We start from the raw sequence: 144,179 nt of genomic DNA, 5'->3' as shown, positions 1-144,179 counted from the left end.
TTTCAGGAAACTCCACAGGACCTCAGGGGCAAAATGCAGCTGAAGATGACACAAGGTTCTATACACCAGATTGGCCTGTTTGTTCATCTTCTAGGTAAAGGTAAAGGAACCCCTGACCATTAGGTCCAGTTGCGGATAACTCTGGGGTTGCGGCACTCATCTTGCTTTACTGGCTGAGAGAGCCGGCGTACAGCTTCCGGGTCATGTGGCCAGCATGACTAAGCCGCTTCTGGCGAACCAGAGCAGCGCACGGAAACGTCGTTTACCTTCCTACCGGAGCAGTACCTATTTATCTACTTGCACTTCATGCTTTCGAACTGCTAAGTTGGCAGGAGATGGGACCGAACAACGGGAGCTCACCCCGTCGCAGGGATTCAAACTGCCGACCTTCTGATCGGCAAGCCCTAGGCTCTGTGGTTTAACCCACAGCGCCACCTGTGTCATCTTCTAGCTGGTACCCAATTGGCACCACCTCTCCCGAGTCTCAGGCAAACCCCCAGCAGACATAGCCAAAGAAGCTGCCTTATAATGAGTCAGACCATCTTGCTCAGTACTGTCCTCACTGACCAGCAGTGGCTCTCTAGGGTCACAGGCAGGGTTCTCAAACCTACTTGGAGATGCCAGGGATTGAACCTGCGACATTCTACATTCAGAGCAGATGATCTGTCACTTCTCTTGACTTCTGGCTTTGGAGCCCTACCAATAAAAGCATCTGTGCCGACAGCAGAAAAGCACAGCAATTCTGTTCTGTTTGCCTAATTGCACTTTAAGTTGCCCTTTTTCTTTATAGGGTTTAGGAAGCAATTCCATTCTGACACATGTGTCTACTGCTCTCCCATGTAGCCTGACCATAAATGGTGTCAACCATTCCATTCCCTCACCCCCCCCCCCGGATTAGAAAATGCAATTTCTTTACTAGAGATAGAGGATGCAGTGATTGGGGGATCCAATTTTGGTTTGACCTTTTTAACCAAATAGTTCAGGTCCCATCATGAAAAATTCTCAGAATAACAACTTGTGTTTTGTTTAATGATTTAGGGGAGCCATATCTGAAGGAGCTAGGATTGCAAGTCATGTGGTCAAAATGAGATTTAACTGAGGTTCTACCAGCTGGAATGTCAGATCAGATCCAGTGGTAAGTTGTGTTTGTGGTGTGATTCATCCTACACCCCGTGTAAGCTTTTTTTGGTAACCATTGTTTCTTGTTCTGAAAGCTGTCTAAACACTCCTTCTGCTTCTCGATACAAAATTGCTATACTGCATGTCTAAAAGTGTCCTAATAGAATTGCCTTTCCCAACATTTTTTCTAGGTGTTTTTGAAGAAGTGTGTGGCGCAACAGCTTCTGTGGAACATTATCCTGATTTCCATATAGGTATGACCGCAGAACAGAGAATAATTGCACCAAGGATTTGATGTTGTTTCAGTCTGGAAAATATATATACAGTATATAAATACAATGCAGCCACATAAAACTTCATTATTGCTGGGACTAGTTTATCATCCCCTCAAATTGAATTTATTAGTGACCATCATTTGCATTAAAGATCCTAAAAGGGCAAAGAGCTCTAACACTAGGGCATTTGATGTGATCAGCAAAGTGAAGAACACTCTGATCTCAAAAATAATCCTTTATAGTGGTTATATCGTTATGTAGATATACTGATAGCTTTGTCTAGGGAACAGTGCACCTCATACAAATAACTCATAGGAATGGATTGTTAGATGGCACAGTTCCATACAAGAAGACCTGTCAGGTGTATAATGTGTACTTTACTGTTTGTGTACATTACTGTTTACTCTGCCTCCAGCACACTCCTACTGCTGGTGTTTGAAACCGTGTACACAACATTAGCCGCAAGCTATATCTGTCCTGTAGTTTTGTGAGAAATACCGGCGTGCTTCCCATCGAACCAACGTCCATCCCATTTGAAAACATAAGCCGCACTCACTTTGCAGTTAAACTGTGGTGTGCACATTTGAGACAGAGGTTGCACATAAGCAGATGGCTGCGCAGGTGACAGGTTCACTCACAAATAGGAGCTCGGGGGGGGGGGTTGCAGGTGTGGGGAAACCAAACAGGTAATGCACATTGGGTGAAGACTTCTCTGACCTCTCTCTGGTTCACACAGTAACGTGCAAATGCAATTTGAAATGCACTGGTGGGGTGGGAGGAAGACAGCCCTGTTGCGTTTTAAGATGCTAATTTGTACAAGGCCAAACACGAGGAAGTTCTTTCAAATCCCTTTGGTGGTCTTTGATTTTCATGCCACCATGCTTTGAGCAAATGAGCCAAAAGAATCTGGGCTTTCACCGAAAGAGAGTTGACAAGTGGGAACTGCAACATAATGTTCCAGTATGGAGTACTCAGTTTAGCATTTCAGCCAGCCATGCCATTTTTGCAGAACACTCCATTCCGTTTCCTCCCTGCCCCCATTTTCCTACGCTACCCAGCAGTCACCGAGTATTCTGTGCCAGATGAGTATGCCCAGTCCTCATTGAGATTATTTTTGGCAGGAAAGGGTGTGTATCTCCAATTCAGAGTTGTTGTTTTTACCTCCAAATGATATTTGACACTTCTGCATAACTTGGGTTTTTCCCAGGCCTACCAATCTACTTCCCTCTTATGTGTGAATAGGGCCATTTTGTCTACATTCAGACCCAAACTCAGAAAATGAGCCCTTCCTCTTTGCCTCGACATTTTTGCCAACGCGATTTCTCATACAAAGTTTACAGCCCTTCTGTTCCTCTCTGCTGGGCCCATTTTATCCAAATTAACCAACGTTACAGTATGGATTTCCTCCAGATTATTATTTCTATTCTGAATAATTGTAATTTTGCTTCTTTGTATTTAGCATCTCAGCAGGAATATACCACACTGTGTGGCTTGAAGACTGTATGCAGCTCAAGTCAACAAATATACAAATATACATCAGCAAACATTCTAACTTTGGCTTCCCAGGTATTTTTGAGGTCCAGTTTAGACCTTTTACATTTCCCCTTTCTGGCTGCCCTCAGGGATACATTTACACCGAGATCCTAAATCTTTGGATTTCCACAGATCCCATTCCTGTGGTCAAGAAGTTGCAGGCAAGCATAATTAAATCAATGCGCTGCAGAATGCAGAGGCTGTGTCCCCAGAGAGGCCGTGATGACACAGATAGTCAAAGTGGAGGCGTTCCAGGAGACACCTGGAAAACATTCTGCTTTTGCACCTGGAAGCTCCTTCAGCAATTTGAGCGTATAGAAGTCCTACTGAAAGTTCAACTAGCTTTTATATTTCGTTTCGTAAGTCAAACCACATGTGACTTTTTGGCTCTGAAAAGTTATTATCCATTTTGTTCTATTTTGGAATGGCACATCAGTACTGCATAATGATGAACAGAGCACAAGGAGGATGAGAGAACAGTCAAATGACAGGTCTCAAGTGTGGGGATTCCCACAAATGAAGATCTGGATGAATCACTGGAAAACAGGCTATGCTGAGCCTAGAGATATCTAACATGGTTCAATTTATCCATCCTTTAAAGACAGCACAAAGGAGGCAACATACAGAAGAAAATATAACTGCCAGACTCTGAAGTAAGATTACTAAAGTGAAAGCGCTAGGAGACTGAGATCTGGGGACTCCTTCAACTACAAAACTTTCTACCACTGAGCTATGTTCTCACTTACCTCTAACAACAAAGGGAAGTTCAGATACAATTGGGGACCACGTGATCTACATGCATGTAGCCTACAAATGAGCTATGCCTCCACCTGCCTGAGAAACCTAATGTTTTGCCTCGGGAATGGGGAAAACATACTGATTTCTTTATGAGTAGGTCTCAGCTTATTGTCAGAAATGACCTGGAAACTTCTACAGCCACTTAGGTGTGTACGTATATATTCCATGGATACTTTCTTGCTAGGAATACTTCTTTGAAAGACACACATGATAGATTTAGCAACTTGGAACAGTTGAGTAAAACTGAAGGGCTATCTTCTGTTTATCTCTATGCAGGAATCATCAATCAATGAGTTGAGAATGGAAAAACACAGGGAAAGTAAAATAAAATGTTACTTGTGTAGAATTTTCATCAATGATATGGTTGATCCACAGATCTGGTCAAAGCAGGAATAACATCAGGCCTTCATTCCCATTGAGTTGACTTGGTTCAAGCCTCATGAGAAATAGTTGAAGGAGCTGGGTATGTTTAGCCTGGAAAAGAGGAGACTGAGAGGAGATATGAGAGTTATCTTCAAATACAGTCGTACCTTGGTTGTCGAACTTAATCTGTTCTGGAAGTTTGTTCAATTCCCGAAACAGTTCAAAAACCAAGGCACGGCTTCCGATTGGCTGCAGGAGCTTTCTGCACACAATCGGAAGCCGCGTCGGATGTTCGGCTTCCAAAAAACATTTGCAAACAAAACACTCACTTCTGGTTTTGTGGCGTCCAGGAGCCACAATGTCCGAGTACCAAGGCGTTTGAGAACCATGGCATGACTATATCTGAAGGGCTGTCACATGGAAGAGAAAACAAGCTTGTTTTCTCCTGTTACGCAAGGTAGGTCTTGAACTAATGGCTTCAAGTTACAAGAAAGGAGATTCCAACTAAACATATGGAAAAACTTTTTGCTTTTTGAAAAATGTGTTTAGTGCAATCACATGTACTTTGAAATAAAATCAGATGCATGGAACCTTGCATCAGTTTCCCACCTAATATCACTTGGCCCTTCCTTCACTATTTCTCCCCTAAGGTACTGTTTATTTCAAAAAACAGCACTCCTGGAGCACAAACAGCAGCTTGGGAGAAAGGCATTTTTGGCAATGAACTGGCATGGAGCCCTTATGTCAATTCAGAACGCAGCACTGCATCAGGACTCCATACTTCCCCTTCAAAATAAAAGCGGCAGTGCTAAGCACACTTTTCAAAAAGCATGATTAATACAATGTGTTGTTTGGTAGCTGCAGAGGTCTTATGTGAGTGTGCTGAGAGGTAGCTGCTCTTCTGAGGATGCGTGATGGACAGAAGAAAACAGTGACAGATTGACAGACTGAAGTAAAACGATATTTTCTTCAGCTAGCATATACTGGTAGAATACATACACCCTCATCTGTGTGAATGACTACAGTTGAAGATTCCCTCGCCCCCTCCATCTAATTTGTGCCCAAATTTGGTAAAGCTATTTCAGTTTATATTGCATTTAACTTTGAAACCGTAAAAGCATTCATCTCACAAGAAGCTGAAACTACTCTCAATCCATTTTTTAAAAATCTGGATGGGCTGCAGTACTGATCGGATTTGAATATGTTTGGTATCAGAAACTAATTTGGCTCCTTAATAGTGAATATTCTATTTTCCAGATTCTCCAACTGACTTGAGATACGATATTAAATATGGTTATTTCTTCTAATGAAACAAGATGGCATTTCTGTATTAAATTGTTAAATATTACATACCTCACCTTCTGAAAATATTTCTTTCAAAAGAAAGTTATTGTTCATTTATTGATTGTGTATATCTTTTTATGACCTATGCATTTGACAATGTTCTTAGCTTGGGAATTCAGAAATGAAGGGAAGTCACTGGCCAGGTGGTCAAGCACTGTTGAGAGGTTGCACCCAGGAATAATATTATGCTAAGGGAAAGACTAACCTGACCCTATCCATGTACTCCATTTTTTGGTTTCCTCTTCTCCCTCCATGCATTTCCCCCCTTTTTTATCATGTCTTATTAGATTGTGAGCCTACGGGCAGGGAATTTTATCTTTTAGCATCTGTACAGCACTTAGAACATTTCACATACATACAGGGCCGGCCCACCTATGAAGCAAGATGAGGTGACTGCCTCAGGCAGCAGGATCCATAGAGGCAGCAGATTCCGATGCAGATTTTTATCCCTGCTTTGGTCCTGATATTGATCTTCACTCGCTGCTTCTTCCCTGGTGGAGAAGGGGCACCATTTTGTGATTCCCCTCAGGTGCCAAAATGTCTTGGGCCGGTCTTTCACGCTCCTTTCCCCTGAAGTCTCTCTTCCTCTACTAAAAACATATTTATGGGAGTGTTAAAACACTGCCTACATTGCATTGTCATGGTTGCTGTTGCCTTCCCAGGCTACACAAAAAAGGCATCTTCCGGTCAAAACAATCTTGCAGAATTTGACAACAGATCTGTCAAAAGTAAATGAGAGGTTCTTTCCAATTGGTCACATGCTATCTCTATAAAAACAACAGAAATAATGGATATGAATTTTAGGTTCTTGCAAATGAAATTAAACGCATCCTCCCTTTCTTCTTTTGTGTCTAAACTTCAGGATGGTGAAAGGAAAATGAGTCAGAAAAATCAAGAATCCAGAAAGAAGTCTGGCAGTGAAGCAGTGGGGACTTGGAAGCTCCCTAGACACTATGACTAATGGAAAGCTTGAGATTGTAATAGTAATTTCATCCTGTTCAGATATGGGAAACACCTGCTTTTCAGGGAAAAGGTTCTAGATATGTATATTTTGTATTGAACTTCTATCCCAAAGAGGAAAAATCCAGAATAAAGCAATGTAAAGAAGCAGCAGCAACCATTAATTTTTAAAAATTGAGTGAGAAGTTAAAATGCTGTAAACATGAGAGGAAAACTGAGCTGCTCATCGTTAACTATTTCTTATCTACTAGCAAGTACTCTGGGTTACTTGTGCAACACACATTTTTACAGAAGTATTTACTATTGCAATTGATGTACTAACTGCATGTTTGTGTGTGTGCTGGGGGGAGGGGAGGAAGTACACTTTGTTTGTTTGTTTGATTGACATACATCTCACAAGATCTCAGGGCAGTTCAAAGAACAAAATATTGACATTTGTGTACTGGAAACACACCACACATTGCAAACAAAAAGAATACCACCTTGAAGGAATACATCTTGACGCACTATAACAAATGAATATAAACTGCTCACTTATAGAAATATAAAATGGCTCTTAGAAAAAGAGATTTCCAATAACAATAAATGGAAGTATTCATTTTGCCAGCATGGGTGTGTTTCTGGCTCCTGGAAGGGAGCGCTCTTCCCCAAATCCAAGCGGAACAGGCCACTGCGCTGCCACAGGCCAACATCCCATCTCTTTGGAACTGCTAGCCCTTTTTATTAAGCAAAGTTTGTACCTCACACTTGTTTATGCATTTATTTCATTTTGATAGTTGTGACGTAAAGAAGTCCCTTAAAAAAACACATTTTTCCCTAGTAATAAAAATGCCTTTGACTACCACATTTCAATTTCCTGAGTGACCTGGAAACACCATAGCCATAATATTTGAGGGAAGTAGTGTTGCCAGGGCAGGATTTGAGGGGACAGCCATCCAGGAGGCAGGCACTCTGTAGAATGAGCAGGACTCCCAAACCAAGAAGGGGTGACTTACTAGATTTTGAAATCGTTTTTGCTGTTGCCATCTTACAAAGTCACCCCTCCCTCCCGCTGCATAAGACCATTGGAAGTAAAGTGAAATAATGCCTATTACTTCCTACATCCAGTAAATTCAAAATATAAAATTACCTAACTGCACCTCTGCTTTGGGGCTATTCAGACACCACCACCATTTGGATGTGTTATGAATGCAGCAGGGAAGAATGGGCTCATGCCTGCTGGAAACGCTCTCTGCTTACCAGAGCTCTCTTGTCCACAAGAGCTTATGCCACAAGGTGTGCAAAACTCAGTGTGTGTGTGTGTGTGTGTGTGTGTAGGGCATGTCCAACAGGTAGATCGTGATCTACTGGTAGATCGCAGGGGTGTCCCAGGTAGATCGCGGTATGAAGTTTAGTGATTGCCCTTGGCCAACCCTCCCCACCCCCCCCAAAAAACCTCAACAACTCCTGGCAATGACAATGGGTAGATCACAGCCGGTCTTTTTATACTGTGAGTAGATCACAGTCTCTTGGGAGTTGGATGTGCCTGGCAAGCCAAGCAATTCAGAATGGAGAGTTTTAAGGAAATTCCATATATTGCTGTTGGTTTTTTTTTTTTTTTTTTTTTTACAGATTACAAACAGGACCATTTCTTGAGCCAGGTAGCAATTTAATCAATTTAAATTGTCCGACACTGGAGATAGTGACACTCAATGTTACTCACTGGGCTGTTGTTCTATAAACTGTATATATAAGGAAGACACCCCCCCCCTTATTTGCCTACAAATGGTCTTGGAAAGGTTACTTGGAGTTAATGGATTTTAAACAAACCACAGGATTTTTTTCTTTTTGTTTTTTTACTTCCTTTCCCCTAGCAAAGCAGATGGCATTAGCAGGTGTCGTGCCTCACAGGTCTTAGTATAAATAAAATTTCTGGCTATTTGTTGGACAAAGAGGGGATGTATAAACAGACCCGGGCAGTTGGATGACCTGGGACAGGGAATGTAAGCACTTCAAAATCAAGTCTAAACCAAAGTTGCATGGATGTAAGTAAGGACAGGCTGAATGATGTAGCTTTGGGCCGCATAATTTGAAAGGAAAGGCCTTTATTCCCTAGCTAGGTCTTGTATACATTCCCTGTGATTTTGACTGCCAGCAGTTACCTGGAATGCTATGCTCCATCGTGGCTGAGGAGGCAAACCCTGTGTAATATGCCGAGTCATTTGAAGAAGAGTTTGGATTTGATATCCCGCTTTATCACTACCCGAAGGAGTCTCAAAGTGGCTAATATTCTCCTTTCCTTTCCTCCCCCACAACAAACACTCTGTGAGGTGAGTGGGGCTGAGAGACTTCAAAGAAGTATGACTAGCCCCAAGGTCACCCAGCAGCTGCATGTGGAGGAGTGGAGACGTGAACCCAGTTCACCAGATTACGAGACTACCGCTCTTAATCACTACACCACACTGGCTTTGGGGTTCTCCATTAAGTGGCAGTATTAACTTGTGCTGTCAAGCAAGCATTAGTGTCCCGAAAATCCATCCTTGCCATGTCTCTGTTGTCTACTTTTGTGATAGCAGTGCTGCTGGTACAAGGGTATCACGACATGTGAATTTAGAAACAAGCCTTTTCTTAGCCAGCAGTAATAGTAGCTGAAGTTGAAGCTCTCGCTGGCAGCCCCATTGATTTCAATGAGAAAGAAAATAAGGGAAGTACTCAACTCTTCCATCGAATCAATGGCATTTAAAAGTGCTCAGTCTCAGGCAGGTCTTTTTTTCACTGGAACTCAGTTCTGGCACCTCTCTGGTGCCCCCAAAAGAATCATGGAAACTGTAGTTTGTTAAGGGTTTCAGATAATTGAAGTTGTGAGGGGCAGAAAACTACTGTTCCTGTGATTTTTTGAGAGCAATAATGTGCTTTAAAAGTGAATTGGATATGATTTATAAATGTATGGTGTGGATCTGTCTTAATAGTCACAAACTAATATATTCCATGATGCAACTTTCTCATCACTTTCTGCTAAGAAAGAGAAGAAACCTTAACAGATCTGTACCTAGGAGCAGTTGTTTACAAAATACAGTACAAAGCTGTATGAAACATGAAATGCAAGTGTGGGGTGGGAATGTGAGCTTTCACAAACAGGGGCTAGAAAATGTAAAGTTATGACACAAAAGGTTGAACATTATTTATCACAGGCAGGGAGGGCACATCCTGTTTCACTGATGCCCTGCCACTGCCACTTCCCCCCCTCCTTTACCCAGGTTGTGCAACTGAGCCTGTGAGGCCTTATGACCAAGTGATGCTAACTGCTGGCAGTCATCTCCAAGGTTCCTACTACACCTTTTCATGGTTCCTCATTTTTAAAACCAAATTTGGGTGGGCTGCCCTCACAAACGGGGGATAGGCTACTGTCCAACAGAGGACTGTCCTCTATAAAAGTAGGACACAAAGATAGCAACTTCCTGCTTGATGTAGGCCTAATTTACCGGTATGTGAAATAAGAGCAAATCCATTACCCGATGGTTTTCCTGCATTAATCCCTTCAACTGACTGTTGAAATCTCTCAGATTATATGCCGGCCATATTTAATGAAGCTAGCAGCAGCTTCCTCCGGAGCAGGCAGCAGAAACAAACAATATAGTAATTTGAAATTCCCTTGAAGTGCATGGCCTGAAGAGGACAACCAACACCAGCTCTCAAGAGGGAAGCAATCTGGTGCGTAAAAATTAAAATAAAAAAGCATCAGAGACGAATAGATCAGGGCTGCAGGGATTTATTGCCAACCATATTTCGTAGGCTACAGCATTATTACACAATAACTCGGTATAATAATAATAATACCCTCCAAGTGTCCCTATTTTCCAGGAACAGTCCCCGATTTACTGAAAACGTCCCGGTTTCTGATTTGATTGCGAAATGTCCCGCTTTTCCTTAGGATGTCCCTATTTTCACTGGAGGGTATGGTCTCGATATCAACATTATGGCAACAACGATTAGGTAGAAGAACATGTTAGGATCTTTGGAGGGGGGGTGCAGTTGTGCCAGACGAGGAAGCGTGGAGAAGGAAGTAACCCTCCTCTCCCCGCTACACTCGGGGTAAATGGAGACAAGGCGGTCCTGCCTTTCTCCTTCCGACCTTCCTTTGGGAAGGAAGCCTCCGCGCGCCGCCGGCTGGCCAATGGCAGGATCCCGCCTCACCCCAGCGTGCCCTGCATCTGAACCGCAAGGCCTTCCCCTCGCTAGTCGTCTGCGGCGGAGGGGGGGGGTACCGAATGGGGGAGCCAATCGCGATCCAGAAGTGTGCAAATCTCTCCCCCCCCACACACACGCACACATGCGCGCGCTTCTCCTTCGCTCTCCGGACAAGGCGGGCGGTCGCTAGTGGCAGCGGGTGGAGGCCGCCGCTTGCGCCCCCAGAAAGGCTCCGCTGAGCGTCCAGGCTGCTGCCGCTGCTGCTGCTGCTGGTTGGGGCCGCCGCGGATCGGGGACATTGCATAAGGCACCGCCGGAGGAGGACGCGAGATCTGCGCTTGTGCAGCGGCGGTGGCAGTCATAGCAGCAGCAGCAGCAACAGCAGCAGCAACGAGCGAGCAATAGCGGCAGCCGCTTCTTCGTCGCTTCCCTTCGGCGGCCCCGCAGAAGGGACATCATGCCGAAAAGAAAGGTGCGTGGAGGTCGCCTCCAGGTCTGAGTTAGAGGGAGGCAGGGCGAGGGGAAAGAAACGCACAATAAAAATAAAACGCAGCCTTTTGCAACGCGCGGCTTTTGCGTGGTTCCGGGAGGCCGCGCGGGTCGTGCACGACTTCAGCGTTGCTGTTGTTGTCGTTGTAAGCGCCTGTTGCAAGAGAAGGCGAACTGGCTTGTTGGGAGATCTCTGTAGTGTGACATGTGCGTGTGCGCTTCGACGTCTTGCACGTTTTAATGGCGTGTTGTGTGTGTGTGAGAGAGAGATACATACAACCAGCCGTGTGGGCTCTTCGCTCCGTCCTTATAGTTGTCCCCGGAGCTGCTTTTGCAGCCACAACTCTTGCGCGCTAGCTCTCGCAACGTCGCGGCTGCAGCGCTGCCGCCGCTCCTTTCTCCGCCGGGGGAAGAGTTGGCTGCTGACAAACTCCGAGCGGGAGGCTGTGCAAACTGCCTCTGTGTGTGTTATTTTTGTGTGTGTGTGCTTGTGTGTGCATCTCCCCCTTCCTTCCCCCTTCGGGGACCTGCGCCCCTGCCTTGCGCCTGCCTCTTGTCTGCCTTGTAGCCTTGATGATGGTGGTGGCGCCAAGGTAACATGGAGAGACGGGGAGGGGGCAGACCAGAAAAGCCATATTTAGACCAAACGACACCCTTCTCCTCGCCTCCCGTGACAGACCCCGTATGTACCAACTCCGGTGTCAATCAGGACAGGAGGCGGCATCGGCGGCCTTGGGCAGCACAGGCTGTGTTGGGGATCTGCTCGCATACGAAGGCGGCAATAACAACGGAGAGTTTCCAAAGAGCACCCAGGGAGAGCGCTCTGGACGGCGGGGAGGAGCTCGGCACCCTCGGGGAGGAGGGAAGGGAGCCGAGAGGGAGGCCTCCCCGCCGATGCGCCGCTTGGCCTCGGAGAGTTTCCCACCTCCGCTGCCCATTCCTCGTTTCCTTCTCCTGCAGAGCTGTTGGGGATTTCCTGCGCCCCTGCACTGCACTCCCCTCCCTTTCCAAATACAGATCTCGTGCCTCCCCCTGTACGCTTGGATTTGGTGGTATGTTCCTTCCCTATCTCTCGATGCGCTTGTTTCTGGCAGGGAGTTCTTTTTGCATTTCAGCCCGAAGCCAGCAAGGCAGGGCTCAAATGGTCAGAGGCAGTGCTTCCCCCCGGCGGTACTCAAGGGTACCCCCCAAGTTAAATGTTAAAAGTGTGGCTCTTACTGTAACAACTTCATGGTGAGTATACATGCACCTTTTTAAAAAAAGAGCGTGAGGATATATTGTTTTCCCCAAAATGGTGCCCTGAATAAATTTGGGGCTGGGAACTTCACGGGATAAATGCTGAGGAGTGTGCAAGTCCATGAATCCAGCCTAAGCATGTGTAACCAAAACAACAACATAGTCAAGGGATAGGGAATCTGTGGCACTCCTGATACTACAATTCCCAGCACCCCGACCATTGGCCACGCCAGCTGGGTCTGATGGGAGTTGGAGTCTGGAGTGCCACAAAAGAGCGGCTTTCTCTACATAGAAATGGAATTTCTACAGAGGTTCTGTAGAAGTTAATATCTGAATAAAAGGTGCCAATGGCTTTCTAAGGTCGGCAAGTTGTTTAAAACGTTGAAATAAAACATGCTGTGCGGTTTTGACAAGAGGAAGACTACAGTCATACCTCGGGTTACGGCCGCGTCGGGTTGCGCACCGCACTGAACCCGGAAGTACCGGAACGGGTTACTTCCGGGTTCGGAGCTTCGCTTATGTGCAGAAGCACCGAATCGCGACCCATGCGTGCGCAGAAGTGGCGCTGCGGGTTGCGAACGTGCCTCCCGCATGGATCACGTTCGCAACCCGAGCGTCCACTGTAAATCCAAACTTGACAAAGTAAAACCAACACCTGGCTTCGGGTGCCTTTTCTTGTATCTTAACAGCTTGTGTCCTTTACTTCTATCCCCCTCTTTTTATCTCCCTGTGTAATAAAGTTGTACCTCGGAATCTGTTCCGGAAGTCCGCTTGACTTCCAAAACGTTCGGAAACCAAGGCACGGCTTCCGATTGGCTGCAGGAAGCTCCTGCAGCCAATCAGAAGCCACAGAAGCTGCATCGGGCATTCGGGTTCCAAAGAATGTTTGCAAACCGGAACACTCACTTCTGGTTTTGTGGCGTTCAGTAGCCAAAACGTTCGACTCGCAAGGCGTTCGACTTCCGAGGTATGACTGTACAGAATGCTGATAACCATATTATCAAGAAAAGTATGAAACTCTAGAGCTAGGGATTTCCACTCAAATGGTATTTAGATATATTTTGAAGTTTTAGCCATCAGTGGACTGGAAGAATCAAACACAAAGTATTTGTGCTGAAAGAAACCTATTGATTACTGAACTATAACACAGTGAAGGGCCAGCGCTCTAAGCTCTTCCAGTTAGGCTTTCACATGTCTGCTGCTGTACTGAAAATACTGAATTAGGACTAAGTAAACCAGAGTGGCGCTGTGGGTTAAAACACAGAGCCTAGGGCTTGCTGATCAGAAGGTCGGCGGTTCGAATCCCTGCCACGGGGTGAGCTCCCGTTGCTCGGTCCCAGCTCCTGCCCACCTAGCAGTTCGAAAGCACGTCGAAGTGCAAGTAGATAAATAGGGACTGCTCCAGCAGGAAGGTAAACGGTGTTTCCGTGCGCTGCTATGGTTCGCCAGAAGCGGCTTTGTCATGCTGGCCACATGACCCGGAAGCTGTCTGCGGACAAAACGCTGGCTCCCTCGGCCTATAGAGTGAGATGAGCGCCGCAACCCCAGAGTCGGACACGACTGGACCTGATGGTCAGGGGTTCCTTTGCCTTTAAACCAGAGTTTTAGTATGGGATTTATAGCCCAATACTGCACTAGAACATTTGTTTTCCCCCAAACCATTTCATATATAATGCTCAGAACAAATGTGCCGTCACCAAGACTGGAAGAGGCCAACCTTTTGAGGTTTACTGTGAAGCTATATGAGTAGTGATTTGCACTGACCAGTAAAGAAATCTTGTCATGTGACATAGTAAGCTGCTAGAGGGGTGCGGTTATGCTGTTTTGGACACAGGACCTGGTGGTCTTATGGTGGAGCCCAATGGGTTTTACTTTACTTTCTTCAGAATTGTAGTAACTGGGGAACTTGGTCATTCTGTAAAGTAGGACCATAAATTACTGCCCCAAACACAACTCCTAACAGCAGTGCTGTGGAAATAATTTGCTGTACATAAAAGCGAAATTTGTTTTTAACGCTTTGCCTTTGCAGGTCTGGTTAGGTGACAATAAATGCAAATGCATCTTTAAGTCAGACAGTGATCTGGTTTGTACATAATACTAAGCTGTGTTTTGGACAGACAGTGAGCTAACTATGAGTTGTTCTAAAGAAAAACAAGCTATGGCTTGTTTCTCCAAAGTTTGCTCTGATTTCTACCAGCTCTTGATGCATGCTCTTGTAATTTAGTGAGCATCTGGGGAATGGTGGTTAAGCAAACCATGGTTAAAGAAGGGTGCTTGGTTTACATATACTGCCAAGCCATGGTTAAAAGAAATGGATGTTTGCGTAAGCCCAACAACAAACCGTGGCTTCAGATCAGCATTATGTGTGAGCAAGTCATTGGTTTCAGATGCTCTGTGGTTCTTTAAACTCAGCTCCACCCATTGTTACAGCTTTTAATGATTTGTTTTTAGACCATTTTCTTTTTAAAACATTTTATTTACAACACCCTCAGTCATTGTAATGTTATCTTTAAATAAGAGGTTGGCGGAGGGAAAGTTTCACTAGTAAAGCAAGCACATTGAATTGTTTTTAGGGTTTTCAGCCTGAAAATATCAGCTCCTTATGTAATATTGGATCTTTATAGTGAACAGAGCAATCCCATTTTGCGTGTATGGGAACCAGTAGCTCTCCAAATGGTGTTGGACTGATCACTGGCCATGCTTGTTGGCACTAATCTGAGTTGGAGTCTGCAGGTTTCCCTTATCTGCTGTACAACAGTTACATTGAGGGGGCAATCCCTGATTTCCAACCACTCAAGCACTAGTTTACTTTCTGTCTTTGTCCATCAAACTCTCTGACCACGCTCTCTTGGAGTTACATCCTGAAGCCAGTTGAAGCCAGATCAAATCATTATAGAACCATGTGAGTAAGCGGATCCCCGTCTACCACTTAAAAACAAACAAACATGTTATTGTAAATATAGAAAAAGCATTCATGATGCTATATTCATTCATCATACTATAAATAACAAATAAAGAAGAGGTTATTCTAAACCAGAGAAAATAGTAAAAACAGATTTCAGACTTTCAGATTTTTCATTCCAGAAAGATTAAAAACCACACACGTTCTCTGTTGGACAGCATCTAGGATGGAGGAGTTCATGATGGGGAAATACAGAATCGAGTGTCACTAGAATTGCAACTTGCATGTGCATGTAAAATGCAACTTAGACTGCATACACACTGCAGTTTACTTTCCTCCTTGTGCCTTCTCACAACTAGTTTGGGAAGTAGCGTGCACATGGTTTAGCCACAATCTGTTATCTACCCTGGTGTTTGTACTGCCTTTTGATGGGTTCTCCCCCAAACCAGCTTTGATCTGAATAGAGAAAAAGAACAACCTAGCTGCATTATAATCTGGTAGCTAATGTGTACACAGCCTTGTTTGGTGAACAGTATGCAGCGTTCACGTTTCTCCGATGAAAATAGGAATGTCCTATTCCATAATGATTTTACTGTTCATACCCCACACATCTTACTGGGCTGCCCCAGCCACCCTGGGCAGCTTGCAACATATATAAAAACACAACAGAACATTAAACATTTAAAAAACTGCCCTATACAGGATTGCCTTCAGACTGCTTAGGGGTCGGATAACTCCATACCCTCCAATATTTCTCCAATGAAAATAGGGACATCCTAAGGAAAAGTGGGACATTCCAGGGTCAAATCAGAAACTGGGATGGCTTCTCTAAATCAGGGGCGCCCCTGGAAAATAGAGACACTTGGAGGATCTGCAGTATGAAACCAGTGACTGAAAAAGGATTGTGGCCCTGGTTCTCTGTATTCCCAGCAGAGCAGCAGTGCACACATATGTAACATGCACAACTAGGCTGCAATTGTAAAATACATTCCCAAGGCAGTAAGTTCCATCTGCAAGATCTACTTCCCTGAATAAGGAAATTTAGGCTGTCTAGTCCCACAATCCTAAGTGAAAATGCTTTGAAATAAAACCTATTGAATTTAATGAGAGATTTCAAAGTAAGGCCTATTGAAATCAATGAGGCTTCTAAGTTATTATAAATAGGCATGGGAGTTCAGGCCTGCTAACTAGATGGTGAATTTCTTCTTTTAACCAACACCTGAAGTTTTATTGTTGTTTTAAATTATGTTTTATGGGTATTTATGGACTGGTTTTATTATATTTTGTATGTTGTAATCAGCCTAGAAATTCGTTATTAAAGTGCAGACTGTAAATATCTAAATAAAACAAATAAGTATCAACTTCTCGATGGGGCACACTCGGTTTTGAACTGCGCACCAGCTCTTCCACTTTGAAAGCAGACCTCTTCACTTCTGCTTCATTCGTTTATTCCATACAATTTATATACCCCTCGGTTGTGAAAAGAAACCTCAGAGTGGTTTACAGAAAGAATAAAACAATGAAATTATCAGTAAAAATAATTAAAAACAACCAGTTTAAGCATTCAAATGATAATTAAAATCTGCACAGGCCAACAACACATTTAAACACATAGAAGCATTCTACATATCTGGGTAGGGTTGTTTAACCAAAAATGTTTTTAACAGCCGCCCAAAAAGAAGTACAGTGAAGGTGCCTGCCTGATGTCAGTAGGCAGGGAGTTCCAAAGTTTGACTGTTTCCGCACTGAAAGTTTGAATTCTTACAAAGGCAGAACAAGTATTATGTGGCACCTATAACAGCGCCAGTTCTGCAGATTGAAGCGGTTGTGTGGGCATTCTGTCCTCGCCTCCACTGAGGCATTTTATTGGTGATATTACTGTTGACAAATGGTAAATTGCCTGATAGCTGAGTTTGTTAGGGCTAGATAAAAAAAGAGCACTTAGGTAAAACAAATTGCTCAGATGGGGAGCTGGAGATTAATATAAGTAGAAGTGGAATGTCACTAAAGCTGGGTGACTTCCTGCTTTCGAAGCCCAACTCCCTGCTGCTTTACAAAATAAATAAATGAAATGTATTAAAAATATCCACCACCTGGCATTCCGATGTACACCTCAAGATGTTCTGTACTCTGCAACATTGGAAAGCATCTTCCCATCTCTGCCTTTGAATATCCAGCATTTTTGCATCCACCTACCCCTGGGCGGTCCTTAAAAACCTACCAAAAATGGTGGGGCGTTTGCTTTTTAAAAAGAAAAAAAAAAAAAGACCACAGTTTAGTGTTTAAACTTTACAGACATGGAAGCAAAAGTAAAATATAAAGCAGCATTCAGGAGCTTCAGATATACTTTCACAAAAACTCGTTTGCTTCACTGTGTTCAGCTGTAACCTCTGGTACGTTACCTCGTGTTCTGTGCTACTCTCTGCAAGGAAACCAGTGTGTAGGTAGCCTTGGCCCAGGACGCGAAAGCAGACTACCTTCATATCCTGCCCTATACTAAATCTGCTGGTTTGTAATGACAGGTACCTGTCAAGGCTGTGCAGGCCAATAAATCAATACAGAAATCTTCAGCTTTTTGGCAGGTACGGTAAACAATAATGTTCGCTAGATAGCAGTTCCCAATTTAAAATAAGCAAGTTTCCATAATCCATACATACGCACAGTTTTGTTTTGTTTTTAAACGAAAGGATGAATCAGAGAAGAGATTGCAGATAGGTTTTCAGCAGATCAGTAAGAATGTTAGACTCAGATGGATCAATTTCGTTGATAAGCTTTGTACTCCCAGACCAGTTTGTACAAATGTAAAAGAAGACTGTTGGTAGTTGAAATGTCCTACGACTTACATTCTCATTCTTGGACCACAATTTAGTTACCCAGGACTGAATTGCATAGGGTTGGATCCAGGCTTAAGTTATTTGAACCTGGTTCTTGTTAAAATCAATGAGATTTGAGTTACATTCTGACTAATGACTGATTAAATTCAGTGGAACCCAAGCTTAACTAACTTTGTCTGCACCCATTGATTTCGGTGAAACTTTTGAAGCATGTTCTGAGGCTCTAGGCTGCGAGGCTGAGATCTTAAGCTGCACTTTATTACAAATCAACAGTATGTAATTGCTCTGTTCATTAAAATGGTGCCTCTTTATTAATCAGGGCAGCAGAAGTTTTTAATGCAAGTGTTGGTAAAAACTGCATTAGCAAGCACCATCTTAAAAGAGGCACTCTCTCTTTTCACACATGCAAGAGGAATTCCTTCTTTTAAATGATGCCATGTGTGTGCATTATCTAAAAACAAAGAAAATGTGCCTCTTGTTTCAGAAATACTAGGTTGGATTCAGGTAGAGGTGAGCAGACAGAGGTGTTGTTTTGTGAACTGTTGTGCAAGCACTAGTAGCTTGTGCAAGCACAAGCACATTGTGAAATGTCATTTGCAAATGGAAACACACCTCTGGTTTTTAGTCGTCTTTTTCTCACAAAAGGATCTTGCACTAAATCTGAAAAAGTCCTTCTATGTGTGGAGAAGCCCTTTGCTCCCATCTAACTTAATGATTTTACCTATATGCACATTTAACTGGTAGATATATTAATCAATTAAACACATACAACTTAGAATTAAAAATATTTAACTGGGTTGCAGCCCTAATTTAAATATACTGTTTGTCTAACAGAAGATGCATCAAACCAAATGCATATATTTTGATAAAGAGCAATCACTTTGATCACCACCTAGAACCTGAGGACAAGCATTTGAGGCCTTTATGTACCTGTAAGTCTGAGTTTGGGAGTCTGTGGTTATGCTACAACTTCCATTATCTCTGACCACTGGTCATGCTGGTTGGTGTTGATGGGAATTGGGAGTCCAACAATATCTGGAGGGCTACACAGGTTCTCTTTCTCTGCTGTAAATAGACCTTGGAGGCTGGGTATTGAGTGGTGTCCTGCTGGTTGTTGTGCACAAGTTATACCTCCGTCAAATTTATTTATTTACTGTATATTATATTATATTTATTATTTTCATAGCCCACATCTCCTCCCAAGGAGCTTAAGGTAACATACAGCAGCAACTGTGTGAGATAGAATCATAGAATTGTAGATTGGAATGATGATGATGATGATGATGATGGTGATGTATTTATACCACACCTATCTGGCTGTGTTTCCCCAGCCACTCTGGGAGGCTCCCAATAGAATATTAAAACCACGATAAATACATCAAACATTAAAAAACTTCCCTAAACAGGGCTGCCTTCAGATGTTTTCTAAAAGTCAAGTAGTTGTTTATTTCTCTGGAAAGGCTCTTGGGGTCATCTAGACCAACCCCCTGCAGGCTGAGAGTGAGTGACTGGCCCAAGGTTACCCAATGAGCTTCATGACCATGTGGGGGTTCTCCCAGGTCCTGTTCTCCCAGGTCCTAGTTCAACACTATACTCTGTTGGCTCTCAAGGTTGGCTCAGTTGGTAGTGCTTGAGACTCTGGATCTCAGAGTCATGAGTTTGAGCCCCACTATAGGCAAAGATTCCTGCATTGCAGGGGGTTGGACTAGATGACCCTTGAGCTCCCTTCCAACTTTGCTATTCTATTATTCTGAGTTTCAAAAGTGTTGGTCCTGTGTCCATTACTGGATCTCTTGAATTTAGCAGGCTAGATTCCAAGGGTAAAGACGGGTCAGGAAGGGATCAGGTATACAGTGCAGAGGAGGCACAGCGGTTTCTTCTGTGTCCTGCAATCAGTTGTGTGTGAGGGTGCGCGCGCTCTTTTTTAATAATAATTTTTATTAGGCTTTCGAGAATAAATACAAAAGCAGAGGAAGTTATCTGCAGAATAAAGTACAGTACACTGATACAATTGTGTACTACACTTTTATACTTCACTCAACAAACATACATAGAACCACTATAACAAATAAACAAACTAATTGAAACAAAACTATAACAAATAAACAAACTAATTGTTTTTTTGTTTTTTGTTCTTTTGATGAATAATTCATTGAGTAATTTTGAATAGATAATTTTGGCTGTAGAAATATAGCAAAGATTTAAAGGGTTGTGTTTTTGTGTGTGTGTGTGTTTTTAAAGGGGTTAAAACTGTGTATGGCAGTGTTTTTCAACCTTTTTTGGGCAAAGGCACACTTGTTTCATGAAAAAAATCACGAGGCACACCACCATTAGAAAATGTTAAAAAAAAATAACTCTGTGCCTATATTGACTATATATAAAGTAATTTTTCAATTTTTCCCACGGCACACCAGGCAACATCTCGCGGCACACTAGTGTGCCGCGGAACAGTGGTTGAAAAACACTGGTGTATGGCTACAATCCATATTCTACTGAAGAGCAAGCTCCATTGAAGTTAATGGGACTGACTTATAACTAATAAAGCGTAGGATCAGCCTGTGTATCAGGATTGGGAAAATGGCTTGAAATTCATAGGGTTGCGTCCAGACAAAACCTTTGTGTGCACAGAATAAATTCTGTAAGCACAGTGGAATTTCCATTTACTGTACTTTCTTTCCCCCGGTGTGCCCCCAGATCTGCCCTGGGGTTCCCCCCCCAACTCTCTGGAGTAGATTTTGGGGTGGGGAAAGAGATGGAGGAGTAGTTCAGTTTTGCTCACAGAAGTGATTTGGACATGCAGTGATTTATCTCGATAAAATCCATAGTGTCAGGTTTTTAGCTTGAGGTTTTTTTGTTTTTTAGCCCAGTGTGTATGAACCTGCATGTGTTTTGATGTCTTCAAGTCATGTGGCTATGTCACCATGATCCAAAAATTTCCTGCAGCTGTTGGAGCTCTGTCTCAAACGTGGAGTTTCCACATCCATAAATGTTGCCCAGTTTATTTCAGCGAAGGCTGTCAATTGCACATACATTCTTTTGTGTGACACACACACACAGATAGATTGTATTGACGTAAACAAGAAATTTGGCTCACATTGCCCAGTGTTTTTCTGCTCTTGGACTCTTCAAGGCCAAGGCCTCACTTTATTGAACTCTGTGGGTCTTGCTTCTGAGTCAGTGTGCGTAAGATGGGACTGGCAGTGTATTAAGCATTAGTGCCTAGTTCATTCTCATTTCAGGAAAGTGTCACTTCATGATGTTGACATTACCCTCTTAAGGATTAGAAAATTATCATTCTGCTTCCAGTGCATATTTTTAGAATTTAAATCTTCTCTGTGAAGGAGTGAAACTGTTTCAGCCATTTTGTGTGCTTTGTTCTTGATTGTAAAATGGTTTCTTTTAGTTAGTTTGCTCTTTGCAGGAGGGTCAAATTTTCAGCCCCAGAAAAGGAAAATTAAGAGTGAAATGAAACAGTAAAATAAAAAGAGGGGAGCTGGGAAAGAAAGCAAAGAAATTGTGGGAGCGAGAAACCCACAGAGAACTCTGCTGCCCTTCTGATTGGCCCAAGACATTGGAATAGGGAGCGGAAATAATGTATATAAGTAAAGCTGATAAGTATCGTTTGACCTTTGTTTGAAGAAACGAGAAAGCTAAAATCAGAGAAAAGAAGCCAGGATGGAGAGGAGGGATGCAGTAAACCTAGAATCCAGAAGCTGAACTGAGAGAACTAATGACTTGAGTAAGGAAACAATACAAACTAGGTTTATCTGGATGTGTTTTCCTATTTTATATTTCAGGAGTGGCTCACCTAGTGGGGCAAGGCTGCAGCAGTCGCCTCCCGGCATAGGTGTCAGGTTTGGGGCCCTGCTCAACTTGGCATGCCACTCCTGGTTTTTTTTTTTTTTAATTTGCTCTTTTGGTTAACTGTTCAAACTGTTACTAAAAACCGACTCACTTTATGTGTGGCCTTACTATTCACCCCATGCCTCGTGGCCATGCTACCCAGAGAAATGGCTAGGCCACTAAATAAATGGCAGAGGTGAATATCCTGTTATGTGGAAGCAACCAGGGAATAAGGTATCTTCTTGGTGGTAGTGTTCAGAACCGAGGAAGAAAGGGCTGGATTAGCGGGTTTCCTCACTTACCTGCTTCTTACGGTGCGGGGCTGGCTACGGTCCATGGTCTCAAACTCATATTTTCTTCTCTTAGATTTCATTGCATATTTAATGGAAGCGTCTACATAGCTGTGGAAGCACATTTTATTACAGTGTGCACATTTAGTATGAAGATGCAGGTTGCAACTCAAAACTCGCAAACTACACTGGTACCTCGGTTTAAGAACAGCCCTGTTTACAAACTACAGTGGTGCCTCGCTAGACGAAAATAATTCGTTCTGCGAGTGTCTTCGTAGAGCGATTTTTTCGTCTTGCGAAGCACCAATGCAAACCGCTAGTTTTCGCTAAAAAAAACAATTTTTTTTTCGTCTTGGGGGGCAGCCCCATTGACTTTTTTGTCTTGCGGGGCAGCCTTCCGCTAGCGAATGCCGTTCGTCTAGCGAGTTTTTCGTCTAGCGAGGCATTCGTCTAGTGGGGCACCACTGTATTCGGTTTATGAACTCCGCAAAACCGGAAGTAGCCTAGTGTCCCGGTTTGCGAACTTTACCTCAGTCTAAGAACGAAATCCGAACGGTGGAAGGGCACCGGCGACGGGAGGCCTCATTAGGGAAAGCTTGCTTCGGTTTAAGAACGGTTCTGGAATTCTGGAACGGATTAAGTTTGTAGACCGAGGTACCACTCTACTAGAATGAGGTACAAATACAAAAGGTGGCAGTCTAGAGAGGTGCTTTGGCCTACACATGCTCTAAAGGACTTTAAAAAGAAATTAAGTGGCAACGGTTCATGCCAGAGAAGAAGCACTTCTCCAGGAAACGTTTGTACTGACTAAGGGTGGAATCTAAGCTCCCTCCTTGTGCTGGCTGGGCTTTCCAGCATGGCCACATCTCTGCTGCTCACAGTGGCCTCAGCCGAAGGGGCATGGCACTGATCCGATCACATCTGATGCTGTCACATGAAGGCATGAGACCAGCTTGGCAGCAGCAGATCCACAGCTGGCTCTGCCCCACCCTAAGAATGCCCTGTTTTTTGAGGCCTTCTATTGGCTCTTGCCAATGGGTCTCTTGCCCACCTGCACCTTTGCCAGGTGGAAGTGGGAGGTTGGCAGTCATGGAGTGACATGGGAGCCACGCTGAGCCAGGGGAGGATGTAGCCACAACTAGCTTTAGCTAAATCAAGATCTGGGTGTTTCAGAACAGTCCAATGATGTGTGGGAGAAAACTTTCCATTCCAGTCCCTTATTTCCCCCCCGAAAAAATCCATTTCAAGAAGATTATTTGTTCCATCAACAGTTAGTAGCAGTGACAATATTGTGTAAGCTCTAAAGTTGTAACTGATGAAGCCGCCCAGAGTGGCTGGGGAGGCCCAGCCAGATGGGCGGGGTATAAATAATAAATTATTATTATTTCTTGATATTTTTCTTAGGTAGTGTGTTAGACAGTACATAACATGCTTTATTGATTTTTAGATACAGGTATGAACAAGTGCATATACTAAACCAAACTCAAATTCATACTATAAGTCTACCTAATTGGCTGTGGAAGCATATCCTGTTGTTTACATATTACACTTAAGCTACCGTACATTTAAGTGTGCATTCTTTATTTCTGAATCAAATACTACTTAATGCTTATATACCTGCTGCTTGGAGAGTTTTATTTATTTATTATTCCTTCCCCAAAATAAATCAAACATATTAAACCAGATCACTCTGTAAATATTTAGGGCGCACCAGGAAAAAAAATCCAGTTCAAATCACAGGATATGGTAAAGGCTGCCGTTCAAATTTTAAATGTGAAAATTCTATTGAGCCCATGCAAGCGTGTAGTCTTTATACATCAAAAAAGAGGGCTTATATTAATGCTGATTAGGTAATTGGTGAAAGATGTATTCCATATACAAGAGACCTGTATTTTGAACGTACCTACTGTATTTTCTGGCATACAAGACGACCCCCAACTTTTCCAGTTAAAATATAGAGTCATACTGTAGCATTGTTATTTGTAATTTTCATGACATTTTAGGAAGAACGTCCATAGTAAGTAAAAAGCTGGTTGAGTTTGCCTAGTCTTTCTGTGCTTGCAGAATTTTTATGTCCCATGGAGAGCAACAGCTAGTATATCAACAAACCAAACCAGCGAGGTTCCCATTGGTTTTTTAGAAATACAGAGTATTGTGGTAGTGCTTTTGATCTATCATCCCACTCTGAAAACTGAACGTGTGGTTTGAGAAAACCTGGTTTCTAAAAAATTGTTATATTTGCCATGCCCAGAGGTGATATTCAAAATTATGGGGTGAACATATAAACAATCTCCACCCCATAATGTACATATATTAAATACATATGTAATTCTGATGCCTACTTTATAAGCTTAGAATAAATGTATGGACTCGTTAAAGGTTGTTCTGATGCCCTTTTTACTGGTAATTGCTGGGCATCAGGGGTGGCAAAACCCTGGCCTTCCGAATATTGTTAAATGATCAGCATGATGCAAGTTGGAGTTTGCTAACATCTGGAGGGTATCATGTTGGCTATCAATGCCATAGGCTTGATAGAAGCCTTATTCACATGTTACTCTCTTATTAGGAGAAATCTCTACCACCTGTCTGTCTGTCTGCCTGCCTGTCTGTTTTTGTGAAGAGTAGTGCTTAGGAAAGAATTCCCTAGAAATGTGGACCAGTGTAGGTGCAGGATTTTTAATTGCGCACAACAACTCAGAAATCTTTACGAAAACGTCCTATTTTTCATGTTTTAGATGGTGGGGAAATCTGTTTGCTAATACTATTATATAAATAACTTTTGAAAAATCAGATAGGAGTAATCACAGCTTCAACAAAACGAGGACAACATACTGTACCGAGTTTACAAAATATATTTGGTCAGAATATACATTAAGGCTGCAATTTTGTTCCCGCTTCTCTAGGAGTGAGCCCCAGGGAACTTAATTCTGAGTAGGCATGCCTTGGATATCATTATAAGAGGCACTTTCATTTTGCAGTTATAAGGGAACAAAAGGAGGAAAGGAAAACTAGACACATGCTTAGAACTGGTAGGAGCCAGAAGTCCAAAATATTCTCTCAGTTCTGTTGTGTCTTTCTCTGTCCCGGAGAGGATGAGAGCAGTCATGCCAGTTGTATTTTAAAAATCATTTTTTCCACACCTACAGTTTTAGAGCTCTTGCTGAGCTATTGGCCTGGTTTGGGAATATTTTTCCCCTTCAGTCAGCAGTAATGGTAATTGAAGCAGTTAATAAGGCAAGGCTTATCAATACATTTTGTCTCGTCACCAGCTCATAGCAACACTGCATTTAAATTCAGGAGATTCTGCAAAAGAATAATTTACAATTAGATAAGAGTGTCTTAGAGAATCCAATTTCACCCTTCACCTCCTTCCACTCATGCCCCTCAACTTTTGGCATTTACACCAAATGTTTGCCACAATACAATATTCACCACAGCTTATGAAGCTTTTATTATTACGAAGGCTTTTTATTAACATGCATTTTGGAGCACAAATCTCCTAACTTGCTTGCTCTCTCTCTCTCTATTACGAAGTTATTAACCTTGAAAAAATTGGGCATTAATTCTATACCAGGGGCTTTTAACTTGTACTTTTTGTTTCTTTCGCGGTTTCCATCAAGAGTAATATATTAATACAGTAGATCTTTAAACTGTTTAAACTTGTTAGATCATTACAGTCTACTAGTATATAGCAGAACTTTTTTTTTAAAGGAAATATTTTTTCTTGAAGGTTTCGTTCTTACCCTTATGGTCACAAGACTGCAGCCTAAGATTTCCTTCCTTCGCATACTTACTTGGAAGTATTTTGTGTGAAGTTTAGAGTTGTTTGTATGATGACATCTGTAGAATAATGTATTTTTAACATTTGGCTTAAGAGATCCAGTGTGGTATAGTGTTGGGATGTGAAATTAAGATGTGAAACTTCTCGAACAGTCATCTGGCCCCTTCATAGGATTTTTGTGTGGATGAACTATATGCTACCTTAAGTTCCTTTGTGGAAGACTGAGATTTAGACTACTGGCTGATTTGGAAGGTCAAGGAATCAGTGTGATTGCTTGTAAAATAAAGATGGCAGGGGCTGTGAACAGCTAAGTTCACCTCCCACCCTAGACAGCGCAAACATAGCTACTCCGTGAAGTAACTCATCACATCTGCCCTATTAACTGGTGTGGCTGATCGGAGACCATTTTTGAGGGACAGCACACAGGATACTTACCATGGGACAGGAAAGCATCCCAGGCACTTTTTCTAAACAGTTGAATAATATATGATGCTAGTGCCTATGAATGAATTTTAGTTTTGTTTTCCCTGCCTGCTGAACAGCTGACATCTAATAATCTTCAATACCGGTAATTCCAGATCTGGGACTCAGTAGCGTTCCTTCTTTTCTCTCTCTCATGTTAAGGTTTTGCCTCTGAAATTTCATTTTATCCATTGAAACCTTTAAACAAACCAGAATACACTGGTAAATTTAAAAAAATGTAGGCTTTTGATTATCTTTTTATTATATTATTTATTTGTGTTGCGTTCTTTTCAATATATCTACCCCAGTGGCAGCTTACAAACATTGTAAAAGACTGTACACAGTAAAATCACAGGTATTTTAAAAGCCATGATTTGGAAAACAAAATACACAGGCCTATATTTTCCTGAAACTTGCAGGTCCAGATCACTGGGCAAGTCTGCCTTGTAGCATGCATCATCACCGCGAAGTTCATCCCCCCCCCCCCCGTTTGTTCTCTTTCCTTGTTAAATTTGCAAATAAAAAACGAATTTTTAAAAAATCACTGGGCCATCCACCGGAATCAAAATATATTCTGGTTTAAGAATTTTACTGCTTGTAAACCATACTTGTAACTGCTATGGCATGCTCAGTTCTTGCTAGATGATGAACAAACCTTTGTTTTTGGGGTTCAGTTAGACAAAACAAACCTCTGTGGTAGGCTCATGATAAAATACTGAAAAGTGGGCAAGGTTGAAGACTGTTGCTTTGGCTAGCTAGAGGAACCAAGAAAACCTGTTTATGTTATGCATGCTTAGCTGGAATAAGCCCCACTAAACTCCATGACATTTTACTTCTGCGTGAGAAGTGTGCATAGGCCAGGCTACGTCAGTCTCGTTTCATGGCTTCACTAATAAGAGACGTCGTTTGCTTTCATTTTTGCAGACTCGCTCGGGTTGAGTAATCAAGCAGTGAGAAATCAACTGTTGTACATGCATGTGTCTAAGATGCCTATTGCTCCCTCAGCTCCTTTCTCAAAATGATTCTATTGATTACTTGTTTTCATTACTTCTCTCTTCAATTCTCTTCTACAGTGACTTGTAAAATAAACTGGAATACTGTACATGCGTAATTGAATGGTTGTTCTACTTGAAGCTGCCACTGAGTCTTCTTCTGATGCCATTTTAATTTTAATTTTAATTTACATTATATTTTCCCTGATGGCCCAAAGCATTTCAGGGTCTGGAGCAACAGAAACCTAATTCAATTTTCTTTGCTGAAGCATTCAGGTCTCCCTTTAGCAGAAAACTGTAAATGAGATGTTAGTAACTGAGACTGCACTGCAAGGGTATAAGCCTCGTTGAATTAAGTGGGACTTGCTTCTGAGTAGACATGTATATGATTCTCCTGTTATTTACTCAGTGGCCACTCCCGCTGAGCTCAGTACTGAGTATTGAATTGCAGTGGTGCTTGACAATGCAGCAATACATCATCCAAAATCGGCTTGGAAGTCCACATCGTGATAGGGTTTCATAATATTTGACATGGCAATAGATCGTAATTCACAATGTGTTTGTGCGCTGCGTAAAAAAAAGTGATGTGGGGAAATCCGTGAAGCAGGTTATCCCTCCTCTCATGATTCCTGCTGCCTTGTTGCTCTGTATTATAAAATAACAGTTACAGTCATACCCCAGGTTGTGCACGCTCTGTGTTGCGTACGTTCGGGTTGCATACTCCGCTAACCCGGAAGTGCAACATGGAGCGCGGACGCTTCTGCGCATGTCTGCGTGGTCCGCGCATACGCAGAAGCGTTCTACGCAGTTCGTGCATGTGCAGAAGCACGATATCGCGCTTTTGCGTATGCGCGAAAGCACCACCCAGATTGCGCACTGTTTGGCGTGCAAACGGCACCCCGGAATGAATTGAGTGCGCAACCCGAGGTACCACTGTATAAAAATATGTTTAAGTAAAAATGTATCAGTTTTAGACCCTCTAAGTAGTAGCAGTTGCCAGGACATTATAGTCGTACCTTGGCTCCCAAACGCCTTGGGATTCGAACGTTCCAGCTCCTGAACGATTAAAACCTGGAAGTGAGTGTTCCGGTTTTTGAACATTCTTTTGGAAGCCGAATGTCTGACGGGGCTTCTGCAGCTTCCGATTGGCTGCAGGGGCTTCCTGCAGCCAATCAGAAGCCGTGCTTTGGAAGTCAAATGGACTTCCGGAACTGATTCGGCTTGACTTCCGAGGTACAACTGTACTCCATTCGCCTCTACATAGTTGCATCCTTATTTCAGACATTGTGATATGCTGGTGATATATTTAGCTGGTGATACATCGCGATGTTGAAAACTGGACATCACTCAGTCCTAGATTGTGTCCTTTGTCAGTTTGCTGGTGGCATTACTTGTGTCCTGGGGAAAATGGGGCAACCTCATCACTGCCTACATGAGAAGCAGAATGAGTTTGAAAATCAATTCCCGTGCCTTATTTTGGCCCATTCGTCTTTTCTGCTTCATGGATTTCTTAATATTGGAGGAGCCCATGCTTGTGGGAAGCGAATCATTTGGTGTTCCAAGAGATTTCTGCATCCTTGTTAGGTTAAGCCTCAGGGCTCCACTTCATTCCCTTATCTTATCAATCTCCAGCTGTTGCACCTCTCTATGAATGCACCTTGTTAATCAGCCGGAAACTCAGCTGAGGAACATGAGCGCCATCTTTTTTAGGCTGTAAGGCAGCCAGTGTCGTATCCTTGGGAAAAGCCTGATTCTTGCCACAATGAAAAACTTAATGGACAAGATTTCAGCACTGGGGTTGTAGCCTTGGAATTCTGAAGTGCCTTCAGGATGTGTCTGAATGCCGTCTTGTAAATCTGCCATTTTGTTTAAAGCGATGTTCTGTTACTGTCATGTGTAGAAGCAAGGGAAATACATATTTAGCCTGTGCTTTTCTTGTCTTGAGTGTTTGTCTGTTATTGAGGGAAGTTTAAATACATTTTGCAATTGCCCTGACCCCCTAGAGCTAGGCAACACAATTGCTGTGCTACCAGTAGAAGATTTGACAGGTATTTTGATTGACTCTTGTTTGTTATTAAAACTAAATAGTGAATTTTGAAAGCATTTCAGGCAGTTTATTTCATATGTAATTTTAAGCTACCTTTAATGGGAAACGTAAAGCCAGCTTCAGAGATGTTTTTAAAACTGGCAAGGTCAAATGCTCTATCCCTGATTAAAATGTGTGTATTAGAGACAGGGCAACCTATTGCTATCATGTTTCACCATGAAGTCAAGGTTGCTCTCGTCACTGCTGCTCTGAAACACGTGAAGCACTTAAAATAAGAGTAGTATTTTAGAGGGATAGAATAATGTGTAATGCTTGGCTTTTGCTTTCTTATTTTTATCCTGCTTGTCTGATTTAAGTAGAATGCAGTGTAACTAACTAAATTCTATCATTTCCTTCCTAGTCTCCAGAGGGTGCTGAAGGCAAGGATGCCGCGAAACTAACAAAACAAGAGGCAAGTGTGACTCCTTCCTTCGTTTCTCAACCATTCTTTATATATTGGTGACTTTATAAGACAAAATACTAGTGAGACAGTACCAGTTAGCTCACGTGTGGCCAAAGTGCAACTTATCTGCTAGTACAGCATGCAACTATCTGTGAGGGGTGAGTCAGGCCTGAAATATATTGTGTACTGTGTCATTCATATTCAAAGTTAACAATACAACGACTAACTCATATTCTGGGTCAGTGAAAAACACATACGCACCTGTGACCCGATAATTTACACAAGTTAAAACAAATTTGCTTGCTGAGACCGATTTTCTGCTGGATTTAAGAGAGGGACAGGAAACTGCAGACCTTCAAAACGCCATCTCCTGTGCTTCTGCATTGACAAGCACTGGCTGAATATATTTCCCGCAATAAGAGCCACAAGAAAAGAGAGAAATTTAACACTAAGATTGGCTGGCTGGCTGGTCTAGCTCCATCAGAGAGAGCTCCGTTTGCATGCATGCTCAATCGCTGGCATCTTCAGGTGTCCCTGGTCTGAAATTCTGGAGAGCCTGTGGCAGCCAGTGGAAATCTGATATGGCAAAATCTGTTTTCTGGCCACATCAGAAAAGCTATTACACAGAAGATATCGAAAAAGCCACCGCTTTATCCCGTCTGGCATGACTTTATTATTAATATATAACGAGGAAGAAGAAGGACCCAAATACAACAACAGATTATGGAAGTTTGTGGGACTCTTAATAACTAAAAGAAACTTGATGTGGAAGATCAGTGACCAGCATCTTGGAAATTCTGTGTGCCGCTGGGGTATGGGTTTGTTTAGAGAAACCTGGTCCTGTTATTCCTTGTAGGGTACTTGCAGCCATGATAATAGACTGAACCAAGCTCTAATTATTTATTATTACACCAATTTTCTCACTAGCATCGCACAAATTGTGGCTGCATGGAATATACAACCTCAGCTGAGACTCGTACTGTTTATTATGGATTATATATTGTTGACACGTCTGAATGCTTTGGGAAGGCTTGGCTTTAAAAGCAGCTTATAAATGATGACGATGATGATATCAGTAGGCATTATAATGTGCTGCTGTTTAAATTCTGTAAGTTCCCACTTCTGTCTCCTAAATCTGAGAATATGTACAAAGGCACTGTTGAGTTGGAAGACTTAACTCTGAGGGCATGTCTGCTCTGCAAGTGAACTCGCTTCCGTCTGGCACTGCCTTTGTTCACTTAACTGGTCTGCTGCTGAGGCAGCCTGGATGCCATGGGCTGCTCCTTAGGACTGGGATAGTCTCCAGCTTTGGGATCTCTTTTGAGGGCAGCTTGAAGCAGCTTCTGCTGCCAGTCATAATCTTAAGGTTGTTTTTTGACAGCCACCGCCTTATTTTGCATTTCTCTTACTCCTTAAAAAACATTTTCTTCCTGCGAAGCACAGCTGATAAATCAGACAGGTAGGTAGAAAGCAGTAGCATGGTGAGAGTTTATCATTGTTCCTGTTTCTATAAGCCTGGAACTTATGCAGGGGTTACGTTCTAGGGATTGCACCTAAAGCCAAAATAATGCATAGTTAAAAGACATTGGGTGCAATTGGGATTGCCAAATACTTTCCACCCAGATGCCCGTCCCCCTTTTTATTTTTTTTGCCAAGCACATAAAGCTGAAAGCACGCAAGTTAAACGCACACAGGTTGCAGGCACCTTGTATACAGTTCCATGCAGACTGTATTTATCAGGAAGGGACCATAGTTCAGTGGCAGAGCATCTGCTTTGCATGCAGAAGGTTCCAGGTTCGATCCCCAGCATCTCCACTTGGGGATGGGAATGTCCCCTCTGAAATCCTGGAGAGTTGCTGCCAGTCAGTGAGGACAGTACAGAATAGATAGACCAATGGTTTGACAGCTTCCTACACACAACTTTTTGCAGAATTGTGCAAACTTATGCCTATACAAGGTTCCATTTAGTGCCAGTGGAGATGATACCAGGTGGATGCAGGATACGTTTGTATTAAGAGATGACACAGTGTGACCTCAGTAGCCTACAAAAAAAGCACAACTTTTAGCACTTACACTCATTTAAAAGCAATTGATTCATTAAGCTAGTCTCAAAACTGCAGGCATTTTCGCAAACATTTGATTTTGCTTTTCCTGATCGGATCAATGTATGAATGTCCTTATTTTCAAAGAAGTTGCCAGTTTGAAAGAACAAATTTTATTTACAAAACCAAGTGCCTGGGATAATTAACAATGAATTGCCTCCCTTCTGAAGCACTTTTAATGTTCTCTAGAGGGCATATTTGAACTTAAAAAAACCTGAATGTTAATTGTGGAAACGAGAAATGTAAAAATTTGTGAGGCATGTGAGGGTAATTGGCTGGAGGCAAAGTTGTGTTGTGTGGTTGTAGTTTTTTTAAAGATGACTGTGTGGAAGAAAATCCTTTTTTTCAAACAAGAGTAAAAGACTAACCATAGCTGCTGAATGTAATGGTCATTTTTTGGAAAACTGGAAAGTTACTTCAGCCTGACACTGGTGTGATAAAGTAGAATAATTCTCTTCGTTACTCTGACCTGGAGCTCAGTGCGCTGCACAGGCTTATTTCCGTCATGTGAAGAAATTTGGATGTGGAGCTGGAAATTTATGGTCTGCGTGTGCCAAAAGGTGCCCTTCTGCAAGGCGAAGAAGGCCTCTTCAGTTTGCAGCAGCAGCTTTGCTGACTTAGTGCAAGATACTTGTGCGAGGAAAGCAAACTGAAGTGCATTTGCAGAAGGTATTGCATGAGTTCTTTCTCAACATCTTGAACGATATTCCTTTAGCACTTGCACAACAATTCACAAAAATCAGACTTGGCCAGAATTTCTTCTGCACATGCTCCTCCGGGTGCAACTCCATGTGTGCAACCTTGTATGAGACTACTAGATTGAGATGCACGCATTTAGGAAATAAAATGTGTTTTTCAAACCAGTCCTGTGCTCTCATCACATCCAAGGGGTGCTGCTTTGCCAGTGAAATGTCCAGTGCATGCCCAAGTCTGGGAGGGGGAAGAGAAAATGCACAACTAGAAAATAAAAACACGGTACAAAAGCTACAGGGCATGACTCAGGTGGCACACCAAATACTAATATTATAGTGTTCTCCCTTTCCTGTTTCCTAAGGTGTGGTCAGCCTTGTCATTTCCGACAGCGCTATACGGAGCAGGGGACGCTTGCACCAAGATCGTCATCTGCTTATAGCATGTGAACAGATGGCTAGCACTGTGAAGAACTACCCCTGTGGGTTATATCTTAGGTGGCACAGGAGTACTGTGCATGCCCCCTCCCCAGATGGATGTGACTTTCTCCTTCCTACTCAACCAAGCCTGGCAATTTCTCAAGCTTCCAATGGGCTTTCCATGGGTGGGACCGTGTCCCCATTCATGGCTCACTTTTGTTAGATCAGAAAAACAGCAGAATGCGCTGGTGGTGCCTGTGTACCGTAGGACCACAGCTGGCCTTCACCTGAAGACATGCCTTTTGCCACAGCCTTTTTCTTGAAGGAGAGCTCAGTTGATGGGTTTGCTTTCTACAGCCGGACTTGGTGATATCTTAATGACCTTGGGTTGTTTGTATCTTTGCCCCCTGTTTTTATTATTTTAGCTATGTGTATTTTGTCCCACTGTTTTGTGTTTTATTGGACTGTTTTTTGAAATCATTGTTTCATGCGTTTGTTTAACTTTATGTTATTGTTTACTGCCTTGCAATAAATTCTCTAAAAGCATAACCGGTAATTAAAATAAACAAATAGTACATTGTTGTTTTAAGTTTGGCCTAACTTAAGTCACAGTGGAAAGCAAAAATACTTCAGATTCAAAATTCCTCTAAATGAATGTGTGGCTTGATGCTTCAATCGCCAATCCTTGAATCTGCAGATTCCCCTTAAAAATCATGGTTTTACTTTTCTCAGATTTTCCACACAACTCTACCAGTTATTTACAAGTTACGACTTTTCAAGATGCTCTCCCACCAGATTCCAGTTTACAAAAGGAGCAGTAAATTAAAGATTCCGTGTCAGCACTGATGTTTTCTGATCATAGTATCAAATTTCAATCATTAGCATCAAGACTCTTTAGATTCCGTTGCAAAAGAATCCAAATTCCACATCAAGAAAGTCTAGTTTACTAGGTGTGCATTATTTATTCCCCAGTGTTTGGGTGCTCAAAGAATACGGCATTATTATTTTTAGAAAGCTCCAAAGGCCACCAAGTCACTATTACTGGGCTTTGGGAATGTGGGTTTCAGATTTTGTTTGTTCATAATGTGCCTTGGAGAACAGACCCTGAAATAATTTCCACTGATGTTGCCACAAGAGGTTTCCACAACCGTGGAGAAACAAACAGGAAGATAAGATTCCAAAACGTAGTAAGCAAATAAGCTGAGCAAGTACGTCGTGTACATGTAAAACAATAATCCCTCAGGATGCAAAGACCTTTGCATTTGGTAATAAAGACTTCTGTTGTCTTTCAGGTACATTTTATTTTGTTGGCAAATGAGTGACAGATTTTTGCCTTGTGTAGATGTGAACTGCTGCAAATCTACAAAGATATTTTCTTTCCCTTTTATAGCCAACAAGACGATCTGCAAGATTGTCAGCTGTAAGTATTTATAAGAGCTTGTTTGTGTAGATAGGAAGCCACATTCTTTCTCATGCCAAACTTGACAAGGTGGCTCTGGCCATGCCGTGTGGCGAGTGGTAAGCCAATGTTACCTAGATTTGGTGTTTAATCCTTGAATGTAAATCAGGCCTCTGGAACAATCAAACTTTCCTGAACAGCAAGAAGCCCCGGGAAGGGTTTTGTTTCCTTTTGGTCTGAGCACAATGATCTGTTGCATCTTTATAATAATTTATTTTACCTACAAATATGCACATAGAGCATATTGGAAGGAGCAAATCCTCCTACATTGGGTACCAGCACTCCTGATCCTGCTTTAGATACTCGGCCAAACTCTTCCAGCCCCTCTCCCCTAAGGCAAGTAGTAGAACTAGCTCCAAACTATTTGTGGCCCCCTTCCTCTACATGAAACGTATCATTTTCCAAAGTCTGTAGAGCAGGGGTAGGCAACCTAAGGCCCGTGGGCCGGATGCGGCCCAATCGCCTTCTCAGTCCGGCCTGCGGATGGTCTGGGAATCAGTGTGTTTTTACATGAGTAGAATGTGTGCTTTTATTTAAAATGCATCTCTGGGTTATTTGTGGGGCATAGGAATTCGTTCACCCCCCCCAAAAAAATATAGTCCGGCCCCCCCCACAAGGTCTGAGGGACAGTGGACCGGCCCACGGCTGAAAAAGGTTGCTGACCCCTGCTGTAGAGGATATCTGGAATGTTCCTTCAGTCATTAAAGAATATTAAACTCCAGTTGTTAAAGTTTCTGAGATTTATAGCAGGCACAAGGAACCTGTGTATTTCGAGATGTTGTTTGACTACAGTTCCCATCATCCTTGACCATCAGCGATGTAAGCTGGGGCTGATTGGAACTTGAGTCCATCAACATATGGAGGACCACAGGCTCCCCATCCCCGATTCACAGGAATCTGAATAACCAAACTCACATGTTGTGTTGGTTGGGTGGCTCCTTATATCCTATCCAGAAAAGAAATGTGTGGTCATTTTGTGTGTGTGTGTGTGTTACAAGAGAGAAATGCAACCTCTTTTGGAGATGATGGGAAACTGTTTCTCACAGTACATCTATAACGTGCAGAGAACCAGACTTTCAGACATTTTGATAATGATAATTTTGACTGAAGCCTATCTGTAGAAATGGCCTCTGGCTTCTTTGGTGTCACATGTTAAGAAGTGGGGAAAGGGGAAAGATTAAGAAACAATTGGTAGCAACTGTGCTAACGCTTGGATTGTCTGAAATTATTTCCTAGAAACCAGCTCCACCAAAATCTGAGCCTAAGCCAAGAAAAACCACTAAGGTAAAAATTTATTTTAACAGCGGTTTGTTTTTTTGTTTTACTCTGCCTACTGGGCACTTTCTCTATGCCAGTAGTATATTATCTTGCTCAGCCTACCCAACATGAATAGAGGGCTGTAACTGTTAATGGTTAATGAAATCATTACATCTTAAAGTAATTAAAATTAATGTAGGATTAACATAAGAAAAGGCAGCAACTGCGGGTCAGTTCTGTGAAACTTTTGCAACAGTAAACAACCTGAGTTGTAGGCTCACAGCCTCGGATAGTTGTCACATAATGTATTGTTATTAGCACAGATACTAACAACATTCAGAGGTGAAAACACAGCATCTAATTATGGGAAAGGGAATGATGAATCAATTTCTTCAGCTTAGCAAAATTTTAAGTTAGAAGACTATATTGGGCACGAGCTCTGTTCCATGAATGCAAGAGCATGTCTCTGGAAAACAAATTAGTGATAGTTTTTACTTTACATAGTAAGTACCTTGCTGTTCTTCATTGCTGGTGCACCTATACCACATTTTAAATTTTATTTTGTTACGGAAACCAAAAACATCTAGTTCCCACAAGGTACAAAAATAAGATGGACACTCTGGAGATTAATTCTGCTCCCCCCCCCCGTACCTTCCATCAGATTTAAGCCTGATAAGCAGTAGCTTTATAGCCCACTCCACAAGCAAAGGAGCCCCAAGAAAAACGAAACCCTGCTTCTCTGGAGTCTAGAGCTGTAGCAGTCCCCCAATTAAGCTGTCAGCCAGTGTCAATTGAAACTGAAAAGCACAGATATGAGAGGTCTGCTTTGAATAGGCATCCCGCCAGAGCAAGGGACTTTCCGCCTTCCCCTCTTTCCTTTTCACGCACCTTCCCCAAATCTGCTCTGGAAAGTTAGGGGAACCTCTAGAGCAAATGGGGAGGGGAAGTCCTGTTGCACAAATGGAAATCGTTGCAGCGATGGGACATACTACTCTGCACTACCTTGGGATAAAAGTCCAGTACTTCACAGAGGTGGAGCAGCACTAGGATTGAGGAGGCCTAGTTCAAATGCTCCCTCAGCCATGAAGCTCACTGGGTGACTTTGGGCCAGTCAGTGTAGGAAGTGTGTGCCACTTTGAGCTCCTGGAAATAAAGGCGGGATATAAATAGTACAGTCGTGGCAAAGTAATTTGTGTTGTTATATTAGCCTGAGATAAAAGAATAATAGAAGCATTGAAAATAATTGATAGTTTTAAGGGCTGCACACAGTTTGGTAAATCCTAATTAGATAAGAGCATGCAGTTGTTTTCTAGCTGTTCTGACTTCAGCCCTGTCTTATACTCAATTTGCCTTCTGCCTTTTTCTCCCAAACCAAACATTACTGGACGCTTAGAGAGCTGAGTACATATTTGTATATAGCTCTGGAGCCTTGTAAATATATATATGTAGTCCACCCACCCACCTCTGAGCTGCAATATTTGCAGTGGGCTACATTATAAGGCTGGTGTAAGTAAGCTACTCTTGGCATAGTCCTCCAACCTGCAACCAAGGCAAAATGCTTAACCGCCCAGCAGGGCTGTTGTACCCTGAAAACGCCCAGCCTATTTTTATTTTTGTGAGCCATCTTGAGTCCTGGTTCCGAGGAGAAGGCAGGAGACAAATTGAATGAATGAATGAATTACTTGTTTATAGTACATGGTTAAGGGTTTTCTTGCTATGGCCAAATCTGGGACAGGTTGCCTCCCTTTCCAGCTGGCTCTGATAAATGTTCTTTGCAAGTTTTGACCTTGCCTTCTAGAAAAGGAACTTATCATTTCTTGCAAGCTGCACTTTCCACTGACCTTAAGAACACTTCACAGGAAGTCCAGTGTTCAAATCTCCACAAATCATTGGGGTCCTCCAGCTAGACATGAGTGCTCAGCGAGTAAGAGAGCATGGAGAAGTTCTGCATGCGTTAGGCGCCCGGCTTTTCCTAGAGAGAAGCCTTCATGAACTCAATTTAGTGCCTTAATTTGTTTATAACAGGCATAGGCAAACTCGGCCCTCCAGATGTTTTGGGACTACAAATCCCATCATCCCTAGCTAACAGGACCAGTGGTCAGGGATGATGGGAGTCATAGTCCCCAAACACCTGGAGGGCTGAGTTTGCCTATGCCTGATTTATAAGGTCAACAGGATCAGTCCAGTGTAAAAACAGCTGTCATGCAAGAAGTGCTGGTCTGAATAAGTTGTTGGGAGTTTCACCTTCTAGCATATTCCATGTTCTTATTAGCCAGTCCTTAATATATAGGCACTTCCCGAGATAGATAGATAGATAGATAGATAGATAGATAGATAGATAAGATTACTTCTCTATTGGAACAATCCATCAGATTAAGCCAAAATATTTTCAGTGCACAAGATTAAAATACCTTGTAGTTTTTTGGTCATCTTTCACAGAAGTGGAGGAGAAGAAAGAGGCCTAGTTGACTTGGGTTCCTGCGTGCAAACACATGTACGCCAATCCCATTTCTGGATCGGCATATGCACCTTTCCCCCTTCACACAAAACCTGGAGGGGTGGAGGCGGAAAGAGATTGTGCATAGGTAGCTCAGCTGGTTAGAGCACGGTGCTAATAATGCCAAGGTTGCTGGTTCGATCCCCACATGGGACAGCTGCTTATTCCTGCATTGCAGGGGGTTGGACTAGATGTTCCTCAGGGTTCCTTTCCAACTCTACAATTCTGTGATTCCATGAGAGCCCAGGTGCCTGTGGAATGTGCCAAGAGAGCCTTCAGTCATTTATTTCTGATGGGTTTTTGTAGAGCGTTCACCGTTGCTGGGGAGTTTTCTCAGTTCTATAATGAATCCATCTCCCTCCGTTTGATCTTGTTTTCCAGAAGGAACCCGGAGCAAAGGCCAACAAAGGTGCTAAGGGGAAGAAGGATGAAAAGCAGGAAGCGGCAAAGGAAGGTACTGCACCGTCTGAAAATGGTGAAAGTAACACTGAAGAGGTACTTTGCACGCAGAACTCCTGCCGATTCACTCAGTTGTGTTTTGTAATTCGGTTTTCCCAGCCATTGCAAGCATGTTCATAATATTTCTTTTTATTGCCCCGTGATGTTATTACAGATCCGCATCTCTCGCTCCACTGTTAGTGTTTCAGCATCCAGAGGTGCCCCACCCAGCACACTGTCAGTAAAAGGGCAGATTGAAACAGTGAAAGTTCAGGGTACGGTAGAGCAATCTGCATGTGTGCAGTGAATAGAGGCAGATAGTAGTGTGGTGCTTTTCATTGTGAACAAGTGAAGCTAGCAGGTAAGGCTTCTCTGGCTTTTGAAAATCAGGAACCAATGAATGTAAGTTTATAGATGTCCTGTCTGTATCAATGCAGTGTTTAAAAGTCTGAAACCGAGCTGTACAAATACTGCAAAAGGAAAGATTGCATATTGGTTGTGCTTTTTTTATTTAAGAAAAGAGACTTATATGTAGTGGTCAGTTGCCATAACCTTCTTTTCCTTTTCCCTTTTTTTTTTTTTTGCAGGTACAGAGGACTGAATCAGTAGATGACAAGTGCGTGTGAACTGACATGAACATTTGAGGATGATTTTATGTACCTCTAGACAACTTTTAAAAGATATTTTTATCAAGTATTTTGTAAATGCTAATTTTTTAGGACTTAAAATAAGTTGACAAACTGTATATGAACATTTTCCTCCTTCCATACCCACGCTTCTAGAAATCCCCAATGTTGCCAAGTTTTTAAAAAAGTATCAGCTTAACATTGGGGGAGGGGAAAAGGTGTTTGTAAGGTTGGACCAGCATTCCATATTCTCGCTTTTCAGAAATGTACGTCTTGTGCATATGGTGATGTTTTTACTGTGGGTGTTTGGGTTTTTTCTTGCGGTTTTTTCTAGAGCAATAATCTGTGGTGTTTTTGTACTTAAGGTTTATGCGATTTTAATGAAACATGTACAGATAATGGCCACCTGCTGACTCTTTTGGGTTCTTTTCATTTGTTGACAATAACTACATCTCCTTGCCAGCAAATACAACTCCCCAATATTTTCACTAAATCTGAGATATGCTGCCTTATAGATAACTTCGCTCTGGCTGGGAGGATACTAAGCACACTTATTTAGAAGATATGTCCCATTGATTTCACAACTTAATAATTTGGCAATACAGCTCATTGTTTAGAACCAGAGGATTTAAAATACAAAATAATTCCAACTAAGTGGTTTTTAGGTGAAAGCCAAAGCGCTGTGTGATCTCCCATGGAGCACTCATAATACATACAGGTCTATGCGAAAATATATTTAAAGATTCACATATGCAGACTTGCACAGCTTGTGACACGTTGTGCCGTAAGTAGCCAACCAATCATACATTGTAGGCTGCCAGGCCTTTCAGAAGCCGTGTCTGCATATGCAAAACCAGAAAGCTTCTTGATCCCTGGTGAGCTGCCATACATGGCTGGCTGGGTCCAAGGTCTGGCATTTTAGCACAAGGTCTAAAATTCCCAGCCAGGCATGGCCAGACTTGGCCCTCCAGATGTTTTGGGACTACAACTCCCATCATCCCTAGCTAACAGGACCAGTGGTCAGGGATGATGGGATTTGTAGTCCCAAAACATCTGGAGGGCCAAGTTTGTGAGGGGTCTTTTTCCAGCATTTTTGTTTCCTGCTTCAACGTAAATAGTACTGTAGCAGCAGAAGCTGAGCTTAGGAAATTCTATTTCTTTATCGGTTATGAGATGCAGCTTTGATTTCACATCTCCTCTTAACCAAACCCCAGTTCCATGTAAACACTGAAGAGTATGCCACTGTAATTTCTGTTATGTTCCTGCTTTGACCTCTTTATTTGGCAATTCCACCTGCTTTATTGGAGGAATGGAGGTTGAACAACACCTTGTGGTACCTGGCAGAGAGGATGAAGCTGAAATATGTTAAAAGGTCTGGGGTTGTAATGATTTCTGAATGATTTCTAGTGTCCATGCTAACACTGCTTTGGTCCATTATAAGCATCTGCTCATCTCCCCCTCTCTATTTTTCTCCTTTTTTATTTTGCCTGGAACTTGAATATCTCTATTGTTTGCGGAGTGGGAAGGGAAAATATTTCTTGTCTTTTCATAACATTTATTTTCATTGCTGTGCTGGTGGCCATAATGTCTAGGAATATATGCATGTTTCAGTCAATAAATGAAGTAATTATCACCTAACCCCTAGTGTCTTTATTTAGGACTGGGCAAAAATGGTGCCACCTGCAGTAGCCTCCTACTTGGAAAAATCTCATTTCATTTCAGTTGGTTTAGCTCCTCTGTTATAAACACACATTACAGAAATGGAGGGAAATGAAGAAGTGTGCATGCACACGAAAGCTCATACCAATAACAAACTTAGTTGGTCTCTAAGGTGCTACTGGAAGGATTTTTTTTTGAATTTTTTTATTTTTTTTATTTTGTTTTAACACCTAACAAGAGCATCTTGTGGTGATGTGTATGAATAAAGTGACATACAAAAGCTTTAGAACATGTTTATATGCAAATACATTGTTATATTTTCATTAATCCTCACCAAATCACAGTGCATTGGATTGGTTTTTAAACAAAACCCAGCTGTTTCCTTTAATAGAGAATGTCCTACCTAAGCATACACAATTGCCCTGTGATTTGCTTCCTGCCGTGAAGCCCTATTGACTTGTGTTATTTAGCTGCTCTCACCAGAGTTTGAATCTCTTAGCACACGCACACTAATGAATTTCTTTGCAACATCCCTTTGATGTAGGAAGGTATTATTATCTTCTATCTTACAGATAGGTAATTAGGACACAAGAGATTTATTGCCCAGCCCTTAATGCTGTTCTACCAACCAACAGAAAATGGAGTGAGCAGAGATTGCCTTGACCAAGAGTTTGGGGAAGTATTCATGTGCTGGACAAATTAGTAATTAAATCTAGTCAGAAATCATAGCCCTTTAACCTTTTTGTGTCTCTGCTTTAATTTAGCTTAGAGCAGGTATGTTCCATACGGGTTATTTTTTCCAGCAAGTCCATTTGGATTGCAGAAACCAAATGCTTCAGCTGTGATATGCTAACTTAAAAATGCCTGGTGCCTTAAGAGTGCATTCAGTTTGAAATAATATGTGAACCTCATTTAAAGTACTTCCTTCCCTGGAAATGCTATCTTGCCTTGAAGAGAATATGTAGGAGGCAAGGTCAAAGGGAAAGTGATTGGATGCCCTCTGCATGGGTGAATATGTTCTCATCCATGCTTTTCTGCAAAACTTTGCAGTCTCCATTTATGTTATGTCTGTTACAGCTTCTTCCCTAGATCAACATGATATAGCTGTTACATAGATTTGTGGTGTGACCAACACTTGGAAAACTACAGTTCTGGTCACCGCATCTCAGAAAAAGCTATCGCAGAGCTGAAAAATATACAGAGAAGAACAAGCAAAATTAACCAGTGGCTAAAGTGAACTCCACTATGTGGAAAGATTACAACAATTATGGCTTTTTAGTCTGGAAAAGATACAGGGAAGTTTTTCTCCCTTGGTATTAAAACCAAAGGTCATCCAATGAAGCCAGATATTGGAAGATTCAGGGCAGAGAAAAGGAAAATTTTATTTACATAAATCTTTCTTTAAACTGTGTAATTTGCTACCACAAAATGCAGTAATGACTACCAACTTGGATGGCTTTCAAACCATGAAACTTTTATTTTGTTTTATACTGTTCAGGTCACTGCAACGTGAGAAGCAGCTCTTGATGTTTGCAGGAACTGCGTAATATTTAATTAAAGGATTTATAACCGTTAGCAATACTTTCAGACAATTTAACAAAAGCAAGATATAATACCGAAGTAAAAATAAAGCATAATTTATATGTTAAAATAGCACACAGTGACAAAAAGATTGTGCAGCTGGTGTCAGACAAACATGTCTCGAAAGGGAATTTGATAGACTGAGCACCACAACTAACAAGGCCTTCTCTGGGTGCCACCCACCTGATTTCACTAGTAAGGTGAAGAAACCTCCCTCTCTAAAGTGGAAAAACATTGTCCATAGACCCATACTATCTACAGGTAAATAATGTTGGGAGAAATGAGGAAGAGGATGGGAGCTAACCCCCAAGATAAAATGGAGAACCCAGACCTGCGATTAGGCTCTTAAGAGCTCTAACTCAACACAAGCTAGTAAGAAATTCCTTCCTGAAAGTGTCAATACCCTCCAGGAGCCTCTGATGAGTAGCACACAATCAAACATAACTGCATGAGTGCTAGTTAGTGCATGAAGGGATTAAGACTACAGAGCTAGATTCCTAGACTCAGCTAGGTCACGCCCCCCCTTCTCCGACGAGGGAGGAAGTAAGGCCTTCCCTTCCTGTTCCTTCTCTCTCTATGCCATGTAACTGACCAAGGAAGACTTGCCTAAGCAAGCGCCAAGCTTTGAACATGTGTTTGAAGCTATCTCTGTATTTTCTACCCGAGCGTATTCTGTCTGTATTCTCCTTTGCTGCTGCTTCAAGAAATGCATGAATTTGACCTTTGGAACATTTTGTAAGTAAAGCATTTAAAACTTACTTAGCAGTTTGTGGGATGTTCATTGCAAGAGGGGTAGAAATAGGAACGGTTTCCAAGCAGACTAAATGGGATAAAGGGGTCTAACGACCTATATTCCCAGAGTTTACTGCTGCTAAACTTTTGTGAGTTTAAACTCTGCTACTGCCCCATGTTTTGAATCTAGGCACCCAACCAATGCATTTATTATTCACCCCACACACATGGGTCACAGGGATTCATATTTTTCCTTCCAAAGATAACAAATCTGGTATCTTTGAATTGAAGTGAGGTGTAAATTGTCCTTGGAGAAGACTCGTTTAAATTAAAGGGATTTTGGTTAATTGCGAGCAACCAAAGTCCTACTAATCCACACTGGATCCAATCCATTGTGAGTAAGGGAAAATTATTGGTATCAGCTTTTCAAACAAATAAGATTTAGTGGCTGTGTTTCAATGTACAGTACTATGAAACAATGATGCTATGTGTAAGGGACAGAGCTGGAAATTGTCAGTGCTTTTTCTGGGAGTAGGGTTTACATTATTCTGTAGAAGTAATATATACACACAATGTATTTTGTTGCATGGGAAATGAAGAAAGCTGCTGTATTTTGCTCATCCCCACCCTGCTTCCCAAATCCCTGGCTGTGGTGTTATGGGAACATGAACACACCAGACCCGCACCCTATCAGCTGCCTTTCTAATAAGGGAGCAGGTGCTGTTTATCTGCCTTAGCTTTTGTATCTCTGCATTCCTGTCTGAAATAAGTCTCTAGCCAGACACATTAGTGTTTTTACCCTGGAACTCCCTAGGGAATGGAAGTTTTGAGTGTGATTGCTTCCTCATCGATGGTATAGCCTATTTTTAACTAATCAAAGATGGACAAACATAAGAAACAAAAAACACTGCAGCTTTTTTGTGTGTGCCGAGTAGTGTCTGCCTTACCACTTCTTCTGTATCAAGAGTATTGCTTAGGTGTACATAGATGCTTCTTCTTAGGGTATGTCCTTCAGACCAGCAGTTTTGTATGTTACCAAAGATCATGCAAGGAGCTGGTGCAGCCCGCTCTGCATCCTATCCTTCAACCATTATCAGACTTTTCTAAAAAAAATTAACAAGACTTGAAGTAGGGATTCACACCAACAGAGTTGTGTCAATATTCACATAGCAATGTAAACCTTGTCCCTCTCACCCGCTCTCTTTGAAAATCATGGTTCCAGAGAGAAAAAGTGAATGAATACATACTTTACAAGTGGCTTCAGGCTAAAGGAAGCAATCAACTTTGCTGCTGGTCCACTCATATTGCACCATCCTTCCTGCTGCTTTCTGGTAAAATATGCATTTGCACATCCTTGAACCACTACACACATATGACTGAGCACCCTGACTGGGCTGTGCTTCCCATGGAAATGCATGGAGGCATTAAGGACACAGGTTCTTCATTTCTAGTCTTCTGTTAACAAAACTCTGGGGTCCCCACAGCAAACCTGATCCCTGTGTTACATATAACAGCTTTCCCCTTTGGAGAAGACTACACAATAGGTCCAACATACCCTGCTGGCTTTCCAATTGCGTAGCCCAGAGCTTTCCAAACTGTGTTTTGCAACATGCTAGTGTGTTGGCTGCAGTTCGTAGGCGTGTCATGTGAACGCTCCCCGTGCTCCTCAAGCTGGAAATGGGTTAGTTTAACCTCCAGTTTGCTAGTAAAACTGAATTAACTGTGTGGCTAAATGATGCAGGTATAAAAAGTGTCCCCAACATGAAAAGTTTGGAAAGCTCTGATGTAAGTCCTCTGTTGTCCCTGCCATTTTACAAGAGCTATTTACAACAAAATTGATTCCTCCATTGCATGTCCTTTTTTCTGATTTTGCCCTGCTAGTGCTAGTTCTTTAAACATCAAAGGAGGAACTTCAAATAACAATGTACAATATGTGACTGATTTGGGACATCAAAAATGTTACGATTTACAATTTTTTGCACAACTGTTAGATTCTATCACATTTGTAAACACAAATTGAGGTAAGTACAGTTCTTGAAACCAGAAGTTCCAGAAAACCTTTCCCTCACCTTGACTTTTTTGAGAAGTCTGTTTAATCAAGTAGGTTTTTATATTATTTTGTTAATAAGTAATATATTTTTCATATTTTTAAAGGAAAAAAAATTAAGGATTCAGAACTATTTGAAAACATACCGGTAGTTTTATTGCAGAATGATGTGGACCAGTAGCCTGGACAATCTCTGACTTTGAATACACACGATAAAGCCTTTCCTTATTGCAGAAGACCAGTGTCAGGTAATTTGGATCCTACTATAAAGGATGGATTCTAGAAAACTCATTCTGATATGTCATTTTGAAAAGCTGTACTCTAAAGGTTAGATAGCAGGGGAAGCTATACTCCTGCGTCACAGACACTGGAAATGGCAGAATCTTGTAATGTGTATTCTTAACTAGAAATCAAGAAAAATCACAGCTTCTTGTTACCAAGATTGAAAGTGCAGCAATGGAAAGTGAAATCACAATTTTCTGGATCCAACAGGGTAGCTTAAGTATGTCATGGAGCAGCTGATCAACATTACATAATTCTGAGTATGATCTCCAGAACAGACAAGATAACTTTTGTCTTCTGCTTTGAAATGCCTTAAAGTCCCTATGCAGCTCAGGTGGTTAGAAACCATTCTGCCCCTCTCCTGCCCCCCAAATCCCTTTGTACCTTTAAAAAAAAAAGTTGTTGCCTGTTTATCAAAAAACCAAGCTAGGTGGTGTCACAAAACACTACTGAAAAATGAACTGTCTAGTTGCTTGCCATTCCTTAGTGTGTATATAGGAGGGCTGATCTGTGAAGGAGGCAGGCTAGATGCTGGACTCCAACCCCCTACTGACCTTTTCCTGGCCAATTGGCTATACTGATTAACTGTCCTTGTTGTATGATGGCAACTAGAGTGGAGGTTGTAATTGCAGACAGTAGCAAGCTGGATGTGTAGTGTGGACACGGCTTGAAAAGGAGATAAATATTGGGGTTTAGAATAATGGGCTGTGGCTGCAGTAAGAACGGATAGATTACTCTGTAGCAAAAAAATTAACACAGTCAATAGAATTTTGAACAGCTGAGGTCATACTAATCCTTTTGTACATCTGCAAACAAAATACCCAGGGGATTAAATATCGACTGGAGACAAACCTTTGCAGTTCTAGATTCCTTCTCTGCTACCTGAAATTTGCTGTCAAGAGTTTGAGCACCCCGTTTTATTTTTCAACAATCCATGTAGCTGATGGTTGTGTGTAGTTAGTGAGAGATATTTAAGGCCAGTGAAGTGGGATATTTAGAAGAACAACTAATTGTACACAAATGGTCCCTTTACACTTTGCTGTGGAAATGCATGACATTATATCAAAGTTTGGATGCAGGTGGTGCTGTGGTCTAAAACACATAGCCTAGGGCTTGCCGATCAGAAGGTCGGCAGTTTGAATCCCCGTGACGGGGTGAGCTCCCGTTGCTCGGTCCCAACTCCTGCCAACCTAGCAGTTTGAAAGCACGCCAGAAAGTGCAAGCCGATAAATAGGTACCGCTCCAGCGGTAAGTTAAACGGCATTTCCATGCGCTGCTCTGGTTTTGGTGTTTCGTTGTACCAGAAGCTGCTTAGTCATGCTGGCTACATGACCTGGAAAAACTCTGCAGACAAATGTCAGCTCCCTCGGCCTGGAAAGCGAGATGAGCGCTGCAACCCCAGAGTCGTCTGCGACTGGACTTAACTGTCAGGGGTCCTTTACCTTTACATATCAAAGTTTACCAGGCAATTTTGGGCATTACGTGGCAGGACAATCTGAAACAAAGATGTGCTCTCCCAAGCCCACATTCCCAGCATGTTCGCATTTCAGTCTCAGTGATGCCTATGCTTGCTTGGTCATGTCCACAGAATGGAAGATGGCAGGATCCCCAAGAACATGCTCTATGGGGAGCTGGCTTCAGGTACCAGGCCCATTGGCAGACCAACTCCGATGTCTGCAAATGTGACATGAAGGCTAGCAACCTTAATTCCACTGTGTGGGAATCCCTTGTACACGACCGCAGTGTCTGGTGACAATCAGCCAGGTTGTGTAAACACAGCAGTAACCAGAGGAGGAATGACCACTGGGAGGAGCGCAGAAAGAAGAAACGCCATGGTACACATGCATCAGCAGAACCGGACACCTTCATCTGCCCCAGCTGCAGCAAAACGTCTCTTCTGTATTGGTCTCTACAGCCACAGCAGGTGCTGCAACCTTCCAACAGCTTGACTTCACCCCCAAAGGCGCACTCCTCCACTGTCTCTGGAGACAGACGGATGCCAGCAATATCAGTTTACTTCTGCTGTTTTTACTTTATTTATATTCTACAACAGCAATGGCTTTTCTTTTAAAGCTCCATATTTCACCCATATGGTGAAATGAGTTTCATTATGAGTTTTTACATATCATTTTTTTTAATTGAATCTTTAATATTTTTTTAATGTCTGTAACTATTACCGTATTTTCTGGCGTATAAGACGACCCCCAACTTTTCCATTTAAAAGATAGAGTTTGAGATATACTCGACCGCAGATTCTCCACCCGGCGTATAAGACGACCCCTGATTTTTGAGAAGATTTTCCTGGATTAAAAAGTAGTCTTATACGCCAGAATATACAGTACTTTATTGGCATTTAATTATAGGGAAATGGAAAATGCAATCAAAGCTGGTATACCTATAGCATACTACAATGTAAAAGAAAACTCTATTTTACATTAAGCTAAAGTACCCTAATTTAAGTTGAATAAATACTTCCTTTGCACATTTACTTGAAAGCAGATCCTACTGAAATTAATGGAGCTTTCTTCTGAGTAATTAGGTTTATGTTTGGATAGAAATCCCATTGACAAGTCATCCAGCTTAAGTTCTTATTAGCAGTAGTAACTAAACATGTCACTGGTTTATGCAGACTGCATTAAAAACTACCACCATCCATGTTTCAAGGGCTGCATCACCAGTCCTACAGTCCTCATCTGTAAAGTATTTTGTTTCTTCAAATGAAACGGTTAATCTCTGAGCAGCAACATGCATAGGTCACTAAGCAGTACGGCAGGCTTCTACAAATGATGATTTCATCAAAAGGCAGGGTAGAAATTTTGCTTTAGTATTCTTCAGCTGTTCAGAACTGTTTGTTTCTATTACGATGAAATGATAGCTTAAAAGTAGTGTAGTGTTTGTGTTCAGTTTATTTCCCAAAAGCTACCTTCCGTTTAGCAGAATATAATTTCTTATAAAGTATATTCTATTACCTTCAGATTGTCTTTAAAGCTGTTTTGACACCTTTGCCTGTGTATAATTGACCCCCCCCCCCATTCAGCTAAAGGCTTATCTTAACTCCTGCATCTCTCTCTCCAGTGCCACTTTAAAAGGCGTGAAGTAATAGGACAGAGTGGGAGGTGATCTGAATCAATGCTTTTAACTTTTCAGTACAGATGGACTGCAAATGCTTCTCAGCATTACTGTCTGAATCAACCTGTTTTACATACCCTTTCCATCCACCTTCAATAGCAGCTATCTTTAGAAGGAATTTTAACCCACGTTCTCAAGAGTGTCTAACTTTTTTTTTTTTTACAATTAGACAGATCTTAGGGGGCTGGGATGTTGACTGAAATATTTACAACCATAGCAATCCTGTGCAAGAAGAGAAGTGAAAGGCTTGCTGGGAACTTCCTGTCTGCACTACTTGGGGAACAGTTGTGCTGAAGGGGGTGGGTTCAAACACCTGGGCTGCATTTCCAATACTTATCTGCTAGTTGGGTTGAGACTCTGTTTGCCCCGTCAGAGGGGTTGCCATTTTGGGGGCCCAAGGACATAGGGGCAAGAGGCCCTGCTACACTTTTGTTGCTAGACAGCCTTAATGAAAAGACTGAGGAGCACCTGAAAGAGAGTCTGGGACCATGGTTCTCAATGGGCGTGGTGTGCCACACTGGTGTGGCAGGGTGTGGCGTTTCACCCCTAAAGGTTCTCCAAGGGTTAACTTGGCAGGGAGGAGATTGACCAATGGGAGCTCTCCAGGCAATTAGAGTGTGGAAGGGATGACAGTTAGAGAGGTTAGAAAAAGCAGTTAGAGGTTGGAAGTTAGGCAGTTGAGTTGAGTTAGGGAAGGATAGAGAGAGGGAGATAGAGCCAATGAGCAGAGCTAAAGCAGAGTGAATAAAAAACAGGAGGCATTAGGGATAGTTATTGGAATACTAGGTAGAGAGTTGAAATATACTTATCTGAATAACCATACAGTTATATTAAACATTTTACCAAGTCATTTGAAACCATTATGCTTTGTACAAACAATAAAGCAGCTTATGTTTTATTTTTACCACAATCCGAATCTGAAGTAAGTTATTCATTGCCAGAGTGAATACTGGCTGGTGGCAGCGGATATTCCATATGTCGTTGGGGCAGTTACCAATAGACCGTTAAACGTCCGGGGGTGCTGCTCAGGTCTGAGAGAGTGACCGCGACACAGGGGAGGATGGCAAGAGTAGTGGGAAGATTCAAGGACAATAAAAGCAACATTTAAACATTTCAGTGTAGTGTAGTATAAAAATAATTTTATTTATTTCTTTGCAGAATATGGGTACCTTTTTCAAAATGAGAGCAAGAGCATCAAATGATACTGAGGACTAATAAATAATAATAACATAATACTAGTCATGATCCAAAATCACCGTTCGAACATAGTACTAGAGACCAGCATTGGCTATTCTTCTACGTTACCAGAAGTAATGTATTTAGTGTTAACTCTGGAAGTGTATACTCGATTCTGACCAAATCAAGCCTTCTGGTGTATATTAGTACCCTCCCCTTATGCTGTCACGACTTAGCTGAATAGAGGTCAGGCGATTGGCACGGCCTCATCACTGTCCACTACTTTCTAATGCTAGAGGTGCAGGCCTGCCCTTTTATATGGCAAGTCAGCTGTAGCTAATGTGTCACGTTATTTCACTTAGAGTTCTACTGCCATAGCAGACTGTGTGATGACTGAGATGCTATTATGTTGCTGAACATAAGTAACTATATAATTCCTATCATCACACACTCTTATCTATTATCTACTGCACAACAGCAACATTTGCTGGTGGTGTTAAGACACATTCTGCTGTGATCTCACCAGCCAGCTAGGGACACAAATATCATGGCAGTGCTTTGACTCTGCGCAACCTAGAAGACGACAAGTAGACTGGATTTTAATTCAGGAATAATTTCAGTAGCCCACCTGCTGCCAATAGAGCTGACATTTCTAAAATAAAGCTCTGCTTCAAAATAATGTTTTATTTTAGACGGCACCAGGACTGTATGATATATAAGAAAGAGATTATTATACTTTTAGTTTTCAGGGCAAGCACAGAAGAAAAGCCTCACTCAGCAGGTTTCTTCACATTAACTACCTTTTGGACAGAAACCTGCAGCGAAGCTTGCAAAAAACACTTAATACATAATTTACTATTGAATGAATGCACCGATTTGGGTGTTCTAATTAGAGCGTTTACTATACAGCAGTGGTGCAGGTAGATAATTTCGGAACCTGGACTTAATGGTCTTACAAGCTACCCTCCCCCTTTAGATGGCCGCATGTATTACCTCAGTTGTGAAACAATTAACATTTCTCTCCCCACCACCCCAGGTCATTCTATGCTTTACAACTGCTTCTGTATTCCTGATATGTGAGACTGAAACACAGACAACCCCAATTTAAACAAGAAATATTCTGAGCAGGTGTAGTTTCATGTTTTAAACTCACTTAAATAATAGGATCATTGTGACTATGGGAATAAAATGGAGCTTGCTTCTGTTGCCCTGCTGATACGTACATTTTTTTGGGAATGCACACCATTTTGCTGTGGAAAATATGTGTGTGTGTGTATAATAATAATAATAATAATAATAGTCTAGAACTCTGTAGACACACACACACACACACACACACACACACACACACATACTGTATTTACTAGAATGTAACGCACACCTTTTTTGGCCAAATTATGTCACGGAATTAATACCAGCATATTGAGCCTATCCTGACTTTGTTCCTGCTGTATTTACTGTGCAGCACTTTGAGATTATTATTATTATTAGAGGTACAGAAGCATTTTAAAGCAAATAAATTATTGTTGTTATCCTGGAAGCCAAACATATTTATGAAAAAGGTGGGATATAAATTCCTATAATAATAAGATGGAGTTTCCATAGTGGAAAGCACTTCCTTGCCCCCACCCCCGGCATGCACACACACACAAAGCACAACACACTTTTTTGTTGTTGTTAATATCTGCATAGATGAATAAACGGTACTCTTAAAAAAATGCATACCTATGGTCTGCTTTCCGAAGATCCAAGTGTAGTGTTTGTTTAATTTGATAACTAGTTGTTGTATTTCTTGGTATTTCAGCTGCAGACAACAGCTAGTGAGTGGTAGGTGATAGGAGCAGCAGCAAACAGGCCTGGTGTCAGCACCCGGACCAGCATGGTTCTGATGCTGATGGTTGCAATATCCTTTCTTTTTAATACCGTATTTATGTGAATCTAATGTGCACTTCAATTTTCAAAACCTTGAAACCAAAGAAGTATTTACTAGCAAATGTAAATGCACCATCAAATCTAATATGCACCCTAATTTGCCAGGCAAGGCCTAGAATAGGAAGCAGTCATTCAGCAAGTGCCAGTAATAAAGGAAAAGTAGACGCTTGCCTTATCTCAGAAGGGGAGGCTTTTCTATAAACCATGTGAAAACATCCACCTCTTTATTGTTGCAAGTGGACCTCCACTGACTGTGGAACAAACAGGAGGGTCTCATTTTACAAACTTAGGGGAGAAGGCATTCCTTTAGAGAATCAGAAGTTGCTTACGGCTTTATAGATAAATATCAAAACCTTAAACCTGGCCCAGTAGCATACTAAAACCAGTTCAATTTTTTTAAAATAAAAAAATGGTGTTGCAGATTTGCAATAAATTGCTCCAATTAGAAAGCTAACCATTGCATTCTGCACTAACTGTAGTTTCTCGGCTGGCGTTAACAGCAGCCCCACCACCACAAATACAATTAAAACAACCCAAGAAAGGCAAAATTAAGGAGGCAAAGATAGTAGCTAAAACAATTAAAAAATGCATTGCAATGCATGCATTTGCATAACAGGTGAATATAAAATGCAATGAACAGGCAAGTAAGTGCTGCATTAAAAGAAAGATTTTAGTTTACAAAAGCACATGCGTTGTTGCTTCCTCTAGGTTGTTTCCCCCCCTACATATTAGTTACATTTGCTGTGAGACATTGGCGTTATATGCAGTATAGAATTGGGAAGAGAAAAGGGGGGACGAGAGAGGGGGTAGGGTGGTAAACCTTGTGTTCTTTTACTTAGTGTATGTGTGGGGTTTTTGTGTCAGCATCACTTGGGTAGGTTCTCTTTCTATTTGCTTGTTATGTTTCCTTGGTGGTGAGAGGTTGGGGTGGCCTAGGGTGTGGTCAGTTGTCTTTTGCTGGCTGCAACTGGATTTGTTTGTGCATGTGTGAGGTGGAGTTTTTTGGGATTGTTAGCCCTATTGAATCGTATGCTGTTGGTGGGTTCATGCTGTTGTCTTGCTGGGCTATGTATAAGTACTGCATTTTGACTAATAACTAATCAAGGATGTGTTTCGTATATTAAGGAGGCATAGCTGCTCAGGACCCCTTCACACTTAAGTAATATTGGCTGCTGTGCATTACTGCACAGACACTGTATGAAGACATGTAGCCAGCCTTGTAAGTTCACATACATTGCATGCACATGTGTGCACATTAAAAACATGTGTGAGCTGCCCATCAGAAATTTTCATAATTTCCTTTCTTTATTTCATTCATGAGATGCTGACACTAGTTGCTTTGTGGTAGTTTGTCACATAAATATATGTGTTTACTTTGCCCACCACCACTTAAATATTTAATTGGCAATTAATATGCTGAATTTTTACTATATTAATCAGTAGGTGCAAATGTTAAACAGCGAGGTTGAGTCTTAAACACACAGTTCTTTTTAAAGCTATTTTGGTTCTAGTGTAACTGTAACGGAGAATGAAAAAGGATATTCTGAGTGATCAAAAATGAACGTCAGCTTTTCCTTAACCCACTGTGTGCTCTCACAGTTCCTTCAATATCTCAAAAGGCCCCATCATTATATCAATTTGAAATTTAAGTTTAAATTATTTTGTTGAAAGTCAGATGATTAATCGACTAAAAGGTTTTAATCGGTAGACAGCCCCACTTAAAATATGTAAGGAAAACAATTCAACAGCTGCAAGAGCCAATTCCCAAGAGACAAGACTGTGAAAGCAGGCAATATACTGTTCTAACCAAGTAGGAATAATTGATCTTTCCCCCATATATCTTATTGTGACAAATGGAATGTGTTTGTACATTATGTGTTTTACATGTACATTAAACAGACACGTGATGTAAGGAAACTGTATACTTGAATGCATAGTGAATAACTGATTTGGAAGTAGCTCATTTACGGTAGAGAACGCGAAAACAATAAATATGCGATAAAAGCTTTAGAAATATATTTGAATTCTTAATGGCTTTCAAAGAACTTTTGTTAGATATAACCAGTTCATATTAGTTTTATAAATACTTGATTCAGTATCAACTGTAAACAGAAATATAAACAATGAACTACGGTACATTAAAATACCTACAACTAAAGGAAAAATCAGTAGACCTTCTGAGTCACCAAATTAATCATTCTTGAACGATAGTTATAATTTTGATAAAGGAAATCTGCAGTAAAACATTATTCCATTCTTCCTTAATTAAATTGCTTCCTAGCAATGTGATGCTTCAGGAAAAAAATCCTTTTGCACCAGGAAAGGCTTGCATTATGTCCACAGAAAACTTTACTAATCTTGTGTGCCTAAATTCAGTTGGTAGTTAAGTTTGCGGCCTTATCAAGCTTTTATCAACATATATGATGCTGCCTTATACAAAGTCTTTGGGGTTTTTTAATTCTGAAAAAGGCAAGTAAAATAGAGGCATATAAAATTATACATGCTGGCAGAAAGTAGGTGAATGTTTTCTTCCTCTCCTAATACTAGAACTAGGGCTCATCAAATGAAGATGAATGTGCAAAAGGAGGCATTTCCTCACATAGCATGTAATTAAAACTACGGAATTTTCTTCCACAATATGTAGTGGTGGCCACTAACATGGAGGACTTTAAAATACCACTCCAAAGGCTACTAGTCATGATGGCTATGTACTATACACAGTGTCAGAAGCAGTATGTATCTGAATCCAAGTTGCTGGGAACACAAGAGGGAATGTCCTCCTGCATATGGGCTTCCCCTAGGCATCTGCTTGGTTAGTGAGAACAGGGTGCTGGACAAGGTGGTTTTGGTCTGATACCAAAGGACTCTTGTTATATTCTTAAGCCAGGTTATAGGTCCCGCTAGCTCTAGGCAGCCTAATGTGACAGTGGATGGGTCTTTTCAAATGTTGTTACCCGAGAGCCTTTAACTGGAAAGGTTAGGGATTGAACTTGCAACATTCCATGCACTCCATATACACCTTAACACTGTTTAATCCTTTCTCCAGAAAGCTCCCCATCCGATAACCATAGGAGACTAGATAAATGGTTATTTACAGAATTTAAAAAGGAATGGCGTATGTTGGAAAGATACACAACGGCAAGGTTTTGGATGACCAAGGTTTATGATTCTGGGAACAAGTGCTCCTTCTCTGCCTCACCCCTCAAATCCTGGCTCATTATCTTGGCTTGTTAACTGACAGTAAACCAGAATCGTCCTGTTCAGGTGTAATGGGACCTTGCGATTACAGCAAGCCAAGAATGAAGCTGCTGTGTGAATGGAAGAACATTTGATCCAAATTCTCATTCCTGGCTTATCATAAAAAATGGTTCATCAACTTATGAAATAGTTTGAACACTGCCAGCAAATGGTAGTTTAAGAAGATGCTAGTGATGTATCTTAAAATGAAATATCTAAAGTAAGGAGACTTAGACTTGAATAACTGTGTAGTATACAGTAGGCACACACTTCTATGTAACGTCTCCCCATGGGCTTATTATTGATTTTAGATAGTAGCAACTGATGACATTTGTAAAAGGAGTATGAAATATCATGCAATTCCACTCCATACCACCACATATTGTTAAACTATTCTACAGGGCAAGTCACTCATCTGACCAATGTCTTGAAAGATGCAACATATTAAACACAAGGCTATATTAAGATCAGTGCCCTGACTGAATAACCCCTCAATACACGTGGAACCTATCTTCCAAGAATTGTTTCCTCACTCTCCTACAGATTTGTAGCAGGTTGATGTGTGTGTATAAAAATTAACGCTACCCAGTTATCCTCTCACATCCTACAGCTTAGGGGCTGCACATGGGTAAGGTAACACTTCAAAAATGTAACATTTAGCTGGTCATCTGTTTAGGAAGAGACAGAGGGTGCTTAATCCATTCCTCCTGTCCACCATACAGCCAATTTGGGGGACTCCCTCTCCCCACACCTTTGTATTAGGGCACTGGTTCTGAGCTGCTGACACCTCAAATGTTGTTTCCCCTTCTATTATCTTGAGGCTTGCTTTGTGATTATACCAGAAAGCTAAGATCAGGATCAATCTTTGAGAAGGATCTTATTTGTAGCTTTGACGAACATTTCTGTAGTTGTTGTAGAAAGTTGTAAGTTGACTCAAGCTTTCTTTCAGTCACTCATAGTGAACAAAGCCCTTGTCTTCTATGAAATAATTAATCCTAATTTTTGAAATAGATACACAGCACCAGGAACTACATTAGTGTTAGGTACTCACTAGTCTGCTGTATTGTAGCTTCTTAGCAGATTGGTTTAGCTTCATGACAGTAATTGTCATTAAGTAACTGTAGTTACACGGGTGGCGCTGTGGGTTAAACCACAGAGCCTAGGGCTTGCTGATCAGAAGGTCGGCGGTTTGAATCCCCATGATGGGGTGAGCTCCCATTGCTCGGTCCCAGCTCCTGCCCACCTAGGAGTTTCAAAGCATGTCAAAAGTGCAAGAAGAAGAAGAAGAAGAAGAAGAGTTTGGATTTGATATCCCGCTTTTCACTACCCGAAGGAGTCTCAAAGCGGCTAACATTCTCCTTTCCCTTCCTCCCCCACAACAAACACTCTGTGAGGCGAGTGGGGCTGAGAGACTTCAGAGAAGTGTGACTAGCCCAAGGTTGCATGTGGGGGAGTAGAGACGCGAACCCGGTTCCCCAGATTACGAGTCTACTGCTCTTAACCACTACACCACACTGGCTCTCCTTAACCACTACACCACACTGGCTCTCAAGTAGACAAATAGGTACCGCTCCGGCGGGAAGGTAAACGGCGTTTCTGTGCGCTGCTCTGCTTCACCAGTAGCGGCTTTGTCATGCTTGCCACATGACCCAGAAGCTGTACACCGGCTCCCTTGGCTAGTAATGCGAGATGAGCGCCGCAACCCCAGAGTCATTTGTGACTGGACCTAATGGTCAGGGGTCCCTTTACCTTTAACTGTAGTGAAGTGAGGTAGGCAACTACATTTCGGGGCAAAAGCTAATTGAAAGCAGCACTGCAAACTAAAAATTACAACTTTCCAAAGGTACAGGCCTTTAGCTATTAACTGACTGTTGTTGCAGGGTCTTCAGATGATGAGTGTAGACTTTGTACATGTGTGTTTTTAAACAGTTTTGTTTTCAGTGCTGTTTTTAATAGGGTTATTTATTTGTTTTTTAATATTTATATTTATTGTCTTTTAGTTGTAACTGTACTGTATTAATATATGCTGTGAGCAGCCTTGGGTCCCGCACTGGGCAAAAGGCAGCATGTAAATACTGTACAGTAAAATAAAATAAATAAAAATAATATGTTATCTATTTAGAACTACAGGTTTGCTTATTAATTGTCTGAGCCAAACTCAAGATCCTCTGGGATGAGAGTGTTTAGATTCAGCAGATCCCAGACTTTATTTCTAAGCTGGGGCTTTGGTGGTGTAAGCCCCTCACCCTGGCTGGGTGGTGGAACTTAGAACAACATAAGTCCCCCAAAAGGGATGATATGGGAGACAGGACAAGCAGAAACCTATTCCAAAACCTGTTCAGCTCAGTCATGTCACCTAGGGCCCACTCCTCAAAACTCATGTTCACACACCCCTGCCAGTTTAGTTGGCAACAGTCCCTCCCAGAGGCTCCTAAATGCCATAACTTCCTGTAGTTAGGATTATTCTGCTAGTCCCCATCCACAATACTCACGTCATGACTGAACTTCAAGGACTGAAATTACATGTAACGTGTAAGGAAAAGTGTGCAAATGTTAATCCTGGACCATGTTTACATAATTAGTGTTTAGAATACGTTGATGTACACTTGTATGTCTAATTTAACATGCGAAACAAAATAGAAAAAAATAACTATATAGGAAGGGAGCCAGAGTAAGAAATATTAAAAAGGCTATGAAGTTCATTTTTAAAAAAAATGTTTGTAAGACATCTCAACTACAGGCATCACCCCTCACATATATTTTCATCACTACTTCCAACTATAGAATGTGACAATTTAGGATAACTTTAATTCCCTGACTATGTTTCAGGCAACAAACAAATTCAAGAATCTACCCTCACATATTCTCAGTGTATTAGCCCAGGCAACTTGCCCATCACACTTGTTCCTCCTTACTAAATATGCAAGTTGATAAGTACAAAACAGGCAAGGCAAGAGATGTATTGCTCTGGGTTTTTGCAGAAATGTATTTGTTATAGTCATTTTAAACAACTTTTCACAACATTCCTCATTTCACCACTTTCCTCAACAAGGATGTGTGCCAGCAAAAAACATTTATGCAAATATATTGATAATGCATTATAAGTGTGTCAGAAAATGGTACTGCATAACTTGAGTTATCAATCCATATTCATTAGAGGTCCTTTACTAATACTGTGTTCTACTAGTATGGTAGTTATGATAAATATGTAGAAACATTGCTATTTCCTTTCGAAAATAAAGTATTTCCTGCTATTTTATTGTAACAGTATGTTTAGATCCAAATGTGTTGTTCCACAAGTAGAAAGCATTTTCTGCTCATGGAAGGGCTATTTCTGACTTAGCATTAGTGGGGGAGTGAAACATAATGCAAGACATTGCACAACCACTTGTGGAAGACAGTTTGCTATATCTTTCTGGTTTCCATTGGTAGGAATTAAGAGATAGCATGAGTGTCACTCTCGGCTTCTATGAATGGAAGGGGGAATTTGATTCTTAAGGATTCTCTGATACCTTAAACCTCTGCTCCAGAGGATTGTGAAACCTTTCAAAAAGCATGGAAGGTGGCTCGGGTTGACTGCAGGAGGGAGAAGTAGGTGAAAATCACATTTTTTCCCTTTACATTTGCAAAAGCCTCTAGTAGAATAAAGGCCCTCACAAATGTGGAAGGGCAACTTTGGATCTAGCTCCAAATCTTCCAGAAATGCTTATAGTTTAAATCACACATTTGGAAAGCAAGCACTAATGGTTAAGGTGCAAGAAGCTCCCCATTGCAAAGCAAACCCTAATGGCTGGGGCGCAAAAAGTTCTGCATTGCAGAGTGAGTCTTGCAATGTAGAAATCTTTGCACCCTAGCTCTTAGAGCTTGCTTTGCAGTGGGGAACACCTCTTAAACAACACGGGGGCCCCTATCTCCCCATAATTGATCATATGCCTAGATGCAGCACTTATACACTACAGTATGGACCATACTTTGTTTGCATACTGTGGTGCACCATGAAGTTCCATGGTTCCATGAAGTTTTCAAACAGTTCATGAAACAATAATAAGCATAGTTGTTCTACTCATGTTTCTTTGGCTCCATCCCCCAAAGTGTTTCTCAGCCTTAATAAAATCATTTTCCTTTGGGGCAATGCCCTTGATGTTTCTCACAATTTCCTGTCTTACTGAAAGAAATGTACAGACAATAATATGCAGTTAATTATATCTATTTCTAATATTCCAGAAATACTACAGTGTTATCTACATTTGTTTTAAATATAGCAAATGTTATTTTTATTGTCAAATATTTTTCTAAAGAAGGAAAGAGTTTCATAAACTGCTACTACAGGTCTTTCAATTTCTCTATAAAATATGGTGTTGCATCTACCATGGGGAAAACAAATCTTTTAAGTTTCCTGAAACTCAGCAACCCTACAGTAATGAAAGGAATGCCAAACATTCATTTTCAGAAAGTCAAATTAAAACCATTTTACTACCACCTGTAATTATAAAAAGATTTTGTAAAATTAAAACCATAATGTCATACATCATGGTTACATATTTTAAACAGTTATTTTAATTTGAAAAGGGGAATCTTACTTGTGTAGGACAAGCCTCATTATAACAGAAGCAGTTCACAAAGAACCTATTACATCTCAATGACAGTGGAACTAAAATATTTCTCTTTAAGGATAATGCAACTCGACACAAAAGCAGGAATTTCAAAATATACTACTGGAGACCGTGAGAGAATTCAGAAATACATTTTTCTAGCAAAGAAAACAATAACATTACTGGGAATTAGCACAATGCACTGCTGAGATATCATTGATAATAAGCTGTTACAATTAAAAGAACGAACAAACCTCAACATCCTCTATTCTAAATGTACAATACCAAAATAATTCTAAGACTTCTGTAGAAGAAAAAACAACTTGCATGCAAAACAAAAGCGAATGATCTTATTGCAGAGAAATAATTTTAAAATGATAGAACTGCACCCTCTGCTTGTATTTTTAGTGTGCTATACTAGTGATAATAGAAATGTCAGTGTTTTTGCAAATGAATTCAATCAACAGTATTACTGTGGGATATATAATACAAAAAAGGAAAGCCATTATAGTCACAATAATCTTTCTTCTAATTAAAAACTAATTTCTTTCACAGTACGTAACACTGAAATACAGATCCAATATCAATAGATCATAATTCATATAAATACCTTATCTATATTTGTACACATATAAGCAACCATAAAAAGAGCAGGATAAACTTGCAAATCTTATTAGCACTGCCTATTAAGGTCTTTATTCACATTCTACATCTTAAATATAAGGCTCCAGAGTAACCGAAAAACATAGTACTTTATTAAAAGATTGATGAAACTAAAACCTTCATACAATTCTATAATGTAAAATAAAAGTATCAGGTTCAAATGGGGGCCACAAAAATAGTAGGAAAATGAAATGGTGAAGATGCTAAAACAGAAAAGCTTGTAGTACAAAATCACTTCAGTTCTAACTTAATATTAATCCTGTATTAATTTGTTACTCATCTCAGGATGACATGTGTACCTTCTAGATATCAAATTTTCTAATTCCAGAAATAACTAAAAGCAGTGTGGGACATATTGCAAATCATACCTTCATACATTTTCCAGATATATGTTTTCTCTTTTTTGTGATATAATGGCTGCAAAAGACGACGGTAACAATTGCTCTTGCAATGCAATCATATTCAGGTTTACACAGAAGGAAGACCCACCAAGTTTAATAGGGCTTATTTCAGGGTAAGTTGGTGTAGGATTGCAGTCTTACTACAGTTCCAGTTTTTTGCTGAAATAAGCATATATGCAGCCTCTTTTGTGGGCTGGGGCCTTAACAACTTGACACTTAAAAAGATCATTAATACAACATATTATATAAGTAATTATTTACTTGAAAACTACATACCTTATTTTAGTTCAAAGCTGCAACTTTGGAGAGAGGAAATCATTTTGGCATAGTTTGAGCATCTCTGGAATATAGCAGTGTAGCTTTATTTGATGAGCAGTTTTTAACTGATCTGCACTAATTGATTAAATGGCCGCTTTTTTCTTCTCTTTTTTGGAAATACAAAAAATGCCCTATGCCCAACTTTCAATCCCAAAACATTGATATATTACATAACAAATGCTGACCACTGTTTACTCTGATAAAATTCAAACTATAACACATCATGCCTCTCTAAAGACACTTCCCTAAAATGGGAATGAACACTTTAGGCAGGTGAGCCCTGTTCATTACCTAAATACAGCATGAAACACAAAATGTAAATATAACCATTAATCATGCGATAACCCTTCTGTATGTTATCGATCCAGCTGTAAATTACCTCAAGTCCAGCCATAGGTTGCATCCATTTTCATCCTTTTCACTTGTCTGCTTTCATAATAATATTGCTGTCTTAACCCGCCGTCTCCCACTATCTATGTAATAAACCAGGGCAAACGCAAATGTTAACATTGCACCTTTTAATAACACCAGGAAGTCATTTCATGATCCTCTTTAAGCCAGAGGGGGAGAGTCAATAACAAAGGAAAAGCTGTAGAGACAAGGCGTATGAAAAATATATATACATTTTTATTTCTTCCTTACACACACATATACATATACACACGCTCGCCCGCCCACCCATAATGAGTAACACTTAGGAAAAAGAAAGGAAACAAACCAAAACCACGCATGACATTGCAACTTACAAGCAGATGGGAATCTGTAGCATTTAAAGGCGACAAGGAGGCATGTGGAAGAAGAGAGAAAGCCTGGAGAGGACGGGCCCGACCTGCTCACCCCCCTCCCCCAATAGGCCCTGGCACAACGAGGGCCGAGAGGAGCCTCTCACGCCCGTCTCGCCCAGTGGGGCTTGCGGTCCCTGGGGGCATTTTTTTTCCTCATTCGGTTCCTAGTTCGGCTACATTGAAACTGAGCAACTTCCAGCGCCACCGCCGCCAAAGGGCCTCTCGCGTTCTCTCTCGCACACCCCCCCCCTCGCTCCTCCCGCCTCCGCGCGCGCCGTATCCCTCCGCCGCCGAGGCCTCCCAGCCCTTCTCTACAGAGAAAGCGCCTTTCAGCCGAAGCTGCCCGCCCACCCATCCACACCCCGCCTCTGCCCGCTCGCTCCGACATCTTCTTCACTCGGCTTCCCCCCCCCCCACTAGTCCGGAGCGAGCTCCAGCTCGAGCGCGTTGTTTTGTGGGGAGGAGGAGGAGGAAAAGAGAGGCAGGGCTCTCTAGGGCGGGGAGCGCAATACCACCACCACCACCCAACCCCGGGGAAGGCGACCTGAAGGAAAGGGAGTGAAGGAGGTTGAGGGGGTGTGCGTGTTTGTGTGTGTGCGCGCGCGCGCCCTGAGGGGAGGGGGGGGCTGGGACTCTTTGTCTCGGCGGAAGGATCGCGTTCTCTCCTCCGCCCGGCCGCCCGCTCGTTAGCTCGCGCCCGAAGCTGGCTGGCTGGCTGACGAGAGCGGCAGCAGCAGCAGCAGCGGCAGCGCTTGGGTTGGCGGCGGGTTTTGCTGCGAGTTGTTGTTTCCTCCTCCTCCTGCTGCTGCCGCTACTGCCGCCCGGGGCTTGAATGGTGGAGCTGAGCGCCTCTCTGCTGCGGCTGTTGCCGCCGAACAAACAGTGACAGCTCCTGGGCGAGCGCCGTCGTCTTCTGCTCGCCGGGCCCCGCCGCCAGGGGAGCTCGGCCCCAGCCAGCCGGGCTCCTCTCGCTCGCCATGTCCGGGGACGGCGGCGGAGGCGGCGGCGGCGTTGGGAGCAACAACAGCGGCAGGCACACGGCGGAGCTGCGAGCGGGTAAGTGAGGGGCCGGGCTGCCGCCTCCTCCTCCAAGGCCGTGTTTCTCTCCCCCCCCCCCCTACTCTCACGGCGCGTGTTCGCCTTTCTCAACCCCCCGGTTTTCCCCCTTCTTCCCACCCCCCCTGCAGAGCTCTATTTCCTCATCGCCCGCTTTCTGGAGAACGGACCCTGCGAGGAAGCGGCTCAGGTAAGCGCGCTGGCGCCGGGGTCTGGGCCTGCGGGGTGGGCTGCCGCCGCCGCCGCCTCCTCCTCCGGCTTCTGACGGCCCTCCTTCCGCTCCTCTTTTGTTGCTCCCGCAGGTCCTGATCCGAGAAGTCGCCGAGAAGGAGGTAAGCGCTGCGAGCGCCTTCCAGCCCGGCGCTCTCCATCCGCCTCAGCGCCAGCGGCTGCAACGGCCTCGCCTCCTCCCCTCCCCTTTCCTCCGCCATCCCGGGCTGGCGAACGCTGCTGGGGCGTCGGGTGGGGGTGGGGTGGCGGCTAGTAGCCCTCGGTGACCGGGGGTGTATGTCTTTTTTTCTCCCCTCCTCAGTTGCTTCCTAAGCGCACGGACTGGACGGGGAAGGAGCATCCCAGGAGCTACGAGAGCCTAGTAAGAGAAGCGGCCGGTCGGCGTGGTTGCGATGTGATGTACTAGGGAAAGTTTGTGAGCAGCCCTTTAAAAATTGAATTTCCCGCAATTTTTTTTAAAGCAACTTAAAAAAAAAAAATAAGGACCAGTTTTTAAGCTCCCGGTTTCTGCTTCCTGGACGTGGCGGTATGTGTTGTTTATAGGAAAGCAGATGGTGCCTCCGAAGTCAGAAATCTGGGGTCCCCGAGTTAGGGTAAATAATAATAATCCTACTAATGTGAGAGCCCTAGAGTCACTATGCTAGAAATAAAGGTACGTCATGGATGTTGTGCGGGGAAAGCGAGAGAACAGGGAGGGGAGGAGCAAGCAGGAACTGCTTGCGAGAGACAGGCAGGCCTGTAGGAGATGGGGGCGCTCTATTCCATGCAGTCTCGCTTCACATACACAATGGGGCTGAGCAGATATTGAGCAACTGTAAGCAGGCTTTATTCAGGGAAGCCCCACAACTTCCTTAAGCTTTTATCTTTTGCTTGGAACATAACTAATAAAAGCTGCTTTCTGGTTGTAGCCTCAGTCAGTATATGCATACGGTAATCTGCTCTTTGTGTCTGAGTTCTGGTAATGTGGAATTTCAGAGCAGAACGTTAGTTTTGATTAGAGGTCTGTTAGGCAGTGGCAACTTTGTGGACTAGTGTGCTGTTTTATGGAACAATTATTGTGTGTTCATATATCACTTTGGTTGCAGAATTTGTTTTTTTCTGTCCTGCATGTCATTCTGTTTGTCAGTTTTAGGTGGGCTTTGTTTTCTACTCTTGATTGAAGGAGTGCTTGCTTTAAAACAAGTCAGGCTAAAGTAGAAGAGGCACTCAGATCTGTTTTTTTTTTGGGGGGGGGTTCAAAGTAGCATTTAAGTTGCCTGCAGGATATATTTTACTCCCCACCCTTTTCAGGCCAAGTAGCAGGTGGGTGAAGAGTTGTAGGTCAGGAAAACAGTACAGAGGTGAGAGCTAAACATCTTTTCTAGAAATTTCACTCCTTCACATAGCTGCTTGTAAAATGTGTGAGAGAGAAATCGGAGAAATTTGATCATTTAGCTTTCAGTGGTTTTACTAAAGGTAAAGGTACTCCTGACCGTTAGGTTCAGTTGCGGATGACTGGGGTTGTGGCGCTCATCTTGCTCTATAGGCCGAGGGAGCCGGCGTTTGTCCGCAGACAGCTTCCGGGTCATGTGGCCAGCATGACTAAGCTGCTTCTGGCGAACCAGAGCAGCGCACGGAAACACTGTTTACCTTCCCGCTGGAGTGGTACCTATTTATTTACTTGCACTTTGCTGTGCTTTTGAACTGCTAGGTGGGCAGGAGCTCGGACCGAACAACGGGAGCTCACCCCGTCGTGGGGATTCAAACTGCCAACCTTCTGATCAGCAACCCTAGGCTCAGTGGTTTAGACCACAGCGCCACCCGTGTCCTAGTGGTTTTACTAGTTGTGTCTAAACATTTCTCAAACCATACTTTGATAGTACAGGTGAAACTCGAAAAATTAGAATATCGTGGAAAAGTCCATTTATGTAAGCAATTGTTTTCATTAGCTACTGGAGTTAATATATAAGATAGACTCATGACATGCAAAGCGAGATATGATAAGCCTTTATTTGTTATAATTGTGATGATTATGGCGTACAACTGATGAAAACCCCAAAGTTGAAATTGTTAATTTGGGGTTCTCATCAGCTGTACGCCATAGCCATCACAATTATAACAAATAAAGGCTTGACATATCTTGCTTTGCATGTCATGAGTCTATCTCATATATTAGTTTCACCTTTTAAGTTGAATTACTGAAAGAAATGAACCTTTCCACGATATTCTAATTTTTCAAGTTTCACCTGTATATTGGAATAAGAATTATCCACTTAAAGAACTGTTCATCCTGTGTGTTTATTTGAGTGAGCTGGCCATGCCTCCCTAACTGAAAGCAAGCAGGACCAGAACAGTGACTCACACAGGATAGGCACAGCTAGCTGTAACATCCAAGGGCAGGTAGTTCTACTTTGTTTCTCAGCTGGAGTGACTGAATGATAATCACACCCAAAATTTCCAGTGTCCAGTGAAGTCTTTATTATAAGGAAACAAGGTCAAAGCAGTAAATTATGCAGAGTTGCAGTGGTCTGCCTCTTTTCTGAGTAGGTACTATTGGCTCACAGAAGCTTTTAAAGTATTTTTGACATTCTAACAGTTTCTCATGCAATGTCAGTTTTGGCATGGTCCTGAATATTTTTAATATGCTAGTAGTTTAGATCAATAAGCTGGAAATGTTTAGTGAACGATAAATGACTTGTTTTCAAGTCAATCTTTGGCTTTACTTGCATGTTAAACTACTACAGTCGGAATGTTCTTCTTTATACATCCATTGCAGCATGTGAGTGATATCCCTGGAGAGATAGCTCTTGAGTGCTTATGTTTTCCAGTGATGTTAATACTTGAATGAGGCACAAAGGCACATGGAAGGCAGCAGTGTCTTTGGAAAGTAAAGTTTATGTCTAATCACCTTATTTTTTAAAAAAATAAACAAGTGTGAAGTCCTGGTTTTTTTTAAATTTGTTGGCTTTCCCCCCAAGTTATGAAGCCAGAAATGTCTCTAGGCTCCTGGTTACCAATACAACAGCAGACGTTTATAACGGCACAACATGATTTGAGGTCATGTTTGTAAAGCTCACTTTTAACAAATTCCTGAAGTCCTTTGACTTGACACTGAAAGAAGAGAAGAGGTGAGGTGAGGAATCATAGGAGTGCACTCCTTAAAGAGGAATCAATACTCCTACAGTTACTTAACTCTTCTTTCAGTACAGAATTGAAGTGCTTTTAAGAATTTGGACTCCAGCTCTTCTCAGTCGCAGCCAGCATGGTTGGGGATAATGAGAGTTGTGCTCCAGCAGTATATGGAGGGCTCAGGTTCTCCATCCCTGATTTAGATCAATGAAACTTAATTTTAAATACTGTAGTGTTGATGAATTAACTGTTCTGCATTCCCAAAGTTATATCCATGTTGAACATAAAAATGCTGAATGAAATTGCTCGTATGTATCACTTTCTAAGTCAACAGCCAAATTCTGTAGTATAAGCAGATTCCTGGTACTTGGACTCTTATTACAAGCAAAACAGTTCTCACATATTCAGCCAGCAGTGCCTAGCTCTACCAGCATGAAATAGCAGAATTAAAATAGTGTTAAACAAAAGGACCTGTAACACACCTATCTGGTTTTTTCCGATTGTATAAGTTCTCTATCATTCATGTTGCAATGAAACAGTTCTCCTAGCAACACCATAGAGAAGACACTGGTTGGGATGGCTTGGTGCCATTGCAGACAGCCAGTTAGATACTGTAATTCCCAATAGTAGCCAGTGACCAGGACTGAAACCATAGGTTAGAGTGCTGCAATATTAAATGAAGGACGGAAGTCCAAATTCTATTTTTTGTAATTGATGCCATTTATTTCTTATTAATGATGATTTTTGCATTGCTTAATAATAAGAAAACTCTGTGATGTACATAATAAAATTATCAGCAAAACAGATAAAATAAACAAGAAGTTGTTTAAACACACATAGATAACTAAATTACATGTCTGGGTAGGCTTGCTGAAGTATAGTTTGTCCCATGCTCACTCTGGATTTGAAGTTGAGCCTAGTTTAATTTTTGTTAGTGAAATTTGTGGATACCTACATTAAAATACATCATTTCTACATTGTAAAAGTGTGTGTGTGTGTGTGTGTTAGAGAATGAATGAGAAGGAGAATAGTGAGACTAAAATGAAGGGTTAGTCAGTGGCTGATGGAGTATTGGGATCTAATCTGGCTCCTGATAGACATTACATTGATTTTTTTTAATAAAAAAAATAGAATTATCTTATATTTAGAATCCTGTTTCTTATTTGGAGACTTCCTAAACAGTGTCAGACACCATTCACAGTAATCTCCATTAGACCTGAACTGTGATGTGCCACTTCCTTGTCCTCTCTCACTCTCAGCTTATTCCTGGACCCCTAAGGTTTTGGGTGATGTTGTCCACCTTCAAACCATAGCTCTGTGGGTAAAGCGTGTGGCTTAAGGTTTCAGGTTCATGTGTGTCTGGAGACAAATCTTGAAGACACTTGAGGGATCTATGCTGGTCAATATGTTTAGATTTAACAAGTACACAGTACTTTAGACACAGTACTATTGTCTCCTTACACCATTAGCCCTTTCTTCCTCAACTTTCCACTGTTCACTTGTATACTCTTTTGGTTAATTTCTTGTACATGGCTATCGTTTTCTAAAGGTTCTAGATTCAGGTAGGTAGCCGTGTTGGTCTGACGCAGTAGAAATATATATATGTCCAGTAGCACCTTAGAGACCAGCTAAGTTTGTTCTTGGTATGAGCATTCGTGTGCATGAACACTTCTTCAGATACAATAAAACAGAAGTCACCAGACTATATAGTGAAAGAGTGGGGAGGGGTATTACTCAGAAGGGTGGTGGGAATGGATGATTGGCTGATAGGTGTGGTAAACCTGTTGACGACAGTTAACGACTGCAGTTGGTCTTACAGTTCTTTTTGAAAGTCCAAGGTTCTTTGATGCTGCTTGTACAAGGGATAGTAGAGATGCCTTTTGGGTTGGTTGTATCTATGGGTGGAGTACCTGGTCCTCTCATGGTAATTTATGCTGTCCTTCCTTCATTTTCTGAAGCCTCCCAGGGGCTTGTGGTGGTTTGTCTATGGAACTTTTTTTACTCACTGTGTTATTTGTATGGCAGTAGTTTGTTTTTTATGAACTGCTGTAAGATCTTCGTATGCCTTAAGTTGTGTGCATGGTTTGTGGTGCAGAATTTCATTGTTGCAGTTGCAGAATTGGAGTTTTTAGTAGCTGTTCATGTCTGCAAAGTGGAGAAGATAACACTGTGTCCATTTCTCATCACCATTTTGTCTTCCACTCAGTGATCCTGTTGTGTATTTCTTGTTGCTTGCATTCAGTATTCACGATCAATTTTTCCATAATGTTGCAGAGTGTGGAACAGAGTGCAGCATTGACTTATCGTGGCAATGTGTGCTGGCATTTGTGTTGTGGTGCTTCATAAATATGTGTTACCTGTTGATAAAACATAGCTTTTATTTTCATAGCAAAAGCATTGTGAAATACATTGAATCTGCAAGAACTGAAGTTCAGAAGGGATCTATGTAAAGTTTATGCAATAGAAATCCAGACCTGTTAGATGCTCAAAAAAAATGTGCAGAATTGAACTGTAATATACTTTTATTCTTGAGCTGCATGTTTGTTTTGATGTTCACAAATACCTCCTGTAGGAATAAGCTTTCCAGTCATTTCAGTGGAAGGCACAGCAATTCATGAGTATCAGTAATGTTTGCTTCTTTTGAATTGAGCTTTAGAAACCGTACTGGTATGAGAACTCTGCTTGTTCATTGAAGCTCCTGTGCCTGTGAGATGTTACTGAACTTGGGAAATACTTGCTAGCATGCTTTTAATGTGCCACTTAATGTATTGGATTCCTATTGCTCACTGGGGTTTCTGAGTACTTCTGCAGTTTTCCTGTTCTTCCATAAACTGGAAGGATATGTTTAGTTGTCTGAAAAGATAGGTAAGTGTAAGAATATAAGAAGTCCTGCTGGCTCAAAGGCCCATCTAGTCCAGGACCCTGTTCACATACAGTGGAACCCTGGGTTGCGCACACCCCGGGTTGCGCACGTTTGAGTTAAGAACGCCCGCAACCCGGAAGCGTTTCCAGAGTGTGCACAACTCTCCGTGACCTCCGGATGCACAGAACGCTTCTGCGCACTTCTTGCATGCGCAGAAGCGCTCAAATTGTGCTACTTCCAGGTTTTTTCTTTTTTTGGGGGGGGGGGGCGTTTGCGTTACGCACGCCTGTGTTATGTAGCGTGATCCGGAATGGATCGCATGCGTAACACAAGGTACCATTGTAGTAGCCAACGAGATTCCTATGGTAAGCCTGCAGCAACACTCTTGCCACTTGTGTTCCCCAGCAACTGGCATTCAGAAGCCTGCCACCTCTGATACTAGAGAAAAAAAATTCAGTCTTGGGAATGCCAATGATTTAAATAACTATCTGATAAAACTACATGTTTTATCAGATAGTTATTTAAATCATTGGCATTCCAAATGCTTCTAAACATTCTGCCAAATGCTTCTAAACATTCACATCTTTCAAACCTGGCTTCCCTAAGTTTGTCACCAAATGTCCATTCATTCAATGGAAGGCAAGGATGGGATCTGTTTGGGTAGACTGGGGACGCTTATTGTGAGTACAGATTCTTGTTTGTAAAACCTTTTTTGACTTTGTGCTAAAAATGTGAAAGTTGGGGGCACTCTGGCAGGTTCAATACTGCTCCCCCCACCCATGTTTTGATAGAATGTGTGGCTGGAACATGTAAAGAAGCAGTCTGAAAAATGGAATCACACACCAGAAAGCATTCAGTTTTATATGTATTATATCCATTCATTATGTTATTAATTAATTTTATGAAACAATGCCTTTTAAGAAATGCATTTTTCTGTCAGAAAAATATATCAGTGGACAATTTTCTGGCACATATCTGTAAGTATAGTAAGAATTAAATTAGACTCTTGGCAGTGGTAAATGCACTTGCTTATTGTGGTAGCACAACATTGAGGATGATTCATATATGACCCTTACTATGATAGGGTAGAGTTGTGTTGGGAAAGAAATATTTGTTTAGAAGTTCATGATAGTTGCTTTTCCATCTGTGCTATAAGATTGCTTAGGGGAAGAAAAAGTTATAGCATGTGGCATTCTTGTTATGACGTAGCAGGCATAGTATTTTCTAGCTGTATATATTCTGCATACTGGATTGGAGCCAGATTAATTCATTTGCACTTTGATTTTGATTGAGAGTGTCAAGTATTTCTTCAGGAAGCATATACAGAACAGGAAAAGATATGGAAAAAGACACCTAAACTGATTTAAGGGCTGGAGCACTTCCTATACAATGAAATACTAAAGCAATTGCATTTTTTTTTAAATGTACAGTATTTTTATTAAAGATTTCTTGATTTACAAAGCATGTGCAATGTCTCTCTCTCGTATTTTTCCCATGTATCATTTTTACAATCAGTTTCATTTGTTGAGACATTAGGAAGAAAAGGGGGAAAGAGGTGGATGGGGGGGGGAGATGGGTGGAGAAAAAAGAGAGATCGTGGGGGGATAAGGAAGTTGGTTACATTTTCTTCTTTTAGAGTGAGGCTGGTAGCTTCGAGGCTAAGGACTTTCTCAGTGGTAGCAACTGAGGATGAGATTGGTAATAACAAGCTGCAGAAAGTTTTTAAAAATTGCATGCGATATTGCATGATTTATTTTCCTACTATCTATTGTGTTTTTAAATGGATTGAATTGTTCATTGTTTAGATCTTTTTAAAAAGATTTTTTTAAAAAGTTGTGGCCTGTCTTGAATATCTGAGTAGACCAGAAAATAGAATATGAAATAATGTAATAAATGCTTTTATTTACACTTACCACAGCTGCCCTTTCAACTTTTCTGTTGTGAAGCTCTGCGTATTACACTGCTGGGCACATTTATTTGCATACCTACACTACATCATACCACATACAGAAGCTCTTCAGTTGGCCTGTTCTTCCAGGTCTTGTTTATCAAGCATTTACAGCTCCTATCATGTTGATTATTATAGCTGTGAAAGTTCCTAAGCCCATGTTGGGATCCCTCACTTTGTCCTTACTTTCCAATAGGTATCATAAACCTAGTCATATTTCTGGACCAGTCCAGACCAGAGTCTATTGACCTGCATGGTTTGGAGCCGCCTCCTCCTATTTATTGCTGCCTCAAAATGGGGATTCAGTTTATCACAATTATAATTCCTTTAGAGCTATTAACCACAAATTTGTGTAATCCCTTATACTGTTATCTAAAGCTAGTGACGACCACCATATTTTTTGTGTGTTATACTCAGTCTTTTCTTAACTTTTACTTCTAGCTTTGTGTCTCTGTTTACCTTAAAATCATACTGAGTTTGTTAGTTTTTGTTTTCCCCTAAACCTTTTTCTTATTTCATCTGTTTGGAAGCATCTTCTCACTTTTTGGTTTTAATGCTTTTAGTGGCTGTGCTTGGTTTATCATTATAGGAATGAGCCACACTGAGCCTTGAACTTGTGTGCTCCCCCTCCTCTGACAAGGCTTAAGGAAGCTTTTGCTTCCATTTTTGATTACTTTCAACTTGCCATTTATGTCTAAATCCTTAACTTTTGTTAATCTTAACTACGGTTTGTTGCTTCAAACTATGTATACACCAGAGCCATGTTTTCATTTACTCATGGTTTTCTTGTTTGCTTTCTTTAATTGTCTGTTGCTATTACTTTAATTTTCAAATTCTAAGGAGTAAAACTACATTTAAAAAACAACTAGTTTAGCTACTTAAAATAAATTTAAACTGGTTCAGATTCATTGTTGCAAATTCAATACTTTCAACAAAAGTGTCTATGAATTTTTGTTGTTAAAAGCAGGTTGGGTGAGAGCTAATAACTGTGCAGGAAGCTCCCCCACCCCTACCAGTTCATGCTTGCTGAGAACCTACTTCCAAATGTTGGAGAATCAGGAGCTGTAATCAGAAGCATCAGTTGCAGAAATCCTGGTGCATGCACAAAAGTGCTTGAGGGGATGTATGGAGATATTTAGATGCTGCTGTTCTTTGCACACTTGTAATACAGCACCACATTTTCAAGAATGAATTGAGTGCTTAGAAGTAGAATGAATTTCATCCCTCCAAATGATCATTCTGTGATAGTTCCAATTGTGGTTATACTTTTCTCATGCAAACTAATTGATATCAGTTAGGCTTATTTTATGATTATGTGTGCATCTCCCCCATAGTAAAAATATTTTTACTTTTATTGACCAGGAAATAATACTTTCAAACCTACACCCATGAAGGACCTATGCATTTGTGGCCCTTGCTTTGTCTAGATCAGGCATAGGCAACTTTTGGCCCGCCAGATGTTTTGGACTACAATTCCCATCATCCCTGACCACTGGTCCTGTTAGCTAGGGATCATGGGAGTTGTAGGCCAAAACATCTGGAGGGCCAAAGGTTGCCTATGCCTGGTCTAGATGTTTTGATGCTGGAATTGTCACACTCTTTGGGAACCTGCTCAGTGTTATATATTTGTATCCTGTCTTCCTGACTGGCAGTAGACTTCTAAGGTACCTGAAAGTAGATGAAAATGATATATATTAACAAATTAATAAGATTGTTTAAAGAGGAAGGGCTGACTTTTATTTAGAAAGGAAGAGGGGGAACAGTGATGGCACATGTTCTCTTCCTAGGCCTTAGATGTTGCCACTTCTGTGTCTGTTTCAACTGCTGTTCTCTGAAGGTTCCATGGAAACCATACAGGGGTGGCCAACTCCCAAGGGACTGCGATCTACTCACAGAGTTAAAAACTGGCAGTTATCTACCCCCTTTGGGCGGTTCAGGTCAAAGTTGTTGTTCAGCTTTTTTAAAGGAGGAAAGCCCGATTTTTTAGGGGTGCAGGGCAAAGTTGTTCAGCTTTTTTTAGGGGAACCAAAGTTGTTCAGCTTCTTTGGGGTGAGCCAGTGATCTACCACAAACATCCAGTGATCTACTGGTAGATCACGATCTATCTGTTGGACATTCCTGCATAGAGGATAGTAGACCCCTCCCTTGTTTGTTACCTATAGATCAGGGCCAAGGAGTACCAGATGTTTTGGTCCTCATGAGAATAGAGCATCTTCTCTAATCTTGTCACATCTTAAGGCAGCCCTGTTTAGGGAAGCTTTTAATATCTGATGAATTATTGTATTTTAATATTGTGTTGGAAGCCGCCCAGAGTGGCTGGGGAGGCCCAGCCAGATGGGCAGGGTATAAATAAATAAATAAAAAATAGGAGGCAGCTGGACAATCAGCAACTCCTGGCATTTTCTGATGACGGGGGCCTGATGAAGGTTCTGGGGGGATGGTGATGGAAATATGTCCTGTCCCTGAGCTTTGCTACTGAAGCTGTGATTCTTTTAACTGCTGCTTTTTAAAAGTTCCATGTTGACACTAAGGGAGAATAACACCCCTCACCAAAAAGTATGCTACCTTATAACCCATGATACTACCAGATACATTCATAATCACCTGATGTTGCAGCTCCAGACTTGCCATAATTTAGTTCACTCTAATGGTCCAGTATTTTTACCCTGATTCCTTCAGTTCCCTTGGTCACTGGCAAATGGGTACTGATTATAATTTTCATGGGGCACATGACTGAGTTCTTCCCTCCAGCCCCAAAGAAGATTTTCCACCCAGAATTACCTTCACAGCTAAAGAAAGGATAAAAATTCTTTCCTGCAGGGAAGCAGTTGAATTGGTAGCAAGTACTTTTTAACTCATGAGTTAAAAACTCATAACTCATAACTTTGGCCACCTCATGAGAAGAGAAGACTCCCTAGAAAAGACCCTGATGTTGGGAAAGATGGAGGGCACAAGGAGAAGGGGACGACAGAGGATGAGATGGTTGGACAGTGTTCTCGAAGCGACTAGCATGAGTTTGGCCAAACTGCGGGAGGCAGTGAAAGATAGGCGTGCCTGGCGTGCTCTGGTCCATGGGGTCACAAAGAGTCGGACACCACTGAACGCTTCAGGTTACATACTCCGCTAACCCAGAAATCAAGCTTCAGGTTAAGAACTTTGCTTCAGGATAAGAACAGAAATTGTGCTCTGGCGGTGCAGCGGGAGGCCCCATTAGCTAAAGTGGTGCTTCAGGTTAAGAACAGTTTCAGGTTAAGAACGGACCTCCAGAACGAATTATGTTCTTAACCCGAGGTACCACTGTATTTTGGGGTGTCTAATGCAACCTCAGAAGTTCAGGATGGTGGCATTGGATACAGCCTTTCTCTCATACTAGTTGGAACATGGTTCCCTTCTGGTAATTGATCGTGCCTGATTCTCATGGCAATGGCCTCAGTCACAGCAACAGGCTTTGTCTCTGTTGCCCTTTGAGATTGAGAGCATGGACAGAATTAATGATGAATAGATTACTCAGATGATGCTCAGTCATGCACATTGTCCTTCTACACAGCTCAAATTGCCATCCATGTCTATGGGTCTGTGGAGGAGAAGGATGGATCCAGCTGGCTGGCTAACTGGATCCAGAGGCTGATGGCTTGCCAGCTGACACAACAGCTGAGACTTACTTCTTGTTCACCTGTTGTTGTGGTGCTTCTTTCTGGACATGATTTGGCCCCTTTTATAACTTTGAAAAAGCTATTTGACTGTAGGCTCAGTTTTCCATCTGGTGAGTGTTCTTGGCAAGGTACTCTGCGAGTCCTGTTTACTCCACAGATTTCTGTGGCAGTGGTCATCATATGATTCTCATCAAGGTTGAGGAGTAGGTTGTACGAAACTCATCATCTTTGTGGTACGAGGCACTTGAAATGTCCATAGTCTTCCACGCATTTTGGCCTGCAAGATTCCCCTCGGAAATACCTCCTCATAGCATAGCAACCATTCCCAGAATAACTAATTAGAGAAGTATGGAATCAAGTGCTCTTGCCTCTGAACTTTAGCATAGCAGTGGGGCGTACACAGTGGCATCATTCCTACAGCAGTTGATCTCTGGGAGAGGATGATGATCTCACAGGCTTCTTGGTCAGATGGGATGCTGATTGCAGTGTGGTCCAATACTTGTTCCACTTCTGGGGATCTCTACCTCTGCTAATGATGAGTACCTCTAAATCTGTTGCAGAGCAACCATGAGTTGTTGGAGAACGCATTTCTTTTCAGGTGGGATAAATATTTCCTTTCATACTATCTTGCTGATAACAAGGACCATCACAAAGATAAGATGGGACAAGATGGACTGCATTCTTTCCAAGACTGCCATGGCTACTAATGTTTGCTGGACTTTTCAGACCTTTCTCCTTCAGATTAAGAGCAGACTTTCCTTCCCAACAATGTCAGATCTCAAGAGGATAGTCTATCAGGTCTTTCGGATGAGACTGAGGGGCACACAAACAGCTCATGTGGCCTTCTCTAAGGATCTCGCCTGACAAGGACCCCAAGGGATGCTTTGAAAGAACAACAACCCTACAGAGAACTCCTGCACACATGGGACCTGGAAGAACTCTGTTTCATTGCTGATTAAGCAGAAGTTTTTTGTTTGTTTGTTTTTTGCAGTTTTTCAAAGGGGCAGGGGAAACCTTAGGAGAAGTGGAAGTTTATGCAGTATTTTTTTTACAAAACAAAACACTGTTTTAACAAAATAAAATGTATCATAACTTAGAATATAAAATTGCACCATTCAATATATTTTTATGAAATTTAAAATGGTGAACTGCAAATATCCCACATTTTAGTCTACTTCTGTGGTTGGTGCTCAGTTTTTACTCAAACTTCCAGATTTTTCCTTTCAGGCTATGGAACCTATAGTTTCTGTTCCACCTTTTTCCTGACCTTTTTTTTAAATATTCCAGCAGGGCAGGGCAGTAAGTTACTTGTTTCCCAGTTTGTAGCCAGATGTCTGTCACAGTCATTTTGAGGGAAGAGGTGGAAGCGACCATCTTTGAAAGCATTTCACTCATTCTAAAAGAAATGCACATTTCATAGGACACTCACCCACAGTGTTCTCCCCACATTTCCACTGGAAACATTTAAAATTTATTTTGGAGGGGAAATAATTCTTCCCTACTCTGTATCTCTGCCCTCCCCAACCTGGGTCTTGACATCTCTAACTTGACCTCTTTGGGCCTGGAGTATTTGCTGCATATGCTGGAGGGTCTTCAGAGCAGGTCAGCAGCTTTTAGCCAGGATTTCTCCATGGATCCTACTAGTTCAGAAGCATTATGGCACTCAGTATCAGGGTTGGGGGGAGGCAGGAGAACGCTGCTCCTAACCCTAATGTTTCACTCATCTTTAATTCACCTTCTTGGTTTCAGAGATTGCATTTCTGAAAGCTGAAGCAAACTATCACCTATTGACGAGGAACTGTAATGAAGGCTACTCAAGTTCTTGTTAATCAGATCCTTGACCAAGTTTTTTAAAAAAACAAAACGAGTTTTTGTGTTTCCTCAACAAGAGTGCTGCTGTTGAGTTCCCCGTGACTCTCTATGACTTTCTCCAGAATGCTAAGCTGTAAAGGGCTCATAGAGGCCAATTTTCTTCCCCCAACATTTTGCTCCCCCCCCCCCATTTGACACTCTTTCCATAGTTTCTGGTGTATACTGAGTGTGCTCAGTTCTCATTCTGTTCTTGTGAGGTTTCCCTCTTGTACCTTCTGCAATTATGCTACATCTTCACCTTTTTTTCTCAGTGTCTCCAATTTGTCTCCATTGCTATAGGTATGGTTTTCCTATTAGAGGGATAATAAACCTTTTTGAAGCCATGCCAATTATCTTGGAGCAGTGAATTTCATAGTTCCATCATGTGTTTTTTGTAAACTTTTTTTTATTTTTGCCTGTTCTGAATGTACTACCAATATGTTTTGTTGGGTGACCCTGAGATCAAGCATTAGGAGAGAGGACAAAATCATATCTCTATCAGCTTTTTCTACACTGCATAAGTTTATGCAACTGTCACACCTCACTTCTTAAACCTCCCAAACTAAAACACTGTAGCTCTTCCTTACAGGGGTGATGCTTTAACCCCTTATTTTGGTCACTGTTTTCCACATTTCATTGTAAAATATATGGTATTGGAAAATTTTAAGAACAGTAACTACTTTTTATAGTTTTAGTTCAATTTGCATTTACTTTTTAATGATTACCTTAAATATGTTTTTAATGTTTCGTATTTTATCAGTATTTTAATTTGTGGGTCGCTTAAGTCTGGGTGAAAAACGGAATATAAATATAATAATTATAATATTAGTTACTACTTTCCTTTTTCTTGCTTGTTAATACTAAAGTAAGGCTCTAGAGCAATAAAATAAAATACATTTTTGTTTCTCCTTACTTTCGTGCTGCTAAAATTTTGCTTGCATGTTGACTGACAAGCCTCATTCACAACCATAAAGGCATTTATATATGATAGAAAAATTGAATTAAAAGAAAAGGGAGAAACCTTTTGAATTTTCTCTAGAACTATACTGGTAGTGATAAAAGCAAATAGAAGTAATTTTTCACTTCTAGAACTTTGGTTTTGATTGATTGTTGTGCGAAGTGTGGCCAGAGCATGTTGTAAATTTAATTTAATTTCTTACTAAAAAGTTAGTGATGTCATTTAAATCCAGCAGTTTGTGTGAATTCAAATCATGCCCTAATTGGTTTTTATCTATTCACTTTGGTGAGTACAGCAAAATATTTTCCTGTGTACTATATAAGTTTGAAAGGGGGAGGTGTGCAACCTTTTTCTTTTATAAAAAAATAGTCTGTTGGATGTGTCATTCTGCAGCAATTGACAAAAAGTGCAGTGAGAAAAACACCACCACACCCATCTACAAAGGCAGGGTGGGTGGGTGGGAGGACCCTTAAAAAACAAAAATTAGTTTTTTTAAAAAAAGATTATATTTTGTGCAACTACTTCAGTGAGAAGGGAGAAAGCTGGGTTGCTTGTCATTGATTACGTCATAAATTGTCTCCTGTAGATTGATGAACTTGGATAATGACATTTTCATGTGGCAATTAACATAATAATGGACATTTTTATCTGGGGAGGAGTACTGCATTTCCTTGCATTCTGAATATAATAACCTTGTAACTTAAGTGCTATTGAGAGAAAAGACATGCAGATGTGCACACAAATTAGAAAAAATTATTCTTTTAATATATAATAAACCAGTCATCTGGGAAAACCCGTTGTTAAAAAGAGTATCATCACAATTGATACTGTTTGAGTATTTGAACAAGAAGTGCATGAATTGCATGATGGGGTTCATACTGAGAGGGGAAATACGGTGCGAAAAGTTTCCCTGCTGAGATATAAAGTGTACACAGTTCTGTCTTTGCAGATCCAAATTTGGCTGCATTTGCATGTAATGGTAAGCCAGGGTTTCTGGCTTATTGTGGTATACTATAAATAAACAGTGTGCTAGTGCACACTGTGCGATCACTCCTGCTTTGTTTCTCCTCTGGTGCAGTAAACAACCCAGGAAGCCTTGGCTTTCCATTATGTCCAGACCCAAGGATCTTGGTTTGTTTCTCCTTAATAAGTCATGATCTGCAAGTTAGCAACAAACCCATGGGTTAAGATTTGACAAGAAACAAACCAAATCAGACAAATCCCTGGTTTGGTAGAACTGACTTTGGTAACTGCTCCTAGTTTGTAGAGAAACAGACCACAAGCCTGGGTTCAGACAGCATTACAAACCAGACTGTGAGGCAGCCAGAGTAAGGGAGGTGGTCAAGGGAACTTCAGTGTGCACTAGCACACTCATTCATATTAAATTAATCAGGCCTATGTATGTGCAGTGTTTTAACTATCAAAACACTTTAATGTTAATGCTAAATACTATTACTAAAATATGTCACCTTGTTTTCAAATCAACTCATTATGATACTGCCTATTCAATACTATTACTGTAGTGATTCAAATAATTTTGTTTTCAAATTCATAAATATTTTAAATATGAGGTTAGGGAAAAAAGCAGTCTAGATTTTCTTTGTGTGTGCATGTGAGTCCTTTTTTAAATACTTTCACTGCTGTGTATTCTAGAAATCATAGAAGCATTTCAGTTGTCAAATACCGTCCTCTTTTCAAAACATCACCCCCCAATAGTTTTCTAAATTAACAGAAGAATATTGGATATTTAACTCCTCATTTCTTCTTAACAGGTAAAATACTATAGACACTTGGCACCTGATCACCTGCTTCAGATATGCCATCGACTAGGACCACTTCTAGAGCAAGAAATTCCACAGAGTGTTCCAGGAGTCCAAACATTATTAGGAGCTGGAAGACAGTCTTTGCTTCGCACAAGTAAAAGTATGGTTCCCCCACCCCCCAAATGACTTGAACACTTATTTTGTTATGTTTCTTTGTTTAAGTTTTATTTTATATAATCAAATAGGCTGCAAGCATGTGGTGTGGAAGGGATCTGCTCTTGCTGCATTGCACTGTGGAAGGCCTCCAGAGTCACCAGTAAACTATGGCAGTCCACCTAGTATAGGTAAGAGTCTTACTAAATAAGTGTGTAACACTGCTAGTGCAGCAGTTTGATTTATGTCAGTAAGGTTTGTTGGATATTTGTTGCTGTGGTGTGTGTTACTTCTACCACTTAGAATTTTTCTGTATGTTAGTCCTAGTGCTTATAAATCCTGGTATGACATCTGATTTCAGGCTTTAGGAAGGCATCTATGTATTCAAAATAGCTGATTAGATGCCTTTGCATGTGTTTGTAACCACCACCCACATCCCAGTGTCTGGGAGACTTCAGCACTGACTGTGAAACCTGCCAGACATTGGATTATAGTGTACATCTAATGAACATCTAATCCTGTGCCTACAGCATTAGGAATATTACATTCCATATTAGATAAGTTATGATCATTTTCTGATTATTTCTGCATGCATGCTGTCTCTTTACACTCTTCTTTTTTTTTGCCCATCAGTCTAGGTAGCAAGTCCAAATTGCTTCCCTTTCTTGTAGTTGGTAGTTTCTGTGCAAGAAGGTACTTGGGAGCTTGGAGAAGATAACATGTTTGCAAGTTAGTTTAGAAAAGGGTCAAGAGGAAGTCATAATCTGTTTCTTCCCACATTTGTTGTCTTCCTGTTGAATAGTAACAGTGAAAGAATTGGGGGATCACTGGTGGTCAACTTTTTACTATCCAAAAAGGAACCATTTTTGTATTGCTTTAGGAATGGTATTTGCCTCTTTCTGGAAGGCCACCTGACTGACATACAAAATGCTTTTTTTTTTAAATAGCTGAAACTCTCTTTTCAAGAAAACTAAATGGAAAATACAGACTTGAACAACTTGTTCCAACTGCTGTATATCAACATATGAAAATGCACAAGCGAATCCTAGGACATTTGTCTTCTGTATATTGTGTAACATTTGACCGAACAGGCAGACGGATATTCACTGTAAGTGCAAATTCATGAAAACGTGCATAGTCATGAAAATGTTTAAATATATCTTTAAGGATTATGTACTGTACACATTACTATGATGCAAAGCAGGTAGGTTATGGCAAAGGTTAATTCATTTCGTTAAACACAAAATTTCTCCATTTCTCTCTCTTATGGTGCTCTTGAAGGGGCGAGGGTTCTGTGGAGTCTCTTTGAGGTGCTGGTGTCAGCAGTCCTATTTCGGACGAATGTAATACTTCTGTGTGGTTACAGGCCAGCCTCATAGTCTCTTTTGACAATAAGACCTACTTTTTTTGGAAATAGTTGCGAAAAACAATATTTTACCTGGATATAAGCAGAGGGACATTTTGGAAGCAGGAACTTCCTGCTGGAGGCAGGAAATTCATAATGAACTTAACTGAGAGAACTTAACTCAGTGGTCTGTTTCTGCTTGTTTTCTATGATGTTTATTTCTTCTGTCACATGTGTCCTTGGTTGCTTCCCCCCCTTCCTTTTCTGAGTGGATAAAAGGTAGGGCGCCGAGGGCCTTCTGGCAGTTCCCTCACTGCGAGAAGCAAAGCTACAGGGAACCAGGCAGAGGGCCTTCTCGGTAGTGGTGCCCACCCTGTGGAACGCCCTCTCATCGGATGTCAAAGAAATAAACAACTATCTGACATTTAGAAGACATCTGAAGGCAGCCTTGTTTAGGGAAGTTTTTAATGTCTGACGTTTTAATGTATTTTTAATCTTTTTTTGGAAGCCGCCTAGGGTGGCTGAGGAAACAGCCAGATGGGCGGGAGTATAAATGGATAAATTTCTTTTCTTCTTCTTCTTCTTCTTCTTCTTCTTCTTCTTCTTCTTCTTCTTCTTCTGGTTTTAGCAGTTAATTTAGGTGAGAAATGGTATCATTGTTCTGTTTGTGTGAAAGATCTCACTGCAGTGCAGTTCATACTTCTGACTAGGAGAGGAACATTTGGCGTGTCATCTTGCCACGCCAAAGTATCATAGCTTTGTTATTTCACTTTCCTCTTTATCACCTAGGATCAGCCTGGGGGTTAGTGAAGGTGATAATGATGGACTTTCTGTGCTTTTCTCCACCTGTGTACCTTCTGTTGTTCTGGATAGGAAAGATTAAAGGTTGATTGGGAGTGACTGCAGGATAACATGGAATAATTCCCATTTCAGTTGGATGTAGTAGGTATCCAAGTGAGTTATGTACCCTCCTGCTGTTTGGAAGGCAGGAAACCACGTACCATAGCTTTGCTGAAGATTTCCCCATCAGCTGAGTCTTTATTTCATTTCTTGACTCAGAACAATCCAGTTTCCTCTCTTCCATTGTGTTTATTTCTCAAGCTCAGAGAAATGTGTTTTTTTCCTTGTATTATTCTATTTTTCCTGCCATTTTGGTCTTTGCCTCTTCTCCACTGTTGCTGCTGTCTATCATTTTTTTTATGTAAAAAAGAAGAGAGAGAGCGTACTATTCCTATGCCTTTCTCCTCAGACTTGCTGCTTGCCTTCCTGCTGCTCAACTCTTGGGAAGGGAAGCACCTAAGGCCACCTCTTCTGTAAAGCATATCTTAGTGGTCAAAACCAAGTGGGCTGTCTGAGCAATGACTGCAGTGAAATTTCCGCTGACTTCCTCACCCATTGTACTTGTTCATCAGGAGCAGTCAGATTGTCTCTTGGAACAGCTTCAGCTATCCTGGCTGTAGATGCAACTAGAACGTTGATCTCTGCCATTTCTCCTTTCACTCCCCAATTGACAGCTCTGTGTCTTCCCCGCTCCCCACAAAAGCAGCTAATACTGTCTCCTGCCCCTTTATCTTCCACTCTTTGCCCCGCAGGCCTTAACTGAATTGCTTGTAACTGTGCAGTGCCTTATATGAACCAGCAGAGGGTGCAGGATCCCAACAACTTGATTGAAAAACACAATTGGATTGGGAGGAAGGAACTCTTAATGCAGCTCTTGTTGTAGGTGCCGTGCAGAGTGTTTGGATAAAACATTGGAACATTGATACCACTTCTAGGTCTAATATAGCAACTTCACAATCCTAGCGGAAGATTGCAGCATTTTCTACCTGCATGGCAACATAAAATGCAAGATTGCTGGAAAAGGTTAAAAGTCTAGTGGTGGCAATATTTGTATTAGTAACATTAAACTATGGGTTCAACTCCCCCTGCCCCAAGACACAGTCATGGCTATATGTGCTTTGTATTTCTCTCTCTATTTCTCCCCCCCCCCCCAATGTTTGGAGGTTTGGGGGAAGGCTTAGATGGGCTTGAGCCCTTTTGTTCTGGTGTTCATGATAATTGGTGATGGTTGCGGTGGCAATTGAAGTTGCTTCCTGTTTGCTTTTTCTGCTCTAGTGAGCAGAGCGCAGTGCTGGAAGTTGTTTATGTATGGGGTCACTGGGAAAGATGTTGTCTACTCTCCCCTCTCAATGGGCCCATATAGGTGTCACTGAACTTCCTTTCATACATTCCCTTATTCAGAGAATTTGCTGTCAGACTTAATGTTGTAATGCTTAGATCTCAGCAAAAGTGATAATTAAAAGTAGGCAATCAGACTAAAAGGATTGTTCCCCCCCCTTCTTCTCCATGAATTACCTATGCCAGCACTCATACACTGAGAATTTGTAAATGATACTAGGGATAACAAATCTTTCTTAAAATAATGCAAGTTTTTTTTTTTTTTTTTTTTTTTTTTTTTTTTTGTTTTTCCAGTAAATAGTTCTAAAGGCTTATTTTAACAGAAATGCTGGCATTTAATGCAGTGTTTGTAATTTGATTTAATTGCATTAGTTCTGTAGCTTTGCCATCATATCATTAATGTTTTGCTCTTTCTTAATTTTTAACATGTGTAACTTTTGCAGTTGTTGAAATACCTGTATATATGTCTATTTCTGCTGTCGAAGGAAGGTGTGTGATGCTATTGGGCAGGGCAGGGAGGAGAGGTTCACATTCGGTACAATGAATAGGAATCAGAAGCAAACTTCCTTGCAGAAGGGGTTGCTTAGATCCAAATGAGTGTATATTAGGGTCCGTATTAGGATCCATATGAAATCTGTATTGGAGTCTCATAAACTAGCTAAGCTCTTAAGTGTCATAAACTTCAATTGGGCAGTAATTGTGGTTAATCTGTTTTAAGGGTTCTGATGATTGTCTTGTGAAAATCTGGGCGACAGATGATGGAAGGTTGCTTGCTACTTTAAGAGGACATGCAGCAGAAATATCGGACATGGCTGTTAATTATGAGAATACCATGATTGCTGCAGGGAGCTGTGACAAAATGATCAGAGTGTGGTGTCTCCGAACATGTGCCCCTTTGGCTGTTTTGCAAGGCCATAGTGCATCCATAACATCACTACAGGTAACAGTTTGCTTCCTTCTATGGCATGATTTGAGCATTATTAATGTTATCTTCTCACTTGTGGATATCTATGACATTTGACTTTAAACAAGGCAGGGCCTTGGACTGCTCAGTCAGATATCAAATGCCTAGACAAATGTTTATGTGTGAATTGTTAAGTGGATTATTTTGCATTCCTGTTTGAAACAGTATAGGTTTTAACTGTTTTGAACAAAGACAATGGCAGGGGAGAAGGAATATTATTTGTGACTGTGTGTGTGTGTTCTTCTGCCTGCAGTGAAGAGCTTTCTGATAGACTTATGCATGTGGCTGATTAAGTAACTTTTTATAGAAGTGGTAATTATGATAGAAATTTCACTTTATACTGAATCATTTGGATCACTTGTTTTCACTGTTTGCTAAAAATCAAGAATTATAAATAGCTTTATTTGTTTTGCAGTTTTCACCACTATGCAGCGGCTCAAAGCGATACCTGTCTTCAACTGGGGCAGATGGCACTATTTGCTTTTGGTTATGGGATGCTGGTACACTTAAAATAAAGTTAGTTTCTCTCTTGTATGGTATTAAGCACACTGTGCAGTTGATAATTGATGGGTTTTGGAAGTTATGGGCTTTTATTGTTGTTGTTGTTTAAATTTATATACTGCCCTTCACCTGAGGATCTTAGGGCGGTTTACAGAATGAAAGCACAAACATACATGATACAACAAACAAAACCATACCCCCTCACAGTTTAAAAGACCATAGATTGTTTAAATAGCCAAAGGCCTAGCAGAAGGAGGTTTTTTGCCTGGTGCCAAAGAAGGCACCAGGGGAGCTTCCCTAGGGAGAACATTCCACAAACAGGAAGCCACTGGAGAAAAAGTCCATTCTTGTGTTGTCAGCCTTCAGACCTCTTGTGGAGGAGACTCACAAAGAAGGGCTTCAGATGATGATTGCAGCGTCTGGGTCGGTTCACGTTGGAAGAGGTGATCCTTAAGGTATTGAGGTCATGAGCCATTTAAGGCTGTGTAGGTCAAAACCAGCACTTTGACTTGTGCCCAGAAACTAATTGGCAGCCATTGAAGTCAGGCCAGGATTGGTGCAATATACTCAAACTATCCTGCGCTGGTGAGCATTTCTCATTTTCTCTCTCTGCCCTCCCCCCCCCCACAACTCTCCAGAGGTGATTTTGTGTGTGCCTTGGGGGTTGGAGGGGACAGGAGAAGTAGAGAAGGCTCCATAGAATTCTGCCCTACGTTGTTTCTGTGTGTGTTGTGCTAATATTATAATTTATATTGCTTTCCATATATCAGGAAAAAGTAGCAGAGGATTCATAATAGCATAACAGAAAAATCCTATGCCTGTTCATTTATAAGCAAGTTACATTGTTTTCAGTGAGGCATGCTTCTTGGTTGATGTTCTTAGGATTATAGACTTACAGTTTATTCTTATTCAAGTCCCATTGAGTTTAATTAAACTTCTAGTCAAGTATGTGTACAATTGCTGCCTAAACCACGAATCTTCAGTGCTAGGGTTCAAAAGTCTCCTTCCGTTACTACTTCTGGAATGATGATGCAGCATTTAAACACTCTGTTTACTATTTTACTAATTTCAGTTACAGTATCTTTTTTATTATAAAAATGTTTCAAAATGCCTGAGCTGAATGTAAACATCCATGTTAAGGCTACTAATGTAACCTCTTTGGTAAATCAATGACTCTACTGGACGTTATTATGACATTGGATGATTAATAGATGGGCAGCCTTAGACACCTGTCAAATTGGGCCATGAGGGAGGAAAAATCTAGCCCTTTGACCAGATCCAGTTCTCCACCCTCAATATAAGTGTCTACATTTTCATAGAGCAAAATGTAGGTTGGTAGCACGGGTATAGTTTTTAGATAGTGCTTCTATGCTGTATGACAGATCTATTTAATTACAAATCAATACTTTTTTAACCACTATAGTATGTGTTCTTATACAGAAAATACTCTTAATGAAACTGACTTCAGTAGGCCACTGATTTATGTTAGTAACCCTTGATTGCCTTTCTCCTATATTAGAGCATAAGAAAGGATGGGATTCTTGATTTGTGTATTGAAATATTTGGAGAATGTACCTGGGATAGATACCTAGGATTCACAATGTGGCTGTAGCTCTAGGGCATGTACCCACTGTGTGTTTGGAGACTTGTCTCCCTGTCACTTCTTCCATATTTATTGCAACAAACACCAATGTACCTGTAGTGCAGGGGAAAGTTTGAAATTGCTCTAGGCAAAGAGTAGACAGTTTATGAAATGACTTTGTAGTCCTTTCAAAAAGAAATAAAAAGGCATGGCTCTGGAAAATACTGACAATACCCAACACAGGTGTGGTTTCTAATGCATCACTGCCTTTATTTTATTACTAAGAAGTACTGTTCAGATCCCTGTAAAAGGAACTAAAACTTATATTGTTATAAAAACCTGTCTTTGGTAAGGTTGTACTTTGCTTTTCTGTTACAATGGAGTTTGCTTCATTATCCTAATTTGAATCCTACAATATTGTCCAGGGACTATAATTAAAGAAGATTTCCTACATTTTGTCCAGGCCTAGGGCTTGTGTCTAGATTTAGTATAAGAAAACCCCCCAGTTTCTTACAGCATTATAAAGCATAATAATAATAATAATTTTATGAAATCTTGGATTCTGATGCACAGCATGGTGATTTTTGCAATTATGAAATGAATGAGACTCTGATTTATAACAAGCAGTTGGTGAAGTACTGCAAGGAAAAAAACCATGCCATCATTTTTTCCCCCAAATTCCCCCACCCCTGCCCCCCATAATAACATTGCATGGAGTTGGTTGCTGATTGCAACCTATTTCTCAGAGATCACTAATAAACTAAAAACAGATTAAAATATGCACCAGCATTCTCAGTATCTGGGTAGACTTATCTAAACAAAAATGTTTTGTACAAAGAGTACAGTGAAGGTGCATGCCTGATACCAATAGCCAAGGAGTTCCAAAGTGGATACTATATGACACCTGTAACTATGCCAGTTTTGCAAATTGAAGCTGCTGAGTAGGTGTATATGGAGTAAGGAGATCTTGCAGGTAAACTGGCCCCAAGTTGTTAAGGGCTTTATATACTAGCAGGAACACCTTGAACTTGGCCTGGTAGCAAATTGGCAACTGGTGCAGCTCTCTGAACACAGGTGCTATATGCTGACAGGTCTCATTCCTGCTGCAGTGTTCTGCTTTAGCTGCAGCTTCTGGATCAAGAACATGGGAAACCCCACATTGAGTCTTGAAATTACCAATCCTTTTAACTTGGTTGGGGCTTGACTTTCCCGGTCTAAGAATGGTTGTAGCTGTTGAACCATTTGCAGGTACTAGCCACTGAGGCATCCTGAGCTTCCAGTGGCAGAATATATAGTAGCCTAAGAGAGTAGGATGAACTCTATTTTAGTTAAGTCTTCCTTCTCATTTAGATTAATGCCTTTATTTATGAGCTACTGTCTAATTCAGTTGCTGTCTGAGATTCTGTTCTGAGATTCTTTTAACTGTGTGTTTTAACCTTGCAGTCCAAGACCAACAAAGTTTACAGAGCGTCCAAGACCTGGAGTCCAAATGATCTGCTCTTCTTTTAGTGCCGGTAAAGTGCTCCTCCCCTCAAACCCCGTTTTAGTGACATATTCATAACTTTTAAAAATGTAGCAGTAGAATTTGCTAAGTAGCATCCTGATGCTGAGTTCTAGATGTCTGAATTGTAAACAGTAAGCAAGGGATTTGTTGAATCTTGTAAGGAGAGCAGTGTCTGAGAAAGACTTGTGATTCCCCATTAAGTAGCAACGTTCTTAAATGATACATAAATGATATTCTGTACCTTTATCCTCTTCTGCCTTTGAAAGCTTAATTGCTAAAATATGTGCTCAGGTGAAGTATCTAATAATTGTGTCTAGAAACATTGAATCTCAATTTAGATTTGGATAGTGCTTGAGTGAAAGTACTATTGTTTTGGTGTTAAGATTTTTTTTGGCCATGTCCATAATGGTCAGTACACTGGAGCAGAGATTGGGAAGTGAGATGGAAGATTTTCAAATTGAAAACTAGAATATGATGATGATTGATGATGATGATACTTTTTGTTTTCTTTAGGTGGAATGTTTCTGGCCACTGGAAGTACAGATCACATCATTAGGGTTTATTACTTTGGATCAGGTCAGCCAGAGAAGATATCAGAGTTGGAGTTTCATACTGTAAATACCTCCTCAAAATTGCTTAGCTATTTGTTTGAAGTGCTTTGGCATCTGGTAGTCATGATGTTAATTTTTTTCTTGTTCACACAGGACAAAGTGGACAGCATTCAGTTTTCTAACACTAGTAATCGGTAAGCAACATAACCATTTGTGTATATCAGGTACCCCCAAACTCATCCCTCCCGATGTTTTGAGACTACAGTTCCCATCATCCCTGACCACTGGTCCTGTTAGCTAGGGATGATGGCAGTTGTAGTCCCAAAACATCTGGAGGGCTGAGTTTGGGGATGCCTGGTGTATATCATAAGGGATGCCTGTCAAATCTGACCCCTATGGAACCAAAATCATTTCCCACCCATGGCCTAAGGATTTGGCAAGCCGAAAGGGTGTGTGTGCTGGTGAGCATGGGGAGAATGGTTTTGATAAGGAGTAACAGGAGGAGATGGTTTTGGCAGGGTGATTGAGGGTAGATAGGTGGGTGTGGCAAACAAAGTGAGCAGGTGCAGCAGCCCTTAGATGATAAAATAATAAATAAATAATTTTTTTTAATTTATACCCTGCCCTTCCCTGCCAAACCAGAATCAGGGCGGCTAACACCAACAAAATCACAACAAAAACATAAAACAATTCATTAAAATACAGATTAAAATACAATTTAAAATTTAATTTAGACTGCAGCCTCATTTTTAAGTAGCCCACCAATCACACCAAAAGAAATATATACTGGGGAGGGAAAAATGCTTTAAAAATATTTGCTCCATCTCCATGTGAGGTTTTTTTTAAAAGCTCTTTTGCATAATCCTGACCTTGTGTTCTGCAGGCTTGTGTTCTGCCTCTATTTGCTTCCTCTCTTCCAGCTGCGTTATCCAGCAATTCTTTCTCCTTAGTGCCTTTTTTGCTCAGTGCCTGACCATTACCTGTGCTGCCTGAATCCAATGGCCGCTGTAGTCCAACAGTGTCTAGAGGGCACCAGCATTGGCTTTCCCTGCTTCAGATTATATAGGTTGGAAGCTTTGGCATTGGGCTCAGGTTGTTGGTTAATAAAAGTTGGGCTGCAATCCTAAGCACATTTCCCTGGGAGTAAGTCCCAGTAAATCCATTGGACTTTACTGAGCATTGGTCTACTTCTGAGTAGGCATGTATAGGATTGTGGTATTGTTTTCATTACACAGCGCTTTGTTTATGTCCTGCAGATTCCATCTAAAGCTGTTAGTCAAGAATTCAAGAAACCATAAATAGACTAGTGCACTTAAAAGTATTACTTGATTGCAATATGATCTTTTGTGAAATCTGTAGAGAAAGCATTGCAAAAAATGTTTTGCTTGTGAAAGAAAATAAAAGGCATTTTTCTCTTTGTTAGATTTGTCAGTGGAAGTCGTGATGGCACAGCACGCATCTGGATGTTCAAGAGAAGGGAGTGGAAGAGTATTTTGTTAGATATGGCTACTCGTCCTGCAGGGTAAGCCATTTTGATCTTATTTATGTTTAAGTATCATCTACTGTAGTAATGGGTTCAGGGGTACCCAGCGTTATGCAGATGTTTTGTGTGCAGAAATTCCCAGGCTCAATCCTCTCATCCCCATTTAGAAGGAATGAGCTATTTTCATCCTTGCATGCAGTGAGGGAAAAAAAAGTATTTGATCTCCTGCTAAATTTGCCCATTTTCCCTCTGATGAAGAAGACAAAAGTCAGAGATTGATGTGCAAGCCCTTCTGTGCTAGCATAAGTCATTGAGCACACTTCTGCTAGTAGGTCCACTTAGTTGAATCTTGCCTTACAAATTGCACTCCTCTGGTACCTAACACTTTTTCATTTGAAGTTAGTATTCTCTCTTAGACTGTTTTTGGGTGGTTGAATGCGTAACATTAGTTTGGTATTGAAATCGGCCCAGCTGAAAAAAGTGGCTTCTACATGCTTTCTAAGTATATAGAAGTGCAGAGGTTTGTAAAAAGGAAAGCAAGCAAACATAAAACCCTAGGGCTGACAAGAATAATGAAATTCCAGAATACAGATGGCAGCTGAACCTGTAGAGAGGGAGGAGATAGAGTCTAAAAAACCCAGAATCAGGTAGACTGTGCAGCTGTCAGTTAAGTATGTGGTTAGGAGTAGCTGAGGCATGAAATATTTAGGAGTCAGTTGGAAACAAAACAGGAAAGGAAGGGCAGGGGAGAAAGGACAAGTGATGTGCACTGCTGCCACTTAGAAATAAGTGAGGGCTCCATCCATACCACAGTGGTAGGGATTGTTGACAAATGTTCTGATTCAACTAAGAATGTAAAAGGAATGAAGAATGAATATTGTTGGATAATAAATAACAAAATGAAAGATTAAAAAAAATTATTAAAAGATGATCCAAAAAGAACTCCCTTAAGAAAATAAAGTCTTTTTGTCTTAAGACAGTCTTTAAAAGAATCTTTTAAAAAAATTTTAAAATAATTCCAGTAGCACCTTAAAGACCAACTAAGTATAAGCTTTCTTTTCATGTGTATACACACTTCTTCAGATACTCTGAAGCAGAGGTCGCTACAACCTTTTAACTGTTGATGACTGTTAATGATAGCAATTGGTTCCACAGGGAAGGGGAAGGGATTCTTAAAGGGATATATGACCAAAATTAGCTTTAGCATGTATAATGGGACATGAATCCAATATCTCTGTTCAGACCAGGTATCTCCATAGTTTTTAGTTTGGCAATGAGTTGTAACTCAGCAACTTCTCTTTCAAGTGTATTTCTAAAATTCTTTTGCAATAAGACAGCTACTTTAAGATCTTATATAGAATGTCCTGGGAGATTGAAGTGTTGGATAAGTTAGTAGAATGTTGGATTTTTTGCATATATGATCATTGGAATGCTAGTTCTCAGGATAATTTCTAGTCACCTGTGTTTTTTTAATGTTCAACTTTATTGTGCAGTCTCTTTGGATCTATTACCTAGTGCCTGAGTGAAAGTATCATGACAACTTTCAAGTTGACCAAATCTCTAAAAATAATCTTTACACTCCTGAAACTCTTTTGACAGTTTTTGATTAATGTTTTTATATGCTATTTTGTTCATTAATTGTAGACAAACTTTACAAGGAGTAGAAGACAAAATCACAAAACTGAAAGTTACAATGGTGGCTTGGGACCGTCATGACAACTCTGTTATTACTGCAGTTAATAACATGACTTTGAAAGTCTGGAACTCTTTTACTGGGCAACTTATTCATGTCCTTATGGTAAGGAAAATAAAGTAACATTCCTCTTTCTATAGGATTGTCGTGCCTTCCTACTGAAATTCTTCTGTTACATTTTTAAAAAAAATGTTTCAGATAGTTTAAAATATTGATCATGCAAGATAGGAGAATAAATTTTTGGAGGGTGGAAGTGTTGGAAATAAGGTGATACTCAAAAAATTAGGGGTTTTCATCAGCTGTACGCCACAATCATCACAATTATGACAAATAAAGGCTTGACATCTCTCGCTTTGCATGTCATGAGTCTATGTCATATGTTAGTTTCACCTTTTAAGTTGAATTCCTGAAATAAATGAACTTTTCCACAATATTCTAATTTTTTGAGTATCACCTGTATTATAGAACCTACTGGGCTGGTTTGCACATAATACTAAATTAGTTGCTGATAAGATTCCTGTTTTTTACATAACGCTAAATCAGGATTCTTTGAAATGGAAAGTAATGGAAAGTAATACAATGTCATTGTATGGGATTTGGCTAAGGGAATGCTTGGAACTTACTACATGTTAAATAATTGGATTTAACATGTTCAGTTGAGTTAATTTGTTTTCTATTCTTTTTTAAAAATCAGGGTCACGAGGATGAGGTATTTGTACTTGAGAGTCACCCTTTCGATCCTCGAGTTCTCTTCTCTGCTGGCCATGATGGAAATGTCATAGTATGGGATTTGACAAAGGGAGTAAAGATCCGATCTTACTTCAACATGGTAAATAATTTGGTTACTTATATTAAAAAGGATGTTATAGAAGCTCATTTTGCCTTTTATAATTGAAATCAAGTATGTGGTATGTACCGTATTTTTCTGTGTATATACTGGGGCCATCTCTCCCCCCCCCATTTTCTTGAATCAGAGTCCCCAAAAATAAGGGGCGTCTTATGCATGGGGGCGTCTTATAGACGAAAAAATACGGTACTACTATAGATGCATACATAGTACAGACAGATTAGTAATGTGAACACTGGTATGCTGATACTTGACATTTTTCTAGCCTTATTAATGTATGTACATTGGATAGGTGATTTAAAAACTAATTGCTGCTTAGTCAAGTTAAATCTGAAACCAAGAATATGGTGTAATCCACCTTATTCATTATCACAGTTACATCTCAACTGGAGCACCTATTCATCACTAGAGGAATACATTTGTGTAAAGTTTAGATTCCCCCCCCCCCCCCAGTCAGCATTGTTTGATGATGTTGTGCCAGCCCATCACTAGTCTGTCCAAATCTGGTCCATAGTTGGATCAGGTTTGGGCAAACTTAAGTAATTTAGGAACACCTTGAAAATGACTTGAAAGATTCGATTAAATGTCTTTTATAGAAAGAGAATGAAGAACATTATCCCCTGGTGGAGTTCATAGAGGTTTAGGGGCTGTATTGCTGGTGATGATCACATGTAACAGCACAACTGTGCAGACTGATGTTGGTGACATGGTGCTATATCTAGATCATTAAGGAGAAATTAAACCAGCGTTTCTGAGTTGAGGTGTAACAGGAAACATTTGCTATGATATTGGAAGTCAGGAGTGCAAAGAGGAGGGAGCCACAGCTTATTTTCCTGTTATCATTAAGTAAACTGGGCCTCTGCCCAATCTTGGAAATGGAAATGTAGTGTACAAGATAGCATGTTGAAATGAGTTGGTCTCATGTCATTCATTGCATTCAGGCATACCAAGAAGGTACATACAGTTGTACCTTGGAAGTTGAATGGAATCCATTCTGGAAGTTGGTTCGACTTCCAAAGCACGGCTTATGATTGGCTAGAGGAAGCTCCTGCAGCCAATCAGAAGCCACGGAAGCCCTGTTGGACATTTAGCTTCCAAAAATAGTTCGCAATCCAGAACAGTCCCTTCTGGGTTTGTGGCGTTTGGGAGCCAAAATGTTTGAGAACTAAGCTGTTTGAAAACCAAAGTATGACTGTACCAGATGAACAAAGAAGCTCACCAAGATAATTACCTGCTCAATGGACCAAGATACAAATGAGCCTTTTGGCCATGCTCACGTGCTCTTCCCTTCTTGCTGTGCCTGAATGCAAAACAAACACTAACATAGTTTTCCTGTCTGCACAACTGGGAAATGGTGGTTTACCAGCTTTTAGAACAAACCGGATCATAAACCAAATTCACAACTGGTTTTAAATCCTGGCTTCTCTGAAACTGGAGTCATAGTTTCCCAGTTCAGACAAAGCAAGAAGCAATTATTGTTTAGGTATTTCCTGGTTTAATTATGGCTTGCATGAAGGGGCTGTGTACACTGACAAAGGGGTTGTTGATACCTTCATTTATTTAGCAGAAGTATCATCATCTGAATGTGGCTGTGGTCCAGTTGCCTGGAACAGTTATTCTTTGCCAATAGCTATTTATAAATTTGCTGTATGAAGGAATTGGGACCACTTCCTTTATCCCTTGTAAAAGGAACATTATTTGTATACAGTTGCTGCTTTGAACATGACAATTAAGGGGAATTCTTCTCATGCTAATATTGCTCATTTCTAAACTCTATGGTGAAATCCAACTTTAAAAGAGCACTTGAGATTTATTGAAATGTTATAATTGAATTCTTTTTGCCTAGACTCTCTTTGGATAGTATGATACTATCTACTAATTCAGAGCAAATGGGTTCTTGTAAACTGTAAATCAAGCAGAGATTAAGGTTTGTGATACTCGTGATTATTCCACATCTCATGCTCATTCAGTAAATCCCTTGCATTTTTCAGTTGTTGTCTCTTGCTGAAGATAGTGCTATATAAAAGGAATAGATAAAACTGAGCCAGTGCAAACCAATGAGTTGCCTCATGATCTTTTAGGGTGCTTCTGTTAGTAGTTGTGGTTAGCACACACCATTTTGCTGTTAAGTGTAGCAGACGGCTATCCAGGTTGTTGAAAATTTAGTCTTAATTTTAAAATTAAGTATTTCACATCTGTACTGCTGTTCAGTACTTCCAGCACACCTTTTCAGCATCTGCCACTTTTCCAACCCTAAGCCTGCACTATTAATTAGATTGCCCTTATTGGGGATTAAATCCTGTTGAAATCAGGACTTTCTTTCAAGTAAACATGTATAGGATCAGGCTATGAATGTTGTGTTAAGAAAAACTAAACTGGTAGTCAGATGACTTTTCTAAGTAAACTAATTCTGTTTAACGAATTTGTAGACAAACTTATCTTATAGAACTGAATGTTTGAATAGCAACTGATGTGAGATACAAGGCTGTGTGCATCAAAGGCATTGTTAGCACAAATGCATTTTTGAGCTTGTGCTATGGAACTTCCTCCCTTCCCATGATACAAAGGGTCCAACCACCTTTCCCTTTGATATCAAAGACTAAAAATTGTGCCATAAGAGAGCTTGAGTTGATACAAAATTTATGTAGCTATCTTTAATAAAGGTTGCTTATCCTATTCAACAACCCCTTCTTTAACTCCTTTTAGGATAGAATAGTAAATGAATAGTAAATGGTTTTCTCCAACTCCTTGGTCCTGTTGTTTGGAAGTAAATTCTATTTGAATGAAATGGAATTTACTGTCACGTAATATGTTTATTACTATGACTTGTTTGCTGATCGAGAAGCACATCTAGAATTTTGAAGAGCATGGAGTTACACCATAATCTCTGGGCCCGCTATGCTGTATACACTAATCAAGAAAACCTCTGTACCTTATTTTCTCAATGAGAAATAGGACTATTTATCATTCTCTTCAGAGAATGCAAGGTTCAGCTAGCTCTTATTTGTGGAAAGGAACCCCATTTCCTTGCTTGCGTTGCCATGGTTAGGTGAAAGTGTTTTGCGCTTAAGTGCCACTAAAATTATTTTGCAACTGGGAATATTGGTAGAGTACATAGGGCATGAAAGTTCAGAGTGGTGATTGGTCACCTGTGCTTGGTTGACAGGTTTCAGGGAAAAACAAAAACCCATTTGTTCTGGATTAATGGAAGTGGAAAACCTGAAAATTATCAGGTAAATTCTTTTTAAAAATATTTGCAGTTCTTTATATGAGTTGCAATCAATCAAATACAGTGTTCAGGTTGAAAGTAAAAAGCAACTAGTTCAAATATCCTTATTGCAGTGGCACCAATTGGGCAAGTGCTTTAAATATGCAGAATTCATTGTGGTTTGCAAGAAGGGTCAAGAACTAATTTAGCACTTAGTCATGAGATGAGACCAAAGGGCAACTGTCAAATACTTTTGTTCCCATGTTGTAAACTAATTTTTATTGCAGCTTTTAATGATAGTTACATTAATAGCCTGATCCTAAACATGTTTACTCAGAAGTATCTTCAAATGAGACTCGCTTCCTAGCAATAGAATATTAGGATTACAGCTTTGTCTTTATTGAAAATATAGTGGAGGAAAATGTATATCCTCCTTAAGAATAACTATATGAAAGACAGGGTAAACTTATTTGAGTAAACTTATATTTTTTCTTAAAATGTCAGAAGGCAGGAAATGTAGTATTGTTTAATGAATGGTATATCTGACTTTGCTTACAAGTGATATAAAAAAATAAACTGCGCTGAATGTAATTTTCATCTAACAGCATATTTCCTTTTAAAAATAGGTTTGTCATGTGTTTGAAAATAATATGACAATTTTGGTTAGAAGTTTGTTGATATTGTGTGTTGTTGTATTTTAGATTGAAGGACAAGGACATGGGGCAGTGTTTGACTGCAAGTGTTCTCCTGATGGCCAGCATTTTGCCTGTACAGACTCTCACGGTCATCTTCTGATCTTTGGATTTGGCTCCAGTAGCAAATATGACAAGGTATCGTGCACAAAACAGCTTAAATTTGTTTCAGTTGTAGCTTTTGTACAGGATCTATAACATGGGTAGGCAAACTAAGGCCCGGGGACCAGATCTGGCCCAATCGCCTTCTAAATCCGGCCGCGGATGTGCAGGAATCAGCAAATGCATCTCTGGGTTATTTGTGGGGCTGCCTGGTGTTCTACATGAGTAGAATGTGTGCTTTTATTTAAAATGCATCTCTGGATTATTTGTGGGCATAGGAATTCATCATTAAAAAAAAATAGTCCAGCCCCCCACAGGGACTGAGGGCCCCTGCTGAAGAAGTTTGCTGACCCCTGATCTACAACTTATAATGGCCATCCAAACTGACTCTGGTTTATATCCACATACTCCTGCATTTACATAGGTAAAGGTAAAGGGACCCCTGACCATTAGGTCCAGTCGTGTACAACTCTGGGGTTGCGGCGCTCATCTCGCGTTACTGGCCAAGGGAGCCGGCGTACAGCTTCCGGGTCATGTGGTCAGCATGACTAAGCTGCTTCTGGTGAACCAGAGCAGCGCACGGAAATGCCATTTATCTTCCCACCGGAGCGGTACCTATTTATCTACTTGCACTTTGACGTGCTTTCGAACTGCTAGGTAGGCAGGAGCTGGGACCAAGCAACGGGAGCTCACCCTGTCGAGGGGATTCAAACCGCCAACCTTCTGATAAGCAAGCCCTAGGCTCTGGTTTAACCCACAGCGCCACCCGCATCCTGCATTTACATAGCTTTTCCTACTTCCTATTAAAAAGCTTTTCCTATTTGTACCTAAAGAACACAAGTGTTTCAGTAGCTGCTAGTGCTTTATGTTTCTTTTGAAGTTGACACTTAAAATGAAATACAAGTTTTGTATATAATTTAAAATTTGATTTATTTTCAGATAGCAGATCAGATGTTCTTTCACAGTGATACCGGCCTCTCATTCCGTGATGCCAACAACTTTGTGTTGGATGAACAGACACAACAAGCACCACACCTCATGCCTCCACCATTTTTAGTCGATGTGATGGTAACCCCTCATCCATCAAGATACCAGAGATTAGTTCCAGGACGTGAAAACTGTAGAGAGGAGCAACTTATTCCCCAGATGGGGGTAACTTCTTCAGGTATCAACAACTTCAACTTGGCATGGGCCTTTGAAATTTTATTTGAGTATGCAGTATTCAACAGGATATAAATTCACAGAGTGGTGTGCATATGGGAAAAGCAATGAGATAATGTTAATTTCCCACCCAGCATTATTTTCTGCTCTCTTAATGATCACTAATAAAGAGGCAATTTCACATTCATAACCTCCAACTACCTTTAATGCAAAGGGGAATCACTTGCTAATATTCCAATACATCTAATACTTATTGAGAAACTGTGGCTCATCTGAAGAACTAATTCAAATTCTGCTTTTCATAGGACTGAATCAGGTTTGAGTCAGCAAGTTAGCCCCTTGGGACAGCATGATACAGAGACTTCAACAAGAGCAAGATCAAAGGCGAACAGGAGACGCTGGAACTAGCAACACTAACAGAGTTGGCAGGGGTAAAAAAAACCTCTTATTTAAATAGCCAAATAAGCAGAATCTGACTTGCCTCCATTCCATATATCACATTTGTGGAAAGGGGGCATTGAGCACAATAATAATGTATTCCATCACTTTCCAGTAATAAAATGCATTTGTTTATTTGCATTGTGATGTAATGTGGAATAAATTAATAAAAAGCAAACAAACAAATAAAATAAATGCATTTGTTTTTAAACCAAGGAACTTCATCAGATTGCAAACTAGCAGGAAAGCTTAAGGGAGTTACATAAGCTGTCTTCAGACATTAAAATAAGGAGTGGAGTGAGCTGCGAGGAGGGTAGTGGGGATGAGCACTCAAGTTTCATGCTGTGTTCCATTTTGGTTACACTCCATCTTGCGAAAGGTGACTGTTTGCAGCAGGGAGCCTTCTGCTCATGAAAGTTCCCCATGCATTTTAGATCCCTGGAAAATCAGAAGTTGCATTGTGTGGGGAGCTTCCTTGTACAAGAGTAATACAGAATAGTACAGGAGGTTCCCTGCTTCAGATTTTCACCCTCTAGAGGGGGCAGTAGAAGTAGGGTGCTAATTTCTGCTGGCTCCCTTCATGTGTTTACTTCAATCATTGTAACACCTGAAGAAGGCAATAGTGGCACGTATTTTACAGTTTACAGCCGTAATTAGTTGAATATAGTGGATTTACAGTAGTGCTTTATAAGGGTGGTTAATTCAGATTGCCAAGCTACCTAACTATATTTAGAAATTGTAGTTTTAATCTACCTGTAATTATCTTGCTTGGGAGCCTGAGTTGTATTTCTGTGAACAGAACAAATATTCTGTCTGTGGAAGGGGTTCAGTTTCAGCAAAGGCTCTTGGAGCTGGGAAGGTGATTTTTCCTGATTCTCTGCAGCTTTCAGTGCCACTTTTCACACTGTTCTGGGGGGTTCCCTAACTCTCTGGAGCCAACTTTTGAGCCAGACTGTGGGGAGATGGGGAAATTGTGATATCCCCCTTTCTGCCAGCAGTAACATGCTGTGACTGAGTTTGTTCACAGGAATTAGGTTCTAAGCCATTAATTTTATGTATCAGATTCCCTCAGAACTGTCTCTGAAAATATTGTTTTTCATTTCAAAGGCTCTGTAAACTCTACCTCTGAGGTACATTCACCACCAAATGTGGGGTTAAGACGCAGTGGACAAATTGAAGGAGTGCGGCAGATGCATAGCAATGCACCAAGAAGTGAGATAGCTACTGAGAGAGACCTAGTAGCATGGAGTCGAAGGGTTGTGGTGCCAGAGCTATCAACAGGAGTAGCTAGGTAAATACAAGTATCTTGGTATCAAGTTGCTAAGTTTGAATAGCTAGGCTTACAATTAACTTTGGAAGTTATTTGTACATATTCCATTTAAAAGCCCCACACTGGTATTAGTCTTCACAGAATGCTTTTGCTTTTCTTTAAATCCATATAACAAGTAGTGTTCCCAAATTTATTATGGGAGGAATGGCTGCAGATACAGAATCTCCTCTTTCACTTGCTCTTAGTGGTCACCTTTAAAACAAAAAAACTATCACGATGTTGGTTTCCGGAGAATCTGCACCATTAGGGTCCTGAACATCTAGCCTTGAATTAATCATTCTTTATCTTTTACAGTATCTATTCAGTGTAGCAGAAAGACATATTCTATGGTACTGTTAAAAGTTCATCTTTATGACACAGGGAAAAATCACTTGTTTTTAAAATATGGGTTAATTTTAAAATATGGGTTAATTCTGTGAGTCAGAAGTGGGTGTGCATTCCTTGGACTTAACATTTTAGAACTCTAAAATGTTCATTACAAAACTGTTCAGTTTTGTAAATATGAATAATTGTGTGTACAGATCTATCATCTTTTTCACCTTTTGAGGGGATCAAAAAATTTGGTATGCTGTTTTAAAACTGCAGAAGGAGTTGATTTATGTTGGCATAACTACTTTGGAGTCCTGCACTGTCAAACATGGAACATATTGAAGTGTGTGGGCACATGGCCTCTTCAGGAATTGGCATGGACCTTGTAATTTACCGTATGTAGAATTATACTGTAAAATACGTGCACATTAGTATCTAAATTTCTCTTTTGTAGTAGGCAGGAGGAATGGAGAACAGCAAAGGGAGAAGAAGAAATCAAGTTATACAGGTCAGAAGAGAAAAGAAAACACATTATCGCTCATGTTCCTAGAGAGAATAAAATACCATCTTTACCTAAGGTAAGCAGTGAACCATTGTCTCTAATGCAGTCCCTCATGAAGGGTGCAGCCCTAAAAAGAATTACTTGCAAGTAAGCCTCATTGCAATCAGTAGGCATTATTGCTGAGTAGACTCAAATATAATTGAGATAGAAGTCTGATATGAGGTAGAACAGGATTTCAGACATAGCAAGGCAGATCTTACGGAAAGCTGAAGGTATATGGGATAGTAGGGCATGGCTTTTTAGGGGGTGATTTATTTATTTATTTGCAAATTTCTTCTGTAAGGAGGGGGTCTTTAAAATATGCTTTTGGGTGTGAGGAATTCAAACCTGCTGTTATTTTTTTGATGAAGAAGCACATAAACTGCTTTTGGAAAACCAAATACAGTCATACCTCTGGATACGTCCGCTGCAGGTTGCGTTTGGCATGGGTTACGAACGCGCCGAACCCAGAAGTACCAGAACAGGTTACTTCTGGGTTCGGCAGTTCGCGCATGCGCATGCGCTCAAAATGACATCATTGCATGCGCAGAAACCCCAAATTGTGTCGCCCGCATGTGCAGTCGCGGTGCTTCAGGATACGCGCTGCTCATGATGCAAACGGGGCTCCAAAATGGATCCTGTTCGCATCCAGAGGTACCACTGTAATTTTAATTTTACTTTCTGAAAATGTAAGCTAAATGTGAATGCTAAATAATATTAATATATAATATAACTGCAAGTATTTGGAAATTATTTTTACTGATTTCTGTGCAATTTTACACACATTTTACTTACCAAGCAAAATTAAATTATATTAATTTAACCAAAATATTTTTGAATTCGCAAGTCGTGTTACCACTTTTTAGTACCCTTCAGTTTTTGAATTTGAAAGTTGAAAAATTCAGCATCCCCTAGGCCGTTGTAGCTGTATGTGAGCTGGATCAGTTGCTACAAGCAGAACCCTACTTTTGTATACTTAGATAAAATGTTGCAGTTGCTTCATCCCGATCTTCTATATCATAAAAACCATATAAAGTTAAATCTGTTCAAAAATTCAATCTACATGTTAAGATCGTTCAACATAAATATTTTGGGAACAGTGACTTCTTGTGTATCTTCTTGTAATGGCCATTTTGTGTCTTCCTAGAATCATTCTCATGATCATCTATTAGATGTTGGTGATTCAAAAAAGCAACAGGCCAACCAGCATAACTACCGTACTAGATTTGCATTGGAAGAAACTGCCAGGCCAAATGAAGATGCGGAAAAAGGAAGCAGTTCCTCAGAAGTAAGACACGGAATTATATTTTATGGGACGGTGACAGTAGCATTCATTCAGGTTTATGTTGGTGGTGGGTCAACATTTTTGTGTGACATTTAAGTTGCATGCATCAAAATTGACATACCGTATATACTTGAGTATAAGCCTAGTTTTTCAGCACACATTTTGTGCTTTAAAAGCTGCCCTCGGCTTATACTCAAGTCAACCATTCCTTAAGAAGCGTACAAGAATGGCGGTTCTTTACTCTCCCCAGGAAGCTTGTTCCATTCCTGAACTGCTCACATAAATGCAAACTTTAGACCCCAGAAGGCAGAAAGCCTATCAGTTAAGGAAGTATTAAAACCCCACAGGTGCTCACTTTCCCTGGCTCCTGCTTAAACAGGACAGGATCCCAGCCTTCTCTGTATAACACAAGGGAACATTGCGCTGTGGGTTAAACCACAGAGCCCTAGGGCTTGCCGATCAGAAGAATGGCGGTTCGAAACCCTGCGACGGGGTGAGCTCCACAGCAGCAAAGGAGGAAGAGGAAGGAGCAGCCCAAAGGGCTGCTTTGGGCTGCTCGTTCCTCCTCTACCACAGTGGCAAAGGTGAACCGGCTTATACTTGAGTCAATAAGCTTTCCCACATTTTTGTAGGGAAATTAGGTGCCTCGGCTTATATTTGGGTCGACTTATACTCGAGTATATAGGTACTTGCTTTAGCAAGGCAGTGCTGCAGTGTGGAGGGCTCCTGTTCATCATGCCAGGCAGCCAGGCCGCTCTTCCAGGAAACAGCATGTGGGTGGGGGAGTGCAACGAGCAGTAGATGAAAATTGGAGAGGGATCTACATCAAAGGGACCTCTGCTGGAAGCTGATTTTGCCTTTGTGAACAGAAGGAGCCCTTTGCTCACTGGGGGCAAGTCTAGACCCAACCCAACTAATATTTCTTAGAAGAAACATTATTGGATTTTTAATATATATGTATATGTATTATGTATTACTAGCTATAAACAAACATTATATTCCCTTGCTCTTAGGAGGGAGAAGTAGTTGTTGCAAATGGCGGAACATCTGAAGATGAGAGGAAAGCATGGCACAGTGATGGCAGTTCTAGGTAAGAGACTGAATATAAAGGTCCATAAAGGCTGCTAAATGCGTGTGTGCGCAATCACTCTCTCTCTATATAGCATAAAGGAAAGAAAGAAATTTAAGAAGGGAAAAAATAAAAACAATGAGATTAAGAAAAGATGGATTAACAAACAGTTATGGAATGCAAAAAAGGAAAAAGAAAAGCAAGAGAGAAGGAAGAAAAGAAAATAGGCTGGGATCCAAGGTGCTGTACATGTACAGGGGATTTTCGTCCTCCCCTTTTAAGCACTCTCAAGGTAGTGAGATGCTCTAGGGTAGCAGTCCTATATCCCTTGCATATCTAGTTCAAGTATTTCTAGGTCCCAGCTATAGTCTATAAGATTTTCTTGTCTAAGCTAAAGCAAAAGTTGAACTTTGAGAATGGATTTCCTCTAGTTTGAATAGTTTTAGACATTGAAGAAACATGCATAAATATATATTGGTCTAGAGGGTAACTTTAGTTAAGTAAACGAAGGAACTGGAAATTTGTAAAAAATATTCTGTATTGATATTTTTGCAAAGTCTATAGAGGTGAAACTCGAAAAATTAGAATATTGTGGAAAAGTCCATTTATGTAAGCAATTGTTTTCATTAGTTACTGGAGTTTAATATATGAAATAGAGAAGACTCCCTGGAAAAGACCCTGATGTTGGGAAAGATGGAGGGCACAAGGAGAAGGGGACGCCAAAGGATGAGATGGTTGGACAGTATTCTCGAAGCTACTAACATGAGTTTGGCCAAACTGCGGGAGGCAGTGAAGGATAGGTGTGCCTGGCGTGCTCTGGTCCATGGGGTCACGAAGAGTCGGACACGACTGAACGACTGAACAACAACAATATATGAAATAGACTCATGACATGCAAAGCGAGATATGTCAAGCCTTTGTTCGTTATAATTGTGATGATTATGGCGTACAGCTGATGAAAACCCCAAAGTTGAAATTGTTAATTTGGGGTTCTCATCAGCTGCGCACCATAATCACCACAATTATAACAAATAAAGGCTTGATGTATCTCGCTTTGCATGTCATGAGTCTATCTCATATATTAGTTTCACCTTTTAAGTTGAATTACTGAAAGAAATGAACCTTTCCACGATATTCTAATTTTTCGGGTTTCACATGTATATTTGGGTCGCTAGATAAAGGCAAAGCATTGTTGAGCTAATGCACAAAATTTAAGAAATCATTTAAATACATAACAGAAGAGGCAGTGTAACAGTGATTTAAAAACAGTACTTCATGGTCCTATTTTTTGAGGCATTCAGTTGGACAATTACAGTGGTGCCTCGCAAGATGAAATTAATTCGTTCCGCAAGACGCTTCGTCTTGCGGAAATTTCTTCTTGCGAGGCACCTTTTCCCATAGGAACGCATTAAAATTTAATTAATGCGTTCCTATGGGAAAAAAGTCCGGGGGCCCCTCCCGACCGGCACCGGAGCCATGCCACGCCGCGTTTTAAGACTGCAGTGAGCGAACAGCGATCGTTGCAGTCTTAAAACGCGGTGCCGCGGCTCCGGGAGGGAGGGAGGGGGCTGTGGGATTCTGCCCACCATCGGGCGCGATCCCACAGCCCCCTCCCGACCGGCAACAAAGCCCCGCGGCGCCGCGTTTGTGCTGTAAAGGCTTACCTTTTCGCTCCGGTCGGGAGGGGTGTTGTCCGCGCCCGCCATTTTGGATCGACTGTGCATGTCTGCGCATGTCCAATAATAAGTAGCATTAACCTATTTTGTCAAGCTTATACAGTGGTACCTTGGGTTACATACGCTTCAGGTTACATACTCCGCTAACCCAGAAATAATGCTTCAGGTTAAGTACTTTGCTTCAGGATAAGAACAGAAATCGTGCTCTGGCAGCGCAGCGGCAGCGGGAGGCCCCATTAGCTAAAGTGGTGCTTCAGGTTAAGAACAGTTTCAGGTTAAGAACGGGCCTCTGGAAGGAATTAACTACATAACCAGAGGTACCACTGTATTTGTATTTGGGATCCAAAGCTAACTGCTATATTGGAAATAAGATTAAATATGTGTTAATTGGAATACTTAAGGAAAGTTTCATAATTTGGTAGTTTTTATTTTAAAAATACATTCTACTCTTGTATACCTGTTTCTATGCTTAGGATTATGTTGTATGAAATTCCATCTGTTCATCCTTAACGTTCCATTCAGGAAATGCATGTAGATTCAATCAATTCTAGTTCTAGTAAAGGTGGGGTAGGAAACACTTAAATCTTCCTAGCATGGCTCTCTAGATTTTAAGTCCTAGCTGGAAAGTTATTTTTGCGTGTGTTAAGCTTGCATAAATTTATTATTGGTTTGTTCTTCTAGTGACTATTCTAGTGATTATTCGGACTGGACAGCAGATGCTGGAATTAATCTGCAACCACCAAAGAAAGTTCCTAAAATTAAGACTAAGAAAGCAGAAAGCAGCTCAGAAGATGAGGAAGGTCCTGAAAAACAGAGGCAAAAGCAAATCAGAAAGGAAAGAAAAAAAGATACTGAATACAAAGATGGTCCAACATCACCAAAGAAAAGGAAACCCAAAGAGAGAAAGCAAAAGGTTGTATTATAGTAGTAGAATATTAACTAATATAAACATTCTTCTGATTAGCAGTAATGTTGCTTCAATTGTTGTCAATATTGATCCCTATGAATGGCAGTTATAATTTCAAGGCACCCACCACTACATTAATGTACTTACATGTTTCTGAACTTGAAAGTGCTACTTTCTTTTTTACTTTGCAAGAATTTTGAAGTCTTGCATGTGTTTAAATACACAGGAAAGGAATCCTTTCATCAACAGAAGAGAATCTCTTTGATCCAACCCATTAGTAGAGTAGTTTTGTTCTCAGGCAGTGTGACTTTCATTCAGATTAAATGTAGTGATGGTAGCTGTCCTCCTTGTGCATTTTGCATGCACTTTTTTTTTAAAAAAAAATCATTCACCTGTGGAATGCTTTTATGTTAATCCATTGTCATTGAGGACAGCCACATAAAAGCTGTTTGGGGACTTGGAACAACAACCTTGGTTGTATTCCTGTATTGCTTCTATGTTTTCTACTACTTTGTAGGGCTTTTCCAGATAATGGTTTGGATCTTAAGTTCCTCCTCTGTTCCTGTAAGAAAGAAGGACATTTCTGTCAAACCCGTTCTCTATTTGTAGCCCTCTGTACCATATCCCACACTGTTCATTAGGGCCTCCCAATCCCAGAGCAGATTTCTGAAGTAGCAGAAGGCACAAAGGGAAGGGGGAGGCAGGAAAGCTCTGTTCTGTGAAAGCAAATTCTGTTATGTTCATAGATGTATGGATCCGAGCCAATGTTTTTCTGCAGCAGTTGTTGGTTAATTGTACAGGATCCTGAGTACCTGTGTATGTGGCAGGGGGGGAACTGTCATCCCTTGAATGGCAAAATCCTAACCTGTTTCACATGTAATGCTAAACTATGGTGTTTTTTGTGTGTAGAATATTTATATCCATTTTCTAACAGAATATTACTCAATATGATTTAGTGTTATTTGTCCAAGCCTCAGGGTTTGTGCACTCTGCTATTCCATCCTTTTAATCTTCAGCTAATAGAATTTACTCAATATGCTGAATCCGGTACAAACTATGGTTAGTGTGAACTGTGGTTTAGGGAAACAAGCCAACTTCAAATTCTGATTTATAACCCAGCTTATTTCCATAAATATGAATAATAGGTTTCAATTTCAACCAAGTGAGTAGCGTAATTAGTTGAAAATAGGTGTGTGGGAGCATGTGATCCTGAGGCCAACCCAGCTTGATTCTTGTAGTTCTAAACAAGATAGGGTGTAGTGTTGCATCTGAACACAACTGCTGGCTGCATTAACATGTAGTGCCAAACCATATTTTAGCATTATTGCTTCTCTCGTCATTCTCTTAGTGTTGCTGTGAGTACTTCACAAGTTCCCACTTTTGTTTTAGAATCATAGAATTGCAGAGCTGGAAGGGACGTTGAGGATCATCTACTCCAGTGGTGGCCAAATTGGCCCTCCAGCTGTTTTTTTTACTACAACTCCCATAATCCCTAGCTGACAGGACCAGTGGCCTGGAGGGCCAAGTTTGGCCATAGCTGATCTAGTCCAACCCCCTGCAATGCAGGAATATGCAGCTGTCCCATATGGAGATCGAACTTGCAACCTTGACATTATCAGCACCATGCTCTAACCAACTGAGCTATCCAGGCTAACTGTAGCTTCTCATGACATCCAAACATGGACAAATGGCAGTTAGTCTTAGGTATGATTAGTGGAAATGAACCAAATTGTAAACTTGGATTTGTGAAGCTGGCTTGTTTTCACTAACTATAGTTAAGATTAACCACAACTGAGTTTGGATGAAGGCTAAATTGTGGTTAATTTAAAGCAGAAGCTTCCAATTTCCAAGCCAGAAACTGAATTGCAGGGTTGGGCTGTATATCAGATTGGAGACAACTTGGAAAGTATCTAAACTCCATTTTACTGGTCCCACTGCTTCAATCTTCATGGCGTCATTAATTCTTTTCATAAAAATTGTGGGGATCCACCATTTAAAAAATAGCAGTTGGTAAAAATCATACTCTGCAGTAAGGATGTGAAGATGGTGACTACCTTTTGAAAATTTACTTTGAAGACCTCAATTAGGCTTTATTTTAATAATGTGGATATGAGCGCAACCAAGGTAAATGCAAGTTTATAGAAGATTTTGATACTATTCGTTTATATTCTAATAGACTTGATATCTACTTTCCAACTGTATTCCTCAAAGCAACTCCAAACATTAAGGAAAAGGAATGGACACATTGAAAACCATGCACTTAAAACAAACAAACAAGCAGCTGAGCTGGAAAAGGATCAGCCACTTAACATAGGCTTTGCCTTTCTCCCTTTCCCTCCTGGAATCCTTTCCAGACCGTAGTTGCTGTTAATGGCTGCGTAGCGTGAGAGAGAACAGTGTAGCTAGAGCAGTGTTGCATTTGGCTTTTTTTTAAATTAATGAAAAACATTTTGGGTGGTTTGCCAAACCACACAATTGAATTTATTTCAAACTGGATAGTTAGAAAATACAGATTCTGTAAATAACAATTTTGTATGCAGTAAGGAGATTCTCTCTGCATTACAGAGAGCTGTTTCTTCATCTCTGCACCTTTCTATATATCCACCCACCTATTGAAAAAAGTTGGCTCCCAGGGTTCCACTATGCTTAGAATCATAATGAGAACTGAATCTTGCAACAGAGCTAAATTATGCAGATGGAGTCTGGGTCGATTCTTAGTGGCAACCAGTGGATCAATGGGATGAAGCAAATTAACTACAAATTGAGGTATAGCAGAAGTGGTTGAGTTGCCTTACAGTAGTGCAATATGTGGCTTCCCACAAAGCACCCACCCACTTGTGCCTTCCCATGGTCCAGTCAATATATACCCTCCATGCACACATGGGAACAGATGTGCTAGTACATACACAATCTTTCATTTCCAGGGTTTTATCACAATCTAGCATAAAAAGCAGGACCTGTGGTGTGGACAATGGGTGTGTCGGGTTTGCTCCTGTTACAAACATTCGCCTATTTCGTTTTTTACCCCAGGATGGCTAACCAAAATATTTCAAATTAAATATATTTTTCAGTAAATCTTTACACTTCTAATGATGCCTCAGATAAATAAAAAATGCTAGAGATTAATTCGGATTTATTGGGGGGGTTTCTTTTAGAGGTTGGCTGTGGGAGTGTTGGCAGAAAATGGCTTGACATTGGAAGAATGGCTGCCTTCTGTGTGGATCACAGACCTTGTTCCTCGCCGATGTCCATTTGTACCACAAATGGGGGATGAGGTACGTTAAAAAAAATTATTCCCCCCCCCTATGCTGTGCTCTGTCTGGCATTCTTGTTCTATTGTATTAGTCTATTTTCAGAGTAATTAAAACAAAAACAAAGCAGAACACTGGAATAAACCAGAACAGTGGTGCTTGTTTTTAAAATACCAGTTCTCTCTACTTGTCACTGTTGAGTGATTCAGACACCGGGGTGCAAACTGTATAAGAGGAATGCATTGCAATTCATAGAGAAGGATAAACTATACAGGAGATGCTTGTCTCTTAGGCCTGTATACTCTTCAGTCCACAAGATGTGTGAACCTTGCAAATCATTGCAGTGGTGAGGTGTGCAGAGTTAAGAGAGCATTTCCCCCCTCCCTTATTTCAACTCCCTTGGCAGGCTGCTGGGGCAGAGCTTTTTGAGAGCTGCTTTTATGGGAGCCATCATTAGAGTTGCCAATAACCCCTCTTTTGTTACCCTGCAGAAATTTTGGTTGGGTAGAGTTATTGATAAATTCAACTAGCTCACACCATCTATATATAGTGCCAAATGTCAGATACCTAAAACAAATTTATTCAATTCATTATTGCTTCTATTACAGAAACATTTGTCTCTGGCAGCGTAAGGGAGGGGCATCCAACAACCCTTAGATTTACACCCAGTATAATAGGTTCTTCAGGATAAGAAACTAGACTGATGTGCTCTCTATAAAGTTAGTTACTGTGTACAATAGATTCTTGGCAGAGAAGGGAAAACATGGTGTGGGAGAAAACATTGTACCTTACAGGATTGTCTAGTCCTTGATTCTCCAACAATTTTCAGCCTAAAAAACTGGGTCAGCCAGAGGAAATTATAGGTGTGGCTTGCATGTTGAATGTAGGGACCATATTTATGGAAGATCACAATTCTGGCAGGCATATCTGAGCTTAGGTTTCCCCCCAAAAACTTTGCTGGTGTGTGGATTCCAGTGGTCCTGTAGCCATGTAAGGAGGGCATGGTGTTTGAGCATCACACCATAAACTGAATCAGCCTTTTTGCTCAGCAACTGGAAAACTGTTTTGTTTAGGACAGCTCAGGTGCTACAATAGAGTGTCAGACTAGGATTTGAGAGAGAAGGGTTCAAAATTTCCACTCAGCTGTGAAGGTTACTAGGTGACATTAGGCCTGCTGCATACTTCTCCATCAGGTTGTTGTTGGGATAAGATGGGGAGACAAAGAGCCCTGTGTGCCACCTTGAGTTCCTTAGATGAAATATGGATGTAATAAATAAAATTCCAGGTGTTATCTTATTCTAATGTTATAAAATAGGAGCAGGTGGTGCTGTGGTCTAAGCCACTGAGCCTCTTGGGCTTGCCTGTCTGAAGGTCGGAGGTTTGAATTCACATGATGGAGTGAGCTCCCGTTGCTCTATCCCAGCTACTGCCAACCTAGCAGATTGAAAGCATACCAGTGCGAGTAGATAAATAGGTACTGCTGTGGCAGGAAGGTAAATGGTGTTTCTGTGTGCTCTGGCACTCGTCACAGTGTCCTGTTGCGCCAGAAGCGGTTTAGTCATGCTGGCCACATGACCTGGAAAGTTGTCTGGACAAACACTGGCTCCCTCGGCCTAAAGTGAGATGAACGCTGCACCCCATAGTCACCTTTAACCGTCCTGGGGTCCTTAGCTTTTTTTTTATAACTGAATGTTATAAACTTGCACTGTGATGTATTAAAAGCTTCAAAATGTTTAAACTGATTATTAGTGTTGAATTCTGCTTTTAAATATAGCCATGAGCCTTATTAGCCACTTCACTGGTTTCATATTATGCACAATGAGAAAAGCATATTATGAATATTTTGCTATTGTAAGCTAGGTAGAACCCAAAATGTACACATTTCATAAATGTGTGAAAACCTTACAGGTGCTTGCTGAGAGCAGGCATTTCTCAAAGATGATATAGAAACACGTACAAAGCAACTACGTCATGTTGTGTGGAAATTGGTTTCCGTATGGTTGTGTACTTTTTGATGCTTTTTATTTATTGTTTATTATTTTTGTTATATTTATAACTACTAAATATTGTCATGTTGTAAGCCTGGAGCATTGTTTTAACTGGAAAGGCAGGATACAGATAAAATGGTGATGATGTTGTCAGTGCTAACTTGGTGAAATACTGATCCAGAGTCGCATAGAAATGGGGGGACAATAACTGAATAACTAAATTCAGAGCTTTAATCTTAAAATAGTCCTGGCTCTCTTTAACATAATGTAAAATCAACGATAAATGACTGTTCTAAATTCCAGTTCATTTCTTTTGAGTGCTGCTTTTTCATATAGTCAAAATGGCATCAACTGTGCACAAGAGGGATGGCAGCAGCAGAATTGGTTTGCAGAAGTACAAAGAAAATAACGGAGTTGTGGTGTTTTTTTTTTTGGGGGGGGGAGAACCAACACAATGGAAAGTGCCCCTGGAACAGAGATGGAGGAAAAAATAAGACACTGGAGGGGGTGGGAGGGAGAGAAATAATAGAATGGAATTGCTCTCAAGGGAGGATAGAAGGAAAAAGCATATATGAACAGGGTAGAGAGAACCATTTCACTGTCCCATTGTTTACACAGGCTATTTATGGTTCACACTGAAAAGCTAATTTTAAATGTCCTCAGGGATGGAAGAGAGCTGCTTCTGGACATTTATGAAAAACTGAGCTTTTAATGTTGCCGGGATTGGGTGCCAGTTGCCTATCCCACATATCCCATGGATGGTAAAAACAAAGCAGCCCAATAAGAGCAGTATATTTAGTGCCCATGGAATTCTGCATGAATGTTGTGGAATAAAAATGAGGAGAGGGGAGAGAGTGGAATGCAGTAGCTGGAACCCTTAACAGAATTTGCCACGCTACCACAGAGCCATGCTTGTTCTGTGTGTCTCATATTCAGGTGTGAGTACAGTGGCTTAGATAGTTAAAACAGCACCACTCCTGCAGAAGTAGCAGCAGGCTTGGAGGAATAGTTATGTCTGCAGAAGTGCAAAGAATCGTATAGGGAGGAGAATCTTAAAGGACTCCCACCATCAATACCCCCAGTTGTGTTTAAAAAGGAAAAGGCTAGCGGGAGGAGAAATAGAATTGTAGCAGAGGACATGACTGGAACAGTGAAAATGAGGCAAGGGAAGAGGTGGCTGCTGGTCAGGAAGTAGAAATGACAAGTGGCATGTCCTCTGATATTTAAGTATGTGTTATGCGGCTGGGTAAATGGACTTCCAAGTTTTAAAAAGAAGATAATTTCAAGAAAAATAACTCAAGACATTTAATGTTTTTGAATCACCAACTTTTTCACACATCAAGTCAGGTGGCTTTTTTTTTAAAGTATCTGTTCTGTTCTTAAGGTATATTATTTCCGACAAGGCCATGAAGCGTATGTTTTAATGGCAAAGAAGAACAAAATATATAGCATTAATCCCAAGAAACAGCCATGGCATAAGATGGAACTACGGGTATGTCTCTTCTGTTTTCCCCTTTAAGTTCTATACATATTTATCTTGTAGTAACTCAGAAGGATTTATTACTTTGTAGGCATAAATAAGATTGTCCTCTAAAACAAACCATGGCAAGGTGGCATTCTTTCTCCTTGAACCTCTCCTATCTTGTGTGCATTTCCCTCCATCCCTTGCTGCCATTGACTGTTCCTAACTTCTTGTAAGTTGGGGGCAATTTCAGTGTTTTGTGGTCATGACAGCAAAGGATAAATATATTGCCAAATGAAGAGTTGCTGTTAACATAGTGCTCTTTCTTACGTTTTTGTATAATGTTTGCATATTAAATTTTCTGTATAATTTATAGACCACCTCAGCCCCCTCTCATGTACTGTAGTACAGTGTATTTGAATCACATTCTCTGTCATCTTAAGACACTGAAGCAATGTACAACATTAAGTACATTTAAAAATTAATAAAAAGTAGACTCCATTTCACTTCAGAATACAAGGAAATATATGATAAAGCTTAGAACTCCCAGACTACTTATGCTGTCATATGTTAACTCTTTCTGTTGTGTTTTCTTAGTATATTGAATGCAAGGCTTTTTGTTGTTGTTGTCTCCATCAGGAACAAGAACTCATGAAAATAGTTGGAATAAAATATGAAGTTGGGCTACCTACACTTTGCTGCCTTAAACTTGCTTTTCTTGACCCAGATACTGGTAAATTGACCGGAGGATCTTTTACAATGAAGTAAGGACCACTGTTCACATACGGCTGTTGTAATATGCTCGCAATAGATCTAAATTAAAAGGTCCTTATAAAATGAAGCTTAAAAGGGCTTCCTAAGTAACTTTCAAATATTCATCGCTTTGAGCTTCTGAAAGAAATTCCTGCTTCCCTTTCTTTTACCTGTTGAAAATAGAAGTTAAGATAAGATAAGAGAGCAGTAATGGGCTATACTTCTGTGCGTGCGCTTCATTTTAATCAGCTCCCCCCCCCCCACTTCCCAGCAATTCAGTGTTAATTCGGTCTCCTACCAAACTTCTGCTTTATCCCTCAGTGTATTTGTGTGTGGGGAGGGATGACACTGAAGTTCTTCTACAAGGTCTACTAAATCTTTACTTGGCATTGATATGTTCTCAAATACTTTTGGCTATGAAATAACAAACACCTTTCTTAATATTTTTGTCTTATTTTGGTTATATCCAGGTATCATGACATGCCAGATGTTATAGATTTCCTAGTCTTAAGGCAGCAGTTTGATGATGCAAAACATAGACGCTGGAACATAGGTAAGTACCTTTAATACAAGCACTATATCAGTAATTTTGGGAGGCGTTAATTATAATTCTGAGCATTAAATATAAATAAATACAGATTATTTACTCAAACCTGCTAAGTTTTCTGCTTTGAACTAGAGATGCCAGATTTAATGTATTTTCCCAATTTTGAATTTTATTTTTTAAGGAAGGTAAAAGCTGAGCTGACTAGGTCAATGCAGAAAACTGTGGCAACATGGCTTCTTAGCCGGCTAATTAAAGGCCTGCAAAGCCTGAGCTCCTTGATTAAGAACAGAATTCCTTTAAACCAAGATCTCAGATTTTTGGGTGGATGAGTGAAACAGGAAGCCATATAGATTCACGTTAAAACAAGTTTCCTCACATGAATTTTAGAAGCAACAATAATTGAAAGCAATTATTAAAGCAGATTTTAAAAATTCATTTCTATACTATACACTTGACTATAGGATTATGAAACAATCTTTTATTTCTTGACAATACTAATCAATATTAGTATTGATTAGTAATACTAACATAGATAACATTCAAAATCAATATTACTTTTACAATACAGTTGGGTATGAAAAACTAACCCCCCCCCAAAAAAAAAACCTAAAGAGAATTTAAACATTTTTGTTTTAGTATATTTTTAGGAGTATGTACTGAATAAATAAACTATTGTCTGCCTTGTCTTCTCCTGTAATTGTAAGTCAAAAAACAGGATTTCAAGGCCCATATTTTATCCCTGGAACAACAGTGTCTGCTGAACAGATAGTGCTGTCAGTACTGATCACATATAGGGGAGGGAAGAGAGAACTGAATGGAGAGGAATTAGCCCTCGCCCTCTAAGCCAGGTGAACAGAGCTGGCTAAAGCCCACATGCAGGATGCAGATCTGCATTTGAACTGTTCATGTCTTAGATGTTGAGAAAATGAATGCTGTAGTAGGAGGAAGGAATATGGGCCAAATTTATGGCTGCCTTCTTTATATCTGGAAACAGACGGCTTCTGTCATACAGTCTCAACATGAGATTAGATGATGTGACACAGACCTCTTTAATAACAAAAGAGCCTCTGTGGCATCTTACCTTTGGGAGTATTTTGCAGCCTGCTGAAATGAATCTTCCTTTGTCAAGCTTATCTGGTTGTAATGGTGTCATTAGAGTGCTGAAGCTTTATGCAGTCCTGCTAATGGAAAGTTGTCAGGGTGTTGCATCTTCTTGTTTGTTCAATAGTTGGCAAAAGCAGCTCTAATAATATTGGTAATGATTATAAGAAACTGTTAAGATACAGTTCTATCGCTTATGGAGTAATGACATGACTTTGTATTCTTGTCCAGGTGATCGATTTAGATCAGTAATTGATGATGCTTGGTGGTTCGGAACAATAGAAAGCCAAGAACCTCTTCAGCCTGATTATCCTGACAGCTTGTTTCAGTGCTACAATGTCTGGTTAGTAGCTTTTGCTTTATACATGGGGTTTTATTTTTCTCTTGTTTTTAACCTCATGTGTGTTTAATCATTGGCTGGTACGTTTCCTAACTGCATTTTGTTAAAAATGTTTTTGGGGTAAAGTGTTGATCATCTACATATTCAGATAAGTAATAATAACTTTAACTTGATTGCAATTTTCTCTCTCTCTCTCGAAGTTGGGACAATGGAGATGCTGAGAAAATGAGTCCTTGGGATATGGAGCCTATACCAAACAATGGTATGTGTCTACTTTCCCCTAGATGTACAGAAAGGAGACAGAACTTACTATGTACGTATGTGATGAACTATAAAGAAGTTAAGCTGATTATGCTATAAAAGAAGGAAAAACGAATCAATTTCTTTATTATATTAATAAAATGTCTGTGAAATAACTAGTTACCTGTTTTAAGAAAATTGAACATTGCATTTTGGTTGCCTGGTTTTCAGAAATTAAAACAAAATTTTGTTGTTAAACTACTTGGAAGCAAACATTTTTCAAATATTCCAAAACTTGTCCTTCCACTGCATTGCTGGGGTGAATTCCCAAGGTCAGAGTTCATAACACTGCTGGATTCACTGTAATAAATCCTTACTTTGTTAAATTCAACAGATTGTGATATATAAATTGATTAAATTGAACACTTTAGAAGTATTACGATAATTGCTCCTACTCATGAGTGGTGAAGTGGAAGAATGAAGACTCTGTCCAAATTAATTTGTTTATGCATGTCAGGTGTGGGGAACCTCTGGCCCTTCAAATGTTGCTGAACTATAACTCACATATACTTTAGCCATTGGCCATGGTTGCTGTCAGGAAAACCCCCTCCCCGCGGCTGCCGGTGTTGCGGGAGTGTTTAGAATACCGGGACCCACGTCCGTTGTTTACGAGCAGCTCCTCCCCCTCCTCGGCAGGAAGCGACCATTCCTCAAGCGGGGAAGGAGAGGTGGAGCCAGGGAGGCGGTGCAGGGGCTTGGAAGGGGTCAGAGAGCCTCAGCACCGCAGGGAAAGCGGGGATAGAGGTCAAGTTCCCACGCTCCGGGGTCGGATGCAGGAAGGACGTGGGAGAGGGAGGCGGGGGTTTAGAATCCCGCGGCTTTTTTGCTGGACAAAGAACCGGAAGAACTCATTCCGCGACTCTGCTGAGGATTGAGATGGACGTTTGAACTTTTAATGCACTGTATATAGCTTTCATAATAAAGAACGTAGTTTTTAGAAGTTCTGTGTTCTGGCGCTTTACTCATGAGCAACCACTGAACGTCCTAACAGTTGCTTTGGCTAATGTGAGCTGTAGTTAAATGCTTGGAGGGCCAAAAATCCCCCACTTTGGTGTTGGTGATCACTTGAAATACAGCTGTATGGAGACAGCGGCACTTGGCAAGCTATTTGGGTCCCCAGCCCTCCAGAGCTGATTGGATGAGAGCTGCAAGGGAGATGTGGAATCATGGGTAATTGCATTCCTTCCTGTATCACTGATGGAAATCTGTTTGCTGAGCAATGCTTTTGGGTACAACTTTCAGTCAGTCACTATATTTGTATTCTGCTCTTCTATATAAGAAGTCACTATATTTGTATTCTGCTCTTCTATATAAGTACTGTACACCCAAAAGCATTTTACAGAAAAGTATGAAAAACAAAGGGAAATAAATAAACATCAGCAATACATAATTATACATGTCATTTCCTATAAAATACAAATAACATTAAAATACTTAATTTAAAGAATCTCCATCAATGTAAACAATTCACAATTCATTATGAACAGGAAGAGAGAAAAGGCAAGAGGCAAGAAGTGCTAGTCACCTCATCAACAGAGCAACTAAATAACTTTCTGTCTTGGTTCCAACCTTGGAGCTTGAAAAAGGGGGCAGGAATCGCTATGCAACTGCAAGAATGTACCCCACCCATCTCCATAGCTCCAAAGGTGGAAGGAATGCTGATCACTTGCCATGTTGAGTGCAGTGAGAAGAAAAGTAGAAACTTCATAAACGGCTTGCTATATGGAACAGCCTTTACTTTTATAAAGAAAAGCTTTGACTATTAAATGTTTGAATTGTCAAGGTTACAAAGTGGTTTAATGGTTTACAAAATGCTTTAGTGTACCCTTGTGCTAGGAGAGGCATAATTTCCCCTAACCATAAGTTTCTTTTGTACCTTCTAACATTATTCTTCAAACTTAGCTACTTAAGAGTCTAATTTTAGTTGGGTCTCATTTTAGCTCTTCCCTAGAAATCCTAAATGCTTAACACCAGACTCCAGACTGGTTAACAAGAATGTTCATCATTATATTTGTGTGATGTGGAGATGAATTCATTTACATGCTGACCTCAATCAAGAAGATTTGCAATACTGTAAAAATAATTAGATATATTAAAAATGTAGATGTGTAGCTCAAATGTATACTGTATAGCCTTTCATCCATATAACTGAGTCCAACCCCTTAAGGACAGATTATTTCATTTCATTCTTTAAAACCCTAGCTAGCTATGACTCTGTATAAGTAAAAGGGGAGAGAGAAACCTGCATGTTAATAATGGAAGAAGCTCTGTAATGCAGAAATAAATATTTGTTTTTCTTCCAAATGCATTTATAATATTCCACAATCCGTTAGCTGCTCTTAAAAATAATAGTGGGCTGTGAATTGTTCATACCATTGTGGGTTTTTTTTTTATAAAAAAAAAATAGGTATGCAATTTTTAAAGTTGCAAGGATAATTATATCAGCTATTATGTTCATTTTGTGTCTATTTCAGCTGTGTTTCCAGAGGAGCTTGGAACTAGCGTTCCTTTATCTAATATTGAAAGCAGATCATTAATCTACAAGCCTTTGGAAGGAGAGTGGGGTTCCAGGACTCGTGATGATGAATGTGAAAGAATAATTTCAGGGATAAACCAGCTGATGACTTTAGGTAATGTTTAATGTGAAAGAAAGGGGGGGGGAGTGCTTTTTATCATTTCTATCCATTAAGATAGTCTCATATTCCTGCATATATTTTATTTAGCTTTCTGTATTAAAATTCTTCTCAAAGCACTTACTGAAATTCAAGTTTTTCAGTCCACTTCATCTGTGGCATTCATTTTTATGCTGGAAAATGACATGCATGAGATGGACTTTGGAGAAAATATTTTTGTGTGTGCTGGTCATAGAATACAAATATTCACTACCTTACAAGTTAAAAAAAAGTGTCACTTCTACTTCACATTCTTATTGAAAGACTTGAAGAATTAGCTCACTCAAATTACTACTGCACTTTAAGAAAATTGCTTCCCTATCACTGATGTAGTAATGACATCTTTGTTTTGTTTTTAGATATTGCTTCTGCTTTTGTGGCTCCTGTGGATTTCCAAGCTTATCCAATGTATTGCACTGTTGTTGCATATCCTACTGATCTTAGTACAATTAAACAGAGGCTGGAAAATAGGTTTTACAGGTTTGTTTTAAGTTTATTTTATTATTGGCGTTTCCAAAAATTATTAGACATTTTGTTTGTGATTTTATATATGTTAGGGTAATTTCTTGGGCAGCTTTTGCTTCTAGCTGAGCTTTGTACAGCACAGATCAATTACTGTGATGTACAATGAAATGTCAAACTGGTGTATAAGACTTTCTTGTCCTATGGTTAAATCTTGCAATGTTCCAGCCTACTGTACCTTGATGTGGATTGCCTCTTGTCTAAAGGAAATCCTAAATAGCTTATGGGTCCCTTCTTTTCTTAACTGTTGTTCTAACTGAGCAAGTACTTAGGTTAAAGCTGCTGTTCCTCTTTGAACTGCTTAAAAGGAAGCCTGCAGGAGGTGTTTTTGATTATAAGCTCATAATTTTATCTCTTTGAGCCTCCTGTCCTTATAACCCAAGGAACCAGAACCAACCAACACAGTATTCTGTGATCTCTTTTCTCTAGGCCAACTGCACTGTTTTCTGGTCCATTTCTGGGACTAATTCAGAGTGTTGGCATTGATCTTTAAAACTCTCTATGGCTTGGACCCAGGGTAATTGTAGGGCTGCTATATACCAGATATACGTACCTATACATTTGCAGTGGAGGGCCTGCCGTGAGTGCTGCTGCCATCTGAGATAAGGTGGGCAGCTACCAGAGCGAAGGCTCCCTCAGTGGTGGTGCCCCAGTTATGGAAGACCTGTCCCCAATCCCATCTATTAAAATCTAAATATGTAATGGCTCCACCTAGTGGTCAAAGGCAGGAAGTAGGTAGGTCCCATAATTCAGTTTGTGCCTACCTTGACTGAAGCAGTCATGTATTATGCTCTCTTTTTTTTCTTCCCGTCAGGGTGGTTTTATATTTCTGACAATTTGTCCATATTATTAATTTAGCTCTACTTTGAGAAATGTGTATTCTAAAAATTGTTCCAGAAGTGACCCTTATAGGAGATTTTGGGGATGTGGGAGGGACAGAGAGAAAGGGATATCAGAAGTTTGCTTGTACAACGCTGAACATCACTCTTCATTTCCAGGTCTTTACATATTTTGAACAAAATTTCAAAAGTTATTTTTTCTATGATACGCATGTGTTCTTTATTCCAAAGGCGCCTTTCTTCACTTATGTGGGAAGTTCGGTATATCGAATATAATACACAGACGTTCAATGAACCAGGAAGTCCCATAGTTAAATCTGCCAAATTTGTCACAGATCTGCTGCTGCACTTCATAAAGTAAGCTAATGAACCGACCCACAGTGCATATTGTGGAAATAGCATAAGTCATAGGAATTATTTACATGATTTTAATCTATAGTGAATATTATTTATATTTACAATGGGTAAAAGTGAACTATTAATTGTTATTGTGAATAAGAGAATTAATTTCTTCAGCAATTACCACACTTCTAGAAATAACTTATCCACTGAAGTAGTGTGTTGTAAATTCCATTGTGGAATCATTTAATCTTGTTCTCATTACTGGAAGGCAAGGAATTGGGAATACAGTACGATCGCATCTTATGCGTGATTAATTTGTGTGATTTCAACTGTGCGGTTGAAAGCCAGGTAGTTGAAATCCTGCAGATTAATTGCTGAAAGCTTAGAAGCTGCTTGTGCGTGGGGTTTTCCTGTTTTGTTTTGTTTTTGAGTAGAAGTGGCTTTGGATAGAGAGGCAGGAAAAATATAATCTGAGAAAGATTGAAGATTCAGAAGATTGGGGAGAGGAGAGGGAATGGAAGCATTGCACCAGGGAACTCTGCTGACATTACTTTGGCTATAATTCAGTAACATGAAACAATAAAATTCTGTATTGTATAGACATTTAGATCCTGATTTGGTTTTCCATGAGCGTGAGGGTTCCTTCCATTAATAGAAGGGACTCTAATCCAATGGAGGCTCCCACTGGTGGAAGGGAGAAGGAAGACTATCTTCAGTTCCACCTCCTGCCCCCAGTGCCGTCTCCCAGTCTACTCTAGTGGGTCACCCAGTGAGCAAGGAGCTGCAGTGGAAAAAAGAATCAGCCAAAATTGCTTCTTCCCACCAGCGAGTATCCTGTTACTGGATTTCTGCTCAGGATCCAAGTTACTCTGTGCATCTGTAGCTGCAAATAAGCTCATTAATGCAAAGTGTTTTATTGAACAGAGATCAGGCTTGCTATGACATAATCCCACTGTATAATGCCATGAAGAAAAAAGTCCTGTCTGATTCGGAGGAGGTAAGCTAACTCAATATGTCATGCATTTCTTTAGAAAGTAGTTATATATATTATTTAAAGTATTTTTCTGCCCAAATTTAGCTTTCAGAGAGGGGTTCTGCAACGATAATCAAATTCCTTCTAGTTCAAGCTCCTCATGTTCTTTACAGGAAGGATGGTTTTTAGTCCCTAATTTATTTGAAGTAATATTTGTGTGCTTTATTCATTGCAACAGCAATTTACTTGTTATGTGAATTATGAGTGAACATTATTTCTACATACAAGCTCCATGAAATTCTATGCATCACACACATATGTACACACCTCTGTCCCCAAATATAATGCAATTCTAGTAAAATCAAGTATTTAAGCCTTCAGCATTCTGTATGCAGAGAATTTCATTGCAGGTGTGTAAGAGCCACTGCTATTGTTTTGATGGTATGCTGGTACAAAGCTATATACTTTTGCCAGCTCTCTCACATCCAGAGCATAGTGTGCAACATAAAACCCAGTTGACTGGGTCCATAGAGTGCATTTTTGGATAAAAGTGCAGAATTTGGATTCTAGTTTACAAAGAATACCTGTGTAGCTCAAATTAAGCTAGGAAGATAAATTATTGCCTGGTTATTGTTCTCTATGTTAGTATAAGAAAATGTTAATTAGATCCATAAATTCTGATATAATGTAATTTATAACTGTCCCTGTATGTACGTACGTACGCACATACGTACGTACGTATGTGTGTGTTTGTGTTTTAAACAAACCATTTTAAAATTTGAGATTCTGGAAAATGCATCCCTATCTCAATACAAGCGTCATAGGGTACTCCTTGTATATAATAAAGTTTGTGCTTATACACCCCCCCCCAAAAGCGACTCTAATAATAACTTTACAGGTATTTGTAGACCTTGTATCACACACTGAACTTCATGCAGGCAAGGAAACTACTGCAACGAGTAGCAGCAGTAGCAAGCATAGGCAGTACCTGTGGCTGCTGTTTACAACTGCTGGCTTCTTAAAGTGTAAAAATATTTTCAGACTTACCGGTTCTTAATAGAAAGGAAGTAGAAGTAAATAAATATGAAGTAGTACCAAAGTTAAGTATATTTCAGTTGCTTAGTATTTCTGCATCATGTGATGAATATTTTATTGCCCAAAGGAAGAAGAGAAAGACATTAACATGCCAGGCACTTCTACTAGAAAGAGGAAGGTAATATTTCTTTTACATGAGTGATTTCTGCTTTGGTTATGTGTGAAGTGGAAACAAACAAATTTAATAAGGCCTCTTTGATTATGTGTATCTTCCTGTTTAATATTATTGATTATTTCAATAAATGTTAAAACTATTGATTTTCCAAATGGTGGGTACCACCAGCAGCCCATCTTCCTTCTCCTGATTTTTACCAGATAGATATTAAAAATTGACTGGGTTCAATTCAAGTAACAGTGCAAGGCCTCAAAATTTGAGAGAGGTCACAGAATATTTTTTTCCTTCAACATTTTTCCACAAGGGGATAATCAGTTTTCTCTTTAATTTGCAAGCTACTTATTTGATAAGCTGTATTCAATATTGCTGTTCCAGGATCATCAGCCCAAGCGGAGGTTACGTAATAGAGCTCAATCATACGATATTCAGGCATGGAAGAGGCAGTGCCAGGAATTGTTGAATCTAATTTTTCAGTGTGAGGATTCTGAACCTTTTCGCCAACCAGTGGATCTTCTTGAGTATCCAGTGAGTATTTTGAAAATATTATGATGTTCTTCTGAAACATTCACCTTAGAAAACTGAGGTGGAAGAATAATGATAACCTTTTATTAAGTAAAAGACAATGATGTTGAGTTTTCAGCAAAGTATTATTCTCCGTCTCTCTTACAGGTGTGGTTGTATTTGGTATTTTATGCATTGTTTGTTGAGGCTATTCATCTGCCAGTGCATCTGATTTGTAGTACATTCAGAAATTTTAGGCCTTTTTCCATTGGGGAATTTTGCTCCTAGGCTTAAAAGACAGTATAAGATTTATGGTTTTTCATACAGGCTTGTGCAGTTCTTTTCTGCTTTTTCAGTAATTAGTAATATAACATTAGATTGTTGAAATCAGTTTATTAATGTTTCTAAACATTTCTAAAGGATTACAGAGACATCATTGATACACCAATGGATTTTGCCACGGTTCGGGAAACACTAGAAGCAGGGAACTATGAATCGCCAATGGAATTGTGTAAAGATGTGAGGCTAATCTTCAGCAACTCCAAAGTGTATACACCATGCAAAAGATCAAGAGTATGGCTTCACAATTATTTCTACATATGTACTGATGTTCTTTAAATGTTGTGTTTGTTGCTAGAGAAGTTGAATGTGTAATTGATTTTAATATGGACAACAAAACATGTCTCGGATGTTAAATTGCAAGCATATTTAAAGATATAGTTGGTGTTACCTGAAATAATACCTTATTTTTGGTCTTGTGCCTGTTCATGGAGAATCCTGATACAATTCAACGAATCCTTATTCCCCCCGTCTACCTATTTTTCCTGCACTTGGGCATGCAGACAAACAATGTGACAGGAAAGAACAATAGTATAGATGTGAAGTCTGTGGTCCCTCTCCTGTCCTCATCCAGTGTTCCCTCTATCTGTGTTAGCTGCTTACATTCTGACCAAAAGCATCTGCTAAGTTGTGGAGAATACAAGGCTGGGTGAAGATCTGTGCACATTCCTTCTAATGTTCCCATTGCGGTGCATGGGAAACAGAGAATCTGATGCTGTGGAGCCTTATGGGGATCTTCTGTGCAGTTAATCTTGCTTCATGTGTCTACTGATTTGTGTAAACTACTATGGGCAGAAATTAAAATATGAGACAAACTTCATTTTTTTGTTATATTAATACACTTTAATATTTTTAATAGATTTACAGCATGAGCCTGCGCCTGTCTGCCTTCTTTGAAGAACACATTAGTTCCATCTTAGCAGATTACAAATCAGCCTTGCGTTTTCATAAAAGAAGCACAATTAAAAAGATAAGGAAGAAAAGAAGCAGAAGCAGTTCTCTTTCTAGTAGTGTTGCATCAAGGTATGATAGAGTTCTTCATTCTTCCAAGTGCAATATTTGAATGTTTTACATTGGTGTGGCAGCACTTATGGCTTCCTTTTATTAATATTGTACATTGCATAAAAATATACTTCCTAGCTTACTCCCATGAACAGGCCCAGGGCTAGCTTTGATTCTTCCAGTCCAGTTATCAAAGCTGCCACTATCAAACATGAGGCCACTTGACCCCTTGGTTTAGGAGTTGTTTTCTCCCTGCGCCCATCCCACACCCCAGCATCTGAGCTGCTGCTGCTGCTGCTGCTGATAATTTGTATCCTGCCCTCCCCGGCCGAGGCCAGGCTCAGAGTAGCTAACATCATAAAAAACAACACAGCAAGCATAAAAAACAGAATCAATTAATTAAAACACATCTTAAAATTAATTCACACAAGTTAAAATCTGGGCAGGTGGCAGTTAGCAGGGTGGAATTGAGAGTGGTTAATAATTGCCAGGACCAACTGTTTCCACTGATCATACAAGGACCTGTGAGCAGGTTGGTGGCCTCCTTCGGGCTTGTTTTATACAAACAAAAGTAAGTCAAACTGCATCCTGTCCAAAGGCCTGGCAGAACAGCTCTGTCTTGCAGGCCCTGGAAAAGATGTCAAATCCTGCAGGGCCCTGGTGTCTTGTAGGAGAGCGTCCAACCAGGCTGGGGCCATGGCCAAAAAGGTTAATACAGTAAACTTACTAATCATAAGGTGATACTTGTAGACCAGTACTTAAGCAGTGGTTAAAACTTAGAGCCAACTAAAAAGATATTTAAAACCTAAACATTAAAAAGGTCTTAGCTTGATAAGCTTTAGACATCAGACTAAGGGAGAACACTCTAGAGTCATAGAACCACAACATACAATGCCTTTTCCCAGTTTTACACCCACCTAATATTCAGCAGCAGAAGCAATCAATTTCTACTGAGAATTCTAAGACCTCGGCAGGTTCATGTGGGATTAGGCAGTTCCTTGGATACCTGTGGCCCAAGCCGTTTAGGCATTTAAAGGTTACAATCAGCATTTGAATTGCTGAAGAGGCATTGAGAGAGATGTGTGGGTGAATTGGACCACATAAAGTCAAACTGGTTCATGGATGAAATTAGTTGATAACCATGGCCTATTGCTATTACTTTACACTATAAAATAGCATGAGTTGTCATACTAGTCATCTGTTTGTAGTCCGGACAGGAAACGAAAAATAATAAAACCACAGCTGAAAGCTGACCCCCCCGCTACACCTTTGCCTTCTGCACCGTCACGTTCAACATCCCTGAGAAACACTGCTGCTCAGATGAATGGAAAAGCAGATGTGACTTTGGTCCGAACAAGGAGTACAAGGGCAGTAGCAGAAATGGCTGTTAATGAACAACCATCTACTTCTTCAGGAGGAAAGCCTACAACTGTGAAACCTAGTGCTACTGTTACATCAGGTAAATCAGGTGGGTAAACTTATTAATAAGTGGTACAGATCTGGAACCTAAAATATTATGGCTTCCACTGCAGATGCAACATCACATTTATATGTTCGTATTCAGATTAGGAAGACTAGGAATGCAATCCTAAATGGAGTGGGGTTGGGGATGCAAAGGGGCAGTTTTACTGCCACTTCCAAAGGCCTGCCAGCGGGGGTGGGGGGCAGCAGACTTACCTTTTTTCCTTCTCTATGTAAAAATTTCATTTCTGATCCCTTTCCCATTGCAGATTCCAATGGAGGAAAATTTAGTTAAGTCAGCTGCAGGCTTGTTGTAGAGAGAGGGCCTGATTCCAGCACTTCTCTAATGAATGTAGGGGCTTTGGATACTACCTTCCCCCCAAATACACTATTTTTGGGCCTGATGCCAGCTACTTCTGGTCAAAGGACCATTGCAGACATGTCCCAATGTTCTTCAGTAGCAGAGAGCCACATCTCCTTCCAGACCCCATACAGTCAGCAGATTTGCAGGTTGTGTAAATCATGGAAGTATAGAAAACCATAGAGTGAGGATAAATGGGTGAAATAATCTTAAATAGAAAACCTCAACAATGTTTTGTTGAAAATATATTTCAGAAGAAATAAGGTATGTATTTATTTGGCCAACAAATATATAGCAATTGAAAATCTTGTTTAAAACTTAACTTCTCTCTCTGTTGTCTCCCAGTGCTAGAGGATTCCACCAAACATTCCAAGAACCAGAATATTTTATCAGTCCATAATCAAACCAATTATACTCATAACACTAGGAATAATACTGCAAGAGAAAATGTGGAGAAGGATAAACAAATTAAACGTAAACCAAAATCTTCCACTCTCAGCCCACAAGGTAAGCTTCTTGTATTTTTAAATGCTGGTTATTATGGAATATATAATAACGGGCTGCAGTTTTAGATTCATTAAAAGTAATTCCCACCAAGTAATCACTAAGTAATTTATAAGGCAAGTTTTTAGGTTATCAGTTTACAGCCCTGATTAATACTAGAAAATTTTATGGTGTTTTTGGTGTGTTTAATCATTAAGATGAGTCTAATTTGTATGCAACTAAATTGAGGCCTGATTGGTCCTATACTTGGGATTGCTCTGCACTTAATTTTTTTTTTGTTTGCAAAGGAGATGGGTAATGCAAGTCACTGACATGTTACTCTGTCTTTCTAGCAGATTGCAAGAATAATGTCATGGCTTTGGCATCAGGAAGCATCCAGGTAAATGGACATGGGGGGCAGTCTTCAAAGCCTATGTTTAAGAGGGGTCCTGGACGGAAACCCAAGATTGAAACAAACAACAATAGTTGTGAAGTGGTGCACAAGAAAAGAGGGAGGAAACCAAAAAACCTATTACTTGCTCAGCAAAAGAATTTAGGGCAGAACACAATCCAAACTACTAAAGACTTACCACCACCACCACCACCACCACCACCAGAGGAAGCATCTGTTTCCACTGCATGCAATTCTCTTTCTGAAAATAATGTGAAGGAAGACTTGCTGCAAAGAAAAGGGCGTGGAGGCAGAAAGCCTAAAAGAAAGCTAGAGGCACAAGAGCCAGGATTAGAACTTACGTATTCTGCAGATCCTAAGATTCAGACGAGAAGCAAGAGAAAAAAGACAGATGAGCCTATTGAAGAAGAGCATGAAGAACTTAAAGATTCTGAACCCCACATGAGAACTAGAAATCAGGGTAGGAGGACAGCTTTTTACAATGAAGATGACTCGGAGGAGGAGCAAAGACAACTATTGTTTGAAGACACCTCTTTGACTTTTGGGACATCTAGCAGAGGCAGAGTCCGCAAGTTGACTGAAAAAGCAAAGGCTAATCTCATTGGTTGGTAACCAGCATTTAAAAATGCTAATAAACAGGTACAGCTGGGGAAGGGGTAGAACTAAGGATATCTGCTTTCTGCTGCTATTTGCAAATAAGAACACGTTCTGATTTGGAAAAAGTATAGCAAAAACAAACTGAACATTTCTTTGAAAGAAGTATGTATTTTAAACTTTTGCTATTTATTTCCCTCCAAGTAGGTTATACATTTCAATTCACTTTGTTCAGTTGGTATTGAAGATTGTATAAATGGAAATTCTTGATTTGCAGAAATGTTACTGTAATTTTGGACAGTCAGTAACCTCTATTTGATTGAAATTGATAGAATTTTTAATGTAACAGACTGAGAACAGAACTCCTATTTTTGAATGAGCAAGGTACAGTACATTTGTATAGAGTGTAGTATCTGTGTTTTGCAGGATATTAGCAGAGTGTGGCAGTAAATGCCATTGAGAACAAATGCAAAATTCCAAACATTGCTAATAAGATGTTTAATTTCAGTAGTAATTGGGCACACAGCTTTGTACAAACAAACCTAGTGCAGCTTGTTGGTTTATCTAGGTTCAGCCAGAGAGAGAAATCACACTATGTAGATATATATATCCACATTGGAAAAAGTTTGACTAATATGTCTAATTTTTCAGACCTTCATTCTTGTATCAATCAAATCTCTGTTTATTGTGCCAAAGACTGAAAACCGGTGCAGTAGAAAAGTTTTTAGTGTCAGTGCAGCATATTTTTTTCAATTATGCTTATGAATCTATGTTCTATATATACACTGTTCGGAAAAATTATCTCTACTGGTACTTTGTAGTAAAAACAATTAATGCACTGGTGGGATCCTTAGGCAAAATGTATAATTGGGTTAAAGGATTCAAGGAAACTGCAGGAAAAGTGTGAGATTCTTATGTTTACGATGTGATCAGATTGTGTTAAAACTGACAAATTTTAAAAAGTGTCTGTGTATGTATATATTATGTACACAAGCACATAAATATATACAAGGAATAATTTTTTTCAGGACTTTTTAGATAATACTAGATACAATTTTAAAATGTCATACTTTTATTTTAAGGGGAAGATTGGTTATTTTCAATTATTAAAGATTAAAAGGCCAAATCACTTTTTATGCAATCACTTTTTATACAGTGTTCTCATTGCACATTGTTTTTCTGCACTTTTTACAGTGTACTTATCAATCTGACATAAGTCAATATATACACCCTAAAGGAAAATCCCACTTAATGATTGTGCCTTGTAGTCTATTATTTCATGCATCTTTAGTAAACTTAAGTTGTCTATTGTAAATGACTATATGACTTAGGGGAATGTATTGCTGTATGTACTGCTATGGAAAAAGAAACAGTTATTTATTTGTTTATGGTACATTTACTTATTTTATACCTTTAAAACAAAGTTTGTATTAAAACAAACTTTAATACAATTTCTATTGTTTGAAAGTATAGTCCAGTTTAAAAGAAAACAAAATACATCTTTAAACAGTTGCATGGTACAAAAATGTAACCACACTTTTCATTTAACACCCTTTGAGAGAAGCCTCGATCTAGAGATGCAGATGTATACATACCTGTTCAAAAGATAATTGGTGCTGTCAACCTAGCTGTTTGGAGGGTAAGGATCTGAATATAACCTCCCATGCTTCCACTGGTGGTGGGAAAATGTTAAAGGGTCTGCTTTTACACCTCTCCAAATAGATTATTGGCTCTACCATGTTGGCAAAACACAGCTAAACCTTAGGTTACGTGAATATAATACTGGTAACAACACACACAAAACGTCAGGCTGTTTGTGACTATGTATCTTCTATTTCAAAAAAAAAAAAAATCAACATGTAATAAACAATATCACAATGTGTAATTCCATAAATCAACATAACATATTCTGAGAAATTAAAGTCCAATGGATGGTCAGGAGATACAGTCCACTCAGTTATTAATTTGGCAAACAGGCAATAACCATGATATGGTATGCTTATCCTGTGGTGTTCCACGTTTCACTGCTTTGAGGATTCTAGCGTTCTAGTGTTCCTTAAATGTAGATATCAGATGGGAAGCTTGAAAGTATGGCACAACAAGGATTCTGGGATAATACCTTGTTTCGCCCAGTCGGGCTTCGTCAGCCGCGCATACTCATATTCTTGTGTGCCGAAAACATGGAACATAATAGGTACAGTTATGAGTATGTGCAGCTGACGAAGCCCGATTGGGCGAAACAAGGTATTATCCCAGAATCCTTGCCATGCCATACTTTCAAGCTTTCCATCTGATATCTACATGGAAGGAACACTAGAACGCTAGAATCCTCAACGCAGCGAGACGTGGAACACCACAGGATAAGCATACCATATTGTGGTTATTGCTTGTTTGCCATATTAATAACTGAGTGGACTGCATCTCCTGACCATCCATTGGACTTTAATTTCTCAGAATATGTTATGTTGATTTATGGAATTACACATTGTGATATTGTATATTACATGTTGAATTGTTCTTGAAATAGAAGTTACATAGTCACAAACAGCCTGTTAAGTTTTGTGTGTGTCTACCATGTTGGCAACATTGACAGTCTGTGTTAATATGTAGTTTCCAGTCCGGGTTTGAGGACTGCAGGTGGAAGCAACTTCAGGAACTATGTATGCAACACAGCTGTGTATGCAACATGATACTCGATTCATTAGTGCACATATGTTGCTTGCAGTGGATGGCATCTGAGGTTCATGATTAATATGCATCTTTTATCCATTAGAGAACTGTGTCCATGGCAATTGGTTCTTAAAATACATTTCTGATTTTATTGCAAATACTCATAAACATCAAGATAATTCACTTTTATTTGAAGTAGACTAATCAGCGTTATGATCAGGCCAGTTTAGAATATTTGGAGGCATGGAAGATTCTGTTTTGGTTGGTTAGTTGCCATCACCATCTCTAAATAACCCATATTGGTTTGGCTTGTAAGAAAATAGCTTCAACTAAGAGCATTTGCCAAATCACGATTTACAGTGGAATAATAAATTCTACTGGCACTAGTCCTCCTTGGATACCTATTTTCATTAGCATATTATGGGATTTGGGACACTGACTTATGTTTTTAAACATGCATTCTGACCAATATTGCGGACATTAAACATGAAAATATTTCAGCAGCCTATGTACAGTGATAGTTCATTTCACATTTCACAATGGAAGCATTACAGTAGATTTATCTTGTCCATTTAAGAATTTCACTGTTGATGAAGGCAATCTATTTCAAATGTGTGATTTCCTTTTGTTATCTGCATTGTTTTGTAAAAGAAATTGACAAAGCAAACATGAAACCCCATTGCTGTAAGTTACTCCATTTATAACTATGTCCCTCTTGGCATATTTTTATGTATATACTTGTATACATCAAGTATGTGTATGTAACATTGGAGAATGGAATAGTACACATCACCATCATAGTGTCTGAAAATTACACATTTCAGAACAAAAGAATAAGTCTTATTTGCAGTACACAAATGTATTGTTCCCCATTCATGAATAATTTTGTACTAAGAATTCACAAGCTTATTTCTTTCTAACATTATTTTGGTAATACATTTGTGTAGAAACACTTAAAACTGTAATTGTGCTAGATATACTATATAAGTGCTTTAAATTGCATTGGTTTGACTTAAATTACTGTCATTGGTTAGATTTGACTGATTTGCAAAAATTTTATTGTACCAACATGGAAGAGCTTTTGATTTAGCACATTTTAATATAAGCAATAAATACTGGTTCACTAACTTTTGGAGGGGGAAACCGTAATGAAATGTGTTATGGATAATACTATTGAGAGCAAAGTAATATTTATTTTATGGCACATTTACATGGCACAAATACTATGTAGACACTCTTTCTGTTGGTAATTACAAATATTCACACAAGCAATTATCTTACAAACTTGGCAGTAATGAAAACAAATGTAAAATGCAGTCTACTGATACAGCTTCTAATACAGAACGGTCCATTAGTTCCATAATGCTGAACATTAAATTACTTCAATATTAACCAGTGGTTACTATACAGCGATGTCTGATAGCAGCATTTCATTTTCTTTGATTGGGAAATAAGTTCATTTTCACTCCAGTAATCAGTCCCTTGTTTGGCTAAGCGGGTTTGAAATTTAATTGTTTCCCAGGGATTAAGCTTGAATTACATTGGTATAATACTGGGTACTGAAGAAATGATCTTTATCATTGTAGTATGAGTAATGATGCAGCTTTACAAAACCCGTCTTCCTATAGTACTGCTGTGATGTAAACTTGCACAAAATTATTTGTACCATACTGTCAATTTTTCCATGTGTGGTTAATTCAGTTGTTTTAACACTTTATCTTAGTCTGGATTGATCTTTGTAAAATACTGATTCAAAAGCATGTAGTACTTCTCAACGTTTAAAAATGAATGGGGACATAGTTTCAGTACATAAGTCATGTGCTGTATTACAACTCTTTGTGAAATACCAATTTGAGCTTTCAGTTTCATGAGCTTTAGTACATCTAAAGTGATATTAAGACCCCAGCCAGAACTCCATACACAGCTCTTAAGTGTGTTGATTTCTGCAAAGAGCTGATCCTACTGTGCTGAAGAATGTGGATCCTGTGCTTTGACCGGTGGTCTATTTAATGAAAACTTAGGACCACAATCCAGTCGTGCCTTGCATCCTCTAGATGGATCAGGGCATGCAGGAGTTTCCTGCCACCCATCTCCCCCACCGCGGCCATCAGACTTCCCGCAACTGGAGAAGTGCACTTGTGGGACAGCTGTGTCCTAGTGTGTGTAAGGGACCGACTGGATTGAACCTTGTTGTAAATTTTGATGTATCTCAATCTTGCATTTCATGTTCTTGGACCTAAGCATTCATCTGATAAAAGGGCTGTTCAGTTTCTGCTGTAAATAATGTACATATGTTTATAATTCAAAAAAGGTGTACATTTCATATATAGTGGCCAAGTCTGAAAATTATTTCTAATATAACAAAATCTGGTATTGTGTTTTTTTAATGTGCTAACTTTACATAATTTGTGTATTAATAAGATCATTTTAATTACTCTTGGAATAATGGTGAAGCAGAAAATTACTTTTGTTGCTCTCATTTTCCCATTTATTTCACAACATTTTGGAGTAAAAGGTACCCTCTGTTTCAGGAAGGTTACATTTATTGCAGGATATTTTTGTTAAAGTACCGTAGATGTGAGATGGCATTTTGAAGATGGAAATAGCATAATATTTGCTGTTAAAGACCAAACCCCGAATCTTCCTTTTTTAAAGGGTAAATAATTTAAGGAGCTATTTATATGAAAAATCATTTTTCTTTTGATACCAAAAAAGGGAGCCAAATGCTGAATATTTGAATTTTAAATAAATACAGATAATTGCTTCAGGATATGGTATAAATTTTTGTTCATGATATAATTAGTGCTGGAAACTACTACACCTTTAAAGTTACAGCACCAAATTTCTACACTTTCACATAAGACATTTAACATGGTATATTTATCTCAGATGCATGTTTTAAGAAGGATAGGCTATTGACACACATTTTGAAGTTACATTTTTGGACCATTCCACTGCAAAACTTGAAAAGAAAGTTATTGAGTGAATACCTTAAATCTTGCCACTTAATGTTGAAACATATAATGTAGTGTAACTTAAGGAAATTGTCTGGAACATCTAATTTTGAAACTGACACATTTTAAAGCTTTGCTTACTTTGTACAGTATGGTGTAAATCCCAAAAATCTTCATGTAACCAACATACAGTTTTACAAGTTTAGGTTTGATCTAGGTTATTTTCTTTCTCTTCTGCTTTATAAAGTTATAAAGTGCAGTCTCACACCTGGATGAACAGTGCCCTTTCTTTTTGTACATATTGATCGAAACTTTTATTGTTATGTGAAATACTTACGTTTGTTTTGATGAATACTACTTGGAATCCTTTTATACAAACTAGAATGTATGTGTATGAATTACTGTCACTGCAATGTAGTAACTACAAACCTATTTTTAAATAAATAGAAAACTCGTTTTTCTAAGCTGCTTTGCTTTTGTTATTAAACTAATATAAATGTGTGAAGTGCACAAGTTATGTCTAACAACTTGAACCATAGTGCAATCCTATGTTGACCCAAAAATAAGCCCCATTAAGTTCAATGAGTCTTAGTCCCAGATAAGTTTCTACAGGACTGCAGCCGCAATGAATTAAATATAAAGGATATTTATTGGCAATGAGAGTAACTTAGTTTCTTAACACAAATGCCCTAATGGAACTGGTAAATTTTACTACCATCAGAGCCAGTGTGGTGTAGTGGTTAAGAGTGGCATACTCGTAATCTGGGGAACCGGGTTCGTGTCTCCGCTCCTCCACATGCAGCTGCTGGGTGATCTTGGGCTAGTCACACTTCTTGAAGTCTCTCAGCCCCACTCACCTCACAGAGTGTTTGTTGTGGGGGAGGAAGGGAAAGGAGAATGTTAGCCGCTTTGAGACTCCTTCGGGTAGTGAAAAGCGGGATATCAAATCCAAACTCTTCTTCTTCTTCATTATCTGAAGAATATCTGAAGAAGTGTGCATGCACACGAAAGCTCATACCAAGAACAAACACAGTTGGTCTCTAAGGTGCTACTTAAAAGAATTTTCTATTTTGTTTCAACTATGGCAGACCAACACGGCTACCCACCTGTTTCTTCATTACATGTGTGAGACAGCCTGACAAATTCTATTATCTAGAGATGTGTGATCAACTTTTATTTCTGAAGGCACTTATTCTTAACAGGTGCATTAGGCAGGTATGATAATCTATATATATAAAACCCAAGTGTCTCTGCGTCCAGTCCGTGTGTCTCTGGGTTTGCGCTACTGCGCATGTGCCCCAGGGACACAGGGATTGGATGGAGAGACATCGGCCGGGGGCAGTTGAAGTGGGGCGGTTGAAGTGGAATGTCGGCGCTCCAGAGGATGAGGGGAGGCCGAGAAGGGAGGCCACGCTGCCGCTCTCGCCGCTGCACCTTACCCGGGAGAGTCAGAGTTCCAAAAGCCCCGCCGCCTCTCAATCTCCCTCCGCTTCTCTTCCTGCTGCTCCGGCTACTATTGCCGCCGTGCTATCCACCGGCCCGCCACCTCCCAGCAGTGCTGCTGCTGCCGCCGCCGCCCGCAGTCTGCCCGGCAGCAGCAACCTCCTCCGACTCGCCTCTTGCACGCCATTGCAGGCGGCGGTGGCGCCTGAGACGCGCGGGGTAGGAAGGTTCCCGCGCTCGGCTCCACCACCAGCCGGGCTTCCCGCCGCCCGCTCGGCCTCCAGGGGATGCCCAGGCAGGCAGGCCGGCAGGTCCCGGGCAGCCCTAGGGAGGGAGCAGAGGCACTCACTGGTGGCTGCAGCAGCTGCAGGCCCCGACATGGCCCCGCGGAAAGAACGCACCGCCGCTTCTTCCCCCTCCTCTCCCCGCCACCCAACCCCATGGAGTCCCAGGCTCCCTTCTTACGAAATGCGCCTCAGAAAGGAGGGTGGGTGGGGAAGAGGCTCCTGGCCGGCCGCCGACAGGCCCTCTCCCCTCGGCACGCAGCTGTCGGGCTTTACTCGCGAGTAGGAGAACGCCGGTCTCCGGATCGGCGGGCCGTGAGTCGTGCAGAGTCGCGGAATTGGAAGGAGTGGGTCCCATGGGTCATCGAGACCAACCCCCTGTAATGCAGGGATCTCAACTAAAGCACTGGGCAGGGAGCTATTGGGTTGCTTTTATTTTTACAGTACATTTTTGGACCACATATGTTCTAGCGCCCGTTATTTTAATGGGCTGAAACCACTAGTATAATATAAAATGGACATTGTGTTGGGCTAGGAGAATAAAAAACATCTGCATCATTTCCTTGTTAGGAATAACCTTGCTTCCTTACACTAGCAAAGCTGGAATAAATTCCACAAAAATGGCAAACTGCAGATGAAGTACAAAGTGTGAATAGTTCATACAGGCTGGAAAGTTAGAATTTTATTAAACTGGATATTAAAAAAAACTATAGGCAGAGTTGGAAGTAAAGTTCTATCCTTTTTGTTTAAACTGCATTCCTTAATCTGTGAAACTATTCAAACAGAAATCACTTTGCCTAGTCTCATCACCAACACCCAAAAATCAGCAGGTTTTTCAGCAACAATGCAGTTTTACAGTATTTCCATCACTCATTCATAATTACTTAACTCGGATGGTTCAAGAAATTTCTCCTGTCAGGCAGTAAATGCACACCCTTATATTTGAAGGCCAGGAGCTTCTGACATCCAAGGAATTTCTCCCCTGATAAAACTACTCTCGGCAGAGATTTCTTGAACTACACTGACAATGTGGCATTTCACCAAATGCAATTTGTCCAGTGTAAAACACTGGGGAAAAAACTGGTTTCTGTCATCAGCCATTAAGAAAAACCAAGTGGCCTTATGCAACCTCTTCAAACTTGGGAGTAAGAGGATATCTGGAAAAAACTGTTGCCCCACATACACAGGTCTGAAAGACCTATGCGAAGAAAGCATGCCTCCATTCATTTGCAAATCTGAAAATAATCCACATATACAAAAAGCTCCTGCTTCCTGTTGTAGGAGACAACTTCCAAGTTTACTTCTCTTTAAGTTACCAAGCAAAAACTTGCTTTCTTGCTCCAGAAACATGCTAAAAGGGCAGACCAGTTCCTTAAAAACTAGTGTTCATTTAGTGTTTTCACAGTTTATTTTAGTTTCAAATATTCGTGATTTCACTTAAAATGTGCAGTGCCTTGGAACGTAACCCCTGTGTAAATTGGGAGTTGCCTGTATTTACATTATTCTAAACAGTATATTAAAAATGTACTTCTATCTATGGCTTTCACAAGCATTCACTAGGTTGATTCCAAAGTTTGTTTTATTCATGGAAGAAACTGCTGATGATTGAAAGTGTCTTCTATGAACACGAGGGCTTCTTAATGACAGGAAGTTTTCTTCCAAGAAATGAAACGTAAATTGGGATCCAAGCCACAGCTTGCGTCCAAGTGCGGAGAATTAAAATCTGTGCTACAATTTCATGGAATCGTTTAAAAAGTGAACAAACGTCAGAGTCACTTTAACATTTTGATTATGGAAAAGCAAGTTAAGCTTCCCAAGAATAATGTTCTTCCCAAAGGAAAACACAATGATTCAGGACTTCAGTAATAAATCAGTTTACATTTATGTGAGCTGCTTGTTTTCTCTTCCTTTCCCCCTTTATTTCAAAAACAGCATATACCCTTGAGGAAACATAGATGGTGGCACTTTGGAGTCTCTGCTGCAAACCCAGTGAGTCTGGGGCGTTGGCCAAGTGATTTTCAAGGTGGCCCTCCCACTCTTTCACTTCCTCTTCCCTTATTAGCAAAGGCTTCCCAAGGGGCTGGCCAAGCAACTGGCAAACTTCTTGAGCTTTTTGCCGGGCACTCCCAACAGCAGCAAGACAAACCTGACGTCTGCAAAAAAACAAAAGGGAAGATTTAGCCAATTAAAGCAACAAAAAGGGAGTGTGTCAATTAAAACCATTAACCAATGTAGCACCTACTTTTGAGTACTGTATACTCTGCTTTTCAATGTGAAAGACCTTCACAAAGCAACTAATAGTACAATCCTATACAGGTCTACCCAAAAGTAAGTTACTTTGAGTTCAATGAGATTAATTCCAGGTATCAGTGTAGGATTTCAGCCTCTATATATTCAGTTACGTTATCCCCTTCCCCATTTTACGACATTTAAAATTTATGCAACTTAAACAACTAAATTAACCCCCTTCCCCCGCTCCACCAGTTTACATTGTTGTGAAAAACAACAACACACGTTCCATGTCAGATTGGAAATCCAAGGTAAGTTTGTCAAAGGCTGAGAAAGGCAAATAAAGTTCCGATCTCACACAGAAGAGTTAATTTGTCTTTTCTTTCCAGAGCAAAGAGCAAAAACCAGCTCATTGTGTCCTGAGTGAGGTGTATGCTGGTGGTGGAATCTCCCATGTTCTGATATGTTAACACAGTTAATAAACATGTAACAAACTAATGGAGAAGTATTTTTCTCCCACAGGCCAACGTTTAACTTTTGTGTTAGTTTTGCATGAAAAGTTAGCTGCCCTACCCTTTGATACCATTGATCTATACAGTATTCACTCTTTGAAAGTTTTACCAACTGCATGCTTTCACAGACCCTGCTGCTGCAGTTAAAACAGTTTAATAGTTCTTTATGCTTCAGATCTGAATCAAGGCCTATATATACACTTCAGTGATGTTATTATATACATGCACTGTCATTTCAACCTTTCTATACCAGAAGGGCAAAACTCAGTAACTAAGCCAAAATATATGTGATTGCATTTATTTTCATTCATCTCTTCTTAGCCTGGCTTCCTCCTCCTGATAGGCTGCAATCCTGTTCCCACTTTACTGATAGTACAGGATTTCATGGTTATTCATGTACCAGCATTGGGGTGCTTGACTGAATGGTTTGTCATTTTAATGATACATTCCAATTTAGAACCTTCAGAAGAATATGGAGCCTCGTTTCACTTTTTTGTCTACTACTTTAATATTACATCAACCTCTTTCACATGTCAGCAGTGCTACTGCCACACTGCTGAAATCATGGGGGATTTGCTCCTGCCATGGCTTGGCTTAGTGCTTCTGGTCTGCTTCTCTCCAAGTCAGGAGTAGCAATCAAGGTTTGTTCATGGTTTATTTGGGGAAAACAAAAGATGAGCTTGGATTCTTACATAATACAGCTTGCTTTCCAGCAACAGAAGTAAAACACCTGCAGTTTCCAACTGTGTGCACTAGCACATTCACTTTAAACCATCATTTATTTTAATGATGGTTTAATATTATGTAGGAGCTATATCTATATGAACATGTGTACTCCACCAGCTGTTTTCTTGGACTGGGCAACAAAATAGAAGCTTTGGCTACTTATTAGAGAACAGATTCCCAGAGGCATGGCACTGGTAAATCAAGCTAGCGAGACCTAACTTTCTGGTAATAGGAGGAAGACATAACTTACCGAAGGGCATCTACTGCCTCCACTGTATGGTAAAAGTGAGGTGGGCTGATGATAACAGAGCTACCTAGCTTCTCAACAAGGAAGTTACAGACTTCTTGCATTTTGCTGAAATCACTGAATGTAATGCAGACCTATATGGGAATGTAAAAATTTGCAAGTCTTTTCAGTGCCTTAGATAAAATTTGGCTAAAGATGAATAATACAAAATCAACAATAATATGCATTTTGTACAAAGCTAAATTAGATTATACTTTCATTTATATGCTACCTCTGTACAGAGGAAGTTTTGCTCAATGTGGCTTACATAACTTTCAGCAATGCATGAGAAATACTCATATCTGTATGGAATTAAAGCAGACAATTTTTGTCATATTCAAGTTTTTAGAATAACAATCGTTTTGTAGAACCAACTACTGAGAAGCAATGAATTTGCAGAGTTGGAAAGACACTCAGGAAATCAATATTAACCCCTGGTTTACAACTGCACATTGATATGCTCCTACTTTTTTTAAAAAAATTGGCAGTAACTTCCAAGTAACCATGCTACAGAACTGCCTTAGAAGTAAACAGTGCATGAGAAGTCCCATTGTGTTAGCGCTGCCATACGTCTGGAATTGACGTCTTGGCGTTTTTGTAAAAAGCTCAACAATTTCAGTGGCTTTCTTTAAAAAAGCAAACTTTTGGGGCCTTCCTAAAAAAGCTCAACAACTTTTGGGGTGGCCAGGTTTTTACTACCCTACACTGTGTTCAATAAGACTTCCAGATAAGAATGTATGGGATTGAACCCTAGATCCAAGGCTGCAATTCTAAACACAATTCACATAAAGAAAGCTTTTCTTAAGTTTCAATATGAATGTTTTGAGGACTGGACTGTAAATTTGGTAGATATTTCAATTTCTGCTTCCATAAATAACTACACCAGTATCTCATTATCAAGCGTGCTGTGATGCTGACATAGTTTTGTAAGGCTATTAAGATGGTATTGCAGGAAAATACTTCAGGAGTGGGATGGCAAAAAAGATAACATATAAATAACCACAATCAGTAATACTGTAATGCATGGGTGTGGAACCATTTTCACCCTTGAGCAGAAAAGCATATTAGGGCATAGTTTCACATCTCTTGTTTAATGCTCAAGATATAAAAAAATATGGTATCTGAGACACATTACCAATACTCATACTTAAGACACTTGCCTCTGCTTCCATCTTATACACGTTGTCTATTCTACTAAAGTTCTTTGACACAGTCATGTCGTTTTCCTAGAAAAAAACACACAACAGCTTTAAGTACAAAACTAAGGAAGAGAATGCTTTTCGGTGACATTATGGTTGCTTAACTAGTACTAAGCAACGCAGCAGAGCATCCTATTTCAAGCTAAAAATAAAAAATAAATCTGGCTTAGCATAGATGAGTAAATCTTGTCTCCACCCACAATTACTGTGTCTAATACTATTCTGGACTGTTAACCCAACCTAAGTAGAGCATGAAATCATTTATCATCCAGCTGGTTACTGTGTAAATATATCTCGTTGCACAGAATACAGAGAGCAATTTTAAAAACCTGGTTGCCATCAAAGCAACCTGTGTGCAGCCTTGAGTTCACTGTTAGCAGGGCAGGACGGAAATGCAACAAATACGCAATCAGGAAATACACAATAAACTTGGGCTTGTAGCCAAGGGTTTCCTCTCTAGCCTAATCCAGTGTTTTTCAACCACTGTTCCGCGGCACACTAGTGTGCCGCGAGATGTTGCCTGGTGTGCCGTGGGAAAATTACTTTATATATAGTCAATATAGGCACAGAGTTAATTTTTTTAACATTTTCTAATGGTGGTGTGCCTCGTGATTTTTTTTCATGAAACAAGTGTGCCTTTGCCCAAAAAAGGTTGAAAAACACTGGCCTAATCATTCCACTGCACTGGTTTTGCTCAGTTCGAATGGTTCTCCTAAGGGTATGGTGTGGAACCACTGCCCCTCCACCTGTTGCAGCTCAACTTCCATCAGGTCAGGCATTCCATCAGGTCAGTGATGTTGAGGATACCTTTAGGGGTACAAGCGGCCCACCCTTCCCACCCAACTATAAGAGAGAGCAAAAGCTTTTCCGGTGCAGAAGATGGTGATGATGGAGAAGTCCGCATCTTCCAACCTCATCCATTTTTAAATTATGAGCTGTGGTGTAGCCGCAGAGAAAGCAAATGAGGCTGCGCGCATGCGCGACAGGTGGGTCTGATCTCCTCCTCGCCTTCCAACCCACCGAGATTCCTCCGCGCTGCCGGGCGCTCTGAGCGACATAATCCAGCCTCCGAGTGACGCTGCTCCTTGCCGCTCCGGCCTCCCCTTTCTTGCTCTTCAGGTAAACGGTGACTTTCGCCCGGTCCGGGCTGGCGCTGAGCTCCGAGGTGCCGCTGACGTGAACTTCCCTCCCCGGCGGCTTCGGGACTTCATTCTCCCGGCTGTTGTCCCCCCCGGCGGGCGGAGGGACCAGCTCGGCAAACACCCGGGCTGGAGAAAGCGGCGGTAGCGGCATCTCTCCCGCCGCGCCGAGGGAGTTGAAGAAAGGAGACTGCTAAGGCGCCATGGCAACGGGCCCCTCCGCGCCCAAAGCATCACGGGGGATGTAGTTCTGGACGCGGCCGGGTCACGTGTCCTATCCGGCGTCCCTCGTCGGGAGAGGCTCCTCGGCGCTTGGGAGCGCGGCGTCCCAGGATTCGTAGCGCCGTCTTCCCGTTCACGTGACGCCTGCCGAGGTGCGCTGCTTTGTTCTGCCGAGGGAACTCGCTACCCTCTTCAGTTTGAGTGCTCTGTGCTTGTGCGCTTCCAAGCTGCGAGTTCCCTTAAGCAGCTAAATCAGGTGCCCCCCCCTCTACGTGTAGTGTCCTTAGAGAAGAAGTGTGCATGCACACGAAAGCTCATACCAAGAACAAACTTAGTTGGTCTCTAAGGTGCTACTGGAAGGAATTTTTTAATTTTTTATTTTGTTTTGACTATGGCAGACCAACACAGCTACCTACCTGTAACTGGAACTTAGAGAATAAGTTGGTAGTTTTCTCTCCAAGCAGCGTTAGCTCGATTCCAAGGAAAGGGTTCGTTAGCAACAGGGGAGAAAACTCTCCTGCACAGGAGCCAGCTCCTATAGGCTGCACAAGCACCCTTTCACATAGTGACTTCCGTTTCAGTGTATCTGAAGAAGTGTGCATGCACACGAAAGCTCATACCAAGAACAAACTTAGTTGGTCTCTAAGGTGCTACTGGAAGGAATTTTTTTAATTTTTTATTTTGTTTTGACTATGGCAGACCAACACAGTTACCTACATGTAACTGAACTTCTTTGGCAACGTTTTAGCAATGAAAATATTAAGCAAAAGCAAGGCATGTTTGCCTACTCACATGCTGGAAAAGCCTGACTAACTGTATGAGGCTTGTTACGCGTAAGATTAAACCAGCTCTGTATTTTTATATGGAGTGAACTGAAATAAAAAAACTCATAGTCACTTCATTTAGGTGCAGCTCCAAGGACCTTCTGGTGATTCCCTCCCTGCAAGAAATGAGGTTATGGGGAACCAGGTAGAGGGCCTTCTTGGTAGTGGCGCCCGCCCTGTGGAATACCCTCCCATCAGATGTCAAAGAAACAACTGTCTGACTTTTAGAGCACATCTGAAGGCAGCCCTGTTTAGGGAAGTTTTTAATGTTTGATGTTTTATCGTGTTTTTAATATTCTGCTGGGAGCCGCCCAGAGTGGCTGGGGAAATCCAGCCAGATGGGTAGGGTATAAATAATAAATTATCACCGCCACCACTGGGTGTACATTTCTTTGATTCCATAACCCCTATCTTAAAGAACTGAATTAGGCTCTAATCCAAACCCCACTTAAAGTAAAGGTAAAGGGACCCCTGACCATTAGGTCCAGTCGTGTCCGACTCTGGGGTTGCGGTGCTCATCTCGCGTTACTGGCCAAGGGAGCCGGCGTACTGACTTCAAGAGGACTTCTACAAAGATGTGTTTAAGACTCTTCTGTTCGAATCTTTTTTTTTACACAATTTGAAAAAGTGTATTTTCAAGTTGGTGTTACAAGCAGATCCTAAACGTAAGCATGGGCTCTGGCAGGAGGAAGAACGGATATAAAATGCAATTAATAATAATAATAATAATAATAATAATAATAATAAATGAACACAAGTGCAGTCTAATAAAGCGCTCCTTGCTAGTTAAATCCATAGAAACCTGGTTTGCGCAGTTTCTCCTCAAATCAGTTTGTGGTGGAAGAGGGGGCCTCACGTCAGTCTTGCATTATGCATCAGTTGAATGTAGGACCTGTAGGATGATTTTGTTGGGTATGTGCATTGGGAAGCTTTTACTAATGGAAAGTAATCTCTCCCATTTCTGCAACACCTCCATTCAGCTGGGCTGTCCGGTGCTTTAGAAATACATATATACATCTCAGTGACCAGATTTTGCTGTTGAGGGCAAATTTGAAACGCCTGACTATGGTGCTTCCAGTAGCAGATCCAGCAGTCACTCACATGCTACAGACAGACAAGGAGAATGCTTATCCAATGTGCAGTGCTCATTTGATTGCATTGTCATTTAGAGTGATCACTGAAGTGTGTTTAAGAAGAAGAGATTGTAGTTCATTTCAGAAAAATCAATACAAATCTGACCTGCGTTTTGCTTTGGGGATAAGAAAATGCCTGTGAATGCTTGCGACCAGCATATTAAAGAAAAAATGAGCTAGTTTGTGATTGTTTGGAAATAATAACAAGATCGCAATTGCAGAGATGCCCTGAATGTGAAGCTTTGTTGACTTTGTTATACTGAGGACCTGAGCTTTGTTGTGCTTTCAGCTTTAATTACTATGAATCACCACAGCCAACAGCAAAATGGATTTTATTTTTATTTTATTCTTATCAAAAGACTTTTGGTTGAAAATTTGCTTCTTGCCATACTTACCAGAAAGGGTGTTACAGATAGAGGGAATAATTTGTGATTTTTACCACTGCACACATTAGATCCCAGGCTAAGGGCATGTATCAGATTGTTACATAGTTTAGTAAATACAAAATCAAAGTATAAAAATCTTTTAAAAATATATCATTTAAAAAGTGGTTGTACCCAAAGGTTTCAGTAATTTAATTTTTTATATACGTTAGTGCATTAAAATAAATTATTTTATTGTGTATTGTTCAATAAATCATTTTCAAATAAATCATTTTATTGTGCATTGTGTTCACGATGTTATTGGGGTGGTTACACACAATCTGGCTTTCGGTGCTGTTTGCACATGCAAAAGTTTTGAGATAAACTTACTGCTTCATTCTAATCAGTGCATGTCCTGTAGCTTCCTGCTAAAACTCGTGTCCCCTCCCCCCAAAAAACACATTCTAGGGTGTTTGTTTTGTCCCTCCTTTTGTGCTATAGTGCATTGGAGGAGCATATCGGAACTAATGAAGTGGAATTAAGTGCTGGCAGTCCCGAATAAATCCACCACTAATGCACTATTATTGTATCAATAACAACTTGTAGAATATACCTGGGGGAAAATCGCAGTCTGGATGAACCCTACATACTATTTGCATATGCTGAAGCAACAGTTAATATTGCATATGCAAGTTTACTTATTTAGCCACGCCAGATAACTATGCTAGCAATTTCTTAACAAAAGCATTAAGTCAATTATTGAAGTCTGAAATAAATTTTATTATTTTAAAAGGTATTCCCCTCAAGAGTACTGATTTTATCAAATGCCATACCTGTTGACTTGTGAATTAGGAGCAAATAGAAACTTACCGGTAGTATCACTTACAGTTTCCTTTATAAAGTGAAAACTATTTCATGGTATGATAGTCGGATATTGATGCATTTTATTTTGAATCTTGTGCATAATGTGCTCCATAACTGTGATTTTATTGTGTCTATGTACTTTGAATTTACTTTTGAGTCTGACTGTCCACAAAGGACAAACTATACTTCTGGCACTTGCACTCTTCCCAGAAGAAGAGAGAGGACAGAAGTTGGGCACTGTAGATTTGGAAGACGAGAATCTTCCAGTATCATATATACCTTAAACCATAGCTGTCAAGTTTCGGATTTGAAAATAAGGGATCAGCAGCCTCAGCTATCCCGGGGACAGTCACATGGCAGTGGTGGGCGGAGCCAGAAGCAAAAGTGGGCAGCACTGGTGTGAACGCGCACAGTAGGCTTACTGTATTTTGGAAACGCTGCCCGTGTGCTACGATGCCTCGGCTGCTCAGCGAACTCCGGTCTGAATCAAATGTTGTAGGAGAGGAGTTTTAAGTGGGGAGGGAAGGAAAAAACACTGAAGGGACAAGGAGCATGTGTGGGGTGTGTGGAGAAGGAGGTGGATAACGATGCAGGAGAGGGGTTTAAGGGGAGGGAGGAAAGGAAGACAAAAGTTCTCTCCCCCCCCCCCAAGCCAGCTCGCGCTCTCGCTCTCTCTCTCTCTCTCTCTCTCTCTGCACCGAGAGGAGGAGGAGGAGGCAGCTGTCAGTTGCTGCCGCAGCCGGCGCTGAGCAATGGAAGGGGAAAGGATCGTGTTAACTTAGCTTATTGTAACGTTTCAAAGCATCAGCTGCCCATTTTCAAAGGCAGCCAGGATCCCCCCCCCAGCTAACCCTATTGTCTAGCTGAGAGGCTCAGCAGCAGCTGATAGGGGCTGATGCAGGGGGCCAAATACGCCCCCCTGTAAGCACGGGAAATGGCTCCCGCTTGCTTTGAGGCTGCAAGGAGGCGAGGTCTTCCCAGTCCCTGGCCAGCAGGGGGAGGAGTTTCCCGGGGAAAATGGGATACTTGA

At 40.5% G+C, this 144,179-nt stretch overlaps 3 protein-coding genes across 7 annotated transcripts; 2 read left to right on the top strand and 1 right to left on the bottom strand.

The window, feature by feature from the left end:
- The first annotated feature begins 10,707 nt into the window (after window positions 1-10,707).
- HMGN3 (high mobility group nucleosomal binding domain 3) lies at window positions 10,708-39,949 on the top strand. Of its 4 annotated transcripts, XM_033143284.1 has the most exons (7): window positions 22,059-22,097; window positions 29,836-29,886; window positions 34,479-34,508; window positions 35,784-35,831; window positions 38,683-38,796; window positions 38,915-39,014; window positions 39,327-39,949. In XM_033143284.1, exons 1-7 carry the CDS (start codon window positions 22,074-22,076, stop codon window positions 39,338-39,340), a joined length of 381 nt encoding a protein of 126 aa, XP_032999175.1. In that variant the 5' UTR covers window positions 22,059-22,073; the 3' UTR covers window positions 39,341-39,949. The 4 variants fall into 4 exon arrangements, with proteins under 4 accessions (XP_032999174.1, XP_032999175.1, XP_032999177.1 ...); XM_033143283.1 differs by lacking the exons at window positions 22,059-22,097; window positions 39,327-39,949 and adding an exon at window positions 10,708-11,031 and having other exon boundaries at window positions 38,915-39,248; XM_033143286.1 differs by lacking the exon at window positions 38,915-39,014.
- A 22,912-nt stretch (window positions 39,950-62,861) lies between these two features.
- On the top strand, window positions 62,862-126,648 carry PHIP (pleckstrin homology domain interacting protein). Its single transcript, XM_033143281.1, is given in 40 exon segments — window positions 62,862-62,955; window positions 63,087-63,145; window positions 63,258-63,287; window positions 63,488-63,547; window positions 79,340-79,490; window positions 79,576-79,674; window positions 80,431-80,591; window positions 83,725-83,946; window positions 84,386-84,486; window positions 87,497-87,567; window positions 88,071-88,171; window positions 88,262-88,302; window positions 89,532-89,630; window positions 91,236-91,389; window positions 91,979-92,113; window positions 96,041-96,169; window positions 97,073-97,298; window positions 97,600-97,725; window positions 98,840-99,023; window positions 99,826-99,949; window positions 101,060-101,200; window positions 102,211-102,287; window positions 104,624-104,855; window positions 108,005-108,124; window positions 111,473-111,580; window positions 112,190-112,314; window positions 112,774-112,856; window positions 114,183-114,294; window positions 114,492-114,553; window positions 117,066-117,221; window positions 117,623-117,743; window positions 118,856-118,981; window positions 119,891-119,963; window positions 121,102-121,152; window positions 121,525-121,674; window positions 122,071-122,223; window positions 122,849-123,012; window positions 124,200-124,459; window positions 125,159-125,320; window positions 125,650-126,648. Coding segments are annotated over 40 exon segments (5,499 nt in total). The 5' UTR covers window positions 62,862-62,876; the 3' UTR covers window positions 126,321-126,648.
- Window positions 126,649-135,511: 8,863 nt separating this feature from the next.
- IRAK1BP1 (interleukin 1 receptor associated kinase 1 binding protein 1) lies at window positions 135,512-140,033 on the bottom strand. Of its 2 annotated transcripts, XM_033143279.1 has the most exons (4): window positions 139,626-140,028; window positions 138,567-138,632; window positions 137,371-137,501; window positions 135,512-135,806 (listed from the first exon to the last, which is right to left on the bottom strand). In XM_033143279.1, the coding sequence occupies exons 1-4, from the start codon at window positions 139,896-139,898 to the stop codon at window positions 135,524-135,526; spliced, it is 753 nt and encodes a 250-aa protein (XP_032999170.1). In that variant the 5' UTR covers window positions 139,899-140,028; the 3' UTR covers window positions 135,512-135,523. The 2 variants fall into 2 exon arrangements, with proteins under 2 accessions (XP_032999170.1, XP_032999171.1); XM_033143280.1 differs by lacking the exon at window positions 138,567-138,632 and having other exon boundaries at window positions 139,626-140,033.
- Between the last annotated feature and the right edge of the window lie 4,146 nt (window positions 140,034-144,179).

This window comes from Lacerta agilis, chromosome 3 (assembly GCF_009819535.1).
Source record: "Lacerta agilis isolate rLacAgi1 chromosome 3, rLacAgi1.pri, whole genome shotgun sequence".
Classification (NCBI taxonomy): Eukaryota; Metazoa; Chordata; class Lepidosauria; order Squamata; family Lacertidae; genus Lacerta; species Lacerta agilis.
Note: the sequence above shows the minus strand (reverse complement) of the source record. Positions and strands in the feature narration are given on the sequence as shown.

Coding starts and splice junctions, on each gene's coding strand:
- HMGN3 (XM_033143282.1), top strand. CDS start 22,074: ATGTGGAAGCAACCAGGGAATAAG. Junction 29,887..34,478: donor CGAAACTAACAAAACAAGAG/GCAAGTGTGACT, acceptor TCCCTTTTATAG/CCAACAAGACGATCTGCAAG. Junction 34,509..35,783: donor GATCTGCAAGATTGTCAGCT/GTAAGTATTTAT, acceptor ATTATTTCCTAG/AAACCAGCTCCACCAAAATC.
- IRAK1BP1 (XM_033143279.1), bottom strand. CDS start 139,898: ATGCCGCTACCGCCGCTTTCTCCAGCCCGGGTGTTTGCCGAGCTGGTC. Junction 138,633..139,625: donor GGCAGCGCGGAGGAATCTCG/GTGGGTTGGAAG, acceptor GTTTTTTTCTAG/GAAAACGACATGACTGTGTC. Junction 137,502..138,566: donor TGTATAAGATGGAAGCAGAG/GCAAGTGTCTTA, acceptor ATTCCCATATAG/GTCTGCATTACATTCAGTGA.